Genomic DNA, 144179 nt, shown 5'->3' on the forward strand with positions numbered 1-144179 from the left:
CAATGCATTCATAATTGCAAATGACAGTGCATACATACACACATACGTATACAGTATATAAACACACTGTGAGTTTGTTTATCCAGCTTGTACAAGACCAGCATACGGTCTATTTCCCTCATTCATTTGATGTGTGAAAAGTGGAAGGAAATCAAAGCCATTTCCTTCATTTTTCCCATTGTGGCTTGTGGTTCCCTGGAGTGGGGGGCAGAGTGGCAGTAAGCCTGCAAAAGTGTATGAAGCCCCACAAGCTGCCAAGAACAGCAGAGGAAACTGTTGCTCCAAGGCGCCAAACCCACTGGAGAAGTAAGTTAAGGTGGTCTGAGCCCTCAGTCCAACAGCATGCAGTGACTTCATTAAAATGCTGATAACTTTGAGGACATGCGCTGCAGCCTGCTGCCAGGAAATTGTTTCCCACTGACAAAAAATGAGTGCTACCCTTCTCAGATCTCAGAAGTATTTTTAATGTCGTGGTGCCACTAAGCAGTCAGAGCTTTGTGCAACGTGCATGCACATGCATGTTTGTGTGAGTGACGGTGAGACGAGAAAGTTTATTACGTGGTTCTTGCAGGAATCAGTATTATGTTCAGAGGACTACGGCCACATTTACACAACCTAGTCAAATGAGTACAAGTCAAACCTGTCTTAGCGGCCACCTTTATAGAACGGCCACCTGCCTATAGCAGCCACTGAAAAATCCCCCGCAGGAAATTTACATCTTATAGACCCTGTGTATAGCAGTCACCTGTCCAACGCGGCCAGCGGCCACCCATTTTGTCTCCCTTGGTCAATATCTGACCGCATATAGCGGCCAAATTACAGACTCAAGTAGAAGCTTCATGCACGAAAAAGTTTGGTTTTTCCAATCAATGAAGCCGTCGTGTGTAGACTTTAATTACTGAGTCCTAGCTCAGTCACAATCATTCACAAGATCCACACAAACTGTCAGTTGTTCCACATAAAAAAGCCGTCTTCTTTTGAAGACTCCATTTTGGAGTTACACTGGAGCGCATCACATAACACAATCCACAGTTCCGCATGTCCAAAAAGGAGTAGGCAGAAGCAAAGCACAGTACAGACAAAGTACTCACCAGAAATGAAGAGCTGGTAGTCAGCGTATCATCGTATGCACACAGTGGTTCAGGTGTCTTTTTCCTTGTATTTGTAAACGTCGACTGCTTGTACTGTTTCTTGAAATCGCCCTATTTCAGTGCATTGTTTGAGTTCCTTACTCGATCCTACTGCAACTAGAGAAGCACTCAGAGAGCTTTGCCTGCCGGCTCAGCTCTCTCTTCACCAGTCCGCCTGTTGAACTCACGCTCCAACCTTCCCTCACTTGTGAACCCCCCCCCCCCGAGACGCTTGACACACTAAAGTCTGAGTCTCCCGTCCAAGTCGCATGACTCGAGTCCACATCTCTGCTTTTTGCCACTCTGCCAGAATTAAATTTTAAGAGTCCAAACTTCTGGTTGCTTCGTGACAACGCATGGACTCGATCAGATATGGTTTGTACATTCCTTGACAACTAGCACTCTGTCAAGATACATTTTCAGCCAGTCATTAAATATATTGTTGCACTGATTATTTGATTGATTATTGTAAGAAACCAGATCCAAGATACTTTTATGGTTTTGTCTGCAGTGTGACACGACCCATTTCCTCCATTGGTGATTGCTTTGTTGGGCTACACACCGACAATTGTCTGTTCAAGATGAGGCGGGCCTTACATCCGACATACGTGCTCCTACGTGCTGGCTACGTGCAAAAATGGGGACAATCGCAAGAGTCACGCACGTGGCCCGCACAGACTTTCAAACCCACCCCCCCAGACAGCACCCAATGCTCGTATAGGACAAAAATTTGGATGCAAATTATTTTCTGCATGCACAAAGCCAAACCTTGCACGCAGCCAGGTTGCAAGGGCAAGGCAGAGGAGTCGCAAGTTTAAAAGCACATTGTGTAGATTGCCGGACCATGGCAGTGGCTCCTCCCTCCCCCAGCTGTACACTCTGGTTCTCCCGACCTCCGTGGATGCACGCCGGCTGCTCACATAACGTATCCGACATTACTGCACCTTGCCCGGTCAAGGCGGGTCGGCTCTTCCCGTTGTACACTCTGGTTCTATCGGTCACAATAGCACTAGGTGCCGTTGGAAGCCAGTACGCCCAACTTGCAATCGAAGTGAGTGGGCTGCACGAGCCTCGTACGGTGCCCACACACGTATGTCCTCAGTGAGTACAACATACGACGGCCTTGCATGAAGCGCACCTAGCACACACGAGACGCACACCGCACTCACGATCTAAACGCTGCCAATAGAAGGCGAGCGGAAAGCACGTGGGCGTCACGGATCACTTGCTCCATAAGTACGACACACTCTGATACCCTACTTCCTCTACGTGCTGCCCACGTCCAACACATTTCCCAAAAATTGCGGAGCCTGTGCACGTGGTAACATGTACATTGGGATGGAAGGCCCGCTTAAGCACAGCCAAACCTCTGTTTTTGAATGCCCCAGGTTTCCTGTGATTCGGTTTTCAATTTCACGTCGGTTCTTGTACACTCTCTCAGTTATCGTACAATACCATTCAATGTATTTCTACACCGCCGCCAGCTAAACTTAAAATATTGGTTACATTGCCACATCATTATTGTTGATAATTGAGCGTGTTTGCTTTGTTCACTTTGCTGACGAAAACAATAGCTTCAAAATGATGCACGGTTCAGAACAACACAAATGCACAGCATCCTCAAATGAATGCTTTCGTGTTCCCCCTTTGCCCACATGTACGGTATTAAAAGTGGGATTTTGTGACACATCATCTCCTGAACTATGTAAGAATTCTGAATGCTGATTTAGCACCTGCCATCTCTTCATGCCCCCCAGGCACGGCCCCTGAGAAATCACTGCTCACATCTCAGCAGGAATGCACGTTTCTCTGCACAACATTAAACAATTTCATACACCGCTTAGAAAGGTGTCAGCAGGAGGGGTGAATCATGCCATGGCGAGATTTTTATCACAAAATACTCTTGTGAAAGACCATTTAAGTGCATGGAGCATTTTGGGCTAAAGTACACAACTCGACTTTGAATTCCATCAAGCAGAAACTTCATGCATGTGTCTACACTACATACGCTGTCAGGGCTGGCAGTCGATGGTTTGGATCCTTTCAGGAGGTCTTGAATGGATCGGGAATGTGGGACGACATGGCTTTAGGGAAGCTGAAGCCCTCGCCTCTGAAGAATTCTACCATTGATCCCAAATAGAAGAGTTGTCCTGAAGCGGAAGACGTCTTCTCACTGCCATTTGACTGAGTCCTTTCTCAGCCGAGTCACTTGTAAAACGATTCATTATGTTGGGCCAGTTTGGGGATTTGGGACTTTGGAGCCAACATCCTGCCTTCATGTGGAAGAAAAGATGAACAGGACAGAGCCTTTTGACCCCATTGAGCTGACGGCTGAACACCTGACAAACTTTTCCACCTCAAATGGGCTTGATGGTGAATAGGATGCTTAATAAAGAAGCAGGTTGAATAAGGTGCAGATAGTGTGCATGTGAAAAGACATTGAATGGCGTGTGATTAAAAGTGGGACAATCTTATTCTAAATGAGCTTCAGCGACTTTTAAGCACCCAATCATGGTTTGAATAAAAGAAAAATTCAACATTGTTATTGTCCATTTCAGCCTTTCGTCAAATGAAGGACACGTCTTGCCCTTTTCTATTGAACAAGTAAAAAACTGCAGATAAGACTTTTAATTCTTGATAAGTTGGAGCAACATTCACTTGAATTGTCCGCGCTCTAAGTCAGTCAAATTGACTTGGCAGGTCACACTTGAACATAATACAGTCAACCTAACAAGGTCATGACCTTTATGCTTCTTCCAGTCCGTGTAATTGCTACAATACACACTTGAGAAACTTTTCTACATTTATACAGCGGTACCTCGGTTTTCGTTCCAAATCTGTTCCAAGAGGGCAGTTGAAAAGTGAATCGTACATTTCCCCCATCAAGAATCATGCCAATCCAATTAATATTAGGAATGCTCCGATCAGGGTTTCATGCTGCCGATTCTGAAACCGATCATCCATGGGTGAAATAGATTCATTATAAATGTTTCCATTTATTTATAATGAGCGCAATTGGCCAGGGTTTGATAATGGGGAAACGTCAGGACAATCCCAAGGTCCCCTAACTGCCAGGGGGCCCAAAAAATAGGTAATTGCTACTAAAATTAGTAATCAATGAATAATTATTTGATTTTTTTTTAATTCCTGGCTGGACCCCTGACCTTTGATGATATGATATGAAAAAAGGAACCATAAAATCACCTTCATTCAGACAAAAACACATGTGACTAACTTTTCAAGAGAACATATATCACTCGTGAAACTTAGAGTCGCACGCATACGGCCGAGTGCCGTCCAGCGCTTTGGCTACACGTTGGTTACCGTTTGACTGACGATCACACCGAGAACTCACCGTACTCGGTCGAGTGTTTTCTCTTCATATTCTGTATTAAATTAAAGCTTTTTAACATGCTAACAAGATATTTTTCATGGCATGTGTTGGCAGGTAAGTTCCACACGGCGGAAAGTGGAAAGTAGGTGGAGGGCGTTACCCAAAATGTTAGTTCGGGCAAGGCACTACACTACACGCAGGAGTACAGGCTGCAATCGTATGAGCCGGCTTTTGTGATCGGCGTTAAAAGGCATTTTCGGCATATGCGAAGACACTATTTAGAGTTTTACCTAGCTTTGTCAAATAAAACATGAATTGCGAGTAATTAATTAGTCATATTTGGTGTGGACATTGATTGGTTGGCATTGTGTTTGAGCTTGTTTAGCATGAGCTGATAGGCTCTCTTTGTAGTTGGGAGGGCAAGGTGAGGAGCACTGAGTAGCGGAGAGCTACAAATTAGGTGTGTTATGTAAAATGAATTACCAATGTAAAAAAATACATGATATTATTTAAATTGATTTATTTAAACCTCAATTAACCGTTAAAAAATATAACATGTTTTAAAAACCCATCTCAATGGACAAATTAGATCAAAATAGGTCATACAAATTTCTCACGAACGAATCGGCCATCACAGCGTTTAACCCAAAGCCCCTCCCCCCGCTCAGTGTGTACACAGTGACGCTGCCACACATCTTGACTGATGACCTTCGCCTTTAACAGAAAAAAAAATAGAGTTAAAAACAAATCAGCTCCCAATTGGCTCCCGATGACGAGAACCAACTCCTATCTTTAATTTCAAAGAGCCGATTCGTTCGCGACTGACTCATTACTACTGCATTCACACTTGACCAAACAAACCATACTAGCAGCACAGACTTGAGTTCGTTTTAACCGAACCAAAAATGACAAGTGTGAACGCACCCTAGTGATATACAAACCACTTTTAAACCCAATGATAGACATAAATATGATACAAAACATGTTTTGGGGAATTACAAGTCCAGTATTGGAGTTACGTGCCTCCATGCACATCTGAGGGGCAGAGACAAAGCCGGAGGAAAGCATGTAGCCCAGGCTGGCGGAGGGGCGGCTCGCCTCAGTGTTGCCCGCCCCGTGGGTGTGTTCAAGACGAGTCGGCCTCGGCATACACCTGCTCGCCGCCCTGGCTCGCTCCAGTCAGGAGTGGCCAACTTTAGTGAGACACCCACGCTGTGTGCCCGGACCTCTTTTCCACCACGGGGACTTTGTTTCACGCTGGGGTTTTTTTCCCCCACGAGATGTGGATTGTGGCCGCTCGCCTCCAGTGCTCTGACAAGTAGGGAAACATTTCCCTTTTAAGTGAATCCTGCTCAGTAACAACCAAGCGGTGAGGACGCACAGGTACACGGTTGCCCCTGAAGACGGACCGTTCAGAAGACGCACCGGGATTTTAATAATATTATTGATTTCAACGCGGAGACGGACGTGATCGATACATTGGATTTTTTTTCAATGACTGAGCCAGACTGGCTGTGAAGTTTGGCCCATAATCGGAAAGCTTTAACAACCAGGTAGGTGTTATTAGATGTCGTTATCTTACCGTAATGTTCTTGTGAGTGCTTGTAAGCTGCCTACATTTTTAATGTATCATTACAACTATGTGACTGGATATATTTTTTTTCTGTTGAGTAAAACAGTATAATAATGTACTGAAACAGAATTGCTTTTCAGCTTAACTTGAGCGCTAATACCTCACCAGACTGTTTACTGTTCCCATGTGTAGCCAAGACTGCCAGTCTGCCACATTCGGATCAGTCTAGGTCTTATTTCAACATTTGTATTTATGTGTATTCTTTATGTGTCATTGCTTCATATTTCAGCCTTAAAAAAAAGTTGTTGAAAAATGTCACCTATCTAATCAACCTGTAGGGATTTATTGTGTGTTGAGGTAGTGCCAAATTGGAAGGTTATTTTTGTTTGTACATAATGTGGCTGCTCAGACATGCTGTAAATGACTTCACCTGCAAATATCTTAATGCAATCCGTTAATTTGGAACTGGAAGGTTTAATTTTAACTGGTAAATGAATTATTATGTGAAATACCTTATATTAAATGTGTTTCCCTTTCATGCACAGTTAGTGCGTTCTGTTGCTGAGTCTCTCCTTGGTGTAATTTGCCCTCAGTGCCTTGTTTGATTTCATCTGCTGGTGTGAAGGACTCGGCTTCTGTCTCAGAATAAACGGCTGGTTGGTTAGCAAATTGTCAATAAAAAGCGAAGGTTTAAACAGCTGGTTATGGTCATAAATCCCCTCGGGCCAAGCACTTTGATAGACCTTTGTCTTTACTGACTTCTGAGAAGTGGACACTGCAAATGTACAGAGTGTGTGGCAGCACAAGCATTGAAGCAATCGCCGGGTTCACTCAGCGGGGGTCAGCTTGATGACTTGGAGAATTTGGCGTTTTTTTCCCGGTTACTAAAGATTCAGTATTGTCATTGCTCTCCGGTGGCCGTCATTCATGAACCCAAGATCATTGCTGACCACCACAGTTTGCTATGCAAATGTCATGATGTGACTCCCATTGACATATTTACATACTGAACTGTGACATCCATACACGCACACACATTTTTTACCAAATGGACAAAATCTCCCAAAAGTTTGGCCTGGCTGCAGCAGCGCTCAATGTCTGTGGGACGGATTTAGTTAATTTCAGGACAGTGCCTCCAAAACGTGCAGGCACGAGTCCCCCGGAAGCAGCTGAGTTGACATGACGCATAAATGAATGAACACAAACAGGATAATATTCTAGCACATTTATGATGTGAAGTTGTTAAAGTATTTTCTCATTGGCTCCATTTTTTCCTACAGATTTGTTTTTTTTAAATCACTGATTGCGTGCTACTGGTTGGTGGACTATGCAGCTGGACGGTCTGTGGACGGTCCAAACCCTCCTGGCGCTGTGCGGCTTTGCTCTGGGTAACCCACTGAGCAATGAACCACTTGCTGCACCTCGCGTCTTCATCTCCTTCAAAGGTAAGACTTAATCATGTTTCATTTCATACTTTCTTTCACTCTTTTTGATTTGTTGTTATCGAGCTGGCATGGGCTCAATTTCACTGCGATTGACCGGCCAGTCCGGATTATTAGTGAGTTAGTTAGTTAGTTAGTTAGCTGGAACTCCAGCACCCCCATCGCCCTCAGCCACTACTACTCTGAACTGCATAAGCGCCACAACACACCGTTGGATGGATGGATGGATGCATGCATGGGTGGGTGAATGATTCCCAGCTGCCACCATTTGTTCCTGTTTTCCCCTTTTTCACCCATTTTTGACTCTCTATGCTGCTTTTGTCCAACATGCTCAAGTTTGTTTAACTGAATGGTTTGTGGTTTGGATAATTGGGGATTTTTTAAAGAACAGGACCATCATCAGCAGGCCAGACTCATGTTACAGAAGTACACATTTAAATCATTTGCTGACCTTGCTTACAAGGGTGGAGTGCCATCTTCAGGTCGGGGGGAGGACTTTAAGTACCTCAGGGTCTTGTTTACGAGTGAGGGAAGGATGGAGATCGACAGGCGGATTTCTGCGCCGTCTGCAGTGATGCTGACTCTGGATTGGTCTGTTGCGGTGAAGAGGGAGCTGAGCCGAAAAGCGAACCTCTCAGTTTACCGGTCTCTTTACGTTCCTACCCTCACCTATGGTCATGAGCTTTGGGTATTGACCGAAAGGAAAGGTTGCAGTTACAAGTGGCCGAAATTAGTTCTCTCCGTAGGGTGTTGGGCTCTCTCTTAGGCCCTATCCTGATTTTTTTATTGGTGGTTGAAAAAAAAGTCTCGTCCATACGGTGCCGGATTAGTTGTTACATCCAGACGGGAACGAATCACTGACTGAAAACCATGTAATACACAAACACACCTACGTGTGGCACTGTGAACAAACACTCGGGAGGAACTACGTGACACACCAAACCATAGAAGAAGAAAGGACGCATGCGCTTAAGTCTGTCGTCGTGTGATTTTCGAGACTTACGAGAAGTGGAATTACTTTTGCGAGTCATTGTGGAGTATAAGACAACAAGATATGAGGATAATGTCCACTGGGGTGAGTCATGTCCGTCAAAATAGTCAGATATTATGTTGGTTTGTCGTCAAAGCTCACTTTGTGGTGAGTCGGTGACGTCGTCGTTTTCATATTGCCTGTCGACACGCCAACGACGAGCCAACGTTGTCAGATTTTCCCACTCTGGAAGCCGTTTTCAAAAAATACCATTTCACGTCACCCAGAATGCTGTTCACACGTGGATGAAAGGCTGAAACGATAAAATACTTTGCCGTTTTGACCTGAAAACTCGGAGTACAACCGCTGCTCCTCAGCATTGAGAGGAGCCAGATGAGGTGGCTCGGACATTTGGTCAGGATGCCTCCTGGACGCCCCCCGGGGATGTATTCAGGGCACGTCCGACCGGTAGGAGGCCTCGGGGAAGACACAGGACACATTGGAGAGACTCTGTCGCTGAACTGGTCAGGGAACGCCTTGGGATCCGCCGGGAGGAGCTTTACGACGTAGCCAGGGAGAAGGAAGTCTGGACTTCCCTGCTTAGGCTGCTGCCCCCACGACCCGACCTCATATAAGCAGAAGAAGAAGATGGATGGACCTTACTTACACCTTAAATAGACTTAAATTGCAAATTACATGTTTTTACAACCAAGAATATAAGAACACCACGAGTGGCTAGCACATGTTACCAATAGTGGTTTATAAGATGAGCTTGTACAAAAAAAGTCTGTATTTGTCAAAATTACAAATTAAAGTGCATACAAATTGTTTTACATTTTTATTTGGTCCAAATAAAATAACTGTTGGTATTCACGTACATGTCTGTGCCGTGTACACACAAAAGCTGCCTCAAAGACGTCACCAGCAATTTACATTCATGTTGTTGTCACGATTACTTTGCCAAATTGCTATCATTGCCTAACAACCAACTTAACTATGCAGGAGCGTGTGTTATGTCTGTGTCGCTTACGAACTCAAAGCAGGAAGAGGCAGTGCATTCGAATGTTGGTGCCCTCTAAGCAGCCCTTTAATCATCATACACTGATAACCACTAAAAGGACATTGACCGTAGGGCACACATTTTGAAAAGATTCACACATTTCATCTAATTAAATTTAGAATTTATTGCTCGTTTGTAACACATTTCATAAACAAAGCGGGGGGCATGTAATAACTCTTCGGCCATTATGTGATCATTCCCTGGTGATGTGTGCTTCACGGTGTGCGTTTGTGTGTTTTACTAGCCGTACAGATTAGGTGAGATGGATGCAGTAGGGGTCTGAGGTAGAGACCATATTATCAAGAGCAAATTGCCAGGATCAGCCAAGCAGAGCGACATCCCTGAGGCCCGTCCAGCTCGGAGATCAAGCCTTTGATTAGCATCCAGTGAAAAGCAGAAGCAGCGAGCTGCAGCGCTCTGTTTGCTTTGCTTTCCATTCCCCAGTGCTCCCTGGAACAAGTTGACTTAATTAAGCGGACCCACACGGTCCATTGTTGAACTTGCTTTCCTGCTTTAATCAAGCAGGATTTAACACATCAGTGAGCACGTCCAGAACTCAGCCTTTTCAGTTTGATGTTTCAAATATGATTTTTAGTCAGTTTTTCACACTAAGTTGTTTTTTTTTTAACACATGTATCTGCGTGTCTTCTTAAGCCACAGAAACAGGATTGTAGCGTAGCTACTCATTGGCTGCTTTAGAATTGGCACATCTTCGAAGGATGAACTCTACTGAGATAATTCACAGTCTGAGGCAGACGCTGGTCTTTGGTTTGAGTAGAAAACGCTGAACTGTCTTGCCTACCTGCGTGTGTTTGGCCCTGCAGTCAATATGAATTTCACAGTCTACTGCAACTGGCTCTCTCAGAGGAATGCACCCCCCTGCATTCAATATCATGACGCTCTAGCTCCTTTAATTGCTTTTTGAGAGGCCTGTGTTGTCCTCACATTGGCAAGCTGGCTGCACATCCCCTGATGCATCATGATACGCAGCTTTGGCCAGAGCTGTTTGTTGGGAAGTTGCTGCAACTTGACAACAAAGAGGGCTGTAATGGGAGAGAGTGTTTGGAAGCATCAGATAATTCATGGTTTAATTGCCAGATGCGTATTTGGAGTTAGTGATCATTATTGTAAACCTCAGAATGCAGTAAAACATCTAAAAAGTACATTCTTGATTAACTGCGTAGCTGTGAGTAAAGTAGTGATAGTTAATCATGGTCCTCAGGACTTTATGTTGTCCGTGCAGTTTTTATGAAACACTGCATAACAGTAAGGATGTATGTGGAAAGTTTACCATCTACAAGAAGAGGAAGTAACTTTAGAAGTAGAACTTTGCCCAGGCTTATCACGTCTTTTGTGCCAGTAAACTGAGGAGAAAGGACAGAGTTAGCAAGACGCCTGCCGGTTTAGGCAAGAAAGGTGTAATCAGTGTCAGATGAGAAAGCTGTTTTCAATGAAGGAGGTGCAGGAGTGAAACAAATCTCCCTGCAGGTAATCATTTGACATTTTAAGATTAGCTGAGACAAGACTGCTGTCGCCAGCAAACCCAGAGAGACAAATTTTGTGTGGAACTTCTGAAAATCTGACAGTTCGAGTTACCGCTCACTGACTTGTTAGGCTTGATTACAAACGGTCGGCTTAATTGGTGAGAAAGCAACCTAAGTCGGGAACTAAGAAAACAAAATTGTTGAAATAACAGTATGTTTTCTGATTCGGAATGAAAGAAACATTTGACTATTGTCAGATACATTCTTTTCTGGAGACCGCTACATAAGGATGGGCATGAACACTTAATGTCAGTTGTGTGGAATTGGTTGTTGATTGATTGTGCCCTGAAGCATCCATCCATCCATTTGCTATGCCATATCCTAATTAGGGTTGCGGGGGTATGCTGGAGCCTATCCCAGCTGACTTTGGGCGAGAGGCGGGGCGTCTTGAAGCAAAATGGAGCGCACTACGGTAGAACCTCAAGGTCTGACTCAAACCCAAACTTACTCTAACTGAATACATTTTTCCCTTAAGAAATAATGCAAATCCAATTCTTCTGTTCCAGACACTCCAAAACACTTTGAATAGAGCACAGTTATAGTTTTATGAGCAGCGAGGGAGAGGGCATCCACACGGATTACACCTTCATACTTTCTTATGAGTTATTTCCTTAATTCAGTCGTGTTTCTTGCCTCCTTTATCAAAATACGAACATTGTTTGACTCCATTGTGGGTTATTTTGCAGCTGTGATCAATAAGAAAAGCAGAGACTCGTAGCATAACTGTGTTAGCGGGCAAAGAATTACAGAGTCATCTGGTGATGGCGTCATAGACGAGCGACGGAGGTAGGGGACTAGGACATCCGGTTCGGGTTTCCACGACAAGACGCGCGCTGTGTTGTACGCTGACCAGGACATGTACGCCAACTGAGGCAAAATCTTTTCGTAAACCGGAAACCACGTTAACCGCCCAGCAGAGATGCTTCAACAAAATTTCAGCATGAAGGACAACATGAACCGAAGTGACGCTATCCGTGCAGACCTACACCATGGAAACATTCTTCTGCTCAGTGCAACACTGGGAACAAAACAGGAGTTCAGAACATTCAGAGACTGTGAAACCTTTCATATTCAGAATAATATAACTCATAGCCAAATAATTCTTTGAGTCATATGTTACCAATGAGTGGACTTTTTGTCAAACACCGTTGCCTGAAGTGTACATTGCAGCCATCAATAGAAGCACTATACATCACCCTGCTGAAATACGGCATTAACATGTGAAAGGATCGTGTGAGAGCGCTGGACCTGCGTGAGACTCCCAAGTCATGCAAGTGCTTTTGTAAGTTAAACCCTTTAAGAAGTCAACTCAATATGCCCAGTATTTCCTCTTTTGCTACAGAACACCGTGAGGCACTAACAACAGCAGCCTCTCTGAATGGACCAGCACGCTGGGCATTCATGCTTGGCCATGTTTTACAAAGAGTGTAACATTATTGCTTTTGGCCCACATTCCCTCCATGAGAGATTTGAGTTCATCCATCAGGTAGATACCATCTAAATCCATGCTTATGGCTCTAGTTCAGGCATTTAAACCGTACATAAACCTCTGCCCCGTCTGGGCTGCTACACCGTCCTTTTTTCAGAGTGACAGGTTGTCAGACTTCTGTGCAAAATCTCTGCCCCTGCTCGCATATCAGATTGTTTACCTGGAAGTGTAATTGGCCCCTAAACGCTTTTAGTTACATGACAGCTCTTTAAAGGTGGTCCTTTCTTTGGCCCTGTCCTCACAGAAATGGTCCTGGGATTCTTTTTGGATTAGTAAATAGTTGCATTCAGACGGGAACCAATCACGGGATGGGAAGCACACCTAAGTGTGGCGCTCTAAACCGACACACAGACGGGACCACGTGACAACTATAGAAGAAGAAAGAACGCATGCGCGTGAGCCCATCGTCTTCCGCTTTCAAAAGCTCGTCTAGATTTTTGACGACGTGGAATTATTTCTGCGGGTCATTTTGGAGTATAAGACAACAAAATATCAGGAGAATGTTGACTGGGGTCCGAGTCATGCCCCGTCGAAATATTCAGATATTATTCAGATAAGTAACTGTTGATGTACTGCACTGCTGACGGGGATGTCACACAACTATCTGTCCCTTTAATGCGAAATTGAAGCAGGGACGTGATTTGCGCTGTAAACACTCTGGGAATAGAATGCAGTTTTAACTGCGATAGAATTTGCAATTCTGTCCGTTTAAATAAAATATGTACGAGCTACTACATACTACATATGTAAATACTGTAATATACGGTACTCGACCACCACCGCCCCTCAGTCAAGGCCAAATTCCCTGGGATGTCATTAGAATGTGGGTCAACTTTGCTCACCGATGGCTGTGCAGGTGGCAGTGCTAAGGCTCGTTGTTATTCCAAATACCACTCATCTGCACACACTCGCCAGTGAATGGCAAACAGCAGACTCCTACTGTATTTTTACTCCTCTGCAAGGGCTTCAGTGTATAATGGGTGTGAGCGTACATGCGTGTGGGAGGCAGTGCCAAGTGTCAGAAAGCCCCCTTTAGAGTTAAATGCCATGCCCCCTGTTCTGCAGTAGTAATATTTGCAATGTATGTATTTTGGTGTTTAATATCTGGAAATGAACAGATGAAGATGGCTTATCGCTTAAAAATTCATTAACTATCGGATGTTGTCAGCAGTTCATTTCTGGGCTTGTCCTTTTACTACTGCTCTGTCACTTAAACTAGTCAATGTTCAAAGGGCTATCCCCGTTGTTCACACAATACAAGTGGTCACTTTCTTCTATTCAGTACAGTGAGTTATTAGCATTCCTGTTATTACTGCTAAATTGTTGTTAATGCGATATTAACTCATAGATCGAGTCAATAAAATGTTGCTCAGGTGCTAAATGTGTATCTAGGTCCACTGCACTGTGACTAAATGCAACACGACTATTTACTCGAGGTGATTGTCTCTCCTCTTTGTCTTCTCGACAGTCTTACTATGCCCGATACCCCAGCTCTGATATTGCACTTCTTTCAGACCACATGCAAAAGCTCCTGTTGTGTGTTGCTGTGTGTGACCGTCATCAAAGTAATGACTTAAAGCAGTGAATATTACTCTGGTCTGTTTACCGGCATGCAGCATTTTGGCAAAGTGATTGAATTCAGATGGTGACGTCAGATTAATTGCAAATGTGGCTCCGCTTTGCTGTGACCCGGCTGTAAAGGCCACCGCTTTACTCTTTCTGCTTGTTGGCGAGAAACTTGGTGCAAAGCGAAAACAATGAGGGCGCTTTAGTAGCAGTATCTGTGATGTTAGGTCTGTTGTTGATCTTCCATTATTAGCTCGATCTAACTTGTGTGTGGGTGTGGTGAGAGTGTCACCCCTGTGCTGTAATGTTTGGAATCCACACCACACTTTGAAACAATGTTCAATGTATTCATGCATGTATGGGTTCAAAGAATTTCAACTAAACATTATTGTTGTGAGTGTGTCATTTTTGATGACATAATATTTTGACCACGACCATCTTCATCAGCACGGCAGTGAAAACGGCCCCTGGCATTTATGTATTCATCATCCTGAAAGGAAAAATTGTTTGCCCCCTTCCTGATTTCTTTTTTTTTTGTTTCGCTTGTCATAAGGATGAGCAAGTTGTCTTATATAATCCTTTAATGGTCTGTGGGTCGGGAGAAGGTAAGGTGGCAGGTGAGGAATCACAGATCGATTCCTGCCTGTCTGTGAGCCCCGCTAACCCTAACCTATGACCCTACTTGGTAGATGATTGATGGGACCAGGTCTGCAGTGTATCATTGGATTGGATTGGATCACATTTATTTACCTCACGTGCTCAATGACCATGATCATAACTTCAAGAAAATGGAATTCAAATGTGGTACTATTTTTTTAAAAACTCAATTCAGTTTGTACACACGTTGTGGTATTTATTGGCACGCTCAAACCAATGAAGGAAAAAGATTCGCTGACAAAACTGATTAAACAGAAGTATCAATTCAAAATCAAGAAATATGAATCAGACATTGATTTTGAATTGTGATTCAAGAGAACTTAAAAAAAAACGAATAAATGAAACTGGCCTGGACAAACCCTTAACCCAGGGGTGTCCAAACTTTTTCCACCGAGGGCCACGTGCTGAAAAATCAAGACATTTTTTTTATACTTAAAGAAAAACACAGCCTGCATCTCAGGTTGTGTTGTACTCTTGGTGACAAAGCGTATTATTAATATGAACTTTACGTCCTTACAGTACATGTTTGCTTTTATATTTTACACACATTTCAACTTTCTCTTTGCACATTTTTTCTCTTAATATTATGACTTCAGTCCCATAAAATTTTGACTTTATCATTGTAATATTATAACCTTTCCAAACCAAATTTTGCAAAAATTGCAACTTTATCCTTAGTTTTTCTTTGTTTTATGACTTTACTCTCTTTATAGTTTGGCTTTATTCTTGTAAGATTAGCGGTCTTGTTTTTTTAATTTTCTTGTTACATTGTATTTTTGCGCCGAGGGCCACCAAAAAAAACAGCAGCGGGCCGTGAATGGCCCCCGGTCCACACATTGGACACCCCTGCTTTAACCTAATATTTTGCTGCACGAGCTTTTGAAGCACTTTTTGCAATCAAACACTTCCTGTAATTTCCTATCAGACTCCTGCACCTGTCGACAGGTATGAGAAAACTGCTTCAGCTCTCTCAGGTGTGTTGGGTACCCTGTCCACACTGCATGTGATTGTACTGTCAGAGGACCCAGGACCTGCGACTAAGACTGAGCTTTCTGACGCAAGGCAACATATTTCACTCTGGAATGTCTTGGTGGTCTGAAGATTTCATTCTACACCAGCCTGAGTTTCCTCCAATACAGCAGGCATGGTGTTCTTTTCTCTGCATACTTCATGTTTGTGTCTGTAAACGTAGAACTGATAGAAAGCTGTCCTGCCGAAAAGCTCCTTTGTCTCCCAGAAGCTTTGTAGCTGGCCTACATGCATTTTGTCAAATTCCTGTGTTTAAAAAAACATCACTTTTGTCCGTTTCGAGTTATTTCAGTGACCGTTGTGGGTTTTTCTTTCATCCACGTCTGTAAATCAGTGTATCACATTTAACCGTGTTCTAGAAGACACTGTTTCTGTCCCTCACCCTTCACCTTATCAGATGCATGTGTGAGACAGAAGTGTGATATTCATCAAAAAGGATCTAGCAGCCTTTTGTCACATGTCCAACTTGGATATAAAGCGCATCGGTATCAATTCCAAACTGTTTCAGTCAACACTTAGCCTCACACATGCAGCCAATGGAACAACCTCTATCTCTATTACTTTCTTCCTCCATAATAAAAGCCTTACTTTAGCCATTGTATTGGATTGTTATAGAATAGGTTCTACTTGTTATGCCATATGGCTGCAAGGTTCAGGGGGAATCGGTGACTACTTGGGTGGTCCCAGGGTTGATAAAAGAGGAAGTGGTATCAGTGAATCTCTAACATCTGGCCATTGGATGTATCACATGTGTGCAGGTTATTAAAATATAGCAGTTAACAGTTCTGTTACATCACCTGTTTTAGGACAACGTGACAGACTGCCCACAGCGCAAACTAGACCCTTTTGGAATTCTCAGTTTACTGAAGCAGTTCAGGCTGTTTCGCTGGATCACAGTGTTTGGGATTCCTGGCATGACAGCACAACTCTGTAGCCCCTTTGCCACCAAATGTCCAGGAACGTTTAGTTTGTAGTTGCTGGAACTAAAAGGTTCCTGTGGCCCATTGTGTTTGTGTGTGAACAGCAGCGAGGTCCCCGGAATATTATGATTCTGTGCGATGGCACTCGGAGGCTTCATGCTTCATTGGACTGCACAGAGCTGCTAAACACATCACCCACAATTCATCGTACTCGCATTTTAGAAATAAGACGAGACGCGATTCAGCGCGCTCACACTAGCAAAGCGTAGCACCATTTAGGTGTTAAATGGGCTCAGGCACTATACCATCGGCCGAGTGTGAGTACGCCATTGGTAATTTGGCCCCGAAACTTGGCCCCAAACATTACCAGCGACTTCTTTTAGACCCCAGGTCCCGTGGTCCAAATGTACATAGTTTTGGGTAAAAAGGGGCATATATCTTTGGTCCTTTGGTCATGGTTCAGCCTGTACAGAGTCCTGAGTCAGGTTACGGGCTCAGTCTGTGGTCTGCCTCTGTGAAATTGAGAGGGGGTTCTCCAAAAGACTGAGGTCCCAGTGTTGTCTGTCCTTCTTGTGTTTCACGGATATGTTGTTGCATCTGTTGGTTCTATCAAAGCCCCTTCTCACTGGGCAGAAAATACAAGATGCGGTCAATCAATTTCTCCCAGCATCTTTTTTCATGTGCTTATGTTTAAGACAGCCACATTTCCTTGCAGACTTTCATAAAATGATTTTTAAAAACTACAGACATAAACAAAACTCGTATTCATATGACATGTGTGTGTATTAAACAGTTCCAAAGGCTAATCCTGAGTAAAACAGTACTGGGTTATTTCCTGTAATCGTAAAAGAGGACAGGGCAGTTTGGAGATGATTTTAGTCATGCTTGAGAGCCTTGCCAATTGTGTGAACGTTTTTAATAGTATATGGCATAGTGAGTAGAGACCATCTTGAAAGAGTTTTGTGTTTGGGGTCATCGGAGCATGCATCAGCAAACCTGCGAACCGTCTAGTGTCAAGGTTGGTCACTTTTCTTAGTGTCATTTTTAAAGCTTTCTGTGATGTTTTGCATCCTTTCCCCTACAGGACATTATTGGAGGCTGGATAAATGGGTTTAGGAATTAGACTGACTTTGTCTCTGGGTTGCTGTTTGGACTGAACAGAGTATATTCTTAGTACGGGCGTTTCACTTGTGGCAGATTAAAGTGTCAGGTAGGATAATAGTCCACACAGATTAGTCAAGTTTGTGTGTCCAACTCAAACCATTGCCAACGTTTCATAAAGGGTTTATGTCAATGCCCGCTGAAACCAGTTGTGTTCACTCTGCTCTCAATTGTTATAGTGAAGAAGTAGTAGTTGATATACTATACATATGTTTAAAACATGCGTCCATCAAAGTACTCCGCTCAGGCACTGTTCAACGCTAGAAATGCCTTTTGGACGTGGATTGAACTTTCTCCTCCCTCCTTCCGACTGCTTCTCCCTACTTCCACTCCCTCCACAGACTCTGTAGCTGCTTGTGTCACATTCAAATCTTGGGCTGGCATGCCAGCCTTTCAGCAGATCTGAACATCCTGTATTTTCAGGCAGCGGTTAAGGAATTGTTTGCCAATCCCTGTAAGCTTTGTCTTAAATTTGAAAAAGGCTCCCTCGTGACATGCTCCCTCCCTTCCATGTGGCTCATCAGCGGTTGTGTTCGAACAGTGCCGGCCAAAGTTTAACCCTGTGATTTCCTCTTTAACGGAGAGGACTTGCGGAATGTGCCAATAAAAACGGAATTTACTGTTAAATTTACTGCGGAAACTAAATTAATGTGAATAGAGCTGCAATCATTAATCAATTAATCGATGGTTAATCAATTACCCAATTAATCGACAACTATTTTGGTCATCGATTAATTGTTTTTTTATTTACATATTTAGATGTCCTCTGATTTCAGCCTCTCAAATGTAAATATTTTGTAATTTCTGTGAAAGCAGACCTATTATCTTTGTGTTTAACCAAAACAAGATACTCACACACATCGGTGTTAACTTTGGAAAACAGTGATGGGCATTTTTGCCTCTTTTCTGACATTTGCGGACCCGACCACTAACTGTAGCCGTTTGCTTCCTATTAATTTGGTCCATCTACGGCCTAACCCCTTACGCCATTCATTGAAACAACAAGCTTCAGATTAAGTGACTAAGAAAATGATCATGATTGTATTTTCGTGTACATGTGTAACCCACCCTGTTTGGCACTGCCCGCACCCGGGCTTGAACACAGGACCTTCATAATGGGAGGCGAGAGCGCTGACCACGCGACTAAAAGCCCGGACTTTCGGCCGCGTGTTCAGCGCAGCTCTTGAGGCAGAGGCAGTGAGGTTTACCAACGTACTCTCGCACAGCCTCACAGGCTGGCATCCGTTACACATGTGTTGTTTTACTGCAAACATTTTGATTTTTCATTATTTGATATTATTTTAACAAAATATTAAAGCGGCAACCTATTGTTTGTGCACTTATTTGCTCTGTCAAGCCAAACTCTGTCAAGTTTCTGAATAAAGAGGAGGAAATTAAAAATGTGTGTTTTTAAATCGGGTTAATTGATTATTGATTAAGCGGTTATTAAAACAATAGTTAGTTGCAGCCCTGAATGTGAATGAGGTGTGAGGAGAAGGAACGTTCGTGTGGCGAAGTTTTTCCCCGGCCGCCCACTCAATTGTGGCGGGATGTCATCCCAAACGCCAACCCACCCCCTCCCGAACTAAACAGCGGCCTAAAACACTGGCGAAAAAGCTCTCTTACGGAATGGAAGCTAGCGGGGTTAGCTTAGTTTAGGCAGTGCGGCAGTGTGTGTGCGACTCAGGCTGGATGAGTGTTTACGCCGTGTTGTGTTTTACCGCTTTAATGTAAGTGACGACGTGTAGGCTCTGAGTGACCAAAGACGTTGATTCTCGCAGCCAGTTCGTCTGAACCGTCAACAGACATTCTCAACACACACAACATATCTCCGGCCAAAGTTGACCAGGCTACATGCATTTAGCAATTACTGGGCAAAACTGTCCAATGATATATTGCATCAATAAACGTTAGGATTTTTGCATTTATTAATGGACATTTTATTCACTAACCCAAAAAGCACACACTCTCTATTCAGTAGTATAAAAGGAAAAAAGCGGAATTCTAAAAAACAAAATGGAATTTGGGAAAACATAAAACGGATTTCAAAGGGTTGTACCTGAAGATACGAAATCTAGGCGGGTAGCTAAAAAATGCCAGTTGTAGGGTTGAAAGCGTAGGTCAAGGTCAAGGCCATAGGCCCCCTCTTATTTACAGCTGTATCATTTATCACCCCCTTTAAAACATACACCAGCGAGAGCAGGCTAGCGGGGGCCAGGAGAAGAAGGGGAAGTCATGCTCACGTCCAGCATACCACAAATTGCCTCCTGTGAGTATAACCCACACCCGCCATGATTTCACGATGTTGCCATTGTGCCAATTCACGAAATTCATCCAATCCCAGCAAACTGGGGTGACATGGGAAGTCTAAACCTCACATCCTCCCCTCACATTTCGGCCAATCATCATAAGTTTTGCTCATCTAATTTGCCCCGGAGTAGTTTTGCAACAAATTTCAGTATTATAATTACAGAGAGGGAAAATCACGACTGATTGCAACTTTCACGCAACTACAGTATATCGGAACAAACACCTAAAAAACACTTCAACTTCCATTGCAGTTTTTGGGAAACACTACTGCAAAATATTCTGTTTATTAGCTTAGCCTTCTGACTGTCATACACGTAAGGATGAGTCACAGAGTGAGATGAGTTAGCTGCCGTTTTATTGATGTTCTCACTGTGATTCTCCAGAAGTCACCAAGAGTTTCTCTTCAAATGTGGTATTCAAGCTTTTTAGTGTGTTAGCAGTTAAGTTCCACACGGCAGACACGGTTGCTTTTATTGTGAAGGAAAGTGGGAGGACGACACTGCCCAAGACGTTAGTTAAGGCAAGACAGTGCTAGCCACAGGTGATCAGCTTTTGTGATCGGTGTTGGAAGTCTATGTCGAGCTATGGGAGCATCCTTAAATGTGCTTTGTACATGCAAATATAGCGTATTTTGTTTGATTTGTGGAAAGCCTGTGCTTTTTGGGATAAAGGTGACAAAGAACACTTTGACCATTCATAACAATTTGTCAAATCAAAGGCTGATGCAATGTTATTGAAAAAATTAAACATCACAACTTTTGCTGCAACTTTGTGAAAAAGCTGCAGCAAGATCAGGGCATCTTAGGCTGCAGCAATCACAAAAAAAAACAAGAAATCTTGGAGGGACTGGTCATTTTAGGAAGAAAAGTCAGACAAATGTCATACAAAAAATCAACAGCAAAGGAGTCATTGTGTTACTTATTTAGCCAAATGAATTTGTCATTTCTTCTCGGGCCATGCAGGACAGTGATAGTGATGAGAGCATGCTGTTGAACTCTGGAGGCTGTTGGGAAGAGACTGAAGGGTTCAGCCCATAAGAGCCCTCTGGCGTAATAGAATGCATGCACTTTGATGCCTTTGTGGTGTCGTGGTTTTGAAATGCTGATTTACAGATTTCCCTATTCCTTCCTCTTGCCTGTTTTTGGAGTGGGTGTTAATTGAAATGTGTGGGGATGGACTCTTGCTCACATCCATTGAGGCTTGGCCCAAGCCAGCAGTGACCCCCTGGAAGGCACTTTTTGTCAGTAACCCATCCTTTTCGGCCTCCTCCTGTGGCGATGCCTCCTTCTGATTGGTGACAGAGTGAAAAAGGGGACCCTTGGCATGCAGTTCCCCTTGTTGTTGTTGTTGTTTGGCGTCGCCCACACACTCTTCCCCCTACGAAGGACCTATAGCTGCAAGGGCATTTGTGTAGGTTTGGGTCATATTCACAGAAGTTCATTCACGTTCTGGGAGACCTGGGGGTGGACGTTAAACTGGCATCAGTCTTTTTAGTTAATGAATGTGGCGCACAGCCTCCCGCTGGTCTTCCTCTGTGAATCCTGTAGACTCCTCAGTCCAGGTCCAGAGAGCACACTGTGAAGCTGCAAAGAGAGGACAGCAGTTTAGAATAGAGGTAAAATAAATGAGGTCCTTACACTGAGTGGGCACTGTGTTGCAAAATAAAAGCACACAGGATTATGAGTATTAGGGGGAGTGTTGGTGAAACGATTTGGTAATTCCCTAATGGTGCTCACATTGTTTCGTCAATCACACCAACCTTTTGATTCTCTCATCTCCCTGCTTGTCTGAGCAAGATGCAAAAGCTCTTGAGTGCTTAGAGGCGTCATTGTTTTGTAAATCTCAGTGTGAGGGGGTGTTACTATGTGTACTAAGTCCATGTTTAACTTCCTAACTCAATTGCTTGTTTTTCGACTTAGCCATTCAATGGAAGGATAATGAATACTTTATTGCCACTTTACCATGTGGATGTCCATGGCCATATTTAAATACCCCCCCCAGGGACATCCCGTGGCGTTTCCCAGAGTTTCCAAGTAGCCTGCTTTGCATTTCCTTTCTGAGCAAAGACAAACGGCCTCAAGTCCAAGAGGAACTGCTCTGACCGAGGGAGGTCGAGAAAGAGAAATGTGGACAGAGAAAGGAGCAGAGGCAGGCAGGGTACAGATTTGGATTTCACATTCTACCTCTTTTCAGCCACGCTAGGAGACATCCCAAGTCTCTCCCCTGCACTACAGTTTGGCTCAGGTTTCACCCCCTCTCTCTTCGTACCCCTTGGACGTACTTATGTTTTATCTCCCAGCAAGCGTCTTCACAGAAGCCAGTGAGATGTGCTAGATGGGTCTTGCTTTGCATTTGCAGGGAATAAACTGGCTCTCACATACAGTACACATATTTTTAAGTAAGGGGCGGCGGTGGCTCAGGAGGTAGAGCAGGTCGATCGATCCTCGCTCCCTCCATCCAGTCCCTGGGCAAGACACTTCACCCACCTTGCCTCCAGTGCCCCCCGCACTGGTGTATGAACGGGAATGAATGTTTGGTGGTGGTCGGAGGGGCCGTAGGTGCAAATTGGCAGCCATGTTTCTGTCAAACTATCCCGGGGTAGCCGTGGTTACTGATGTAGATCACCACCACTGTGTGACGGAGGAGTGAATGAATAATGGCTTCACTTCATTGTGAAGCGCTTTGGGTGTGTTGGAAAGTGCTATATAAGTATTTATAAGTTACAGTATATTTATAAGTGCTATATGAAATGTAATCCATTATTATTCAACATATTTTCTATCATTCCTGTCTAGCTCCTTCTGCTGCCATCCATATGCTGTGTCTTGGTCTCCTCACTGCTCCATTAAACTGCCTAATTTGCAGGTGCAGTGACTGATTGTGTTTCTCCTCCTCTTCTTGACAGTCCGTCAGACGTATCTCAACTGTGACGAGTGTTTGCTATTTTAATACCTGCTATTAAGGCAGTTACCTCCCATTTCCCATCACAGTATGTGGCCAGAGAAGGATTTTAGCGCCCACCTCTGTCACATGCTGGACCCTGTGGTGAGCGATGGCTTTTTAATAGAGGCAACCCATCGAGAAGAAAAAATAGCTGGTGGAAGCAACCCGAGGGATACTTAAAAGACAGGCAAAAGAGCAACAATGAATAAGCTGCTCTTGCTGTTTTTTTCTAAATGCGGAAGACGGATTGAGTAAAGGTAATTGATCGGAACTAATTAGGGGTGGAGAGATAAATGATGGTTAGGTGAGCTGTGACACTTTTAATGACACACTGTGGGGACAGAATGCCCACTGGATTGAACTCTTCAGTAAGTCTGTTGAGGTTACAAGCCCACGGTAAATCTCAGCCGTGTGTTTTGTTTGTGGATTCATCTTGAGTGGCACCTTCAAACTCACTTCTGTGATGTACTATGTGAAAATATTCAATCAGAATTATTACATGTTGACTTCACCTTTGAGATACTTTATACCACAGCGATGCCATTTTTTAGATGCATGCTTTTATGATTCAGGTAGATACAGTAGATGGATAGATGGATAGATAGATAGATAGATAGATAGATAGATAGATAGATAGATAGATAGATAGATAGATAGATAGATAGATAGATAGATAGATAGATAGATAGATAGATAGATAGATAGATAGATAGATAGATAGATGGATGGATGGATACAGTAGGTAGATAGATAGATAGATAGATAGATACAGTAGATAGATAGATGGATAGATGGATAGGCACCTGCGGTCGCACCCGAAAGGCAGAGGAGGATGCTAACAATTGCACAAAAAGTTGGACTTCTGGACGTGCTGAAGGAAGGTAGACGTTGTGGCCGTAGGCGCGCTATTATGACATAAATGACTCTTCGGTTTGAGGAGGAAGACGGTTAGGAGGAAAATATGACAACAGGAGCAATAAGGACATGATCCAAAAATGCTACAGTACAGCGAAACGGCGCCAGGACAAATAGGCATGGTCAGAGGAATGAAATATGCGTGAGTCACTTTAAAAATGTCTTGTGTCCAACGTCGTACGTTGATCATTAAATAAAAACGGGTTGAAAGGTTTGAACTTTTTTGAGAGTGTTTAAACAAGAGAGAAATGTGACAAGAAAAGTGTATAAAGTGTACGGTCCATCCATCCATTTTCTATGCTGCTTCTCCTCATTAGCATGCTGGAGCCTATCCCAGCCAGCCAATGGCAGGGCACATATAGACAAACAAGCATTCACACTCACATTCATACCTATGGACAATTTAGAGTCTCCAATGAAGCTAACATGCATGTTTTTGGAATGTGGGAGGAAACCGGAGTACCCGGAGAAAACCCCCCCACACACGGGAGAACATGCAAACTCCACACAGAAATGCCCAAGGGAGAATCCAACCCAGGTCTTCCCAATCTCTTGACTGTGACTGTGTGGCCAACATGCTAACCACTAGACCACCGTGCGGCCTGCCTTAAAACATAATATATAATAAATATAAATATAATAAATATAATAAATATATAATAAACAAATAAAATAAAATAAAGTTGGCTACTTGGCGGATTTCACTTATTTCGGGCTATTTTGGGAACCTATTCACAGCGATAAACGAGGGAACACTGTTCGGGGTGGAGGAAATAATTGATTCTTAGATGCATCTGATTATTAATCGATTCATAAATGTCAATAATCGATGCTGATGGAACAAAAAAACGGAACAAAAAGACGGAATGCGGAATTGCCACCCTCACAGTTTATGGTGGTGCGTCTAAGTTTAATGGGCGCCACACACAGGAGGCGACAAGCAACTGCGACTGGCGAAAACTCATCGCCCAGGCGTAGCAAACCCGGCACACGGGTGGCAACGATCGGCTGTGACCAGCTAGACCGGTGAGCGACGCGTTCACACCCAGAGCGAATTGTACGAGTCTCCCACGGTTTTGATTGGTGGTCAGATGTGGAGGGAATTTGGGGGTGCCAAATCTTGGTAGTATCGAAGCATCGATAATCGTTTTATCATCGCATCGCAGGCCTCTGAATCGTAATCGTATCGAAAACACTGAATACAGCGGATTTGGAATACACAACCAAGTCAGATGATGATGCTTTTTCTAGCTTCTGATTGGCCAAAATGCTCTCTCTCAGCTGGTGTGTTTCCATGTGCACATGGACGTTGTTTTGAACCCTGTGTGGATACTACAGGCATTCTGAACCCACAGGAATGTAGGAAGACATACATTTTTGAAAATACTGTATTTATGTACTGTATGTGTGGCTATATCATACATACAGTACTTCACATGCAACCCAGTTATGAAAATATGTGCAGAACAAGCCCATTGCAGACATTATTGCAGTAATAAGACAAATTTACTTTTTTTCCAAGTGAGTTGTTCACTTTTGGTAGGAAATGTATGCTATAATTGTGTTTTTTCCTTCTGTTTGAACTGAAAAGTATTTAAAGCGATGAGATATTACAGGCAGATGTTTTTGTTTTTACCATAATTGTATTTGTAAATATCTTCTTGCAACTATTTTTCTTGACTTCTCTTTTCAAAACTAGTCCACCACTAATTTGTTGGTAAAAATGATAACTGTGAAAAATGAAGGGGCAAATTTGGTGGAATATGATGAGGAGATACATATGCAGATACGTTTGTGTAGTTTCATAGTTACAACCAACCATATCAAGACAGCCGCTAGTCCACTGCGGGCTGCCGGAAGTCATAGATTTCATTTATATATTTACATTGATAAATGTAAATTAGAAAATTTCCCGCAGTAGAAAAGGGTCAGTTGTTCAAACACAGCAAGAAGATGATCCAAGAATCAAGTTCTGACATGTTCTCAAATAACAGCAGGCACCAGCATTAGCGATAGATGCAGCGACAAGCCTTTTCACTCCTGGGGCTAACCCCTGCCTCCTCGTTGGTTTTATTTTAACATGTCATCTATCTCTCTTAGCAACATGCTCTGGCTGCTTGGCAAGTCCCATGGGGTATTGAAAAAATTCACGTTTATCAGAGGAGAAGTCTGAACCAGATATGAATAGCACTCTCATGACTGTGGCTGCACCTGATGGTTCACCCTCCAAAGGCCTTTCCTCGTTTTTAATTTCCCTCAATAGTGTTTAAGTCTACTGTAATGAGTGCTTCCATTCCCATTAAAAGTGCGCTAACATGCATGTTGGTATTGGTCTGCAGTGTTCCCTCGTTTATCGCGGGGATAGGTTCCCAAAATAGCCTGCAATAAGTGAAATCCGCGAAGTAGGCAACATTATTTTTATTTTTTTTAAGGCTGTAAAAACCTTCCCCAATACGCTTTATACACTTTTCTCAGACAGACGTGAATGTTTTGTCACATTTCTCTCTAGTTTAAACACTCTCAATGTTCTCTCAAATTTTAATGGTCAACCTAATAGGTTGGACACAAAAAATGATCAAGTGGCTCACACCTATTTCACTCTGGCCGTGCCTGGCCGTACTGCCGCCGTTCGGCTGTAGCATTTTTGTATCCTAGTTGAAACATATTGCCCCTGTCGTCGTATTTTCCTCACACGGTTAGCTTCTTCTATTCCTTCTATTGTTTACAGTATTGGCGGTTAACAAGCAGCTCACACGGTTAGCTGGTTTGGTAGCCATGACTGCAACAGAGATTGATTGGCAGTGGTCTACAGCCAATCAGGACGCTGAAGACAATGGGCAGTGCGCCTCAGAACTACAACACTCAACTTCCCACAATGCAATTCTTCTTAAAGGGCCAGACTGGGCCTGTAACAGCATTCATAACGCTGTAAAAAAAAAATGCACAAACAAAAAAACACAAAACAGAAAGTCCACAAAAGGTGAACCGTGATGGAGTGAGGGAACACTGTATCATGGTTCTCTGTCAGACTACGTAATAGTTTGCTCAATTCTACATACACTTTTAACTAATATTTCAGGGAAACATTCATTCTTTTGGCTTTGACATCATCCAGCATGACACTTTTCAATCTCCCACTGATCTCTGGTGACATACTGCAGTCGTTTGTTTTTCATTTTGGAAATGACACCGGAAATATTACAGTCATGCATGTGATTGTTTGACTGTTTTTTAAAGATTAGGCTGTTTTCCTTGGAGGATAACTGTGCGCACTTCAAGATCGTGCCGATCGCTTTCTGGCAGCGAGACAAGCAATATATCTCTGTTGATTACACCACATTCTCAAGATAAACTTGCTGGTTCGCCACAATCTTTGTTTTGACTTGTCTCAATCTCTGTCAATTAAAATGTTTGTAGAAAAGCACCATGTTGCTGCTGGAAGAGGGCTTTTGTTTTCCAGCTGCTGATTGCTTCCAGTGTTGAAGAAGTGCATATGGAGTCGCATGCACTAGATGCGTGTTTGGATTTAAATCAGATTGTAAGATACCATCAACACGGAGACTTCCTAATCAAGATTTAAGTGCAAAAATCAAAGGTGAGAGGAAGCTAAAGTGGGAATGTTTGTTGCTACTTTGGAACTCTCATCCAGGTTGCAAAAGAAATGCCATTTATGCCATCGAATAAAAGCCAACGATAACACAAAGTGGAGCTGGGTTTTGTTCTGTTTGGCAAAGTGTCATTTCCTCATGTGAAAATAAAGAAACTAGCAGTTTCCCATGTGGATGAGGTTACTCATCTCTTTGTTTTGCCTCCATGACACAAACCGGACAGCAGTTATCATTGGCTGTGTGTTTTTTTTGTAGTTCCTTGTGGCTTTTTTAATGTTGGGGAGAAAATTGTGTGGTCTCGGAGTCCACTGACCCAAAAGAACCTTTTGAGCCTGTAGCTCATTACCCCCCGCCGGAATTGCTCATGCGGCGGTCACAGAGTGGGATATCCTGCCTGTCAGTCAAACGTCAGGGCTGACAGGTGTGTCTCACTGTTTTGAATTTAAAGCCAAGTGGAGAGAGACTGCCTGGTCATTAAAATCTCAGCAGAAGGAGGCCCAGTTTTGATTTTGTCATACCTCAGTATATTTCCACGGCTGTCAAGCTGTCTCTGCCTGCCGCCTTGTGTGGCCGTCACCTCAGGCTCAACTGACTTGAGACAGACAGTTTTCCTCTTGGTTAACGAGGAAGAACTGGTCATGGGAAGGGAGAAAGGGGTTTCATTTTTTTTTTAAATGACTTGGTTGCTGGTTTCTAGATGAGCTCTTCAATGCTGTCCCAGTTTTAACACTAAATTATACATTTGGAACAGTAAAGACAACAAAAGACAATAACAGATAAGAACATAGGTGCTCAATACAATGCTTTTAGTATGTGGCAGTTAGTACAAGTCAGAAAAATGACTCTGTTAGTGAGAAATAACAATAGTGTATACACGAGCACTAACATAACATGAGAGATAGTTATGTCCCAACCCAATATTGATATCGGTCTAATAAATGCCAAAAAATGAGTATCGGATTATATTGGCCTGCATCTAAAACCCTACGCTACTGCTCCGTAGGGTGGCTGGACTCACCCTAAGACAACCGATGGTCCTTCACATCATGAGGAGCCGATTGAGGTGGCTCGGGCATCTAGTCCGAATGCCTCCCTGGTGAGGTGTTCTGGGCGTGCCCAACCGGGAGAAGACAGGGAGGGATTATGTCTCACAGCTGGCCTGGGAACACCGTGGTGTCCTCCTGCTGGAACTGGAAGAGGTGTCCGGGGACTGGGAAGTCCGGGCTTCCCTACAGAGACTGCTGCTCCCTCGAAAAAACAGCCCTAGGATCCTCACAAGCCCACGCAGGCAAAACCCAAACCGGCCTGCAAAAAACCAACGCCGTCCGAAACATCCGTAAAATGTGAGAAAGTGAGTTTTTCTCATAGCTACTGTTGCTGACTATTGTTGTCTCATTGAGTAGTATCACTTGATCAAGCCTTTTCTAACATTCCACACTACAAATTATAATACAAGTGTGCCTGATTTACACAATTTGATGCATTTAAGTGTGCTTGGAAATCCCACAAAATTCACTCAAAACATGTGAATTCAACTTCAGTGACCTGTTGTTTTTGATGCTGTGGTACATAAAATAAATGTGTTGTAGTGGAGGTACTTAGCAAGCATGTATTCTGCAAGCTTGCTCCATTTCAACTCTCCCTCGCTTCCCCCCTGCTGTGCTGTGCCAGCCTCCAAAGTTCTAAATGACTGTGAAATAGGAGCCCTTCATTTGTTTTATGTCAGGGGTCTCACTGAAAGCTGCAAATACTTGGGGGTCAGAGTAAGGCTATCATGCATGGAGAAGAGTTATGGAAGTGCAAGTTTGTCTTTGGGATGATAAAAGGAAGCCCTAGAGGTATTGTCTGTCACAAAAAAAGATTGGTTCTTAACAAGCTGTTGACTTGTCAAGTAAGGAGGACAAGTGTTTATGAAAGATACTTTTCTCCCCACTTTGGCTGCGGTGCAACGCTACTGGAAAGCGGCAGTGCTGACCTCTGAGTGCACCAACTCTCGTGGAGCGATCGCAGCTAGTGACAGGCCGTGATGCCCCCCCATTAGCTGAGATAAGGCAGGCTGGGATTCACAAGCTCACATCATTGAGTCATTATGAGCAGTGCAGAGCTTTAGACTTGAGATGCTAGTAGTTTAGCATTGTAGCAATGTCCATCAGCCTTGCCTAAGCCACTTACCAGTGATTTACAGTGAGGCTTCCCAGGAGAAAACCCCAGCAGGATTTTCTCTGGTTTAACGTTCAATTCCATTTAAAATATGCTCTCCAGGAATGACGATGATGAGTCAACCTTTACACCCAGCATTATTTCAACTATTTTAAGTACAGTATTTGAGTTCCACAAGGTATTCCATGCAACAAGAGTTGGGAAAGACATGGGAATCTTTTACGAGTCTACTATGTACGACTGATCTGTGTGCCAGTTGTGTGGGTACATATTCACTGTACAGGTTAAGCCTGAATTATGGAGCCGGCATTGGCCTTTCTTTGTACGTCATTTCCGGTTCTTCCCTATTGCGGAAGCGGCAAAAAATCTGCGGAGGAAGGATGGAGCAAGTAGAGGGGGGTCTGAGCGACAAAGTTTGCAGATCTGAACACCCATGTAGTACCGTATTTCTACAACCATAAGGCGCATTTAAAAGTCTTAAATTTTGTCCAAAATGGGCGGTGCGCCTTATAATGCGGTGCGCCGTATGTGTGTACTGAGTTCCAAAATCTGTAAGTGTTGCTGTGTGACTTTTATGAGCGCTCTGCTCGACTGACTGGGAGCGTCTTCTGCCGACACGCTTCTTGTAAAGAGGAAAGGGATGTGGACGTGACTGAGGACGCCAAAGGCACGCCCCAATAGTTATATAAATATATTTTATGAAATGGCGCCATCTATCCATCCGGGCAAGGACTACCGTGGCGCAGCAACATCCAGCGGATTACAAGGAAAGCTGGCCATCTTCCGCTCCTACTGCAGTAAAAACATTGCAGACAACTACTAGCCAACTACATCACCAACATGGACGACGTGCCGCTCACTTTCGACATCACACACAACGGGGCACGAGAAGTCGGCTTTTACTGTTGTGCTTGGTTGCCATGGTAATGGACAGAAACTGCTACCTGCGGGGGTTTTTAAGAGGAAGAAAAGTTTCCAGCCGGGCCAATCAAAGGGGCTGGAAGGACGAGTAGCTGAGTGACGTGTACGGAAAGAGACCGGATGTTTTTTTCACACTCGTCACAAGTGCAGCAAATGAACTTGGAGCTTAACATCATTCCGGGAGGCTTGACGAAGGAACTCCAACCGCTGGACATCGGTGTAAACACGGCGTTTAAAGTGAAGTTGTGAGCGCCGTGGGAGCGATAGATGACAGCTAGTGAACACAGCTTCACTAACACTGGGAGGCAGCACCGTGTGAGTTTCGCCACTATTTGTGAATGGATGTAAACACGGCGTTTAAAGTGAAGTTGCGAGCGGCGTGGGAGCGATGAATGACAGCTAGCGAACACAGCTTCACTAATGTATTGTGGATGCTTGGGCTAACGTGTCTGATGCACTGTTGTTCGAGCTTTCACAAAAGCCAGCATCATTTCTGAGGCGCCGCACGGCAATGAGACTGACTGACAATGACGACAGGGAACCTGGCATGTTTGATGGAGAACTTGCCCCGGTTTTCATTTGGGATACAAAAGATGAGGACTTTGATGGATTTGTGGATGAGGATTTATCAAAAATAACGCGAGTACATTGTTAAATACTTCAATAAAGTACAACCCAACTCAGTTTTGCTCCAGCTGGCTTTTTAAAAACATACAATAGCATGCATGCTAGCGTATTGTAGCGTCACTGGAAGCACTTCCTGTTCCCCAGCGTGCTTTGCGGTAGTGTTTTGGTGCACATGCTCTTAAAGTTACATGTTTGAGCTACATAGTTGTTAGTTATTGTTCTGCCAAAGTAGCGGTAGTGTCTTGTCTGTTTTTGCGTTGCTGTGTGATGTTTGTAGTTGTGCACCATGACTGAGACTGTTGTGTTGAGTGATGACCATCCTGATTTCAAGTGGGTTTGATAAACTGCATGAGAGTTCTGCTCTTAATTTATCTGAAGAAATAAAGCATTGTCGCTTCCTCACTGACTTCTGAGCGACACAATACCATGCATACCTGCACCCAATAACACGGTGCGCCTTGTGTATGTGTTAAATACAAAAGTAGCACCTGGAACTGAGACTGCGCCTATTAATACGGTGCGCTTTATGGTCGTGAAAATACGGTACATTAAAACATCATTTCACGTGGGCGTTGTTTCAGTTGCTAATGTTTACTGCTACACCGAAAGCTAGTCAAAGAGAAAAGACATTTTTGGTTGCTCACTCTCAGGAAATCACCACCCCAAGCAATTTTGGTGGAGAACTGGACGTTAAGTGCTCACTCCCGGCCGAAGAGCTATACAGTTGTCCCTCGTTTATCGCAGTTAATTGGTTCCAGGCCTGACCGTGACAAGTGAATTTCCACAAAATAGGATTCAATATAAAAAAATTTAATATTTTTGTAGAAAACCTTTTTATTAGCTTCTAAATAAGGTTTTCAGCTTTATTAACCTGCTTCTAGACATGAAATAACACCACTATAGTCACCTTTACAGCTGTATCACCCAATATGGTAGACATATTAATAGAAAATAAGCATCTTAGACATAAATACGATAAGACGGGCTCACACGTTAGCAGTTAGTAAAGCAGCGCACTTCCTGGTGGCTATTGTCTCATCAATCTGACACCTAATGTTACTGAAACCTATTGACTAAGCTAGGCTCCTACTCTACTGCCGCTGTTTGCGGGTAAGGAAAGACTCACAGTGCATTTCTATCGCTTTACTAACAAGCAGAGAACACATGCAGTGAACATTCACACAGGAGCTGCTGTCGGCCGCTCTCTACACTGCTAACCTGCTGCTAGCACTCAGCTAACTCTAGCCATCTGATGTCATGCACATCACTTCCCAGACCTCGCTTCTTAAATGTCCCAGATTGTATCACACATCATATCACGTCTTTTGAATGGCTTATTTTGTATTTGTGTTCATTTAGCCATTTTTACTTATGAAAATGCTTAATTTAGGCCATGAATACATACAATTTGCTTAAATATGTTATTGTGTTGCATTTAGTCATTAATGTCAATTCACACGCAACGGGGCTTGCAATTTGCTTTTATACATGTAAGAATACGCCAACATTACTACAATTACTTGCGTTTTACAATACCTTTTGACAAACTGTTACTGCAGGGTGTGTTAGGGTTGGCGTCCCTGCTCACTTTCTCCTGCAGGGGGGGTTTCAAGGCTGTGTCCTCCCTAAGGCTGAGCGTGTTCCTTTAATACCCACTCAGCTGTTACTCTCAGACTACATTTTGTCTGATATTGATCAAACTTGAAAGAGGAGCCCTTAAGTGAATGTGTGAAGCCTCCTGGTAATCAATGATTGACAGTTGATATTTCAACTTGCTATTCAAGGTTACTTTGATTGCTTCTGTGGGAAGCAAAGCAGCAGGGCTCGGTATTGACAAATGAAGAAGGAGGACTGTTTAAATACTGTGCCGCTCGTGACTCAGTGAGGAAACGGTAGCTCTTTCTTTGGCAGGAGCCAATCACGAGCTATCAGTGCAACTTAACACTCAAAAAGTATACCTGAGAGATATACGTACGTGTACCAACACGAGTTTGAAGGTGAAAAAAAAAACAACTTAAAGTTTTCCCGTCATGCATTGCATTTGAGCAAGGAATAAATTGGTGCCTGCCAGTGCGCTGCAATGACGTCAGTCACCCTCTGGGTTCCTCCTCCAGAGACAGCATTGCAGCACCATCCATCCATCCATCCATCCATCCATCCATGCTGCTTGTCCTCCAATGAAATCCTTTCTCAGATGAAATGCATTGTGGGAAAACTTTAAAAGTTTTTTTTTCTATTTTAAACTTGTATTGTTACATGTTTGTATATTTAGTAGGTATACCTTTTGAGTGTTAACTTGCTGTGTGATGAGTTTAGTGTTGCTTGTAAGATGATACATGATTAAGCTGCCTGGTCCTCACAGATTCGTGCGCACCACAATATGCCATTTTATGACTTGGCTTATACAGTATATGTACAAATTTGTTTTTCCTCTAAATTTAGTGGGTGCGGCTTACAGCATAACCCTAACACCCAACCCTAACCCCTGCAATGTTTTTTTGAGAGCAAAACAAAACTCACAGGACAAAAAAGTATTTGTGTATCCAGCTAACACTGTCAGTAAGAGCTGAAAACATCTGAGCACTGCAAAAAAGATCTTGTCAGAATGATGAAAAGACACGGTGAATGCGTTTTTGATTCCTGTCGTAAAGAAGCCGTATAATGCTGCAGTTGGACGCCCTCCAAAGAAACTGGTGGAGTTGAGTTTCACCCTAAAAGTTACTACACATCCCCGGTAACTGAGTTGTACTTTAACTTTGCCCGATGTATTTTGACAAGCATGTTTCCGTTTAACTCGCTGAAATATAAGCTGGTTGTCTAAATGAAGCCCTGACAGACTGTCAACAAAAGTCAAATCCATCATGTTGCTCACTTAGTTTTGGAATTGCGTGTGCGTATCGGTCGCCGCGTAACCGACTCGGGATGGCAGCAACATCACGATCGTAAAGATCCCACTATTCAGAGTAATTCTGTTTGGCTGGGAATTGGAGAAGCCTCTCCTGATTTAGAAAGCATATTGTCAAGGTTGGAAAGACGTGAAGTGCTCATGGTGGGGTGTAAAAAGGCCATAGCGAGGTTTGAAGGAAGAGGCTGGGGCTGTGTTGGATGTGTATTTCTTTATTTAAAGGGCTGAGGCTGCCAAAGCAAACACCTCCATGTCCTACCTTTTGAGAAAGTAAGGAACTTGAGTACATATAGTCAATTGCTGACATTCTCTCTGCGTCCTCCACCTGCTAAAATCAATGTCAGATGATAAATGGGGTGCTTTAGCATAGCACCGTCTCAACTTAAATGCTACTTAAAGCCATAAACAAAGGCCCAAACAGTCGGTAATTCACACAAACACAGACTCTTGCTCCGAATAAGACTATTGCTTCTGAAAAATATTCTGTCCCCTAGCGGCGAACCACTGCAGTAGGCCATTCATACCGTGCTTCACGTCTAAAGTCCAGCACGTTGGGCTAGTGTCCGTGCTTTGATCTTCCCTCAAGTTTGGTACATTTCTCCTCCTCTGGTACGATTGGAATGCATGTGCATAAATAGCCAAGTTGTTAAATGCATATAACGTGATTGCTCCTCAACAGTTCTCGACAGAGTGAAAATGATGTAATACACACAAACACCTACATGTGGTGCTGTGAACAAACCACGTGACACACCAAACCACTGAAGAAGAAAGAAAGTCTGTCGTCGGTGAGTCGGTGACGTCATCGTTTTCGTATTGCCTGTATACGCGGCAACGACAAGCCGGCGTTCTCAGATTTTCTCTGTTTAAAAAAAATCACCTTTAGAGGTCACCCAGAATGCCGTTCCCGTGTGGGTGAGAGGCTGAAACCGTAATGCACTTTGCCATTTTGACCTGAGAACGTTTCCGTGTGGGTAGCCCCTCAGGGAGTTGCTCACTTGCTCCTCTATGGAATTACTGTGTTGCACTTGTGTACAACCACTGCATGACTGCTGCACTTACTGGACACGGACAGTAAGTCTGTCATTGGCGATCAAGTCTGGTGCGTCTTACTAGTGACACCTAGTGGCAGTTCTTCAAATTCATCATGCATTTTAGTTCACTTAGAACATTTTTTATGCTTGAAAATGCTTAATTTAGGCCATGAATATGTACAATTTGCTTGAATATGCATGTTTTGACAAATACTAGGCCGTAGTCAACCACGAAACAATGATGATTTATGAATTAATTAAAAACGCGATAGTGGCTTTTAAAAAGGCGATAGTGTGAAGGAGCGATGTTCGAACCGCCACAAGCTTCCAGGTGTGGAAGCTATCATGTGGCACACTGGATATTCGTAAGCGGCTTATGTGTGCCGCCTTTGGTGAAGGTTTGCTGTGCATGTTGTCCGCACAAGATGGAGCGAAAACCAGAGGGATGAGGCCGGAGAACGTCCTGGAAGCGTGCACGCATAAACACTCACATGCTCTCATGCCGTCCTATTCTTGCTCTGTCCAGCTCCTGCAGTTATCAGACTGATTCTATCAGCCTGTTAGCCACACAGAGATTACCAGTGACAAACTGGGATGACTAAATCGGCTTGGCAAACTCACTGACCTGGCAATTCCACCGGCCTCCTCCCACCCCCCGCTTTTAGCTGCTATCTCCTGGGCACCACCTTAAATGGCCATAGACGCTTGTCTGCAAAAACACCAATTTTAAAACTGATAAGCTCTGACAAATTAGGTGCCGACTTATTGTAGTTACCATCTTAAGGCATTGCTGTTTGGCATATTGCAATTTAGATTGCTTTTGGTTTGCTTTTACATCAATTAAAGTAGAACCAGATCGATTAAACGCCTCTGGTCAGGTGGGGACAACCCCTCCCACTAGATTGATTAGTCACAGCTCTCAACCTATTATCTCATCCTCCCTCAGAAAGAGGATAAGAGTTTAGAGCTTTAAAAACCACCATGATTTAGGAACAGCAGGTTTATACCATCACATGACGGAAGCGTTGCTTTTTCCTTTCTGACTCTCGTGTGATCTCAACACAGGCTGCCCGCGCTGGTTGTGGAACTGTGCTGTATACATAAGGGGTTAGTGCCGTGACCCTGCATTCCCATGGCTGCATGTGTGGGTGATGCTGCCCATGTTGGACTTGTATGGCTGATGGCTGTAGCAGCCGGAAACACAAAGCTGTTTGTAAAAGGCTAATCATATTCATCTCAGATGAGCGCACTTTGAATAGAGAAAGAAAGTGATGAGGCAAAATGTGGCGACTGCGCTGACACACACATTGAAATATGGGTTTTGTCTTCTAATCCCGCTTCCTGTCCACAAGGTCTGGGAATCCGAGGCACATCCGAACTCAACTATCTGCTTCTTGTTCAAAGTTGGAGTGAACAAAAGGCTTTCCACAAACTCACTTTGTTTTTCTTTGGAATGGCGCTTTTTATTCTGGTCAGAGACAGAAGCAGGCAGATCCACGTCTGTGACGCCTGGAAGAATGTACCATGCGTGTTTAACAGCTGAGGGCTATACAGTCGTCCTCGTTTATTGCCATTAGTTGGTTCCAGACCCCACCGTGATAAGGGAATTTCCGCAAAGTAGGATTCGATATTATTAATAAATGGAATATTTTTGTAGCTAGAACATAGAAAACCTGTAAACCTTCTAAAACACGATTAGAGCCCTGTGAACATGGACTAACACCCCTACTGTCGCCTTTATACTTCGTTTGCATCGTTTGAATTTGAACGATTCCAGTTCTGGTTCCAATTCATCGTTTTGATTCTGGTTCCTAACGATTCTCGATTCCTATGCTTTTTAGAGGCAGGGTCATAAAGTGTGCATGGTTTAAGTGAGGTGCTAACCAGGGTTTTTTTGGATGGAACTTCTCCATGAAATGTTTAATGGCATAAACCTTCATGCACTTTAGGATGCATTTCTTACAGGGCTATTTTCAACCAGCATTACAAGTATGAACCCATTCAACATGAATAGAGTCATAAAGTTCCTTTTAACAGGAGTACACTTTCACAAAAGATGTTTACTTTTGAAACGTAGTATACTTTGTTTGCTGCCTCAATGTTGGTGTAAGCTATTTTTTAGGAAACCCTTATTTGGTGAACACAGGCAAACAGGATAAAGGCAAAACTGCTCTTTGAGTTGAGAAGCTCCCTTGACTGTTGCTAACAGAGACGTACCGTCAATTAATAAAGTTGCCTATAGCCGCAGCTCCCGTCGTTTATTTAAACCAAACTTCCACCTCAGCTATCACCCTGAAACCCTGGCTTACATTGGCATGAGACAGAAGTCATTTATTGTTTTGACTTTCCTGATTCTGACTGCTGAGAGGAAGTCTGACGTAGCGCATGACATCATACCACTGATCTGTATAATATATCTGGATAGCTCATACGTCGCGCCCGCCCGTGCAAGCCGTTGAAGCCTCAGAGACGCCATCTTACCACTCACATCTCGACTACATTGGCACAGCGTACATAGTGTACAAAGCAGATGAAGAGGCTCGCAGAACATTTATATTTGACATTAAAAAGCGGGGAGATTCTCCCATTCCTTCAAGTAACGCAACCTTCGTCCCTTAAAAAAACATTTGATACGTTATTCTCTATCTTTTGGCTATATTAAATGTACTTTTTCCCTTCCAATTCTCATTGCCTTTGGGACAAAATTCTACTGTGCACCCTGGCTCAGCACTCCCCTATAGCAATGATAGTTTTACTCCTCTAGAAAGAGATTTTCATTTGAACTGCATATCCCATCCCTTTTTCCACTAAAATCCATGGTCATCATCCTTTACTTTTTATTCTTACTTTCATACAATTCACTATGCTCTCGTCTGTACAAAATATGAATCATAAAAGAGACAAGTTTAAAAATCATTTCACATTTTGATGATTTTTTTTGTTTGTGTTATGAAATAGAAATAAGCTCTTTTCTGATATAGAAATATATTTGAACAAAAAAAACAGGAATAATATGTGATAACCATAATGTGTAATAACCATAAACACACACAGAAAAAACAACACTGAAACAAAACCATATGCTTCGGGTAAAACAATACGTTGTTTGCAATCTCAAACATACCGGTATGCATGTTCAGTAATATTATTTTCCAGAACATATCATATGAATGAATCCTTTTACGTCAGTCATTCAGCATTGTTGTTTATCCAAATGAAGGGTCATGCCGGGTCAACTGTATGCAAACTGGCTTGCTAACTGCACTGTATACAATGCCTGGTAAGCATCATGGAAGCACTGAGATTCTCATTCCTTCAAGTAACGCAACCTTCCTCCCTTAAAGAATACATATATCATGATATAACAAAAAAGTATGTACATTTCCTCTTAGCTATTATAGAGCTATATAAACGTATCAATTCTGGACATACATTTAATCAGAGGAATTTTACACGATCGAAAATATCTGAGAGATGGACAGTGCAAAACCCTTAAATGATCAATCATAAATCTCCATTTCAATCATACTTACACGTGAAATGTTCGTCCACAGCCTTTGAAGTGGCGATTTGTGCAGTTAATAGCTGCACATGCAGGCATCTTAAGGCAACATTTGTGTCCAATCTGAATGAATAAAAGAAGTTCACCACAAATGCAAAAGCTTGCCCGAGAAGTGTTTATTGCGAGTGGCAATATGGCGGCCGTGTGGCTTCACAAGTCATCCTCAATGAGCTATCCAGATGTATTACACAGATCAGTGCATCATACCAAGACGAGCTAATGTGTTATTTCTACACCATGAATGTGTGAACATCCACCACGCACCCTCCTTTGCATGATGTCATTGTGTTGCAAATGTTTCAGTCGACCGCTCTTTTTTATGAAGCCAAAATTTTAGGCAGTTCTTCTTCACTGGTGCTGGTGTGGCTATTTCTTCCGCGTCGAATCTAGGAATCGAAATAAAGTCCTTGGAATGATCCCGGGAGACTTGAAATGTTAGTCCTGGTTCACGTCAATGCCCAACCCTAGTTATTACCTAATATAGTAGACATGATAAGCGGTAATAAGACAGAACAACTCACAGGTTAGCATCAGCAAAGTTCCTTGTTGTTGTCCAGAGTACATCACATGACTTGTCCTTCAATATTTATTGATTAATAATAGGCCATAGTCGACCACGAAACAGCCCAACCCACAATAGATGCTCCAAAGGTGCTGTAGCGAGGGATGAATGCACATTTTTGCTAACAAAAACCCTAAGAGAAACTAAACGTAATGTGAGAAACGTCACCCTTAGAAGGAGCAGTTTCCCCGCGCTAAACACACTTTTCAGTCAACTTCCTCTCCTAGCCGATTGTGTTCAGTGAAACAGACCATAATTCCGTCAAGTCCACCCAAATTCCACCAATTACTCCTCGGGGACGCCAACATGATGGGGTGTCCAGCTCTGGCCTCACCCCAAACAAACTCCATTTGTATTTAAACAGTTTTAAAAAGTAAACCTGTAATTCATAGTGCAACAAAAAGAAAGACTGGAAACCCAACTTGTAATAATAATTTATTTTTTTTCTTAAAGCAAATATCACTACAGACACCAGTTCTTCCCTGTCCTCCCATAAGAAACAGGAGGATTAGTGCTGAGGTAGCACATCACAGGGCGAGGGGAGCAGCAGGAACCTGTGGGAGGAAGAAACCTGGAGCAAAGCCACAATGGCCGCTGTCCTGGCTCCCTGTCATTCTCAGGAAGGGGCTGGAACAACCGGACTCCCACACTGCGACCCCACACTGCTTCAACAAATGAGGCATTCATCGCTACAGGGCATGACAGTGGGTGTCACATCCATAGGTTGCCGTTTCCTGTGTCTGTCTACTTGTAAATCTTCCACTGACTTGTCAGGATGCACCTGAGGCACAGATTGTCTCATTAAGGCATTTTGTAGCCCTCCAAAGTCTTCTCAGCTGGAGGACGCAGCCAAAGAAGCTGAAGATTGGGTAACTCATTTCAATTCGTTCACCAGACTTGCTGGGTTTTGTTTTGACAACGTTAATTATATAGTGCAGAAATGGAAGGACAATACGGTCTTGGTGGGAGTTTATTTGCTAAAGAAAGCCTGCTTTGCTTATGTTTCAACATAAACATTTAGATATGGAATGTTTTCATCATTTTCAGCAGGTTTGAAAGCAATTGGTCGTTTTTTAAAATTCACTTTCATATAGTTCATATAGTTTCATAGTGACTGATTAGTGAACTAGAGAGGGACTTCCATGTTCAACACAGAGAAGATGTGTCTGTTGCCGAGACACCAGGCAGGGATGCGGAGTACCGGACCCTTGAGCATGTCCAGTATGTGGGGATTATTCTTGACATGAGGCTGAGACATGCCGGGTAAAGGAAGGAAGATAAGAAGGCCTAAAGGTAATGTTGCTCCTTTGACAGAGCTTTACGTTTAGACTCTGTGTCTCCTCACAACTACGCTCTCTGTCTCTTTCTGGTCCACTAAGAAGTCTGTTTAGAATCTGCATTAAAACGTATTTAGCTTGCAAACTAACCAAAAGGTATGACCAGAACTATGGCTAGACAAACATACCAGTCATTCGTTGATTCATTGGGTGCACCTTCATGACCTCGGTGCATGTGGATCCCTGGTGAGCTGGAATACTGGGCTGGGAATTGATGGCCGAGAAGATAAAACAAGCTCAGTGAGACATACACACTTTGTGGATAACTGTCCTTCATATCAAATACAGGCTCATTGCAATACTGGACAGGCTATCCAGTAATGCCACTTTACCCCAGGCAATCCCTGTTTCCTGATTCCACTCAGGGTGAGGAGAGATAACCCTGACCCTGAGCTAATCCCAGATTAAACCAGAACACAAAGCTATGCCACTGTTTCGCGGTGACCTGTGACTTGCTCGTGTCTCCCGGTCCAGGCTTCAGTAACTGTGCTGACCAGCATTCATGACAGCACACGCTGGGGAATTCTGCTATTTAAATGAATCAAGCCGAGCGCACAGATTATTACAGCCAGAGTAAAGCTATCACTTGTTGGAAGAATCCCTTGCAACTCGCAAGTCGGGACCGCAGGAACTGACATGTGGAATGGGACCAGGGCACGTGTCGATGCTGAGCTGGAGACGGTTAATAAAAAGCCATCAGTTAAAACACAGCCATGTTTGTGCAGATGTGTGCGATTAAATGAAGACTCTCTCGGGAGGATCGCCTTCCCTGCAAGTTTTGCACATTTTACATCAACCTCGGCTGGATCTCAGCTGGAGAGTACCTGTTTGACACAAACAGCCCTGGTTCTGAATGACGTGATTTTTTTTCTGGCGGGGTATACTGAGACAGCCATTGTTACACAAAGTAAAACCTGACTTTTATTAGCTTACGCATGACCGTTGTAATGAGGGACTGATAGTTGCCAAATATAGTGTTCCATCAGCGGTCCAAACAGCTGCTCATCTCCCAACACAGAAGGCTTTGTCAAGTGTGTATTTATATGTGCTGCATATTCTTCTTTGCCTTCTGACAGAACTAGAAAAAGAAATCTAAGATCACTGGCAAGTGTGGTTTGCAGGTTGAAATGTCACGGGCATGTTTAGTTAAACAAGTATAGTGTGTTGGATAGTAACATAGAAGCATTCAATTTGTCAAAAATATGACAAATTATTGGACAAGAGAATATGAATTAAGCGTACCTTAAAATGAGAGCTATCTAGTGTTGTAGAGTGATTGTTTTCAACACTGATTTCTGTGAATATAATTGTATAAAATGACATTTTCGCACCATTAATGCGCTGCTCCTTTTAGAATTGACATGAAAATTGAGACTAATGTCACCACTCCCACTCACACCAGTGCTTCTTCACCCTGTTTTGCTTGCCCATCAGCATTTTGGGTCGGCAGGTGACAGAAGAGGGGCTTAGGCGATAAAGCCGTTTCTTCGCATGAGAGCTCATCAGCGCTGACAGCGAATACAAATTGGAGCCATTAGCAAAGGACGGACAGGGGATAGGGTAAGGACGGGGCTTACAGTGAATCTTAATATATAGAATGGGAGAGCACCCCGGGTCGGAAGGGGAGCGGCAGGACACGGCGGGGATGAGGCAGTAATGATGTGCCAGTGGTGGTAAACAATGAAGTGTCATATCTCAAAAGGACACAGAGCTTAACAGTGCAACCGCTGGGCCCTATGGGGTCAGTTGTGGTGGTTAATGAACAGAGTTGGTGGTCTACAGCTCACCCATTATGAAGGATCACAGGCGACTTGTTGATACACGAGAAGGCCACACCTTTTCCCCTGCGTGGGCACTCAGGGCAACAGAATGCAAATGGGCAGTCTGGGTCTTTAACGACTTGAATGACTGATACGGAATAACATCAGGAAATGATTCAGTATTTCCCCTGCAGATCCAGAAAGCAATGTAAGAGTTTTTTTATCACGTACTTCTTGGGCGTCATGATAAGTCGGACCTTGAGGTCGGCTATTGAGAACATACGGCTGTCAAAAATAGTGTGTTAGCGGCGGTAACTAGTTTATTTCACTAATTACATAACATTTTTTAGTGTAATTAGTGCATGCGCACCATGTCAAGCCACCCCCCTCTCTGTCATGATGGCAGACGAAGGCACCATAGCATCCCCACACAGAGTCTGAGGCTCTCTTATACCTGAAGACATCAGCAGCAGTGCGATTCCCAGACCAAATATGTATCACCAACTCACAAACACGCCCCTAGTCCTCCTCGGAACGACACTTCCTCATTCTCACTAGACTACAGCGAGGTGGAGGTGCATTCAGGGGCGCTCCGAACACTGTCGTATTTAAGTATGCTCGGAAATCCCAGAAAATATGGCTCCACTCAAAACTGTGAAATTCAAATTAAAAAATGACGTGGCGTCTTTGAACGCAACCTCCAATGGCTCATAGGAACGCCGTTATCGTGTGATTAAAATGTTCTGCTACTACTCTTTCAGACATGTGCGGTGTCTTTTTGCACACAAACAAGATCAAATTGTGTCCTGTCATTTATCCTTCGGTTCATAGAATACACTAAAAGGGGCATATTTCACATAAAGTTGCAAATGGGGATTAATCAATTAATTCCTTTGAAAACTGATTAATTTGCCGAACGTTTTTAATCATTTGAGAGCCCCACTATAAACACTAAAGCTGTCAGACCAGCCTGGCCAGGCTGCTGAGAGCACATCATAAAGATACTTCTTATGTGCGCTCACATCTCCTGTCAGATCTTGTGACCCTGCACATTCGCTACACATAAATGTCACAAATCTTACGTGACACAGCGGCTGAGCTTCTATTATCCTCCGTCCCGCAGAGTAGCTAAGCTGCGGAAAACAGCTGTTGCGCTCACATGCCGTTCCTTTTCATTGAGCAGCACAGCTAACCTTAAACACAGAAATCACGGAGGCCTACTTTAACGACAGCGTCATCTCTTCGCAAGCTTTGAAGTGTGGAACAAACACAAAGCACAACAACTCATGTGAATGTCTGACCCAAACACATGTTGTCCGAAAGGAAGCCACTGAGCAGGGAAAGGCGCTGTGGCTCCACGGATTAGGTATTGGCATTGTGACAAAAAGCAGCACAAGTGACTTTCAGTGGCTCCACATTTGTCCAAAGTGTTTTCTAATCTTCCTGATGGATTGCCACTATATTAGGTGGTTCCTTATCGCGCTGATACAGGGAATCACTGTGAGAAAGTTTAGCTGGGGGGATAGAGGGGAAACCGCAACCCCTTCAGATAAAACCAGCTGGACATGAGCTTTTACTTTTTGCAATATTTAATTTAACAAGTATTTTGTTGGTCACTGAATTTCATGTTCATGAAAGTTCACACAAGATATACAGCAGGAGTCCATCCATGCACCCATTTTCTTCCGCTTATCCGGGTCCGGGTCGCGGGGGCAGCAGTCTCAGGAGGGAAGCCCAGACTTCTCAGTCCACGGCCACCTCCTCCAGCTCCACCGGGAGGACACCGAGGCAGTCCCAGGCCAGCTGTGAGACATAATCCCCCCAGCGTGTCCTAGGTCTGCCCCGGGGCCTTCTCCTGGCCGGGCATGCCCGGAACACCTCACCAGGGATGCGTCCGTGAGGCATCCGGACTAAATGCCCGAGCCACCTCAGCTGGCTCCTCATCATAAGAAACTGGTGTATTTATCGGCCTATGGGCTCCCGTACTTGCCATCATCGAGGCATCCAGCGGCATCCGACGTCCTGTGTCATTCCTCGCAGTCGGAACTGGGCTTGATATGTTGAAACCACGGGTGCGCTTGTGCCACAGATAGCATCGACGTTAGCTAGCTCGATACCTTGTAGCGGCGCCAACACGGTCTCGTTGTCTCTGTTGTCAGTCGACATTTTTACCCACGTCAACAAACAAGCCTATATTAGACACTTTATTTCGACGTGGGTCCGTAGAGGTCCATCACTGGGTCCGATCCGGACCAAGGTCCGCCATTTGGTGATGGCTGATGTACACTGTGTTTAAACGAAACCCAAGATTATGTTCATGAATGCCTTTTTTCATTGCACTGCACAAAATACGACCTATGCATTCACGCCTCACGGCAGTGAACACAGCAGCTGTACACCATATTCATGACACACATGGGTTGAGCATTTCAGGTGGTTTGGTCCCCCACTCAAGGGGGCCTCAGCCATAATGTTGAATGCCGGGCAGGGGAGTCGAACCAGAAGCTGCCTCCTCCAAATTGACCCCATGTTGGTCTCATGGATTAGTTCACGTGCCCATGAGCCAGTATGAGGAAGGAAAGACAAGGACAAGGAAAAACGCTTTATTTCAACAGCAAATCCATACGCAGCCTTTGTGGAAGGTAAATTGCAAACACAGTGGTACTTTGGATTTCGTTATTAATTCGTTCCCAAAGTTCAGACGGAGACATACAAAAATCGAGGCAATTCGTCCCATCGGAAATAATGTAAATCTACAAATATTTTAGATAGCATAATTATAGTTTTACCTCCTGAAAACAATGCAAAATAATGAATAGAACTTATTGTTGATGCAGACTTCCCGTACTTCCCGAATTTAATAAATGTTTCTCACCATCTTTATCAACTCGCAACTTTCTTTGGCCCCATGGAGGGGCATTTAGCAGTCACACTCAATTAAAAATGCACGGACAGTGAGTCAGTAACATTTGTTTGGGCACGATCTAATTAAGGCATTTACATGCACGTTTAAAAGCTAGTTTCACACCAACTCATGTTTTTTGGGGTTTTTTTAGTGCATGTAAACGTACTGAGTGACACTCCATCATTGTTCACGACTGGCAACTTGCAGCTTTCCAAAGTATACGTGACTGAAGTTGTTGCTGTGGAATTCCATAATTGCCCTTCCACTGAAAAGGGCTTTTGGGGACAATAAGACGGTTATAGCATCATTTTTTTTTCTCTAAACACTTCAAGCATTCGGCCAAGATTCCTGACACAAGTTTCCTTTGATGTGTGGGAGCACGACACCTTCCCCACCCCTCCTAAACACCCTCATTATCGCTCCTGCCCCTCTGCTGTGTGATCTAACACCCCACTAACTGTTGGAAACTGCCTCAGGACACGGTTTAGGCCGTCCGACGCGTATGTGATGTGCTGGGGGTTAGTCGGGTATTTCTGTCACTTTATTACCAAAACACCGACGCGCTCAGTCAAGCCAGATTCGCTTGCGTGTGGTTTAGGTTACTTTGACAGGACACAGTAGGCACAGTAGGATTTTTTCTTTGCATCCTTGAAATATTTCGCTGACAGACAACGACGTGGATGAAACAATCCCAGTTCACACAGACATGTAAAAATAAGTAGAAACGCTGCGAAATAAATGCGTTAGTTGCCGATTGTTTTCACACCGACTACTCCTCTCGGCTGCTTTCATTTTCTCAATACCCTTTGTTGGGGTAAAGGTGGATTTAGAGTTTGACAGCAGATCAATTGAGACGGAATCAACAGTGCTTCTGCTGGTTGCAGCCAAGTAGTGCGCCCCCTTTTGCCTCATTTGCTTCCAGAGCTGATAAATCAGCTGCTGCAAGGCGGTCTGTTAACACAATAAGCAGAATTGCTAACGATCTTAATCGAGTGGTTATTACACCCTGCCTTTGTTGGGATATCCTCCAGCATTTCCAGTAAAATCTTTGCACAAATGTGTTGACAGAAAAAATCCGTTTTGAAAAACGTTAGTTTTTAATGCCACAACGCCATTGGCATGATAACAGCTGGTGTGTCCCAACTCGTAATTTGCTTATCTTGACGTGATTCTTGGGAGGGAGCGTAAGTTGATACAGAGTCTACAGTATCCAGGTCCCGTTTACATTCTTCACAAAGTGGACTCCACAGAACCATGACTTGAGCAGGTGATTGCTCCACAGTTGGCTCCTCATCACTCGTCATTACCCCCCACCCCTCCCTATTTAGTGTCAGAGCAACAGACTGTTAACTTTTGGCTCTTTGCATTGGTATCTCTCATCGTGTCCCCCCAGTTGTTCACTGGCAGCCTTCGAGGAGAAAAAGGCACTGCTCTGTTTCTTGCGGTGGTGTGTACTTTTATTTTTGTGTTTGAAACCTGAGCGGTGTGCGGCAGATTACCCGTATCGCTGCCTTGTAGCGAATGTGAGCTGCCTGCTCGCCACACCCTCCATACCTATGTGCACCAGTCTGTGTGATGTTAGGCTTTAACACAGAGGAACGCTGTCCCCAGCCTCAAAATCTCCAAAATATGTCTGGAAACACATGTCAAAATGTGGTTGGCAGTTCAGTTTAGTCTGCCTAGTAAGAGTGGTTAGTTAGTTAGTTAGTTAGAGGGATAGTTGAGATGTCTTGACATGAAGTTGTATGACATCCCCATCAGCAGTGTAGTACATCAACCCCCCAATTGGACCCGCGAGTCCAGTTCTGGTCGGATTTCCGTGATGTGATTTAAGTAAAGAAAAGCAATTTGCGTTCAAAAACGTTATACATTTGCATCACAAAAATGCCTATTTGAAAAAAATTGAATCTCACAAATCGCTCTGCGTTCTATTTGTCTCCCGCCGTATCCCGGCTCACTGTCGCCTGTCCAATCGCGCGTATGTGATGAAGACGCTTGCATGGTAGCCTCAGGTGCTATGAGCGAGTGTTTGGTGAAGCTCGTCGCTACCCAGCTAGTAGCTAGCCAGGGTGTTGTGGCGAGGTTTACTACGCTAGTGAAGCGCGGTTAATACGCAGGTCACATTATGTCAGTTGAGCATTGTTGGCGGTTTTTGGTGACTTTTTCAGAAGCCTTATGGGCGGAATACTTGCGTCCCATTACATGCATTCTTAGCTGCCTCTTTTTGGCTGTTTTTGTATTTTAGAACACACAGAAAAGCGAAATATGTGTGTTCATGTTTCACATGAGGAATGTGGATGATGATGAAAAATTCCAAAAAAGTGCACTTACTTGCTGGAAACAAACTCGGTTCATTTCAGATTGGTCCATTCAGATGACCAATCTGAAATGAACCGAGTTTGTTTCCAGCAAGTAAAGACCTTAGTTACATTATAACCTGTACTTTTCTTTCCAAGCACACGGTGACTGTGTTGGCCGGATGTCAGTCTGCAGACATGCAAGGCCGTTACGCAGGCGCTTCCACCTCTGGTGCACGCCATCCACCTTCGCTTGTCATTATTGGTCCTTCTCATCGAAGCACAACGTCCTACTCTCCAGCCCGAGGATAAGGTTGACTTTTAAACTAAGCAAAGAAAGGGTACCAATAGAAAATGCTATCAAGCTGCTGGGATAATATCCTCACATTTTCGTTCTATCAGACTTCTCCTTGCATGCAGAACACGCGCATGCTGCACCTGTAGGTGGTGATGTCACTTTGTAGAGAACTGCATGTCTTTCCCAGTCTTATAAAAAAAGCATCCTTTGACTACCCTTCCTCGACGTACAAGCTGGATGAGTGTAAGTAATACGAATCGGAAAAGCGATGTTTTGCTTATGACGTACTAGCGTATGCCCAGTCTGAACGCTTAACACATGTCCTCTGTTTTTTTTCAGACGACTACCTTTTTCAGCAATGTTCAAATGTTTGCTTTGATGTCAAGCATTGTCGTAAAGAAGTGTCTACGTGACACACTCTGTTTGAACAGAGTGTATGGAGTGGGTGCGTCTGCTGTTGCCCTCTGCTAGTAGCAGTTAAACTTGGCATGACTCCGTACTGCCTTCTGTCGGCTGAAAACAAACCTCGGGCTTTGCGAAAGAAAACGAATGATGTCATTGTTTATTTTCATACAGAAGGGGAGTGACATCTCATCGCAAGTGGTCACTGGAGGCGCATGTTCAGACCCACTCAGATGCCAGACGTGAGCTAACGTGTCCACTTGTAATCGGATCACCCGAGATGCACATTAATGTCAGGTCTGAACAGTGCCAGAGCCTTGACTTAAGCTCTGAGTCATTCAATGTAATGAAAGAGCAAAGTTTCCCTGCAGGCGTAGTTTTCCTCAACAACACCATCACCTCATACAGTCGGTGTTGCTCGACAATTCCTGTTGCAACGGACTGTACATTAGAAATATACAGCGTCCCCCCCCGGAAGTATTGGAACAATGTAGTAGTAGTACTTTATTATTATTAATCCCACAGCAGGGAAATGTATCTGTTACAGCAGCAAGCAAGATACACAAGTAAAGAAGGCATAGTCATAGACAATGCATGCAATGCATAGACATAGTGAACACAAAAAGGTTCAGGTGTTGTAGAGCCTCATAGCAGTCGGTATGAAGGACCTGCGGAACCTCTCCTTCTTACACCGTGGGTGTAACAGGCAAATTACTTTTAGTTTTGATGAGTACAGGTCCAGAGAGCAACATTGAACCTTTTATTTCCAGGTATTTACATCTGGATGCACGGCTTAGAAGAGAGCACTTGTGTTTGACGCCACACATTCTTCAACTTGGCAAAAGTATTGCAACACAAGCCACGCATTGCTTTTTCAAACAGTAAGCAGCACTGAATGTCTACGCTCAGTTCCATAGTGGGTAGGATGGGTTTTGCCTGTAGACTGCATTTAGACGTGAAAGCAACATAAAACCTAGAAAACTGTCTCTGGGTGAAAAACAAGCAAATGTGAATCTGAGAGAAGATGATGGATAATCAGTCAGAGCCGCTGCACAAATATTGGTGGGTCAGCAAAGTAAATATAAACAAAATGAGGCGCGCTCACAGACAGTGTCGGTCGCTACATGGTAATACCCAATGTTCATTATTTATCGAAGTGCAATTATTGTTGTGTGTGTGGTTTTATGGGAGTTTTTGTCTTAACAGAGACAGGCTCTACATTTTATTGTTTTTGGTTATGATTGGGATTTTTATTTAAGGGCAATTTTTTGCAAAAAGAGACTGAGAGTCCATTTTATGTTCATTGTCTTTTTTTGTTTCTTTAATTTATTATGTTGTTTGTTTGTTTGTTTATTGATTTCATTGAAGAGCTCTTGACATTCCAGTTACAGTGCTAAATACTCTTGAGAAATTCAAGTTTATTGCTTTTGTTACGGTTTACTTGCGTTATTATGCCATATTTTATCATTCCAATAATGAAAAAATAGTCTCAAAATAATGTTGACAATAACATTGTTTATCTGCAATCATTTGTAGGACAAGTATCATCCAGCAAAATATGTTATCGTGACAGGCCTGGTTACACGCGTGTTAGTTGTGTAATGTGTGGCTCTCTGTATGGGGGGTTACGTACTATGAACACCCCCCAACTGACACAGGGTCCCATCCAGCTCCTCTCTGTCAACAAACACACTGAGGATTTGCTGAAAACCTGATGCAGAGACGACTTCGACTGGCTCTTGGAATGTGTGTGCATGTGCGATACGTGTCTTCCTGTTGTGTTCTTGCCGTACACACGCATAAAGTGAGCGGGTCGCCTGAGTGCACGGGGACCCGTCATTCAACTTAAGTCTCCAACACAAATAATCACAGGTTGGAGCCACATGTCGTAACTCTTGTGCACAACGCTTTGACAGCTGCCCATCACTTGGCTGACGTGTAAACATTCCTCCGCTGGACACTGTTATTCAATTCATCTTCATAAATATGGCAAATGCAATGTTTATAGTGTTTGCTTATTGATGTAACTCTATTCAATTTACTTCTGGCTGGAAAAAGCAGTCACGTCATCTTCCATAGTGTTGATTTTAACATCTGATGGGGGGCATGTTGGTGGCTTGCAAGAATTCATGTAGATCACGTCTTTGCTTTGACACCTCACATTTACTGGAATTTACACTTGTTTGGGAACATCTCTGTTTGTTATGTCACATATAATAATCAAAGACAGTCAACAACAGTGCAACAACTGCAATCAAGCGTTTGTGATAACTTGCAATGAGTCTCTTTCAGCGCTGGGGAGGAATTTAGCACAATTGTTGTCATTCAGCCACATTGGAGGCTTTTCCTTGTTAAGGTCATGCCACAGCATCTCAATAGGATTCAGGTCAGGACTTGGACTAGACCACTCCAAAGTCTTCATCCATTCAGAGGTGGACTTGCTGGTGTGTTTTGGATCATTGTCCTGCTGCAGAACCCAAGTTGCTTTCAGCTTGAGGTCACCAACATTCTCCTTCAGCACAATTCATGCTTCCATTCATCACAGCAAGTCTTCCAGGTCCTGAAGACCATCACACTACCACCACCATGTTTTACTGTGGCTATGATGAAGTGTAGCGTTACTTTTACACCAGATGTAATGGGACACACACCTTCCAAAAAGTTCAACTTTTGTCTCATCAGACCACAGAGTATTTTCCCAAAGGTCTTGGGGATCATCAAGATGTTTTCTGGCAAAATGGAGAGCAGCCTTAATGTTGTTTTTGTTCAGCAGTGGTTTTGGTCTTGGAACTCTGCCATGCAGGCCGTTTTTGTCCAGTGTCTTTCTTATGGTGGAGTCATGAACACTGACCTTAACTGAGGCAAGTGAGGCCTGCACTTCTTTGGATGTTGTTGTGGGGTCTTTTGTGACCTCTCAGATGAGTCTTGGGGTCATTTTGGATTTTTTTCTCCCTTAATAATAAAACTTTTCATTTAAAAAGTGGGGGCCGCACGGTGGTCTAGTGGTTAGCATGTTGGCCAATACAGGAACAGCCTGGAAATTGGGAAGACCTGGGTTCGATTCTCCCCTGGGCATTTCTGTGTGGAGTTTGCATGTTCTCCCCGTGTGCGTGTGGGTTTTCTCCGGGCACTCCGGCTTCCTCCCACATTCCCAAAAACATGCAGGTGAGGTTAATTGGCGACTCTAAATTGTCCATAGGTATGAATGTGAGTGTGAATGGTTGGTTGTCTATATGTGCCCTGCCATTGGCTGGCGACCAGTCCAGGGTGTACCCCGCCTGTCGCCCGAAGTCAGCTGGGATAGGCTCCAGCATGCCCCCGCGACCTTAATGAGGATGAAGCGGTATAGAAAATGGATGGATGGATTTAAAAAGTGCATTTTGTGTTGAATTGTGTTGTCACTGACTAATATTTACATTTGTTTGATGATCTGAAACATTTAAGTGTGACAAACATGAAAAAAATAAGTAATCAGGAAGGGGACAAGACCACTGTATATTTGCCTGTTCCTCTGGTTTTCTTACCACCACATTTTGGTTTGCTAAATCAGCAAAAGCTAATTCTGTGTAACCTCAAAGTGCAGGTATGTATGTGGAAGTGGTCTGTTCCTGCAAACAGAATCACGGCTTTCCTGCAGCTTGACTGGAACGTCCGTGTTTGTCCAACAGTACTCGAATGCCACCCCCCCATGCCTCTCCCCTATAGATTGCAGGGGAGTGTGTTTGCCTGTGGTGTGGCACGGGGCTTAGCTGACTTAGTAGACACCTCCCTGCTCCGCTTGTACGCGGTTGCTGAACCAGGAAGACTGTATCAAACAAACACTCCAACACATAACTGTAGGAAGGTTGGCTTACTCAGCATGAGAGGACATGTTTACTGCATTGTGACACCAAAGGCACACTCCAGTCTGACCTTCACAGAACAGTGTTCAGTAGAAAGTGATATGCCTAAACCCACCTTAGAACACTTCTGTGTCCCATAGCTGGTGTGACATTATAAGGATTTTATGTAACAATGTCCATCTAAAGTCATGAACAACCAGTGATGAAAGACTTTCAGGGTCTTCTGATCCTCTCGGGTGGTATTAAGCCTTCAACACCGCGTGACAGACGCTCAGTAGCACGTCTCCCTAATGTGTGGGGTTAAGTTACATCAATGGGAAACCATCAGATAAAGCCAAGCTAATATCTGGGAGTTGCATGACGACTGCTTCATTGTAAAAGTGTGTGCGGCGTACTGTACGTGCACCACGTTTCTCATCAATGTGAGTATTTCTGCCTTTCTGCAGAGTTGAGATCTACTGGTACTGCTCATCATTTTGCCTACCTCCTCAACACCTCTGATTACCGGATCCTGCGCATGGACGAGGACTATGACCGCATGTACATTGGTAGCAAGGACCACATTCTGTCCCTGGACCTCCATGACATCAACAAGGACCCTCATATCGTAAGAACTGTTTTTCCACTCGCCCCTGGCCCCTCATGTTAGCTGCCACAGCGATGAAGCAAGTGACTGTACCTCAACTCATACAGCTGCACCCCTGGGCAAAATGTTCTGCTCCATTGCACCAGCAGCAGCCGTTTGGGTTAGCTCAAATGCAGTTTTTGTTGGCAGCCATGTTTCCTGTCGCACAGTGAGTCATTAAAATACTGTTATTGGGTTCGGACAATTCCTGCAGGACAAATATTAGCCTTGGTAGACATCCACTGCAAATTGAGACCAAAACTCCCATAAATGTGAATGACGTGTAACGGCTTGCAAACATGAAATGTTTCCCTGCTCACAGATCCACTGGCCAGTGTCTGAACGGAGAAAGATGGAATGCCTCGTAAGTGGGAAAGACGCCAACGTAAGTAAGCCTCTTGACAGCAAAACTATAGCCCAGCACAGTCATTAGATTCCGATTATTTCCATCAGCCTGACAGCCTGAACATAAAAATGCATTTAGTTAAGCGCGTGCAGCTGCCCTAAATATCATTTCCATATCACTGGTCATCATATGAAAAACATTCTCACACTTGCCTTTGGGTTTTGAACACATTGTAAAAATAAGTTGCCTTTCCATCCGTCCATCCACCCATCATGTATTTATTTTGCCATTTCGGCCTGGAAGATTGTCTTTTATTCATGTGTTTCCGTGGTCTGCTTTAAATCTGTCCAGGAAGAGTGTGCTAACTTCATCCGTCTGATTGAGCCATGGAACAGGACACAGCTCTATGTTTGTGGGACAGGCGCTTACAATCCAGTCTGTACGTTTGTCAACCGTGGACGCAAATCTCAGGTAATTTTATTTGAATTTTACTGGCTTGCAAAAAAGAAAACATGTCTCTTGTTTTTTTCCTCTTACACTGCAGGCACCTCACGCAAGGGTCTTTGAATGATTTTCCAACATGATTAGCGTGTTTGCGGTAGGAGTGACAGCTTTACTCACACTCAGCTGCTGTCCCCAATGACTTGTTAAAGCCGCTCTGCTTAGCCTCAGCCTTTAATGGGACCACTTGAACTTCCTGCACCGAGCCAGGAATCAACCCTCCATATTCACTCCTCTTTAAGTTTCGCACTTGGTTCCTAATGATGAACCTGGGACTTTTGTGAAAAGGGAATAAAAGTCATTTTACCCTACTGGACCATCCCTTGAGATTAGTTTGCCAACTCGTATGAGTTCCTTGTTGCATCCGGTCACTGTATGACCTTTTACCAAAAAGGTCTTCCATCTGTTCGATCACCTATGCATGCAGCCTTCACCAGGCGACAACTTGTACTACTGGAAGAGGGTTCCACTGGAATGTTCCAGAATTTGTTCATTAATCAGAAGGTTGTTAAGTTCAACCATGCTGGGAATGTCAATTTGACTCGATATGATAGACTTTGGAAAGTTGCACACGAGGAAACCTTCTCCCTAAATGCTAAGAAGCCTTTGAGCATGTTTTTCCTCGTTTCTGGTCTTTCACAGAACCTGAACCCTAACACTCGAGTCACGCGACTTGAACTCGAGTCAGACTCGAGTCGCAATTTTGATGAGTTTGGACTCGACTTGACAATATCATCAAAGGTTTGCAACTGAACTCGGACCTTGATATTAATGACTCAAGACTTGACTCGGGTGTGATGACTGGAAAATACTTGTGATTTTTAGTGAATGGGTTGAGGAAGCTGCAATCCCAATCAAAGTATTCTAAATCCTGAACGCTCCGTCAGTGCTCTTTTCCTGTGGCAGTCTTGTCACACGGGTCTTGTTTGATTTCAAAACGAAAACATTCGGTATTTGTCAAATGCAATAGATTGTCACGTTGTTAAAACGGCCTTTCATTCCAGAGACACTAATTGCATGTAAGTAAGGACTCAAACATTTCAATCCTATGACTTCCTATCTTGTATTGACTTGAGACGTGACTCGGTTTGCAAGTCTACAGTATACTTGAGACTAGAGATCAAAGACTTTAGACTTGCAAATCACTGACGACCACCATCTAATCAGTTAGCGAAATATACGAAAAAAATCATCCCACATATAGTTAAACTTTTAGTTTCATTCACTGACATTGTTTCGATGTCGCAAATGGGAAGTTATCATTTCCAGAAGAGAAGATCGTTCAGAATCAGCCACATAACTCCCAAACTTTGTTGCTGTCTCCTGTTTTAGACATCCATGTACCTACAGATGGCCCAGGCCAGAGGACGGGCTAGCCGCGCAGCTGAGCCCAGCGCGGTGCATGAGACACTTGGACTAAAGGTGCGATGTGGGCCCTGTCTGCACCGCAGGCCTGCATACTGCCTGGGATCAGGGTCCCAAGCAGTATGCACCATTTCTTTATGTCTGAGCATGTCAACACCATCATGTGTTCATCGTTGCAACCCTTGGCATGCTTTTTTGAGCAGTTTATGTGCTGGATTGTTTTCACTTTTGTGTGGTCACTCCTTCTTCCCTGAATTCCCCATTTTTTAAATGCTAACCTCATTCTTACCTCCGCCAAGCGCAGCATGGAGGTTATGTTTTTTCCAGCTTTTATCTGTTTGTTTGTTTGTGTTCAAAATAACTTGAAAAGTTCTGAATGGATTTGGATGAAATTTTCAGGAATTGTTGGAAATGGGATATGGAAGAACTGATTAAATTTTGGGGGTGATTTGGATCACCGTCTGGATCCAGGATTTTTTTTAAGGGAAATCTTTAACGTTCTTTAAGAAAAAGTGGTCAGAGCACTTGTTCAGGACATGTAGCCTATTGCGGTATCCTGCAAGGCAATGTTAGCATGTTAGCATTGCTAGCATGCTAAAGTTAGCATACTCGCATTTTTTGCTTTTCTTCATGGGTAGAAACATATATAAACACCGCTATCATGTTAGGTGTTAGCATGCTAATGTTAGCATATTAGTATTGCAATAGCACAGTGACATTTTTAGCCTTTTTGATAGGTAGACACATATATCAACACTAAGCACTACCATGCTAGGTGTTAGCATTGCTAGCATACTAACGAGCATACTAGCATTTTATGCAATTTTCATGAATATGAACTTAAGCAGACACTTACACTATCATGTGAGGTGTTAGCATTCTAACTTTAGCATGTTATCATGCTAAAATAATTACACTAAAATTTTTAGCATTTTCAGAGCTAGGCACTTATGTAGCCGCACGGTGGTCTAGTGGTTAGCACGTTGGCCAATACAGGAACAGCCTGGAGATCGGGAAGACCTGGGTTCGATTCTCCCCTGGGCATTTCTGTGTGGAGTTTGCATGTTCTCCCCGTGTGTGCCTGGGTTTTCTCCAGGCACTCCGGCTTCCTCCCACATTCCCAAAAACATGCAGGTGAGGTTAATTGGCGACTGTAAATTGTCTATAGGTATGAATGTGAGTGTGAATGGTTGTTTGTTTATATGTGCCCTGCGATTGGCTGGCGACCAGTCCAGGGTGTGCCCCGCCTGTCGCCCGAAGTCAGCTGGGATAGGCTCCAGCATGCCCCCGCGACCCTAATGAGGATGAAGCGGTATAGAAAATGGATGGATGGATGGCACTTATGTAACACTTAGCGCTATTATGCTAGGTGTTAGCATGCTAACATTAGCCTGTTAACATTGTTAGCATTCTCTAAGTCATTCAAACCCTTCCATGGTATGTTTCCATGGTCAAGGAATTTAAATATGTTGGTAAAATAAATGTAGCACTAATATTTATGGTGTAAATCACAATATGGGGGGGGAACGGCAAAGAAGATGCATGGATGGATGGACTTTGGTGCTTGGCGGAAGTCTGCGCTCTCTAAGTGCTTTTCTGGTTTCAACATATTTTCTTATCCAGGACACAAATGAATGCCATGGTGGACTGCATGTCATAGTTGCATGGAAATAATTTCAACAAATCATTGAAAAGGTGTTGCACCCATCAGTTTCTTGTCCCACTCGCCTCGACCTTCATCAGGAACGTGGTGTAGGTTCTCCTGGAGATTCAGCAGGGCTTGTCAGCATCTTACCCAATCCCACAGCAGACTGTGTTAGTCCAGAGCAAACAGCGGCCATCTGCATCCGTCTCATTGTGCAGCAAAGGAAATAAACGCGCCAATCGCCTGTTTGACATCTCCAAGCGCTTATCTCCAAGCAATAGTTGACATAGGGGCTTGAGTGAATATATGGGGACTTTCCTAAAGAGGTACACAATACAACAAGGTGCTAGAAGCATGCAGGGCAGACCATAAGTATTTTTGACCTTGTTTTATGTCAACTTCATGTTGATGATCTAGAGACAGCTGCCAGCACCTTCGTGATTTTAATCAAACGTGAGTAGGGATATGGGGGGGGTGTACATGATAAGTGAGGTTGGCATGCCACAGTCTTTCCTCTGCTTTGGTACTGATAGACCGTGACAGACATCTCTGTTGCTACAGGGGGTAAAGGTTGAAGATTTGACATGGTTTTCTGGTCTATGAGGCGGGGCTCGTAGGACGTGCCGTCACGCGCCATTGATTCAATTGTTCCTACTCATAAATTCCCAGCAATAACTTTTCAGTGCCTGCGAGGAGGGATGCAGTGGGCGTCCATCACAGACTTGTTTTCACTGTTGTGGATTGCAGGTGTCAGGACTAGCTAGACCTGCACACCAAGAAGCTGAGAGACATTGGGCCATGCACTCCACTCGAGCTGAGAGAAGCAGCACACAAGACATCATTCTCCTCCAGAGTAGTATTAAGATGGATTTCAAATCCCCCCCTCGCCCCGCATGCTTCTTTTTGTGTGAACTAACACTCATTATTGTAATCCTCCATCCCTCATCAGACCTGAAGGGTCCCCCCAGGAGTCGGAGGGAGCCTCATTTTCCATACACAAGGGAATCACGGTGACAAGATGAAGACTGCTGAATGTATTTCCAACTCCATCTGATTTTCCAATTGCAGGAAGACATTTTTCATTTGGAGCCTGGCAAAGTGGAGTCCGGGAAGGGAAAGTGCTCCTACGACCCGAAGCTCAACAGCGTTTCAGCTTTGATTAGTGAGTATCTTGATGCCAGTGTTGGACAGTGGAGCCATCCTCAGAACACTGACTTGCTCATGTAACTGTAACTGTAACTGTAACTGTAAATAATACTCGCTGTATATGAGATTCTCCGAACCTGCAGAGATCTTGACAAGGATGTTCTTTTCTATGTCTGTTTGGAAATAGTACGCCGTAGGTGGAATGGAAATTCCATGGTTGTCATGGTTGCATTATTGACGTATCGTGATGATGAAATGAATCTTGGGTAACATTTGGTCCTGACAAGAGTATCGTGCTTTTATTGAGGGGCTGTGATATTAACTGTCATTGCATCCTGAACTCATTACTGATCCAATAACCATCATCACCAATCCTGTCCGTCGCCATCACACACGTTAATTAGCGTGGGAGGCGCCTTGAACGCCGTCTGTTTGGCTTCTGACACACTGCAGCTGCAAAGCAACAGGCCAATCACAATTAAAACACACACACACACACATATACAGTATACACAATATGTATATATACAGTATATATACTGTGTGTATATATATATATATATATTTACAGTGGTGTGAAAAAGTGATTTCTTATTTTGTGCATGTTTTACTGTGCAAATGACAATAAAACTCTTGAATCTTGAATCATGTTTGTCCCACTTCAATGTTTCAGATCATCCAACAAATGTAAATATTAGTCAATGACAACACAACTCAACACTTTATGCACTTTTTAACTGAAACTGTTGATTATTAACAGAGAAAAAACACAAGTGATGTCCCCCTAAAGCTAATAAGTGGTTGGCCCCCCTTAGCAGCAACAACTGCAATCAAGCGTTTGTGATAACTTGCAATGAGTCTCTTCCAGCGTTGGGGAGGAATTTTGCTTTGTTGACTGGCAAAATTGAGATGAGCCTTAATGCTGTTTTTGTTCAGCAGTGGTTTTGGTCTTGCAGGCAGGCCGTTTTTGCTGTTTGACTTTCTTATGGTGGAGTCATGAACGCTGACTTTAACTGAGGCAAGTGAGGCCTGCAGTTCTTTGGATGTTGTTGTGGGGTCTTTTGTGACCTCTTGGCCACTCCTGGGAAGGTTCACCACTGTTCATGTTTTAATGGCTCTCACTGTGGTTACGTTTTTGAGAGAGAGATGTCACACAGGGACATGTAGCTTTGGATTTTTTTCTCCCTTAATAATAAAAAGTTTCAATGAAAAAGTGCGTTTTGTGTTGAGTTGTGTTGTCATTGACTGATATTTACATTTGTTTGATGATCTGAAACATTGAAGTGGGACAAACATGCACAAAAAAAGAAATCAGGAAGGGACAAACACTTTTTCACACAATATCACAGCATACTAGTAAACATAGAAGATCTGGATCAGCAGAGTTCTTCACTGGCCTGTGCCCTAAAGGTGCTGATGCTTGAATCATCACATTCTAAAATAAGGCTCAAGCCGTGATATTGTGTTGTCCATTCATGAAGGTGGTCCAAGGTCATGTCCGGACCTCATAGCTGCCACAGGTGACAGGCAGCTTCTCTGTGGGAAGTAAATCACTGGCACTGTTTCCCAACATGACTGCCAGCTGACCTGCCTGGAACAAATGCTGTCACCCAATTTGGATTTACCGTCCATTTTCACCAGTTGGCATCACGCAAGGTGCACAAGGTGGTTTCAGGCTGTGGCACTGAATTTACCATCGCCTGTTCAACTCCACACCACATTAGACATCAGATCACCCATCAACATCTTAATGATGGATCTTAAAAACCCATCATGCTGCAAAGAACCAGGATATTGAACATAACTGCTGGGGCGACAGAGGTCTTTGTTTCTCCTGCAGTCACACCTGCTCTCCAATGGGGCCTACGCAGCCGCTGGAGGACAATCACCTTGCCTTCCTGTGGTAGAACAAGGCTACAATGTGCACTTGTGCATTGGCACACATGCATGTGCTTATGTTTTTATGACTTTATCATGTGTGAATGCTTGTTGAGGATTTTTATGGCGTTTAAACTAGTGCCACATTTTCTTAATGATTTTTTTTTGTAGGTGTCCAAAAAGACACTTTCATACTAATGAGAGGCAAAACACGTAAAAGTAAGAAACTAAGAATTATACATAACCAAATACAGCAAATGTGTACACAATTAATATTTGCTACTTTAGAAAGATTGTAGAATAGGAGTAATATACTCCTACTAACTCAACTGAAATGCTTACAAAATGTAGTTCAACAGTATGTCCATCCATCCACTCATCTTCTTCCGCTTATCCGAGGTGGGGTAGCTGGGCCAGCAGCCTAAGCAGGGAAGCCCAGACTTCCCTCTCCCCAGCTACTTCGTCCAACTCCTCCCGGCAGATCCCGAGGTGTTCCCAGGCCAGTTGAGAGACATAATCTCTTGGAGTCGTCTCCGAGGCCTCCTACTGGTCGGACATGCCCTGAACACCTCCCCAGGGAGGCCCCCGAGAGGCATCCTGACCAGATGCCCAAGCCACCTCATCAGCGGTTCTACTCCGAATTTCTCCCAGATGACAGTGCTTCTAACCTTATCTGTAAGGCAGAGCCAGCCACCCTACGGACAAAGCCGCTTGTATCCACCATCTTGTCCTTTCGATCACTACCTAAAGCTCATGACCATAGGTGAGGTTATGAACGTAGATCGACTGGTAAAATGAGGGCTTTGCCTTTGGGCTCAGGTCCCTCTTCACCACAACGGACCGATGCAGAGTCCGTATCACTGCAGACGGCTGTTGATCTCGTGTTCCATCCTTCCCTCACTCGTGAGGTACTTAGACGCCTCCACTAGGGTCTCCAGGTAGGATCTCATTCCCAAGCCGGAGATGACACTGGTAAATTCTTCACTTGTATAGTACTTTTCCACCTCCAAGGCACTCTAAGTGCTTTGACACACATTTACCTACTTCAGCTTGTGTGACGACCACTTTGCCACCTGAGCCATTCTGCCCCCCAAGGTGCTCCACCCTTTTCCGGGCAAGAACCATGGACTCGGACTTGGAGGTGCTGATTCTCATCCCAGCCTCTTCACACTTGGCTGCTAACCGATCCTTTACAATACATACTGTATATATTTGAATAATATTTGAAGCACTGAAATCCATCAGTCCAGCCATACATTTCATCCACCCACTAGCCTATCGGCCACAGTGGAAACGACGACTGATGACTACATGTATCTTATTCAGGAAATATTTATTGTCTTTTATTTCTTTCTCAGATGGTGAACTTTATGCTGGAGTCTATGTTGATTTTATGGGAACAGACTCAGCCATTTTCCGGACTTTGGGGACAAAGACAGCCATGCGAACTGATCAGTACAACTCCAGATGGCTCAATGGTAAGTGATTCCATAGTCTTTACCTTGCATCTGTTTGGATCAACAAGTGATGAACAGGAAATGCCTTTAGTTTATATATGATTGTAAAGATGCTCCTACCTCTTCTGCCCGCAGACCCCACTTTCATCCATGTCCACCTCATCCCTGACAGTGCAGAGAGAAATGACGACAAACTTTATTTCTTCTTCCGGGAGAAGTCGTCTGAGATGGGCCAGACTCCTGTGACCCAGTCCCGCATTGGACGCATCTGCCTGGTGTGTACACAGTACGGAGCGTGTTTGTTTCGGGGTGTAAACATAATGGAAAGAAAACCAGCATCGATATGAAAACAGGCTGGAGTCTCTTGAGACGAGTTACCCGCAGTGTTGAAATGTTTATATGCTGGCCAACACTGATGTGCTGGAATCCACACGTCTTAACCTTCCTGTCGACAATGCCTTCCTCTGTCTGTTAGACTGCCCTCTGGCCTCTCACCTTTTGACTTAGTGACCTTTTCTGCCTGGTAGTCCAAATGCACTTTTAGTGTAAGGAGCAATGAAATGTTAACAGCATCATACTTAGCTAATCTGGACTTCCTCCACAAAAGCTTACACGGCCAAGAAAGTGACCAGCATGATTCATAAATACAACATTGTCTTCTTCCAGCATGTTGTCCGTTAGCGTAGAATCACGTAGGACGAGAAGTGAGAAAATGTGGCATACATGAGGCGGTGATTTCAGCTGTTCACTGTCGTATTTATTTGAGGGGGTCAGGCACTGACCTGGCACACAAACACTCATCCCCCTCGCATGTGGGTTTTGTCACGGCCTCAGGAGACTTGGTCCTGTCATTTTGACTTCAACACACATCTGAATAGTCTTTCTTCAGCACTGAGCTCCGGCTCTCTTACCTGCGCTCTACAGTACACAAAACGTATGAAAGTATTGCATCCCAAAAGTGGAATTGCATTGGAAATGTGAAGCATTCGAACAATGTGGGCAAAGTTGCAATCAGTCAACTTGGCAAAACCTATCATCTTGAATAATCATTTTAATCAATAGGGTTGATATTTATGGTAATCATTAGAGATGCTCGATATTGGCTTTGTTACCGATATGATCATTACCAATATCGATGTTATGTTGTTATGCCACTGGATGCATTTCATAAACATACACTGTGCAAAATAAGACAAATATTGCAATATACACTACAAGTTATAGAAAAAGTACCGTAATTATTGTGTCAACAAAATAGTCATTAAAAAAGTTATCATCAATCGTCTGCAGTAATGCGGTCGCTGTACCGGATGGTGGCGGTAAAGACACATCTGAGCCGGAAGGCAAACCTCTCAATTTACCGGTCGATCTATGTTCCCACGGTCGATCTATGTGTTCTGGGCGTGCCTGGCCGGGAGAAGGCCCTGGGGCAGACCTAGGACACGCTGGAGGGATAACATCTCACAGCTGGCCTGGGAACGCCTTGGTGTCCTCCCGTTGGAACTGGAAGAGGTGGCCGGGGACCGGGAAGTCTGGACTTTCCTACTGAGACTGCTAAAACTCTGGGCTAATACGACCTGTGAAATTCTCAACTAGTTATAGCTAGGTAGTTCAAACATGTTGTCATTATTTTGCTGCATAACGCTGTGTGTGACTGAGTGATTCTTCCTGAAGTATTGAAGGAAGACACCTTAAGCCACGCATCTTGTCCCTGCAGTGGTACGCAATTTTGCATGCCAGTGGCGTGTCAATGAGTAAATTGGTTGTAAACAGGTGTGAAGTATGTGCATGTGTGTAGAGCTGCATGTAATTTTTGTTGCATGTGCAAACAATATCAAAGCGTGTCTCATTCACATGAATAGGTTAACTTTTCCACCACCTCTTGGAGCAAGTTGAGGGAACTTCTCAAGTAATTTCTGGAGCCTCTTGGATCTTCCTTGTGAAGTTCTGTTAATAAGTGATCATAATGCCCAAAGCGATGTCATCCTAGTCAGCAATTCCCTCCCCGACACTGTCCGTGCTTTCTTTTTTTGTAGTTTATGCCTCTTTCTTGCTGTTTCTGCATTCTCTGTCTGCAGATGTGAGATAATATAGACATACGCAGTGAGAGCTTCTTCTCTGGAGTTGGCCACACAGTCAGGAGATCTGGAATCTCCGCATGGGCATCTCAGTGTGGAGTTTGCATGTTCTCCCCGTGCGTGCATGGGTTTTCTCCGGGTACTCCGGTTTCCAAAAACATGCATGCTAGGTTAATTGGCTACTCTAAATTGCCCATAGGTACGAATGTGTGTGTGAATGATTGTCTATATGTGCCCTGCGATTGACTGGCGATCAGTCCAGGGTGTACCTCGTCTCTCGCTCAAAGGCAGCTAGGACAGGCTCAAGCATACCCCCACAACCCCAGTGAGGATAAGCAGCATAGAAAATGGATCAAAATGGATGTCAAAATGTTGTCGAGGTAGACACTTTTCATATGTGACATGACGCCTGGACGCATGCTGGCGCGTAGAAATGTGTCAAACAGCTGTATTTTATCACCAAAGCATAATTTTTGTATTCACAAATAAGTGAATCATATGATTTTCAGTCTTAATCATATGAGTGTATTTAGTTAGTCAGAGACTGACACGGCAGCTACAATCTCCAAGCTAAACATAATTAGTGACTCATTAATTAGTAGTTGTTTGGTAGTGATTAAACAACACTGCTGTCAAAAATATGTAATAATATATCCACACAGGTAGCATATCATTCTAGTCGCACATTACTTACAGGCACACAGTCGACCAAGGCAGAAGCGTATTAGAAAGTATTCTGTAACAAAAAGCATCCGGCATGCTGTGTATTATTCAATTTGTGTGCCTCACTGCGTCACACTGTGTCACCAAAAAAACAACCACCTCCCCACTTTAACTTAAAGGCAGCAAATGTTAAATTTGATACTTGAAGTCGCCGGTCCAGCCAAACGATGAAAAAAAGTGTGATTTACCATTCTACAATGCCTACACTTTAGTGTATACTGTATGTGCTCATGTCAGAGTTTATTGTTTGTAAGGATGCCTGCTGGCTGAATCCATCCCAGTCTTAGCTCAAGCTCTTTCCTCCACCACAGATGGAAAACTATAAATATGACAATGCGTATGTGTTTACCATACACCCCCCGCCATCCTCCTTAATGCGCACCAGTATGTTGACTTTTGTGTGGGAGATTCCACCTGTGGTTTGCTTCTAATAAGGAGAGAGTTTGGCAAAATGACGGAGAAACTGCTCTGCGTTTTTTCTCTGTAGAATGACGACGGAGGTCACTGCTGCCTGGTCAACAAGTGGAGCACCTTCTTGAAGGCCCGGCTCATCTGCTCAGTGCCAGGGGCCGATGGGATGGAGACGCATTTTGATGAGCTTCGTGAGTACCAAATTTACACTATAAAGTGGTGTTGTCTTCATGTTGGGGTGTTGTTGTACCGCTGGAGCTGTGGAGCCGAACAACCGGCATCCAACGTGAAACTAAGTTCACCACGGCACACGGCGGGCATGTCTGCATGGTGGTGTTGCCTTTTCTTCTTCTTGCGGGTGGCGGGAGTTGAGTAGCAACCAGGCTTTGAGGCGCATTACCGCACCTGCCGTGTTGGCGTGCGGCCCAGATACGAAAGTTATACGGCAACCGGATCGGCCCGATCTTGTGGCGGAAGCAGATATTATTCGACCTTCAAAATACAGCGGATGGGCACCCGATCCCGAAGATCAGATTGGGACAGCCGTAATGTATATGTTAAATAATCATGAATCATTTTGACAATAAGTATTGACTTGCATAGAAAAAAGACAAAATGACTGGATTTCTGAAAGGCATATTCATGCATGAGCCTACCTAAAGGAGAACTATAGGTTCTTTTGCTCCTGCAGCACCTACCAAAAGTGTCCTTCATGCAGACACTTATGAATGCGGGGTCTTTCTTCTCATTTTATGGCCCATCCAGGGTACAGTAACGCAATCCAAGAATCTCTCCCCCCACCATGTCATTTCCTTTTTGCTTGTGTGAAAGAGGGGCTCTGACAGTCTGCAGATCGAATCACCAGTGGATGGAATGTGTGTGACTGTGAGAATCGTAGCCTCTCTGGGCCCCGTGTGTTTTCACGTTTAAGCACGCAGTGACTCGGGGCTGATGCACGAGGTCGCTGATGCTCTTGAACTCATGTCAAGAATGAAAAGTGCCATGCTCACGGAGCCTGATTATAGTTTAAGTCACGTTATCACGATGACACATTTCTTGCTTTCATCTCAACCCAGCTGCAGTCCGTAAGCACTGTTTGCTTTTTTACAGGTGACAATTATTTAAAAGCCTTTGAACGACTGCAAGGGTGACACACACTCGAGAAATCTGTGACAGATCTGTCCGCGTGTGCAGTCTCCTGCAGTTCGGAGCAAAAAAAACCTACGGTACTCCTTTGCCTATTTGCAAACGGTGCTCTAATTTCAGTGAGGCGAATCATCAGTTTTGGTGTGAATCTGATGAACGTGTGAGAGCAGGATTTTATTTGGATTGCTTGAATCACAGGTATCATTGGAACTATCCAACCACCTTAATCATCATCCATGAAGCAGGAAGTAGCCTGCTAACAAACAAATAGACAAAGAAACACAACTCTGACTTTTTGTTAGTAGTTCAGCCTTGGTGTAGGTCCCTGCTATTGAGTTATTTGGATGTGATGGATTTTCATGCTCATGGCTTAACATTATCAAAGATGAATATTTATAAAGATAATCTGTTCCAAAGTTTGTCCAAAAGACGTCAAATAAAGCCTAATTATGATTTGTAGGGTTATATTACAGTACATTAGATTCTTGCTGGCACATATCCTAGTCTGTGGACCTCAAGGGTGTCCATAGAAGACATGTAGGAGGACATATCTTCTACCACAGTGGTCACCAACCTTTCTGAGGCCAAGATCCAAGGTCTCTCCCGTGAACCTACGCAGGTTCATTTAAAGCAGTTAATTGGTTCTAGACCGGATGAACTTCCACGATACAGGATTCAACCTTAAAAAAATTGTATATTTAGAGCATAGAAAACCTTTCTAAATACGCTTTTTAACGTTATTAGAGCGTTGTACACATGAAATAACACGCCTGTAGTCACCTTTACACTGCTGTTATTCATTGTTGTCACATTACGCAAGTGCATTTGATACGCAAAAAAAACCTCTGCCCCCAAGTGGGGGCGTGACAAAAAATACTTGCAAACCACTGGTTTGACGGAACGCAGCGGTGAGGCAGCTGATGTTGACCCACAAGCGGGAAAAAATATTGAACAGAAATGGAGAAAGAAAAGGGTATTTTCACTGGTAAGTTTAGCTTCACAGCCCCGGCAGATGGCTCTCTCAACAAGTCCGTAGTTATTTGTATCTACTGTCGCTATGACTTGAGTTGTCACGGTCTAAAATGCCAGAGAAGAGAGAAGGTGATGAAGCATAGTAGGTATTTTTTATTGTCATTTATACAGTAGCACCTCGGCATACAAGTGTCACAACTAACCAGCGTTTTTTAGATACGAGTCGTCGGCTTTGGGCACCCCTTGCAAGCGAGAAAGGGTGGTTAAGGAGAGAGGGGCTGGTCAGTGCGCTACAACAGGCAGCCTTAACGCTCCGCCTCACCGTAGCATGAAGATATTTTTGGAGGTGTGCGTCACGCAACGGGGGCGAAGCGACTGACCGGCAAAGTCCCAAAGATTGATTGTACATCCGTTGATGGCATGGAATAGACAAGTTCAGATTAACAGTATATAAACAAGCATATTGCACCTTTTTTACTTGCTAAATGTTGTTCAGTTATAGAAAACAAATACAATTCTACTTTTGCGTTAGCACCTAGGGAAAAACAGCAAGAACAACAACTGGATTAGGTTTTCCGTCATTAATCCAGCATGTGTAAATGGGAGAATATATTTGCAATTTTCAGATTTCAGATTCTTCTGGAGCCAAGACGGCTTGGTGACTGTTTTGTGCAAATGTAGCGCATGTCCTGGCAACCATCTATCATGTGACATAATGACAGACAATTGTGCGATGACCATAACTCTGGAAACTATGCATATTCTGTGTGTGAATGTCTTTGGGGAATGTGTTACTAAGAAATATAGTAAGTGCTTCCTATCGCTCAGCTTCAGCCTTTTCCCAGGACTTACATTTCATCCACGTCTCAAGAGGAATGCAACACTGCACAGATGCTTCAGTGTGGATAGGAACAAAATATTTGCAGTTGAGATTTAAGGGCGGTGTCCCACCACCCTCCGTGTATCATTTTGTTTGCTTAGCTGACTGCTAATTTCTTATGATTGTCTGTACAGGACAAGTGGCTTTCCACATTTTAGGTCGTACTTACTGAGCCGTATTCAGTCCGTTGCTTGTAAACATAACTGTTTTTTCTGCACACAACTCGTACACATCTGGGTGCACATTCTCTGTTTTGTACGATGCGCTCTTGTTTCTATTGTGGGCAGGGGACATTCCTTAAGGGACCAGTATTCAGGTCAAGCAAGAGAGGATTTTTCTTGTCTTTCTTCTTTTCTGGACCTTTTGGATAACTGAGCAGGCTTTAGTGGTGTATTCATTCATTTTCTACCTCTTATCCTGTTCCATGTCACTTGTGAGCTGGAGCCTATCCCAGCTGACTTTAAGCTAGAGTTGTGGCATAACCTGGACACACCTATGGACAGCTTAGAGTCCAACAAACTCCCAGGAACTTGAGCACCAACAAGGTTTTTACCCGGGTAGAAAAAAAAGGTTTTGGTATTCTGTATGGTTTGTATTTCCACCACACAAAGTTCAGGGTAATTTATTCATTTTTTCTTCATATTTTGTTCCCCTCAGCCTTCCTAGTAAGGTCTATTCAGGGGTTCTGGAGAGGAGGATCCTCTGGGTAGTTGAATCTCGGATTCAGGGGGAGCAGTGTGGTTTTCGCCCTGGTCGTGGAACTGTGGACCAGCTCTACACTCTCTGCAGGGTTTGTGGACTTGGCGAGGCATTCCAACGTGTTCCTCAAGGAATTCTGCGGACAGTACGGGGTATCGGACCAGCTAATTCAAGCTGTTCGTTCCCTGTATGACCGGTGTCAGAGTTTGGTTTGCATTGCCGGCAACAAGTCGGACCCGTTTCCAGTGAAGGTTGGACTCCGCCAGGGCTGCCCTTTGTCACCAATTCTGTTCATTACTTTGATGGACAGAATTTCTGGGCGCAGCCAGGGCGTTGAGGGGTTCCGGTTTGATGGCTGCAGGATTGGGTCTCTGCTTTTTGCAGATGATGTGGTCCTGTTGGGGTCATCGAGCCGTGACCTTCAGTTCTCACTGGATCGATTCGCAACCGAGTGTGAAGCGGCCGGGTTGAGAATCAGCACCTCCAAGTCCGAGTCCATGTTTCTCGCCCTGAAGATGGCGGGTACAAGCGGCCAAAATGAGGGTGTCTGGGCTCTCCCTTAGAGGTAGGGTGAGAAGCACTATCATCCGAGGAAAACTCGGAGTGGAACCGCTACTCCTCCGCATTGAGAGGAGCCACATGAGGCTTGGGCATTTGGTCAGGATGCCTCCTGGACACCTCCCTGACCGGTAGGAGGCATCGGGAAAGACCCAGGACACATTGGAGAGACTTATGTCTAGCAACTGGTCTGCGACGTAGTGGCTGGGGAGAGGGAAGTCTGGACTTCCCCGCTGAGGCTGCTGCCCCCCCGATCCGACCTTGGATAAGTGGAAGAAGATGGATGGATGCAAGGATTTTTTTTTTAATACATAAGTATGTCATATATAAAACTAGTAAGATACAAAATAAGATGATGCTAAAACAAAGTGACCTTTGATTTACAAAAAAGGGAGAGCTCAAACCTGCCCAAGGTGTCCAGTGGAAACAAAAGCCCAGGGAATTTGCTGTGGTAAAAAAGGGGCTATGCATGTTTTAGGACTGTGGGAGAAAACCCACACAGGGAAAACAGACAGGTTTGAGCTGGATTTGAACCCACAACCACCAGACGGTGAGACACATGTAGTACATTTTGTTGTACATTTAGTAAATGTTCATCAAAATCAGGCACTTGTCAGCATCCTGCCTGACTGCAGGTTTCCAGAAGTGTAGGTTTATTGACATGGTATACTGTATGCCAGGGGTCACCAACGTTCTTCCTCGTGAGAGCTACTTTTAGAAAATGAAAATGGCCACGAGCTACTCATTTTTGTAGAAATGATTTTCATAGCTTATTTCAACCCAAACAGATCAAATATGCTTGTTTTACCAGAACATGAACAAAATGCTGGTATCCACAACTCACATTTCATGTTTCACAATACTTTTCTTTCTAGTGTTCTCACATTATTAACTGAAAACCTGAATGAAAAGCAGGCCTGCGGGCGCCTCATGTGGTCGTGGGAGCCACCTGGTGCCCGCGGGCACCATGTTGGTGACCCCTGGTGTATACCATACATTTGTTTTCCAATAAAGACTACATTGTAGCTTCAACTCCTGTTAAAATGTCACATGACCGCCCTGACCTTTGTATCGCTCCTTAAGCTTCTTGTGGGATTTGTTATATTTTCACTGTGTCAAGACACAATCCCACTTCTCGAAATCCAATAATCAGAAGCATGTTTCTTCAACAAAGACCAAAGTTCAGCTTCGTTAGCAGAGAAAGTTGGGTTCACAGAAAGCTGTGTGAATATTGTTTAACTCATTCAATGCCAAAGACGTATTTATAGGGGTTTTTTAAACACAAAGACGCCTCTTACGTTCTTTTGTGCAAGAGGATCTTATGGCAACACAAAATTCCTACCTATTTCAAACCAGTAAATACCCTGAGACAAAAACTAGTGCATCCTAAAGACAAGGCTCCAAACCAGAAACAGAGCAATGTGGTCTATTCCATCCACTGTAAAGATGAGGAATGCAAAGAGCACTACATTGGGGAAACTAAGCAAATGCTCCAAAAAAGGCTTTATCAACATCGCAGGGACAATTCTAGTGGTCCTCAATCAGCAGTACATCTACACCTTAAAGCAACCAATCACTCTTTTGAGGACAGCGAGGTAAAGATTTTGGCCAAAGAAAACAGATGGTTTGAAAGAGGAGTAAAGGAAGCTATTTTTGTCAAACAACAGAACCCATCATTGAATCAGAATGGTGGTTTGAGGTTTAATTTGGACCCTGTGTTCAGCAGGTTACTGAGACCAAAACCCACAGCTCTTCGTCATGCAAATGAGGTGGAGCCAGGGCCGAGCCAGAACAATAGATGCTAACGAGCCAGTATCAGAGTCGTTCATACCCAATTCAGGGAGCTACACTTCCCTTTTATCGGAGGTGTTAATAACAGGAGAGGATTATACCACTACTCCGCCCAGGCTTAGTGTAAGGAACCAATAGGAGGAGGGTGTTGGCACACCAATTCCGCCCACTCTTACTGTATTTAAGGCCTAAGCTACCAGCACTTGTTAGTTCGCTGACAAAGCTCTTCGGATGAGGAGCGAAACGTCCGACACCTTCTTCACAGAAGTACAGATGACGTCTCAAGAAGCCTTTTCCTTTTGTGCAAGAGGCAAAAAGAGGTGATGACGCAAGTGCCCAATAAAAGAGGTCACTTGTCAAGCAGTTTTAAGACATAAAAGGTGGCAGAAGTGCATTTGATAAGAGCTCGGCATGGATCATTTTCATGTATTAACACACTCCACAGCACGGAGGAAGTGAGAGAGCGTGGAGTGTAGCGTGCAGAAGGTTATGCACTGTTGGGAAATTTTGACGCATGCTCACGCATGCGTGCACTAGCGCACACACGCGTGCACACACACGTAGTTCCAAATGTGAAAATTGTAAATAATTCATGGTGTGATATTTGTAAACAAATAGTCACTTTGATGTAAAACAACCCTTTTTGTATTGTTTATGTTAGTATAGTTGTTTAGATATTTGAGCTGCCACAAAACCAAAAATATTTGTGTCAAAGTGAAAGTTATGCTTGAAACATATCTTTTCACAAAAAGCTGTATTTCTCCCTTTTTTAGTTGGGAACTGATATTTTCCTGAAACTTACTTATGTTCTACTGCTGATTACTAAAGAACGCAAACCACTGATGAAAGATGAGAGTCTAGTCTTTCTTTTGGTAGCTTCCATGTTTACTATATACAACCATAGAACATAATATTCTGTGTGCCTTGAAAGATCAGTCCAAATCGTCTAAAACGGCCGCTACTGAAGGGGTTGAATTTTGAGAAATGGCTGGGATTGAATGAGTTCATAGGAACTCGATGGTGCACTTTCCTTTCTGCATTGAAGTGATGCATCCTTTTCTCTTGTCTTTCAGGGGATGTTTACATACAGCCAACGCAAGACACCAAAAATCCTGTTATCTATGGAGTTTTTTCAGTGTCCGGGTTAGTGTTTTTGTCCACAATACATCAAATTAACAGCAAAGAATACACATTATTGTTGACGTTCCTGATTATTATCGGGCCTATTCTTGTCATAGGTCAGTATTCAAAGGCTCCGCAGTTTGTGTATACTCCATGGCTGACATCCGCATGGTCTTCAATGGACCCTTTGCACACAAAGAAGGTCCCAATTACCAGTGGGTGGCCTACACTGGAAAGATCCCTTACCCCCGTCCAGGCACGGTAAGTTTTACCTATAGAGGGTCTAACCTTGCGCGGACCTCGCACATGAATCCCACTGCAAGCTGGCATAACATTGATTTTTCTTTGACCTAAACCACAAATAGAAACCATGGAGGCAAAACACAGTGTCAGCAGCTCTCAGCTCAACATTTCTTCAAGACAGGGTTTTTACGTGTTTTTCTTTACCTGAGCAAGCTGAATGTTTTGGATTCTGTCCTGCCTGCAGTGCCCCGGAGGTACATTCACCCCCAACATGAAGTCCACTAAGGACTACCCAGATGAGGTGATAAACTTCATGAGGAATCACCCTGCCATGCACAACTCGGTGTACCCGGTACACAAGCGCCCCCTAGTGGTCCGTACCAACGTGGACTATGAGTTCACCACTATTGCAGTGGACCAGGTGACAGCTGCAGATGGCAACTATGAAGTGCTTTTCTTAGGAACTGGTGAGTCTTTTTCCCAAATGATGTTATTCCCTCACTCATAACTGACTAACCAGAGGAGACAGGAGCAGTTTTAGCACGTAAAGCAGAGCCACTGAAAGAAATCGCATGGAATTGGCGGGGTTGCCTTTCCTGCACCGCAAAAACTACATTTCAAGAAAGGAATAAAGTCCCCCAAAAAAGTTTCCTAAAAACAAAAACATCTTGTCTAGCAATTTTCACTTGAAAAAAATAATCTTTTATTAGGAAAGTATAGTATATTTATTTTTTGCCAGAAATGAGTTCTTTTTTCTAATAACAAGCTAAAAACCTCAGTTGGATTCTTCTTCAATAACAGATGAATCTATATTTGTCTTCAATTCAGAATAAAACTGGTTTCTAAACTTCCTAAATTTAAGAACGGACTCACACACAGAAAATAAATCTACACTACAAAAAGTACATTTCAAGAAAGTAAAAAAAGCCCCATTTTAAGCAAGCATTTCTTAAAGATTTGCTGCACAGCAAATGTCATAGAGCGTACCAAGATGGATTCTATTAACTGTAGTCCTCACATCTGTGTAAAAACATCTGTGTACTTATTAAACTTCATTCAAGGAAATACTACTCTTTTTATCTAGTTTATACATTTAAAAACTAGTGAATTTCCATGCGAATCCTGCCAGAAGAAAGCTTTCTCATCGTGTTTATGACAATTGGGTTTCCTAAATGAAGTGAATTTTAGATACAATCACACTTTTTTCTTTCTAAGTCCAAAAATTCCATTCACATAGTTTGCTTCATGCTGGTTGAAAAGCTCAGACCGGGGAAGAAGTAACCAACATAACTAGCATGCCGACAAGAAGAGATGGTTTAAATCCCTGTCGGAACACCGCTGTGCGGAACCTGCACGCCCCCCCCCGTGGGTATTCTCAGTGTACTTGTACTTGTACAGCGTAAAAGCCATCCATGTGATGAAGAACTTGCTTATTTTAGGACTCATTCTATTCTTAAAAGTCACAAGAAAAATATTCCAGTTATAAGAATTCCAGCCGAGCAAATGTTTCTGACCCCATTGGCGGAATTTTTTGCTTTGAATAAGAAAAGTTGTCTCATTTGAATATAATGTGGGCTTCTTTCAAGTATGGCGTGCAATCGTTTGCCGTCAAGATGAAAGCATTCTTTCCTTTTGTGCTGGAGTGGAAATGTGGCCTATCACAGCGGTTTCATCTGCGTCATTCTATTCACATGCAGTAAATACCAGGGTGGTTTTACCTGCAGGGCAGTCGCGGGGGGGTATGAAGGAAAGAAGAGGGGACAGAGGTCAAAACGTACATCTATCACCTTAATCTGGCGCACGTTATTAAAAGTCCAGCTGAAGCTTTAGTAAGACAGCAGAATGACAGCAGCCGCCTCACAGTCAGCAGACCCCACATGTCGCATGTATGGCGTCTTTGTTCATGCGCGCATTACAGGGAGGAGACTAATGGCTTTATGTGCAGGAATGCGCTGGCATTCAGCTGCTGTCAGACGCGACCATTCAGCCCGGCACTAAAGACTCCATGCTCAAGTCGTAATCATAAATCTCTCAGGAACGCCAAGAGAAATCTGGCACACCGGTGAAGGCCGAAGGAGCGTTTGACGGCATCCGAATGAATACGTTTATTTCTCGTGTAAGTGGAACAGAGCCTCACGTCACTGAGCAAAGGTTGAAGTCAAGAGAGCTGTGTGATGAAGGTGAGAACAGTGAAGTGTGTTGATAGAAGGATTATCACCTGCTGGAGGCTGCGGAGAGAATAAAACATGGAAACGAGGGGCCGTTGGCAGGCATGGTGGCAACATCGCAGGTGTGTGACTGACAGGCGTGTGTGTCCACAGACAAAGGGACGGTTCAGAAAGTTATCGTTCTGCCCAGGGATGACCTCCAGACTGAGGAGCTGGTACTGGAGGAGGTGGAGGTGTTCAAGGTGATCGTACTTTTCAATGATAAGAAATAAATCATGTATGGCATACACTGTATGACATAGGCCTGTCACCATAACACATTTTGCTGCTCGATAACTGTGCTACAAATTATCGTCGACAATCCGTTTTATCTGCAACATTTTTTAGAGCATTTTTTTATGATTTGTCATGAGAGGTGTACTCCCATTTCAACCACTAGATGGCACTCAAGTATAGCGTACGGTGTACGTGTGAGACGTTCTTGGCACACAAGTTGTTTCTATGTGTGCCTTTGCAGTGTAACTAGCGACACTGTCTGTGACCATTTTGCGCTGTTTTGTTTACGTTTACGTTGCCGACCAAACGCCTCCGTAAGTGTTGACTGTCAGGACGAAGGCTCCGCTGCGCGAGGCACCTCCGTCGGTAGTTTTTTTTTTCTTTTTCCCCCGTTAAAAAAACTGTCCGCGTCGGTCGTAGGTGTTCATTCAGTTTAAAACCGAAATGTTGAATGTGGCATACATTTGCCAAAGAAACCATCGGTTCCGCGCCTTCTTCATGTTAGCGTATGCTGCCTCACAAAGCTAACTGCTAAACCCTCTGTACGCCACTCACACATAGAGGCTGAATGACGCGAGGGATCACTCTCTCAGTTCATTCCACTATAGAACCAAAGCGCACAGACAGATGCAGAGTGAACCCTCTTGTCATCCAGCCAGACGAAACACGCATACATGCACGTCAGTTTATCAAGGGCGTCAAAATTATCTGCTGTTTTTTTTTTCTCTTTTGGTGTTCAATTCATCGATTTATCGATTATCGTGGCAGGCCTATAGCAATATCTAATTTGCATATTCATAGCTCAGGCTTTTGAAGTCACCTTGCTAGCTCAACTCACTTCATGAAAAAATATGTTTGTTTCTATTTAAGGTTCCAACTCCAATCACGACAATGAAGATCTCATCCAAAAGGGTAAGCGTATGAACGCCAGCATATGCATGACGCTTGGTTCATCATCATGTTGCTTCAGAAGTCACTTGGAAGTGTTTCAGTTTAGCATTTTTTGCGTCGGGATTATGTTAGAGGTTTTAGAGGTGTTTCATTTAGAATGAAATTTGCATTTGCATTTTGAAGATCTGCTTATCATCTCTGGTTCCAATCACATTTTTCACTTTGTACATTCATCTTTAGTCATGTTACAAAGTTTACATGATTACATGTTTTCCATTTTTCTATTAGTAATGTAATTCATTCTTATGTTATTATTAGTATTATTACTTATTTGGTTTTTATGTATATATTTACTTCATCCTTTTTGCATTAAGCCTTTTGCGTTTTTGTATTTTTTCACTCTCTTGCTACTTCTGTATCTCTATTGCAAAAAGATGACACGTAGACGTCAGTTAACCGTGTGCACACTTCCGGTGTGCGCACGTCTAATGACTGATATCATGAGTTTCTCGCATAGAAGGCTCTCTGCAGGCTGAAATGTGAGTAAAAGCAGACATGCCTTGACTTGGAGCGTATGGTAAAAGTCTTACACGTGTGCCTGTTTACTCCTTGCTACTAATACTTGTAGCTCTGTGCTGTGTCGCAAGTCTGTAACAACGTGGCAATGTTATGAAAAAGGCAGAAGGCGTAATGTAAAGACGGAAGTTACTGGAAGTGTCAACTACACTTAAGCAAACAAATAACTCCACTGTACTTTTGCACTAACTATTTTCCCTCAGTCTTAAAGTGTATAGGCTTCCCAGGTATACTGCAGATGTGCATACAGATGTACATTCTGCTTGTGCGGTATCAACATTTTCTTTCGGACGCTCTCTCAACAGCAACAGCTGTACGTGTCATCTGCGGTCGGGCTGACCCAGCTGGCTCTTCATCGCTGTGATGTGTACGGTGAAGCGTGTGCCGACTGCTGTTTGGCCAGAGACCCTTACTGCGCCTGGGACGGGAAGTCGTGCTCCCGCTACTCCGCTTCCCAGAAGAGGTGAGCGCCGACAGGGTCGTCACGCGGCACGTGAACTCGGAAACTAACTGAGCGACGTAGTCGTTGGTGCGTTAGAGTGTCAGCATGGCTGAGTGGCATCGTCACAGGCATTGGGCGCGTTACGAATTGTACTCTTTATTTTGTTGGACAAACAGAACACTTCTGAGCTATGCACTATTTTTAGCTTCCAAAATGTCAATTAAAACAATTCAGACCTGACTTGTTTTTCAGTTTGTTATGAAGATGAAATATAATTTCGTTGTGCTGTGTGATATCATTACACATCGCTTTACGGTTATACCTTGTGGAGAATGATGTACAGTAATCCCTCGTTTATCACTGTCACATGTTTCCAGGCCCGACTGTGATAAGTGAATTTCACAATGTAGGCTTCCTTACAACATAGAAAACCTGTTTACGACCTTCTAAATACAGTTTTTAACATTATTACAGCACCCCTGTAATCACCTTTACACTCCTATTTCCCGATATAGTCACATAATAGGAGTGAATAAGCCATCTAAGACAAAAATAAGAATGTGTGTTGCTATAAATGTGTTCCCAAGGGGAGCTCGGTGAGGGGCGGGCAGGTGGTGGTGTTGCGTTTGTGGTGCGTTTGCGTGGTGTTGTTGACTTTTAGCTTGGCGTGGGTTACTGCAGGAACAGTAGCCTGTCTTTTTTAACAGGGATTTTTATTCGGGATTGTTGTGCCTGTTGTGAGATCATTCAAACCTGCAATAAAAGCCTGTCGGTACAATACTACATAGTAAGATGCTCCGATTCAGATACCAATCATCTGGAACTGAAATCAGCCGATACTGACCACATAAATTCATGATCCATTTTTCAGCGAATTTATGATGAGTGCTATTGGCCAGGAGTGCCATATAAAGGGGAAAGGTCAGGACAAGTCCAAGGTCCCTTGACTGCCAGGGGGCCCAAAAAATGGGTAATTTCTAAAATTAGTAATTAAGGTCACACTCTCCAATAATGTACACAAAAATAGTTACTGAGGAGCTAATTTTTTCGTGTTATTAGCGTAGCTGTCTGACTGTCACACACATACGTGCGAGTGTTCGCTGCCGTGAGCCTCCAAAAGTCACCATACTCCGTCAAATGAAAGCTTTTTATTGCGCTATCGCTGCAAAGTGGTTTTCGTGGCATGTGTTGGCAGTTTGGTTCCACACGGCAGACAGGATTATTTTTGTTTTGAAGGAAAGTGACAGGACGACGCTGCCCAAGACGCTAGTTAGTGCGAGACACTACACTGCACGAAAGGGACGCTGCGGGCTGCAATAGTGCTAGCCACAGGTGATCAGCGTTGTAAGGCATTTATCAGCATATGCTGATTTTTTTACGGAAATCGGCCAATACATAACATTACATAACATTCACAGTATCTTTGAATGCCTTCTGAATGCCTTGTACATGTATTTTATTCCATTTAGCCGTTTTTATGCCTGAACGAATGCCAAAAATCCTTACAATTTGCTTCAGTATGCATATTTTTTTTACTAACAATAGGTTGTATTCAACCACAGAACAGCATGATTTGTTCATTAATGTACAGTATTTATGTTTCTGAATGGCGTTGAATGGCTTGCAGTTGCTTTATGCCTTTCTTTTCTCTCCTTATTCCGCAATGCTGGTCTGACCCCTTTAGACGTAGCCGGAGGCAGGACGTCAAGTACGGGAACCCCATTCGCCAGTGTCGAGGCTTCAACTCCAACGGTGAGGTGCACGCTCTTCAGACTGCCTGAGTTCTGTTTTCATCCGCTGTTGATGCCACGTGTTTATTCATAAGTGTGAAAGTAATGATATCATTACTTCACTGGTACTTAAAAAAAGACGATGGTGCTCGTTGTTACAGGCTGTAATGGTGGTATTCTGCTAGTTTTATGCTAATCTGTGGAAGCCGAGCGCTTTGATTTTCCCCGACTTGGATTTTGGGTGATCGGAGCTCATGGTAATGAGGTGTTTTGTTGCCATGGTAACTCCTCTCTCCTTCTGCCCTCCAGCTAATAAGAATACTCTAGAGATGGTACAGTATGGGGTGGAGGGAAGCAGCACCTTCTTGGAGTGTCAGGCCCGCTCCCCACATGCCGTGATCAAATGGCATCTACAGCGAGACAACAGCGACCGCAGGAAGGAGGTGAGATGCGGGGGGGACTTATTCATCTTTATGAAAAATATTGAACATATGAATTTACAGTGGATTCACGGTCTTTGTGGAGGTTACGCACCAAGACCACGGCGGTGAAGGGCAAAACAACGCGAGTAATTGATAAAAATGTCTATAATTTACAGGGACTTTAGATTGATTTAGCTCCAGAACCCTCCACTGCTCTCTTCAATTGCCATTGTTCACTGATGACACAAAGCCCTGAATATACCTCACGCCCTTTTTAAACACATTTACAGTATAAAATGTCCATAGGTACCCATCACTAAGGAATGATGATATAAGATGATTGATGAACACATGGAGTCGGGGTCACGGTGTAGCCTTTAGCCTTGGCTAGCAGACAAGAGAGGCGTCGACATCATCCACACTGCTTGCCTGTTGTCCAGTGACAACTTCCAATGATATATTAACTTCGCTGCAATACTTGAGGCCGGACTGAAGCTTCCACAGTCAAACCTTTGCATCCCGCAGCACACGACTATGGTGCTTTCAAGGGACGCCAGAGAAAGTGCAACATTTGAAGCATAAAGACATAAGCATTTCAAAATGGTGGGATTTGTAACAGCGGTACATTTCACCAGTGTTATCACATATGTATAAATTATTAGCCACTAATGGACAAAGAGATTGGGAATATTTTCAGAATATTTTTTTCGAAAATTTTGTTAAAAGAAGTTTGACCAAAAATGTATTTATTATTTATTATATAATTGATTTTACTATCAATTTATTCATTTATTTGTTAAGCTCTCAATTTACCCCCCCATCTATGTTCCCACCCTCACCTATGGTCACGAGCTTTGGATCATGACGGAAACAATGAGATGGCGGATACAAGCGGCTGAAATGGCCTCGCTGGTGAGGCAGGTCGGGAGAAGGACCTGGGCAGACCTAGGACACACAGTTGGCCTGGCAACACCTTGGAGTCCTCCTGGTGGAACTAGAAGAGGTGGCCAGGGACTGGGAAGTCTGGGCTTCCCTCCTAAGACTGCTGCCGCTGCGACCCGGACCTGGATAAGTGAAGGAAAATGGATGGATGGATGCCTTCCGGCTCAGCTCTCTCTTCACCATGACGGTCCGGTACAGCGACCGCATCACTGCAGCTGTCGACCTCAAATTTCAACCTTGCCTCACTGGTGAACGAGACCCTGAGATACTTGAACTCCTCCACCTGGGGCAGGACCTCATTCCCAACCCAGAGGGCGCAATCCACCCTTTTCCAACCATGGCCTCGGATTTGGAGGTGCTGAGTCTCATCACAGAAGTTTCGCACTCAAACCGCCCCAGTAAACGCTGAAGGTCACATCGTCTGCAAATAGCAGAGACGAGATTCTAAGACCCCAAACTGGACTCCCTTGGCTGCACCTAGAAATTCTGTCCAGGAAAATTAAGAACAGAATCGGATAGGAAGTATTTAAAGGGATAGTTTGGATTTTTTTACATGAACCTGTAAGACATCCCCATCAGCATCGTAGTCCAATAACAGCGACTTGCCCCCCACCTGGTCTCCTAAGTCCAGTCCTGGTCAGGATCTGTGATGAAGAACGTAGTTCCACTTAGTTGCTGGGGACAATTCAATAAAGAGTTTGGCTTCTCAAAACAACATGCGTTCAAAAGATTAACACATTTGCATCACAAAAATGCCTTCTCAAATCTGTCCCCCGCCGTCTCCCTGCGCAGTCGCCTGTGCGTTCATGTGAATGTGACCAAGACGCTCGCATCTACTTCCACGACGAGCGCCGCGGCCATCTTGTTTTCGGATGCGTTCCACAGCGGAAGAAGATGCGAGTGTGTTCGTCACGTTCACATGAACGCACGGGCGACAGTGCGCAGGGATACGGCAGCTCGTCTCGTCACAAGCGTTTAGTTGCGTTTAGTTTTGTGATAGTTTTTTATTAGTGTCTGTGTCGATTCACGATCATCCAGGTCATCGTAATCCGCAAAGGCTGAATCGAAGCAACTGGAATCTTTGTTTAATCCAAAAGGCTTCTTCAGTTCAAAATTGTTCAGGATGGTGTCTTCCTATTTATATCTCTGGTGGGTGTGAACCCTGGGGGTGGTCACTATCTGGTTGTTGTTGTCGACATGGCTGGCGAACGACCATCATGCATCATAGCTGGTCGGTCACCTGCCTGGTGGCAAAACAGCCCAATTTGTGGCCACTTTTACTGTGGAAAGAGACAATCGTTGGGGGAGAGATGTCAATTGAGTGTTCAGTCCAAGGTCCTTATACCTCATTAATGCTTAGGAGTACAGAACTTTCTTCTGGCCCTTAAAATGAATGCTTCATTTTACAAAACACATTTTTTCCGTCTGCAGATGCGTTCTGACGGTCGGATCTTAAAGACAGAGCAAGGTCTCCTCCTGCGCTCTCTGCAGCCCTTTGACTCTGGAATGTACCAATGCAGCGCCACAGAAAAGAACTTCAAGCACACCCTTGTCAAGCTGCAGCTGGTGGTGCTGTCGAGCCGTGCCGTCAATAACGTGATAGTGGAGGGCGGAGCAGGGTTGCTGCCATCCTCCGTCCACTCCAGCACCCAGTGGACCCCGAGCGCAGGCCAGTACAAGGACCTGCTGACCATCCTGAGCCAACCTGAGATGAGCCTCATCAATCAGTATTGCCAGGACTACTGGCAGTTCGGAGACCCCATGCTGGGCGCCCTCAAGGTCAAAGACCTGAAAGAGCTCAAGGAGCAGAAGAAGCCCCGCAACCGTCGGCATCACGCTGAGGCGGAGGAGGAAGATGAGCGTGAGGATGCAGAGACATGAGGCGCCCGAATGTGTCCAAAACACCCCCAACCACTCCCCCCACCCCACCCTGTGAAAACTGGGAGAGACTCATTGAGAGAAACGAGAAAAAAAGCACACACAAACCGGGAAAAAATACAAAAAGCAAACGGAGAAGACGCGGCTTCGGAGCAGCCCCCCACATGCATCGTTTCAAAGCGTAAGACATATGCTACTCAGTATTTATTGTAGGTTGTACATAGTATCATTCTGTGGATTTCTTTGTACTTAAGGACAAGCAGGCTCTTCGTGTATAGGTAACTTTGGGGCAAATGTTGTTGTTATTGGTGTTCATTTTATTGTTGCTGTTACTCACTGCAAAACTCACTCGTCACGTGACACGGCGGACAGTTTGCGTGATTTAGCGTGTAAGCTGACAGATAAAAGTTGGGTAGCGGCATCGCTGTTCTTTCCTTCTCGTCTCGGTGTACCAGGACAAGAACAATACACAATAAAAATGCAGTAGAGTAACAATAGATATAGTATGAGATGGCGGGGCTTTACCAAATACAAACATAATATGAACTGAGGCGGTGGTGCAATAAAGGGTCAAGTTTTTGTACAAAGGGCATTTTTCTTATTTTTATTTTAAGGGCCGGCAGCTGGGGCCAAATGCAACAAGCACAATTGTGGACTTCTGTGAATAAAATAGTTTCAGTTGGAGCGGGGTGCCTAGATCTGTTTGTTTCTCTGTCCGCTGACATTCATGTGGGATTAACAACGTAAATAAAAGAAGCCCATTTACTGTATACACAACTGAGCATCGTAACAATGTTGTGACACTCACCAAATATTGGGAAGCTGGCTTTCTTTGTGTGCATGAAAATGTATTTGTACTGTAATTCTGATAAGACGTGTGGTCTGTTTTTGTTTCCGTTCACCATCCTGAGGGATGTAGAATAGGACAAGAGAAGCGACGCTACCACAGTACACTTTGTAGAGCAGTACATGTAAACGTGCAGCAGACGTGAACATGAGACAGCTTTTACTTGAGGTGAAAGACTGTGCATATGAATTCAAATGTATTTCACACCCTGACAGTTTATTTGTACTCTCCGTGTAAATGAATATCAATATAAAAAGTATATGGTGCGGTTGTGCCTCTATTGACTACAGTCTTAAAAGTGAGGTTTCATGAAAAAAGCCAATGTCAGGCCCCGAACACTCTTTGTGGTTTCCACGAAAATCTGGGCACCTCTGAGAAGACGCATCTCTACTGTCGATGGAAGATGTCTGTCACACTTCCACACATACAGCAAAAAATACAAAGAAAGTTTGTACAACACGTATTTTTTGTTGTGGATTTCCTTTTCCAGTGTCTGTAGTCTTTGCATTTTCCTTTTAGCGTCATCAAATTAAAATTCAATTAAAAAAAAAAAGCAAAATGCAACGAGGTGATGTTATTGTGATGGCCTAAATGTGTAAATGACTCGTATCCTCTCGTTCCATTGTTGTTGCTGACTAATAAATTAAAGCTCTATATTTTTTAAGAATGGAATGCTTCCCCCTCCTTGTGATTAACTCCATGCTGAATGTTTTCCGTGTTCTGCCCAGAACTCTCTGGAATAAAGTTGTACCTGTTGAAGAAACATGTATGCACATTTGTGTAAAATACACACTGCATTTTTACATCAAATCGGGAGGCGTGAAAACACCCGTTCTTAAGTTTAGAATGAATACATTGGAGGCTAACTAGTTAGCTTGCTAGCATGCTGTGCAGGCGTGGCTATCTCTCGTGTCCCTGCAGTGATCCCGTCGCCTGCACATGAGCAATGTGACGTAAACAAAGAGGAACAGGAGTGTAAAGGTGACTATAGGGGTGTTATTTCATGTCTACATGTCTCTAATAATGGTTAAAAAAACGTATTTCTCTGCTCTAACTATGAAAGTATTCATGTTGAAGTCTACTTTACGAGAGACGAAGGAACGACTGTACAGTATTTGTAGGAAATGATCATTTTAGTTCCCTGTGGCGGCAGCACAGTAGTAGAAGTCATGGTGTGGAAGTCACATACCGAACACGTTTCCACTTCAGCAACTATGGTGCATTCAAGGACCGTCAAAGTGTGAAACCGCAACACTTGAGGAAAAATGATCGGTGAAGCGTCTGATGAAGACGCAAACGTAAAAATTGTCTCTTGCAAAAATGTGTCTTTTTTCCGTAAGTTTGTGTGTGTAGATGTTTCTCTGTGTGTGTAGGGGTGTCCAAAGGGCGGCCCGCAGCACACTCTAAAAATGTCATTTAACAAGGAAAAACCAGCATCAGCAAAAATGGGAAAATCAATCAAAAGTCCAAATATTAAGAGAAGAGTTGTAATCTAGCAAGGAAAAAGATTTGACAAGAATAAAGTAATATGATATAATAATATAATATATGTATGTATGTATGAGGAAAAATGTCATTTTAGTTGTCATTTTTGGAAACTTGGGTTGGGGGACAATTTATAACATGGGAATAAAGTGAAAATATTAGAAGAAAATATACTAGAAGAAAGTTGAAATATCTGGAAAATTCTACCATTTTTTTTACCACAGTAAAGTCAAAATTTTGAGAAAAAAAAAGTTTTCTAATGACAAAAAAGTTGCAATTTTACGAGAATAAACGTATAATATGAGGAAAAAATATCATTTTAGTAACAATGTAGAAATAAAGAAAAAAACATTGTTTTAAAAGATACAATTATTATGGGAATAAAGTTATAATTATTAGAAGAAAATTAGAGGACAGCTGAAATGAAATAGTTGGAAAACCCCAGCAGAAATGGAAAACTTTACGGGAATAAAGTCATAATTGAATAAAGAACAAAAGTCGCAATTTTACAAGAATAAACTCGTATTTTGTCATTTTTAGCAGCATTTCACCTACAGTATATTACGAAGGTGAAATGCAGTTGTTTCTTGAGCTCCATGTAGCTTCTTAGCATATCTATGTGTTGCTTTGGGAAACACCAAAGTGGTCCTTGCATCCTTTCATTTTTCAGTATGTGGCCCTCGCTGGAAAAAGTTGGGACACTCCTGGTGTGGATTAGTGAGGAGAAAAAACAACACTATGATACAAATATGACAGTGTGGATTTGTCAGAGGCCACAGCAGAGCACAGCCTTCATATTGTGGCTCCAGCCATCAAGTCCATGCGGCTTTTATTCTCTCTTACTGGCTTGTAGTATCTTATCCGTGACCAGCAGCAGAACGGACATAAAGAGTTTGGCAGTTGTGAAGACAAGACAGCAACTTTTGAGGTCAGCCTCCATCAGCCTGGCTCTTATCTGTGTCATCATCATCAGACGCACAAAACCACAACATGTCAGATCCCGGAATGCTGAAACTGAGCCACAAAGACTCAGTTTACTCATGTAATTGTGGCTCACGATCTACGCGGTGACATGTCACATGACACAATGCCCAGAGTCATCTTTTACGCGATGCCTCAGGCAGTGGCGAGATGCAGAGGCATTCTGAGGGTAATGCACTTCCAGGACATCTCATGTGTTGCTAAAGCACAAACACTTAAGTAGTTTAGTCTGGCGAGTGACGGTGTCCGATACGGCAAACGTTGGCATTGTTACCATGTGAACACAGGGCCAGGAGCGCCGATAGTGATACCGATACAGACACTTTTTACTTGGACATTCTTCAAAATCATTGAATGGTTGTGTGATTTCTGCCTTTACTTTGTTCCTTGCTATTACAACCAAGATCAAACAAAAAGAGTTGTGATGTACCACGTGTTCTTATTTCCAACTCCTGTGGTGACTAATTTGTGAGACTTGGCTGAATCTCATTTCTGTCTTTGTGCTTTTGCGTGTCGTTTCGCTCTGTGTGAGCAGACTCTTTTTCAGCACGTTGCTGCAGTCTCTGCATCCTCGGGTCCTGCCCATGATAGACTGTTACACTTTGTATCGACACAAGGTAACAATGTCAACAAAATATTAGAACTATTCCCTTTTTTGACATCCATCTTCTTCCGCTTATCCGAGATCAGGTTGCGGGGGCAGCAGCCTAAACAGGGAAGCCCAGACTTTACTCTCCCCAGCTACTTTGTCCACCTCCTCCGGCAGATCCCAAGGCATTCCCAGGCCAGTTGAGAGACATAGTCTCTCCATTGTGGCCTGGGTCTTCCCCAAGGCCTCCTACCAGTTGGACATTCCCTGAACACCTCCCCAGGGCGGCGTCCGGAAGGCATCTTGAGCCACCTCATCTGGTGGTTTCTCCCAGATGACAGAGCTTCTCACCTTATCTCTAAGGGAGAGCCCAGCCACCCTACGGAGAAAACTCATTTCAGCCGCTTGTACCCGCCATCTTGTCCTTTCGGTCACTACCCAAAGCTCATGACCATAGGTGAGGGTAGGAACGTAGATGGACTGGTAAAGTGAGAGCTTTGCCTTTCGGCTCAGCTCCCTCTTCACCACAACGGACCAATAAAAGTAAAACAGAATCGGTGACAAAGGGCAAAGGGCAGTCCTGGCCCTTTCTTACATAGATAGATAGATACAGTAGATAGATAGATAGATAGATAGATAGATAGATAGATAGATAGATAGATAGATAGATAGATAGATAGATAGATGCAATTTCAGCAAAATAAAGTCAATAGTACAAAATTACAAAACACAAACAAAAAATACTGTTGGCTCTCTTTCAAATCCTTTGTTTTTTTTGCCCCCAAAGCCTTCCTGTGCCCAAGAATGTACTCCCTGGGTTTGTAAACAAAATATACACAACAACATTTGTGAAAGTAAACAGACTATAACTGGCATGGATAATATTGACATTTGGATCAATCCGCCTACCTCTGCTTTTGAGAGGCAGGCACTGGACATGCCAAGATACTAATTCTGTACCCTTGTTTTGACTGCGTACTATTGTCAAGTTCTTGTGTAATTTCACCTCCCTGAACTTGACAGAGAATGGTCGTAGAGGACGCTTTAGCAACTCGACCCCAGTATGTTTTCCTGTGTTTACTTCATACATCATCTATTTACAGGAGCTTGCCAGGTTAGGTCGTTAATCTTAAATCAAAGAGCAAGTTGCAACTTAAACATTGTTCAATGCTTAGCAAATAACATTTCCATCTAACAGTGCACGCTGTGTTTGCGCCAGCAATAGTCGTTACACATCTGTTAGGTTTCCACTAACTGTAGTAATTCTAAATGCTATTCAACAGTTAACATCATATTTTCAAGTAGCTCAATTTTATTGTTGGTAGTAGTTGGTAGTAGTTGAGTACAGTACAGTAGTAGTTGAACAAAGTGTTTGTTGTTGTCTGGCTTCTTCACTAACTCTGTGGAAGTGTAGAACTGTTTTACTTCCAGTTGCGCTTCTGGCTTGATCAAAGTTGTGTTTTTTTTTCCCCCAAGGACAGAAAGGTGCTTTAAACTATTTCACAAGCTCCAAATTCACAAGTCAATTGGATTTGACTTACTGTAAATCCATATTTACACAATGAAAAGAAATGAACAGCAGTCAGCGTACAGCCGTCAAGTAACGTTAGCTTATTTGATCATATACATTCCATAATGTGGCGTACATAAAGTGATGCTATAGCTCCACGACTTTACCTTTTACCCGTTTCTCCTCTTCTTCTTTCCTCTTCTTAGAAGACTGTGCACCTGATGGCTTTGACTTTCCCTCTTCCATGATTTGTTGAAACAAATTAACGGCACTTTAATCATCATCTCCCACCGTCCCCCAACTAGCATTCAAGGCTAAACCAACCTCTCAATTCCCTCCTTTTTATTTCATATTTCTGTGGTGAAAAAATCATGTTTGAGACTCTTGGTCTTCGATATAATTCACATAGTATTCATAATTAAACGTGTTTTATTTTTAAGCAGTTACTGTTGTAATTTACCTTTTTTTGTACCTTGTTATTAACCTGCGGCCCCCTCGCTACTTCTTTGGTTTGATCCACATCACGTGGTGGACGTTTGAGCAGATTGAGTATCCCGCCTGTAGAGGGCGCCCATCTGCCACACATAAGCATGACATGACTGATATAGTAAATACATGTAGGATTGCCCATGTGGCCCATAGCTACAACCGCCACTGCTTCCAAACTTGAGTTTGGAAAGGCAAATTTGTTGTTAGAACTCTTGTGCTGGATCTCATAATAATTTAAAGGAATACGTTATTCCGAGAAGGTAACGTTATTGACACAATTTTTGTTTTCAAAAAGCAACTGGCTTTTGACATCCTCTATTACTGTAATAGCTGCAAAACACGTAGTTGGCCAGCAGATGGCAGCCTACATTAAATATTGTACTTTATTGCAATTAAGACGGAAGACAGATCGAACGTCCTATTCTGTAATTACGTCACAAAAAGTACACGCTATGCTCTACTTATATCACCAACATCACAATTCTTCTTAGCTGGCATTTCATACCCACTTACTTGTTTATTGAAAGATGGCGTTTCCGTCCCGTACCTGACTTCATTCATGATTCATTCATTTATCATGATTTATTTATTCATTATGCAATCTTTTTTTTATTCACTTATCTTCAATCTCTGATTTATTTATTTTAATTTTTTTAATTACTTTTTTAAATGTATAAACGTTTTTAATGTATTCATTTATTTTACTTTTTTCAACACTTTTTGTTATTTTATCACTGCATGAGCAATCTGGCTATTGTTACATTATTCCTTTGTATCCCTATTAAATGATGGTAACGGGGGAATATTTTAAGCACAATTACTTTAAACAAATATTTATGATAAAATTCCAAGAAATGGTCATGATCGTTCCAAACCCAAGTAAGTACAGTCGGCACTCGCCACTTCGCAGTTCGAATTTCACGGCTTCACTCTTTTGCAGTTTTTCTAAAATAAATAAATTAATAAATGACCAATTTCGTAGTTGACAAATATTATTAGTTTTAGAAAACAAAATGCATATTAAAGCTTTTCAAGCATAAAAATCGTCGTCCATTGTTTATCGCGGTTAATTGGTTCCACACCCGACCATGACAAGTGAATGTCCAAAGGTGGATTCAATATTAATAAAATGAATACATTTGTGGTTATGGCATAGAAAACCTGCTTATGATCTTGTTAACATGTTTTTCAACATTATTAGAGCCCTCTAGACATGAAATAACACCCCTATAGTCACCTTTACACTCCTATTACCCAATATAATACATATAATCAGGAAAAAAAGACATATTGGAACTAAATAACATAACAGACTCAAATGTTATTTAGTTCCTTGTTTTTTTCTGGACAGCGTACTTCCTGCGGTGGCTATTGTCTATCAATGCATAGTAGTGGCGGCTTTAAATGGTCTTTACACTGGTATTACCAAATAAAGTAGACAAAATAAGAGTAAAAAAGCCATTTCAGATGTAAATAAAATTCCTGCTCAAGCAGTGTCACGGTAAATGTGTTCCCTAGGGCACCATAGTGGCGGGCGGACAGATGTGTGGAGCACAGGAGGTGGCGTCGGCAGTTCAGAGTTGAGTTTTAGCATGTCGAGGGTTATGGCCCCAACAGTAGCCGTCTTATTATTATATTATTACGTTATTATTGTTGTTCCTGTTGTGATAAATGCCTGTTCTGACAATCACCTCAACTTTCTGTCTCACCAAACAATTACTGACTCCTAGTGGCCAATGTAGAACATTACATTAACAATTACAACGCTTATATTATTATGTTTGTATTTCAGCTCATTTACTTAGATCATTTAGCCATTTTTATGCTTTAAAATACTTAATTTAGGCAAAGAATAAGTACAATTTGCTTAAATGATATGTAGTATTCTTCACTGGTCACTAGGTGTCAGTAACGTTACATTGATGAGGCAATAGCCACCGCAGGAAGTGCGCTGTCCAGAAAACAACAAGGAACTCTCCCAATTCTCACTTGTGAGTCGAAGTTTTATTAACAGTGGTGTGAAAAAGTGTTTGCCCCTTCCTGATTTCCTTTTTTTGTGCATGTTTGTCACACTTAAATGTTTCAGATCATCAAACAAATGTAAATATTAGAATGACAACACTAAATACAGTTTTTAAATGAACCTTTTTATTATTAAAAAAGCTACATGTCCCTGTGTGAAAAAGTGATGGCCCCCTAAAGCTAATAAGTGGTTGGCCCCCCTTAGCAGCAACAACTGCAATCAAGCGTTTGTGATAACTTGCAATGAGTCTCTTCCAGCGCTGGGGAGGAATTTTAGCAGAATTGTTGTCATTCAGCCACATTGGAGGCTTTTCCTTGTTAAGGTCATGCCACAGCATCTCAATAGGATTCAGGTCAGGACTTGGACTAGACCACTCCAAAGTCTTCATCCATTCAGAGGTGGACTTGCTGGTGTGTTTTGGATCATTGTCCTGCTGCAGAACCCAAGTTGCTTTCAGCTTGAGGTCACCAACATTCTCCTTCAGCACAATTCATGCTTCCATTGATCACAGCAAGTCTTCCAGGTCCTGAAGACCATCACACTACCACCACCATGTTTTACTGTTGCTATGATGTTCTTTTTCTGAAATGCCAGATGTAATGGGACACACACCTTCCAGAAAGTTCCACTTTTGAGTATTTTCCCAAAGGTCTTGGGGATCATCAAGATGTTTTCCAGCGAAACTGAGACGAGCCGTAATGTTGTTTTTGTTCAGCAGTGGTTTTGGTCTTGGAACTCTGCCATGCAGGCCATTTTTGCCCAGTGTCTTTCTTATGGTGGAGTCATGAACACTGACCTTAACTGAGGCGAGTGAGGCCTGCAGTTCTTTGGATGTTGTTGTGGGGTCTTTTGTGAGCTCTCGGATTAGTCGTCGCTGCTCTCTTGTGGTCATTTTGGTTCCTGGGAAGGTTCACCACTGTTCCATGTTTTGGCCATTTGTGGAGAATGGCTCTCACTGTGGTTTGCTGGAGTCCCAAAGCTTTAGAAATGACTTTATGACCTTTTTCACTTGAACCCATATGTGATAAACCGTAGTTAAGTTTTGTGTTTTACAAACCCAAACAAACCCCTTCTTCACAGGAATTCACTTATCACGGTGGGGTCAGTTACCCGCGCTAAACGAGGAATTACTGTATCGGCAAACTGTACTGCACACTTACATGATATTATCACTGCACTGAAAGACACTTCACAACAAGGAAACAAGAAAGGAATAAACAGATGAAAGACATTTTATTACCACCAAAGTCATCAACTCAGTCAAGGAGAACATTACAGAGGCCACAAATGCAAGGAAGGACCAACAGGTGACCACTGGTCCAGGCAAACGTTACATCTACAAACACTTTGGTGCGTGTGTGGCAAACGACCAGACATGGAATACTACAGTGAGAAGTGTATTGGGGTGAAGGCGTTGCTTTAAACAATACTGACATGAAACCACCAAGTCACATAAATATTCTAAATATTCTTAAAAACCTCTAAATGCAGACACTTTGAGAACTACCACTACCTGCAGAATTGGTTTTAGGATTAACTTGAACACAAATAAAGAGTGAACATGTTTAAATACAAATCTCTGCAATAAAAAATTGTTCCGGTTTATGTAAAATACATATTTGAATATTTGGACAGCCTATGTGATGTGCACATACGGTTTTAAATGACACTTTAGCTGCCTCAGCTAAGAAAAACAACAACAATAATAATAAGTAGGGATGTCCGATAATATCGGCCTGGTATTGACATAAAAATGTAATATCGGTCAATACTGGTATCGGGATATTTAGCTATAATGAAAGCCAAAAGACATAATGCTATATATAGGCCTACGGGCTCCCATATTCGTGGGTGGCTAGTAGCAAGCTAGCTTTCTCCTTCCAGCCATCCATTTTCTGTCGCCTATCCTAACTAGTAAGAATGTTAGGATTCCCAAAAGTAAGCGACGGTAGAATCTGACACTGTGTGTGGGACGTCTGTGAAAATGCTGCTTTTTCATACGCTATCGGGTGTATTTTCATTGGTATACATCTTCGTTAGGTAGAGTACTTCTTCCTCTTCAATTTCGCATCGGATTTATACTGCTGGACCACCTCTAGCCATACGAGCGCTTTGAAAGTTGGTGGATTGGAGCTTCAAGACTGCAGATGAAATTTCAGTCAAATCTGATGCTGCGAAATATGTTCATTTTGGCCCAGAATTACTGTGTTCGTGCAATTTGCAGCGTGGCGTGGAAACCAATACAGCGAGCTGCTGCACAGTGGCGGAGCTACTCTCCGGCCACCCCACCGGCCTTCTAGACATTCCAAGTGTCAACTTATTGCCACCCCTACGGGAGTAATGGTCTCACCTTGGCCACCCCAATGAAACATTTCTGGCTCCGCCACTGCTGCTGCGCTAAGAGTCCTAGGCCGACATGAAAATGACGACACTTTGATTTTCTTCCCTGGACTTTGTGATGATCAACAAAATGTTGACTTTTAAAACCAATGTCAGATGTTGCTGAGAAGCTAGTTGCTGATGCTGGATCCATTAGCTGCACAACAGGTACTGGATGTGTTCATTTCACGACAGGAGATGTGTGATGTCACACATAACGCTATCGGAAATTGAGAGTTGGACAAAATCGGTTATCGGCAAAAAAGCCAATATCGGACACCCCTCATAATTAGAGTTTATTTTCTAGCTCTTATCGCGTTCACAGGGTCAAGTGGGGACTCACAGGCATGACAACACACATCGACGTGTGCACATAAATACATTTTGGCAGAGCCTTCCAACTGACAAGAACACGGACAATCGGAAGGACGCCAAGAATCACAGTTTCTGCAGCCTGATAAATATTGCTCGATTTCCTTTAGAACGCCTACTGTGGCTCATTATTAACGCTCAAGGAGGGGTACTTGTACTGTTCTGAGCATCTAAACAAGTGAGTACCGCGTGACTAAAACATGTTAAAAGGAGCTGTAAAACAAAGGAACACAGATTTAAAACAAACGTTAGGAGGAAATGTCAAACATAAAAACGTAAAAGCTTTTTTTACCACAATAAACCAAAACGATGCGTGTCTTCCCATGAAACCCGCATGAGGTCGATGAATGCACGTGTTGTTCAAAGTCAGCACTAAATATTAAGATGGACGGCAGTAAAACAACTTGTAATCATGAAGTCTAGCGTGGTGTTTTTTCCAAAAAGAAAAGCTACAAATGAATTCAGATGCCAGATGCATAGAACTGCCATGTGATGAAGACGGGCACAGAGTACAACAGCGCATGATGTGCAGCAGTGGTTCTCAGCTGGCTTGGCTGTGGGACCCACCGTCATATCTTAATTGCGTCTGTAACGTGGGTGGAAGAGTAACTACCTCGAGGTTCCCAGCATGCCTTGCGGGTTGTAGATGTTGATGGTTTTGCATGTATAGTAGTGTGTAAGCATTATTTTCACACCATAGTCCGTGTGGTGCAGCTTTGGTGTGTGCACCTCTTCTGTTGACCTGTTGACCACCGTGAGTTAGTCTGTGTTGATGACCTCCAGTCCGAGCACATCCTCACAGCAAGATGAAGATGCCTCTGACCATTTCCTGTGCAATATACAATAATCCCTCATTTAACGTGGTTAATTGGTCCTAAATTGGACACAAACACAAACACCCATATACTCACCTTTGCACTTGTATTACCCAAAATAGTAGACAGAATAGAGAGAGTAAATGATCCATTTAAACATGAACAAGACAAGTTAAAGTTAAGTGTCTTATGTTTGTATTTTAGTCCATTTGGTCATTTACATGCTTGAAAGTGCTTACTTTAGGAAATAATACGTATAATTTGCCTCAATAAGCTTGTATCTTGACTCATAATAGACCATTTGCATCCAGCATGAAGCAGCATGATTTATTTGTTTTGATTTTTCAAACGTGATAATTCAAAATTGGAACTCCAAAGTGGGGAGGGACAACTGTACTAACAAACGTTGCTGGTCGTCTTCTTTGCAAGTTGCACTTCAGAGGGTTGTAGCCACCTTAAAGGGAAAGGAAAACTGCACTTTTTTGGGAATGTTGCCCATCATCCACAATCCCTACGTGAGACATGAACACAACGCACCAACAACGCTCCATTTACATCATGTGACCTGCATATTAAGCACGCTACAGCGACGTTGTTATCATCGTTATTAACATTGTTACGCTTAAGAAGTGCTTTACTGGCGTAGTGACCACATCAGCTAGCTACGCTTTAGCGCACACTCGCTCACAATGCCTCGGGCCACGAGTGAAAGGTAACGCTACATACTGGAGCCGCCGCCACTGCTCCTGTGTTTTTGTTTTGGAGTTTGGGGAAGTTAACGCCAGGTGTAGCGTTCCTTTCTATGTTGCTGTTTGATGCGCCCAGGAAGGAAGTTCCGCTCATGCTTAAAATGACCAAAGTAGGGCAAAATACTGCTTGTTGCAACATGGATAGAACACCATAAAACCTTGTTGGAGGTTTCTGGAGGTGCTTTAATGGCGGCCTTTATCGGCGTGTCCCAATACGTGCATTAATCAGCTGCCTCTTTTTACCGTTTTTTGTCTACCTTCAGAAGGCACAGAAAAGACACAGACGTGTGTTCCTGTCTCACAAGGATTGTGGATGATGGGCAACATTCCAAAAAAGTGCAGTTCCTTTAAGGTGTATGAACAGACGACACCCCGCTGCTTTACAAAAAATCCCCTTCAGAATAAAAGCGCTGTCAGGATCCCCCCAGATCCCTCCATCCCCTCCTCCCCTTGTCTATCTTTCAATCCCTTTGTGGCAGCACCCTGTTGTATAACACCTTTGATGGCTTAGACGTGGAATCATCCTTGACGGCCTCCCTTAAAGGACCACCGAGAGGAGGAGACATCGTTAACGACCGTGGAGCGGGAGCACCGGCTCTCTCCAATGTTCAAGTAAGACTGCTTCTCCTGTTTTTGCCACTCCTTTTCACCACCTGTTTTTCCGTGCACTTTTGCATTTGGATTCATCTTCTTCCCTGCCAGCCGTCCTTGCCCTGTCCTACGAGGGTTCTCCCTTCCCCCATTCATGAACTCTGAGCATCATCTCAACTCACTCTAAGGTGTCTGCATTGTGGAGTTCAGCCCACCACCCCGAAACGCATCCGGGACAAGCGCAAGATTATTCCCAAATGACTTTTTGTGCTCAGGCAAGGACCCGCGGCCCACCAGTTGAGAACCACTGATGTGTAGGATGCAACTTGTGTAAAAAGAACACAGTAGCAGTAGTAGTGCGTCTTTATCAACCAAGCGGTTGTGTGAATGCAAAACGAACAGCCGACAGTGAGAATGCATGCTCTTTTAGCTACTTCTACAAACTTCTTATGTACAGAATCTTTATATACACAAACCTTCCTGAGCAGCAAGTAAGCAAAGGACCGGATGTTTTTTGATTTTTGTGTGCTTATTGTGTACGAGGTGGCCCAAAAACTCACCGGTGGCTGCCTTTTGCGATGCGCAGTAGCAGAGAAAACTGTGGAAATGACAGGCAAACTTCCCTTGTTCAGAATTCTCTCCAGCGGGGAGGGAGACCAGGGAGGTACATGAAGTGAACATTTTCAAGTCTAAACTTTCCTTCTGATTTTAAGAACAAAAACTGTCAGAGAGAAGTTTCCCAAGTCGGCTCATTAAAAAGGAATCAGTGTTTTCTTTCTGCTTGGTTTATCTCGTAAAGACGCATCACAAAAGAGTCTTTAGCTGTAAGCCAAGGCTTGCGCGTGTAGGATGTTTTCTATAGCCTGACCTATAATACATGTGGTCAACTAGTAAAAGAAGATGCAGTTTGTTTCAAAAGAATGCAATGTTGAGCACTGAGGAAAGGTAGCACGTAGCCTCCATGAGATGATGCTAATGCTGCAAGAGAGAGAGAAGCAGAGTCAGTGTCACCATGCTAGCAGCTAATGTACAGTGTGCACGATTGGGCAGGTAAGGGCAAGGGGGATCTAGCCCTGCTCATCTCCGGCCTCAACGCCTGCACGGAGCGAAGCCACAGTATCTCCATTGCACCGTGATGTGGGTTCTGCTTCCTGTGGCGCTGGGTTCCGCTGTTGTGGCTCTGCAGTGACGGCTGCCTCCTCGTCCAAAGCCTCTGGAAGTGTTTTATGTATCTCCGGGACCACTTCCTGTGGTGTGGTGGTAGCAGGTGAAGGTGTGGAAGGGTCTGCAGCATCTTGGGGAGCTGCAGGGTCCACTGTGGTGGCCTTTGTGCTACTGTGCTCGGTCGCCCTCAGCCTCTTCATGATGGTGGTGACCCGCACAGCTTTCTGTAGAAGAAAGTAGAATTCTCATTGGGAAGATTTACAGTAACCTTGCAAGGTCTGTATGTTACCCAATGATGTTTCTCAGGGACTTTATCGTTAATGAAGGAGTCTAAGGCTAGTCAACCACTCTGATTCAGGGATTCCATTACTCATGCTCAGCCCAGAAGGGTTCACAGTCTTCACCTCGTCCATATCTTCTATGACCAGGGTCATGGGTGAGCTGGAACTTATGCCAACTGACGTTTGGCGACAGGCAGGGCATTCAGTCGATCACAACTCTACTGATCAGGTTGGAAATGGACTTTCACTTGTATGGCGCTTTTCTACCTTCAAGGTAGTTGTTAGCACATTTAGCTACTGATGATGCAGCATCGCTGGGGGTTCAGTATCTTGCCCACGGATACTTGGACGTGATCATGGCAGGACCTGCAACCTTCAGGTTGGGAGACTACTGTTCTTCCAACCTGAGGTTGCCTTGGAAGACGTTTCGCCCACCAAAACATTCTGTGAAAATGTGGCTACAGTTGACTCAAAAGTCATATCTTATGTCAATATTCAAGCATTGTGCTGTCAAAGTTTGGAAGAATGAGCCTGCCGAAGAGGATCCCCGGACATACCTTCCATTTGGCTCGAGCAAAGTTCTTTTCTATTTGTGCACATACATTTTCCTTGATGTTTTTATCTGAAGCTGCGCCGCCAGAGATCCTGTTTCATAAAGAACACAAGTGTCAGTCGCGATTCTCTGGCAACGTTTACACACAATATGAGTCATGTGGTCTACCATTCATGGTTGATAGCCTCCTGGGCTGTCAGTCTCTGGTCCTGATCCACTTCCATCAGACGCGCAACCAAACTCTTAGCTGTCAGAGGGAAATGGTACATCACAAACCTCAACAAAGGGATGTATTCTCCCAGTGGATGTGGCAATGCTGGAAGATTTTGCTTTTATAGAAAAATAAACCCAGTATTTTGAAGTGCCCACATGACACGGTCATTATTGGTCTTCACTGCGTACCTGAATCGGAGATTTCATCCCAGTATGGAGAGTCAAACTCATAATCCCCCGCAAGGATCTTTCGGAACAGGTTCTTGTCGTGATTTTCATAATCATCTTCATCGCTCTCATCATAGAAAGGAGGGTTGCCTGACAGCCTGGAGTTGCAAAAAGCAAAAAATATCAGTTGAAATACGCCTTTGCTATCCTGTTCAGGGTCACCGTCTGCTGTCCTACTGCAATATGTGAAAGTTATTTCAGTTCAATCACCAGATGGTAAAATAATGAATGTTTGAACTCACAATATGTACATAATGACGCCAGTTGCCCAGCAGTCCACAGGCCGACCATATCGATGTCTGCCAACCACCTCTGGAGCTGCGGGGGAACACAGAAACCACATTACGTCCAAATGTTCCAATCTGTGTACCATTTTATTTGAGCTCACCCAGGTACTCTGGCGTCCCACAGGGGTCTTTGATTAATCCATTCTCCAGCTTGGCAAGATGGAAGTCACTGATGACTATTTTAGAGTGCTTCAGGCGGTTGTAGTAAACCAAGTTCTCCAACTATGGCAAATGGAATGAAATGTCATAATCGTGTTTGACGTTAGTACAGTGGAACTTTGCTTTTCCTAATTCATCTGCTCCAAAAGGTTAGACAGAAACCGCAACCTACAAGAACCGAACACATTTTTTTCCATTAGAAAGAATGTGTTAATATATCATTTAATAATAATAAATAGCAATAATATATACTTCCTATATAGAAATGAATGTACAGTAAAGCCTCTTCGATTGCCTCCCACGTTTGTGCGGACGAATGATGTCATTTTCACACCCACGCCCCCTCGAGCGGCCCTTTTCATGCGGGAAATTCCCGCTCCGCACACCTCCGCATTTTTCCAACAGCGCTGACGGAGACACGCGGAAAAAAATGGCAGACGAAACAAGTTGTGTTTTAAGTCAGGTTGTTTGCTTTTAAATTTTGAAAAAAAACGTTGATTTTCAGTTGTTCTTGCTGTGTTTTTTTGTACTTGTACTTTTTGTACTTTTTTGACCGAGTCAAAGCAGCCCTGTGTTGTCTTCAGCCAAGCTCAGCAAGCCTTGTAAGCTCATCCTCCTGCCAAGTCCCTGTGGTGCTAAAGGACGAGTGGACCACCTTCTCTTCCTTCTCTGTCGCAGCAGCAAATAACTGCAACACGACTCCTCTTCTTCAAGAAGTAGACGCGCAAGGGTCGCCGTGTTGGAAGTCGAGTAAACGATGGCAAACTTCTTCCGCTCTAGTTTCGTACGGCGGTAGACGTGTGTTTTCGATGCACTGCCCCCTGCAGTGTAAGGTCACACGCGGACTCTCAAGCGGATTTCCGAGCGGCTCGTTTTTGCGTAAAGTATAACCCAGCCTTGATTCCTCCGAGTGATTAACTGCGATTCCTTTATCGCACTTAATTGTTCCACACCTGACCGTCATAAGTGAATTTTCACGAAGTTGCGCTTATGCACCACTTTATGCTTATGCTTGCTAATTTAGGCCATGAATACGTACAATTTGCTTAAATATGCATTTTTTTTTACTAATAATTCAACCACAAAACAGCAGAACAGCGATAGTGTGAGGGCGCAGTGTTCAAGCCGCGATGTAGCGAGGGACGACTGTACTGCTACAGTGCTAACCGTGGAGACGGCAAACATGGCCGTAGAATACCACAATGACATTGCACATTGTGTGGATTTCTCATGCATTCCATCATGCAGGTGGATAAACAGCAGGCAACAGTTGTGGTAGTTTACAGTTGAACTGACCCTTTGACAATCATCTGAAAAAGGCATTCAGATGGAAGTAAAACGTGCCATTATTGACCCATGTTACGCTCTCAAGTACGATTATAAAAACGCCAAAGGACCGATGCATCCGAGTCCCAAGCGGCGTGGATATAGGTCATGAGAAAAAACCCACATTGAATCGGATATTCTCATGTAGGAGTCGGCCTTTCATTTTCTATGCTGCTTTCCTCACTTTGAGGCAGACGTGCTAACCACTACCCCACGATGCTGTCTCACACCTGTGAAATGTCAACAGATATTGGATATGATATATGACAGGCATGATATATACTGTACAGTATATAAGACGTATCTCCAGCGTCATTGAAATGATGCATACACACACAGCAGCCAACACACCTGCGGTGAATCAAACAACACCAGCGATGACTCAAAACTACCACAAAAGCATTGCTAGCCCATTAAATGTGGTCTGAATATGATATGGCGTGTATAGATCTAAAGCAAGAAAATGTGGAGTGTATGTGACATGCATTTTAATTTATGGGGGGGTGTTAGCCCACATCAGCTAAACGATATGAAACATTTAATACAGAATGTGAGCACTGAAATGGAACTGGGCACTTTGACCTGTGATGTAAATCCAATCCAAAAAGGACAATTAGGATTTGACAATGCAGTCAAACTTCAGTTTTCGTACACCCCAATTTTCATACGGCTTTCGTTGAACATTTTTGCTGTACGCTGTAGTGGTTTTTGTACAGTATTGCACGTAACAAAATAGTCTGTTGTTTACTGTATTGTTCTCTGTGCTGGTGTGCCCCAAGGGAGTGTACTTGGTCCGTCACTCTTCCTGACGTGTACTGATGACCTAGCTTCACACTGGGAGAACGACCTCCACCTGTTTGCAGATGATTCAACTCTTCGTGTTGCCATTAAAAACCCAAAGCACAGAGACATATCTGCAGAAAGTCTGCAGCGACAATTGGATGCCTTTGAGGAATGAGCTTCTGAGTGGTGCATCACTTTCAATGCCAGCAAAACGGAGGAGATGATCATCAGCGGGAAAGAGCAGATCACCCTCCTCCCCGCTTCAGGAAAATGAAGTTGACACCAACAAAAAACATTACTCTCCTTGGGGTCGTCATTGCCAACACCCCAACATGGACTTCTTGTATCAAAGGACTTGTTAAGAAAACCGCTAGGAGATTATACATCCTGAGAGGTACTAAAAACCTCCTCCCTCTTTGAGCACCAATCACCATCTACAAGACATACTGTACATACGACCACTTATGGAGTAAGCTTCTCCTGTTTGGAGTGCAGCCTGTCTAATAGCGTAAGTGCGGTCACAGCAGAAAGCCCTCCGATGACTAAAAACCGAGGAACCACAAAGCAGGAATTCTTCCACTTGAACACAGGAGGAAAGTTGCATCCCTTTGCACTTTTACAGACACTTCTTCATGAAACCATCCATCGAAATAGCTCAATTCCTGCCTGATGACTCCGTCTTCTGCAAGTAGCCGCCCCTACGTAGTCAATATTCCCAAGTCTTTCTTCCTACATCCCAAGAACAGCCAGGTTGTGGAGCTCCCTCCCACCAACCGTGTCACCAGAGGTTCCTAACATCATCTTTTACAAGTCAGCAGTTAATGAATGCACAGTTCTTAAACGATAATATTCGTGAATGAAATACAAATCGGCTTTTTGTGTTGTGGCTATTCACCTGTATGTACTGTACTACACTTCAGGGCCTACAGTGCCATCTATTTGATGGCACCACCACGCCTTGAAACTGCTAATCAAAAAACAAAAATAAATGTTTATAGTTATTTAGCACCATCTAAAGTTGCGGGATGTCCGTATCAACAATAAGTTCATTTACAATTATTTCACATTGTTTTCTGCGTGTAAAACAGTAATTCTTCTTTTCAGTTCTAATCGAGATTTTTGGAACGAATTAATGACAAAAATGTTTCATACATATTATTTATTAGAATTGTCATATGAGGTACTTACGGTGACAACATATTTGCCGACTATTTTACCACATGATTACATTACCTTATCTTTTTCCTACGTATTCAACGGATACGGGGTAGGATTAAATACGCTTTGCTTCTTCCTACTACTTTTGAACATGTGGGGCTGTGAATTGTAAAATGCCATGTATTCCAGTGAAACTTGTATGCATGTTCAAATCAATGAAACCATTACCACAAGGTACCACTGTTTGGTACCAGTGGTACCACAAGCTAAGCCGACATGCCATGGCTGAATCTGAGTGAAAAAAAAGGTTTCCCTCTCATTCCGTGTGGAAGTGGTATTTTTTGGGCTTCTTTGTCCTTCTTACCCACTCAGTTTGAAACATTTTCTTCCGTTTAGAATAAGTAAATTGGAAAGGCTTATTAGTGAGCTCGGAAACTTGCTATGCTATCGCCGGCCGTCTCTTGTGTCCCTGCAGTGATCCCGTAGCCTGTTAGAGCATACAAAACCAACAAAGTGTTGTATGCTCTAACTACAAAAATATTGCATTTATATTTATTTATTATTTACATTTATTAACTCATTCAATTGCAGCCATTTTTCAAAAGACAACCCCTTCAGTAGCGGCCATTTTAGACGATGTTGATTGATTATTCAAGGCTCACAGAATATTGTGTTCTATGGCGATATAAACATGGAACCTACCGAAACAGCAGTAGAACAAGAAAAGGGAGAAAACCAGCTTTTTTTTAAAAGGATACATTTCAAGCATAACACAATTTTTTTGCTTTTGTGACATCCCGGGGTAGCATGTTAGCAGTTAGCATGTTTTAATCTGCGCTTGGACATCCCCGTGTGGAGTTTGCATGTTCTCCCCGTGTGTGTGTGGGTTTCTCCAGTTTCCTCCCACATTCCAAAAACATGCATGTTAGCTTCATTGGAGACTCTAAATGGTCCATAGGTATGAATGTGAGTGTTTGTCTGTATGTGCCCTGCCATTGGCTGGACACCAGTCCTGGGCGACCCCGCCTGTCACCCCAAGTCAACTGGGATAGGCTCCAGCATGCCCCTGCAACCTCAATGAGTATAACCGGCATGTAAAAAGAATGGACGGATGTGACAGCTCAATTAACTAAACAACTATACCACAACATAAACAACACAAAAAAGGCTTGTTTAACATCAAAATAAGAATTTACTTACAAATACAACAATTTTTACGTGTTAAAAATTTCCCAAAATGCGTAGCCTTCTGCTACACTCCTCCACGCTCTTCCGGAACTCCATTGGTGGGGAGTTGCGTCATCACCTCTTTTTGCCTCTCATGGAAAAAAAAACGTAAAAGACGCCTAAATATGTCTTTGGAATCGGGTGTTCGGGTTTATAAAAACGTATAAATTCCTCTTTGATATTGAAGAGTGGTACTGAGTTAACATTGACTCGTATTTCGCGGAAATTCATTTAAAGCGGTCGGGTCTGGACCCATTAACCGAGATAAACGAGGGATTACTGTAATGGGGACTTGATTCTTAGAAGTGTGAGTTTAATCTGAGAGGTTCTACATGATCATGTAGCATATTACCTTCAGGTTTCTGTGAACAATGTGCAAGGAGTGGAGGTAGGCGACAGCCTCCAACACCTGCCGCACCACATTGCTGGTATCCCGCTCGGAATAATAGCCTTGATCAAGGATCCAGTCAAACACTTCTCTGCCTGTTGCACTGTGGGAGAACAGGAAGTCCAATTTTATGTGGGGCACTTGGAGGTGGAGGTGTGATATCAACTTAGAACAAAAAAACTGGGTCATCTTCACATGCTTCCAGTACTGACTACTAAGAGAGGAAGGTCATTTAAGATGGTGACAATAAATCACACATTTGGGGGACAAAAATAATGCAGAGATCCTTTTGTTGCTCGTTATCAACTCACAGTTCAAGGAAGAGGAAGTATTCCTTTTTAGTCTCAAAGACATCCACCAGTTGGAGAATATTGGGATGCTTCACCCTGAAGAAACAACGACGTTCAATTCAAATGTGACATTTGTGTCATGCATTCATTTCAATTCCAAAATAACCAAACATGGATAACATTCTGTAGTAAAAGGTTATTAGTATGCAACGGTCGTAAAAATGCCTCTTTTGACACTCTAAAACAAAACAACAGAAAGGAATCAAACTAAACACCAAAAATAACCCAACAATTAATGTGGAGCACACAATGTAACTGCAGCACAAATACACACGCAAAACAATAGTTTACAGTGGTGTGAAAAAGTGATGTCCCCCTAAAGCTAATAAGTGGTTGGCCCCCCTTAGCAGCAACAACTGCAATCAAGCGTTTGTGATAACTTGCAATGAGTCTCTTCCAGCGCTGGGGAGGAATTTAGCACAATTGTTGTCATTCAGCCACATTGGAGGCTTTTCCTTGTTAAGGTCATGCCACAGCATCTCAATAGGATTCAGGTCAGGACTTGGACTAGACCACTCCAAAGTCTTCATCCATTCAGAGGTGGACTTGCTGGTGTGTTTTGGATCATTGTCCTGCTGCAGAACCCAAGTTGCTTTCAGCTTGAGGTCACCAACATTCTCCTTCAGCACAATTCATGCTTCCATTCATCACAGCAAGTCTTCCAGGTCCTGAAGACCATCACACTACCACCACCATGTTTTACTGTGGCTATGATGTTGTTCTTCTGAAATGCCAAATGTAATGGGACACACACCTTCCAGAAAGTTCCACTTTTGAGTATTTTCCCAAAGGTCTTGGGGATCATCAAGATGTTTTCTGGCAAAATTGAGACGAGCCTTAATGCTGTTTTTGTTCAGCAGTGGTTTGGTCTTGGAACTCTGCCATGCAGGCCATTTTTGCCCAGTGTCTTTCTTATGGTGGAGTCATGAACACTGACCTTAACTGAGGCGAGTGAGGCCTGCAGTTCTTTGGATGTTGTTGTGGGGTCTTTTGTGACCTCTCGGATGAGTCGTCGCTGCGCTCTTGGGGTCATTTTGGTTGGCTGGCCACTCCTGGGAAGGTTCACCACTGTTCCATGTTTTGGCCAATTGTGGATAATGGCTCTCATTGTGGTTGGCTGGAGTCCCAAAGCTTTAGAAATGGATTTATGACCTTTTTCATGACCTATGTCATGTAGGTTTGGATTTTTTTCTCCCTTAATAATAAAACATTTCATTTAAAAGCTGCATTTTGTGTTGAGTTGTGTTGTCATTGACTAATATTTAGATTTGTTTGATGATCTGAAACATTTAAATGTGACAAACATGCAAAAAATAAGAAATCAGGAATGGGGCAAACACTTTTTCACACCACTGTATATACGTTTTCACCCGCAAGGCATGCTGGGACAGACTGAGAACAGCCTGGAAAAGTCCAACTATGTAAAGTGAATGTCAAAGTAAGTGATTAGCAATGAGGGGATGTTACTATCTGCAGCACTGAAAGCAGAGCTGTCAGGAGCCTAATTGTGGTTTCCCCCACTGATTAACAATATTACATTAATTAGGACTTAAACGGGCGCCTCTTCTCCTCACTAATGGCATTTGCCAGCAATTATTCGTAGCCTCTGACAATAACAAGCTGTTTATTTCTTCCTCACTGATGATTAAAATATAAACAAGCATAACAAGCATCGCTTATCCGAGAATTGTGCATGGGCAAGTAAGACATGGAGTGAGAAATTCACTGGTGTTTAAGGCGCAAAAAATGTGTTTAGCAAGCATTTTGGAACTATCACTACTATACAATCACACTAACAGGTCATAAGAGCCGTTAGCAGTCAAACTATGTCATTCTGATTTGGGCTGGTTGTCCGTCAATCACAGGGGCCAACCCTCAACACTCGCATTCACGTGTAGTGGATGGGCAGTTCTATTCAGCAGAGCCACAGAAACAAGTCACTTCTTTTGTGGTGTTAGCCAACTACGCCCACGTAAAGCCAGTATTGGATGTAATGTAGTGTAAAATAGAAGCAGAGAAACTGCATGATTGAAAAACAGTGTTTAGGTTAAATAAAGGAACTCACATCTTCAAAATGAGGATTTCATTTTTTGCAGCTTTGCGGACCTTCCTTCCATCCTTTTTCAGGAACTTTTTGCATGTGTACATTCTCATCGTAGTTTTGTCCTTGGCTCTGAATATCTCACAGAACTCCTCCCTGGACAAACAAGCATTTCTGATCCGTATTCGTGTGGACATATCCTCAGTGTAGACAACTTGTAAAGCATTCTCAGAGATCATAGCAGGCGCTAGTTGTCGTACTCACGATTTAACGATTTGACCCATGTCATATTTGTCCGTCACGTCTGAAGGACTGTGGTAATCCTTCTTTTCCCCGATTGTTAGACAGCCAAATGGCATGGCCACTCCTGACCTGTGGTAAGACAGACAGAGGGAGCAAGAAAAAGGAGCGACATCACCATGAATTTCTGTCATTTCCTACATTACAGTGTCACAAAGGTCACAATATGACAGTAGGCGACTACTTGGCACAGCAGCGGCCCTGTTGTCAACTAGAAATAATCCTTTCACAAGACAAAGACTTTCTTGATTTCAAGAGTGTTTTTCACATTCTTTGCTCTTGCAACTATCTTTGGCTTCCTGATGGCTTTTTTTAAAGTACGAAGACCAAGACATGTTTTTGGCAACAATTTTCATCAGTGTGAATGAAAACCAAGATTCCTCTGTACATGGAAACACATTTTACTGAACAAGGCCGAGTCAGGATGAACACCGTAAATTCCGGCGTAAAAGGCGCTACTTTTTTCTTAAACTCTGAACCCTTGTACAGCGGTGCGTCTAATTTCTTCAGAACTACTAGTAATTGTTTAATTGACTGCCACCCGCAGTCAGTGAGGAAATGGTAGCTCTTTCATTGGCAGGAGCCAATCACAAGCAACCAATACACTCACCACACGCTTGTCAATCTATGGGAAATCGCAGGAGGTCATTATATATATTATATAACAGCATATATATACATAATATATATGTACATATATTATATTATACAACAGTAAAACAACAGTCTGACTCACGGTATCACATAACACAGCAACTTAACACTCAAAAGGTATACCTGACAAATTTACAAACATGTACCAATACAAGTTAAAAATGAAAAAAAACCTCTTTTTTTCCCACAATGCATTGCATCTAAGTAACACATTGAGGCGCTGCAATGACGTCAGCCCTACTCTGGGCTCCTCTGGCTTACTCTGGTGGACAGAGGTAGCATTCTCTGCTGCTTGTCCTTCAGTGAAATGCTTTGCACAGACAAAATGCATTATGGAAAAACTTTAAAAAAATAAAATCCATTTTAAACTCATATTGGTACATGTTTGTATATTTATTAGGTATACCTTTTGAGTGTTAAGTTGCTGTGTGATGAGCTTAGTGGGTTAGGGTTAGGAGAAGGGTTAGGGTTAGTAATGACCTCCAATTTCCAATGGGATGACAAGCTTGTGAGTTTTTTCATAGCTCATGATTGGCTCCTGTCAAATAAGAGCCGCCTGGTCTTCACACACTCGTGCGTGCCATTTAATAAACCGGTGCGGCTTATCTATGTACAAATCTGTTTTTTCCTCTAAATTTAACGGGTGCAGCTTGTATGCCAGAATTTACGGTATTTTTTTTTTTATTTCTGCCAAAAACTGGCCTGATGAAAACATTTGGATCAATTGAACTAAACACCTCACTAATGATTGCACTGATGGTGCATATCTATAATTGGAACAAAGCCATCCTGCGTATTGATTTGTGATGTATAAAAACCACAAAGAGCAGCCACTGAATTGCCAAGTGATCAAACAAAGCTGCTCTAAAATAAACGAGATAATGTTGATTTCATGAAATTCCCTCCACATCATGCTGGGATGTTCTCAAAACAGCGTATGCATCTTACAACAACAAATCTGGAAGGCTGCTTTAATGTAAAAGAGAGCGCTGCTAAAATCAGCGTGCGGCAACATTCCTCCAGAAGAGTGACGGGTGAAATATACGTGTTTCCTGATATCACACGACACCCATCCAAGCCGCCAGCCTGGATGATAGATGCCCACATGAAAATGAGCCAAGGCCGAGAGGAGTGACAAATAAAATGTGAAAGGAGGGCAATCTGTTCACTGCGGCTCAGCAAAATCACTTGTAATGTCGTTTAGAAGAACAAGGCTGAGCACGGACACGTGTGAGAGAAATGTGTTGTCTTTCTCGTCTTTGTTTGGTACTTAGTGTGAGTGGGTGACCTTCGCTCGCTCTGCGTCTCTTTTTTTGTCACTTTCACTACAGCGTCCATATAATAAATGCCTCGGCTCAGCAAATCTGTGCTCAAAAAGAAGGAAAAAGCACTTTGAAGGGACAGTGATTTAATTGGAAGCTATGCTTTGGACAGTTGATGCAAGGGAATAAAGAACATCAAACGTCAAGTCAAATCATTCAGTAGGACAACGCACAAGACCCACGTACCATTCAACACGTGTGAAAAAGCAGTTTCATTTTGATGCAACTTAGTCGTCTTTCCCCACTTTTGCGCAGCTTCTTTCGATCAGTTTTTCAAAAATATATGAATGAATAAATCTTGCTGTTCCATGGTTGAATACGGCCGATTATTAGCACAACATTAGCAAAACATGCATTTTCAGGCAAATGTTCTGTATTTTTTGCCTGACTGTAGCATTTTCAAGCATAAAAATGGCAAAATGAACTAAAATACAAATACAAGGCATTCAAAAGACGCATTCTAAGACGTTGATGGTATGTAGTATTCTACTCTGGTCACTAGGTGTCAGTAATGTTACTGTAATGCTCGCTGAGACACACAAAGACGAGACTTGATCGCAGAAAAAACAGGCTTTTATTGCAGGTGTAAATGATCTCACAACAGGCACAATAATCCTTAAAAGCAATAACAACTATCCCTAATAAAAGCACGGGCTGCTGTTTCAGCCATTACCCACGCAGAGCTGAAACTCAACTCTGAACCTTCGACGTCCCTTCCTGTCCACCCCTCACTCAGCTCTCCTGGGGAACACATTTAAAGTAACACACACGAGCATCTTGACTCTTATTACATTTACCATATTGGTAATACGAGTGCAGAGGTGATTATATATATGCTGTGTTATTTCATGTCTAGATAACGTTAAAAAACGTATTTAGAAGGTCGTAAAAAGGGTTTTCTACACTTTAACTACAAAAATGTTTGATTTATAAATAAGAAAACCTACTATTGCGGTTAGTTGTGGAACCAATTAACTGCATAAAGCGAGCGCATTTTCAGGACTATCAGTACATTTCCATAGTTTGGCAGGTCCTGCGACGTATAGTCAGTTGCAACTTATATGTATATGAACATGTAAATTAAAGTGGCTTGGTGGTTAGGTTGGGGTTTTTTCACCACCTAGTGGACAATTCATTGAGCTGCGCTTGTGATGCAGTTAGGCACACATTGAATGATACCATGGCCACCCCTGGCCGCCACTGTACAGCGGCATTTCCTGTGCGAACTCCCCGCACCATGACACAGCAGTCTGAGAACAGTGAAGGGGAACTATCGCTGTAGCTACGGCGCCAAATATCCGACGTCCAACGTGAAACTGAGTTCACCACGGTACACCACGGACATGTCTGCATGGTGGTGTTGCCTTTTCTTCTTCTTCTTCTTCAGGTGGCAGGGTCGAGTGACAACCAGCCTTGAGGCGCATTACCTCACCTACCGTGATGGAGTGTGGCTCAGAGTTACAAACGTGATACGGCAACCGGATTGGCCCGATCTCGTGGCGGAAGCCAATATTATCCCATCTTCAAAATACAGCGGATCAGCAGCTGATCCCGATCCTGAAGATCGGATTGGGACGCCCCTACTCTGGATCGATTTCTTCCTTGGGAAAATACGGTACACTCTGCTACTCTGGAAGCCTGCATCCATAAGAGGACTAAAAAGCAGGACAGTGAATGTGTGTGCAAGATATACGGCACTGTGAAACATTTTAAACGAAAAGAAAAAGGCTGCCTCCCATTCATTTTCTTATTTGCACTGACCAGTTTCAGCAGCATTTAAGCACCCCTTATCCATTCTATGGATGCACCATCAATACCTGCAGATGCCGGTGCTTCATTGCTCAGTTTGGGACTAGTGCTCCCTAGTGGGGCAGGAGAACATTTCAACTTTACGAGTGTCAGGATGGACTGGAATAAAGCTCTTTAGGCGAGCAAGCACAAGGTGCTTGTGTCTGGGTTAAACCTGACTGTAAGGTAAGTGCATCCCTGTGAGCCTGGTCAATACATTTAAACAATTAGGGAGATTGTCCCGCTGCTATGGTATGGTAATGAGCTACACCAACAATAAATATAGAATGACTGTTCAATAACATTGCTCGAACATGACTGATGGTCAAATAATACTGCAATAAAATTCATCAGCATCAGCAAGTTTTGGAACACATTCCTTGAAAGTACAGTTTTTAAATCCATCCTTTTCTCCCGCCTCCTTCTCACCCTCCTTCTGGCTCAGCAACTCACTGAAGTGCTGACTGGAAGCCATCGCTGATTTACTGAAGTGAAGTTAAACAGTGCTGAGCCTCAGCATTTACAAACTATAATTTACACAAACCTCCACCTACAAGCCTTGATGAAAAGCCTTTCCTTTTATTCGTGCGTCCAAAGGCAACACAAACACAACATTTTACCAGCAAAAGGTCAGAGTAAATGTTGTGCCAAAGCAATGCTGACATTTTGCCTGAGTTACTTTTTTTGCAAGTGTTGTATTTGGCTTGACTTTTTAACATTAGACACAACATTACGGATCAGTAAACTTCAACGGCACCACAAATTCCAAATCCAACCATCCGTTTTCGATACCGCTTATCCATTTAAGGCTTGGCGTAAAGTGAGAGGTGGGCAGACCCCCGGTTGGGGCTTTGACAGTTGCATGAATGTCAGCTTCGTGATGCACGGCTTGGTGCGTACTTTGATTTTGAGGTCGTTGTTTGGTTCATCGTGCAAAAATGCAGACTATAAAACTGCTTTGCTTTTGTGTAAACCGTTTCAATTATTTTTCCAATGTGAAAGATAAACTGCAAACTGATGGCAGGTTGTTATCCAATAATTATAGTCCTACAATAAAAAATAAAAATATACTGTAGATATAGCAGAAAAATGGAAGGATACGACCCAGGGGAACAGAACATATTTGCAGAGGACACATGAAGTCACCAGAGTTTACTCATGAACAAATGAAAAAACGACAAAATAAACCCTCCGGTGCCCAAAGAAAAGGTCCTGATGTGCACGGTGAGGTGAACATGCCAACCCTACGACCCTACTCCTACAACCCCACCCAAGAGAAAGTGCCCATCCCTAACACACTTTGGTACAGTTTGTGCAGCAAATCCAATCTATCCGTTTTCTATGCTGCTTGTCCTCACTAGCGTGGCGGGGGTATGCTGGAGCCTATCCCAGCTGACTTCTGGCGAGAGGTGGGGTACACCTCGGACTGGTCTCCAGTGAAATCCAATCCACTGTAGGTCAAAACATTGACTACTGCTAGCAATGTCTCCTGACTCCCGGGTGTCACTGGATTTGTTTCCGGAGTCGCCACTTGATGTGAGAAACACTTCCTGTCCCGCACTCATAGTGTGTATCGCAGTGGGAAATCGGTATGCCTCCTTCCGTATCGAAAAACCCAGTATATGTCAAATATATGTCCGTTAACTCTAACCCTCCTAAGTATACGTCAGAATTCCTCTCTGATACTGATTCAACAAGAATTGATCCAATCGTGTTTAAAAGCATTTGTGGTCTTACCTTTTATTTGCATGTGAATGATCCTTAATCCTTCATCCTTCTGCAGGTAAAGCTCTGTAAACCTTCTGTTGAGCTCCGATATACAATCGTCCATCTTTCGAGTTAATTCATTCAGCATAAAAATATATTTAATGAATTTGACTTGTTGCTTAACCTAGCTCTAGCTGGTACTGCTGTCCAAAAAAATAAACAAACGTTGCTTCTCTACGGAAGGACGGCAGCGATAAGCACCTTCCTACTCACGCACGACCGCACCCCTTCATGGTGAAGAGGAGTACTGCCGCGCCTCAGTGTATGACATTTCCCTGTATTTTCTAGTCCGATTAGCAAGAATGATGACGTCTCACTTACATTATACAGGCTGTAGAAAGTCATGGTCTATAATAAATCCAGTGCACTCTGACGGCAGCCTCGGCTCGTGCACTAAGCAGGGAGGAGAGACTCGCCGCAGCCTCATCTTAGGTTTCTAACACATATTTAAGCAGGAAATGTGCAAATTCATGATTTTTCTCTGAAGAAAATGATAGACTACATTTACAACGCAGTTCAATGGACAAGTATTAACATTTATTTTATGTTATCATTATTTGTTGTTTTTTTTTCATTGTTCATGATGGCAGGTGAGTTCCAACAAGTCTACCAACTAACTTTAAAAACAGAGAACGTGAGCTGGAGTCGAGCCAAGCAAGCAGACAGTCACTGTCTGTATTGCGTTTGTGTGTGAGCGAGTTCTGCTCTCGCTGGCTGTAGTGAGTCTGTCTTGGGAGGGGCAGTCCCTGCGTGTGGATGGCCAATCCCAGAGTGAATACATGAGTAGTTATCCAATGAGGATTTTCCTTCATCACGGTTACAGATAATGGCGAGCTGTACTCATTTCATGCATTATCTGTAATATCCCTGCTCATTAATGCACGTCCCAAAAATTATACATTTTTATTACGGCTTTCAAAGGAAGTAAGTAACGGTACGTTTTTGCACGTCCTGTTTGACCCTCGACCCACACCGTAGTTTGAGGAAACGCAGCAAAAATTTGCATAAAACAAACCAGTCTCCGTTGACAGGTGTATTAAAAACTTTAAAATGATCTTTCAGAAGACATAAAAACCTATTTCTATCTGCGATTAATTAGGAGTTAACTATGGACAAAATATGATTAATTGCGATTAAATATTTAAACTGATTGACAGCCCTAATTTTTATATTGAGCTTCGGGGGGGAGGTGTTGACATAAAAGTTTGTGTCTCTTCAGACTTTCACTGCTCTAATTACAGATGAGAAACGTAGAGCTCAGGAGTGCATAACGAAGGGGAAAGAGCTGGAAACCGACACTGGATAGGAAGTCACTGAAGCAACGGCGAGTCAAATAAATAAATGGAGAGTCAAATAATACGCAGACTTGTTGAATGGCAACATAGATGGTGTGGTTCACACATAGCCATGCATTTGGAACTGAATGAATTATTAACGAGTCTCCTTGTCTACAGCGTGTTTCACTATGCCCACGGTTCATGTTTTACTTGTATCACGGACCATTGTGTCCCGAAGCGCTTGCTTTTACAGCACACTCGGAGCTCAGACATGTCAGCTCTGGCAGCGCAGTAATAATTATCAGCCTTCTCCTTTCACCCATCCTCTAATCCCACGTCAGCACAATGCATCGCTTATCTCTGTAGGATTCACACAGCAAATCTCTCAAGAATCGATTACATCTCTCATTTGTTTGCCAGACACCATGAAGGATTGGAGCCTGAGGAACGCTGTTTCATTTCAGGAGTGTATCCGAGGCCGTGGATTTTGTCTGCTGTCTTACATTGTTCGGTTTTATTTGTAAAAATAAATCCTCTCTTCCTTCTGTCAATCAACTGCACAGGTATCTCAAGGCAAATGGCCCCTTAGAGGTTTTTCAAGAGGTCGATCAAACACATACTTAGAGCTCTATATATCACCCACCCTCAAGGACTCTCCGTTTTCACCTGCTGCCCAGCTCAACATTATTGTTTTGCTTCAGAGGAGCCAAGCAAAGCATTGCCGTCATGAGGAGGAAGAACCATTTCAATCATATTTATGTTAGAGCAAAGCCAGCGAGCAGCTCCTTGGAGCCCATGTGCAATAAAACCAGGGTAGAAAAACATGTATTTATGTTTTTTGTTTCTTCCTAAAAGTGACTTCAAGCCTGGATTAATGCTGATTATCTCGCGGAGTCTTCATTTGCCGTAAACAAGCATGTCAGTTGTACCGAGAAAAGTAACATAAGACACCAGCACCTCTGAGAATCATACACCTGCCGAAACATTCATTTGGGTGAGACACAGCAAACACCCTGGACTAGTTGCCGCGACCTTTCACACTCACATTCACACCAACGAACACTTTGGAATCTTAAAATCTTCAAATCATGCATGTTTTTGGACTGTGGGAGGAAACGGGAGTACGATGCTGCCCGAGCCAAAACATATTTTGTTGAATTTTTGTCTCGATTGCACAAATGCATCATGAATATGAAATCCTCTGGTTTTGTTCCATCAATTATTAAAATGAAACAAGCAGCTGACGCTGCGAGTGAGGCTTGCATTGGTTTGCCGGGGGGAAGGTTGCATTTCCTGCATTTAAAATTCACCACATTCAGGAATACGGTTTATATAACTTTCATTCCTTTAACCACTGAAGATCAACCGATTCATTATCTTTTAAAATATACTGTACTAACTCGCGTGTGCAGTGCATTCATTAGTGATGGAACTAAAAAGAAACTTCAATTTGAGGCAGAAATCATCTTTCCATTTAAAAATAAACAATGTCGAGCTTGAATAAAGGTCAGCACTAGAAGAGTGGTGTTTACCTGGAAGATTGTGTTCTATTAGAATAGAATAGAATGGAATGGGTTTACTGTCACTGCATTATACAATACAACGAAATGTAAAAGCTCTCCACTCGTCATTCATTCCCACACGCACACCCACAGGCAGATATCAATAAATCCAGTGATGAGCTTTATGCATGATAATAGGGTGCAATGCAGTGATAAAGTCCAGGGCTGTAGGATGGGGGGACAGGAGTTGCCGTACGGCACTTGAGGGCCCCGTAGTGCATTCCAGAGGGCAGCAAACCAGCCCCAGACCATCACACTACCACCACCATATTTTATCGTTGCTATGATGTTCTTTTTCTGAAATGTAGCTTTACTTTTACGCACCTTCACTACACTTGTAGTATCGCACCTGTCCCAAACCTGTAGAACTTCCATTCTGTCATATTTTGTATATGACAGCTTTGTTTACTCTATACCTCAGACAAAACAAAGTCTCATACAATTAACCATCCGACTGTTGTAGAAAACCCCTCATTTTTTTCATTTTCATTTTCAATTGATTTTCTTGTTTACCATTTGTATTGTTATTAAGTATACTTTCATTTCCTTATTTGACTTTCACTTTCTGTTTTAAAGCAGCCTGCTGTGGCACTATGTTATCCTGGAAATGTACTTGAAATCGATGCCATGTTTGTTGTTTAAGTTTACCTTTGTCTAAATCAGGGGTCACCAACGTTTTTCCTTACGAGAGCTACTTTTAGAAAATGAAAATGGCCACGAGCTACTCATTTTTGTAGAAATGATTTTCATACATTATTTCAACCCAAACAAAGCGAATATGCTTGTTTTACCAAAACATTCACAAAAGGCTGGTATCCATCACATTTTATGTTTCACAATACTTTTCTTTCTAGTGTTCTCACATTATTAACTGAAAACCTGAATGAAAAGCAGGCTTGCGGGCACCTCGTGTGGTTGTGGGGGGCTACCCGGTGCCCACGGGCACCACGTTGGTGAGCCCTGGTCTAAATAATAAAAAAAAAAATCAACTCTGAGCCAACCTTTCGGCCCCATCAGCTACAGAAACTCGGCGTAACACTTCCTGTCCGGCCATCAAAAATTTTGCTTGCTACTTTGGCTTTGCAGCATGTTTTATAAAGCAGCCCTTTCTCATTCAAAAATGAAAGAAATCTCACCCAGTTTCACCTCTTGCTCTTCTGTTTGCACACGCGCCGACCATCCATCCATCCATCCATCCATCCATCCACTTTCTATACCGCTTATCATCACTGGGGCGGCGGGGGTATGCTGGAGCCTCTCCGACTGCCACTTCACCTTAAAAGAACTGCTTTTTTTTTTTTTTTTTTACTTTGGCTTGATGAGTCGTTGAGTTAGCTATACGCTAACCTGTAAAAGGGCGGCATGTGGTATGTAACGTGCTGTTAATGAATTGATTGGCTGTGGAAGTAAATACGTGCAAACAGGATGTTATCATTGGCTGGACGGTGTTCATCATTGTGTTAAAGAGTGAGTTGCATTGCAAAATGGCACAGAATGGCTTTTATGTGTTTATTTTATTTACAGTTCAGGTCGGATTGTATTTTGTGCGCGGCATGGATTTGCAGTGCGCAGAGAACTCGAGAGCAGTGCGCACTTCATAGGGAACATTGCTGAGAATCCTTAAAAAGTACTCTGGTGTGCCTTTCTAGTTTGCTGCTGATGTGGGTGACCAGGAACTTGAAACTGGACACCTGTTCCACTTCCTGGTCTCCGATCCCCGGCAGAGACTTTCTGTACCAGGATTGTTTAACCACTTAAAGAGTAAGAACAAAAAGAATAACAACACAACAACAAGCCACCTGACAAGCCTGGCGGATTAGCAAATTTAGAAACTAAATCACAGTTTCCCCCCACATTCACTAACAAACGCTAACTACGATCACGGCGCGAATGTAAAAACGGCAGAAGAAAATGGATGGATGGATGGATGGATGGATGGATGGATGGATGGATGGATGGATGGAAGGATGGATGGATGGATGGATGGATGGATGGATGGATGGATGGATGGAAGGATGGATGGATGGATGGATGGATGGATGGATGGATGGATAGATGGATGGATGGATGGATGGATGGATGGATGGATGGATGGATGGATGGATGGATGGATGGATGGATGGAAGGATGGATGGGTTTCTTGGTTAATACTCTAATGCATATTCGCTGTGGAGCGAGTGTGAGCTTGGTTTGATAAAAACTGCCACCGACAATCCATCCTGGGGTGAAAGTGTGTATGAGCATATAAACATGAGTGCATGCCTACAAGCACACGTGCACGGCATATACAACCTTCCGCACCGTATGTCCTCTCCTATTTGCAAAGGATGCATCTACTATTTCTAATTTTAACCCAACACACGGCCTTCCTGTCAAAACGCCTGTACCCACGTATCATTTTTAGATGGATGCAAGGGAGTGTTAGTGTGAGTGTGCGGAATGGGAACATGAGGTGTGACTGTCCTAAATGCAGGCACATTCTCAGCAATACGTGACCATGAATGGACGCACGGAAGAATGTGATGTTTAGGAGGGTAATATGAGAGTCAAAACTTGAGGTGTGTAATACTGGAAGCATTCTTACAATACTTCAGTTCATGCACAGTACTTATACTTCAAACCAAATACACTGTATGCATGCAGTTGTGAAACATCACTCCCTCATGTTATTGTTTTTCAAAAACTAATGAATCAATAAATGATCGCTGTTTCGTGCTTGGCTATGGCCTATTAGTCCAAAAATAAGTCGTATGTGGTATTCTGGTCATTATTCTGGTTACATTGATGAGACATTACCTTACATTACATTACCTTTAACACGCATGGAGTCAGCCTGCATGGCATGTACCACACTGCATAGTGAAAACAAGTTTTCCTCACATTCCGTGTGGAAGTGTTAAGTTTTTGGATTCTTACTTTGACCTTGTTCCCCACTCTGGTTGAAATCCTTTCTTAGGTTTAGAGTAAATATGAAAACATGAGTAAATATGAAAATATTCAATTTATTTATATTTAATCCTACTTTGTGGAAATTCACTTATTGTGGTCGGGTCTGTGAGCGATTAACCGCCATAAACAAGGCACGGCGATATACAGTGGTGTGAAAAAGTGTTTGCGCCCTTCCTGATTTCTTTTTTTTTGCATGTTTGTTGCATTTAAATGTTTCACATCATCACAGAAATGTAAATATTAGTCAATAACAACACAACCCAACACAAAATGCAGTTTTTAAATGAAACAAAAAAATCAAAGCCGACATGTCCCGGTGTGAAAAAATGATTGCCCCCCGTTACAACATAACTTAACTGAGATGAATTGAGATCTATCAGTCTGGAAAAGGTTATGAAGCCATTTCTAAAGCTTTGGGACTCCAGCCAACCACAGTGAGAGCCATTATCCACAAATGGCCAAAACATGGAACAGTGGTGAACCTTCCCAAGAGTGGCCGGCCAACCACAATGACCCCAACAGCACAGCCACGACTCATCCAAGAGGTCACAAAAGACCCCACAACAACATCCAAAGAAGTGCAGGCCTCACTTGCCTCAGTGAAGGTCAGTGTTCATGACTCCACCATAAGAAAGACACTGAGCAAAAACAGCCTGCATGGCAGCATTCCAAGACCAAAACCACGGCTGAACAAAAACAACATCAATTTTGCCAACAAACATCTTCGTGATCCCCAAAACCTTTGGGACCTTTGGAAAGCATGCGTCTAAGTAAAGCCATATTTCAGAAAAAGAACAACATAGCAACAGTAAAATATGGTGGTGGTAGTGTGATGGTCTGGGGCTGGTTTGCTGCTTCAGGACCTGCAAGATTTGCTGTGATAAATAGAAGCATGAATTCTGCTGTCTACAAAAAAATCCCGAAAGGGAATGTCCGACTTTCTCCGGGTAATTTAATGTATATTCAAGTTTGGGCTCAACATCCACATTTAGTCTTTTGCCCTGCTGTGTCCATAAGACACACACAAGTTATGCACCAATCCAATTACACGCCAGCTCCTCCATGCTGCTTGTGTGGACAAAAATGTTAATTGCTCACATCAAATCAACATTACATCAAATATAACTCCCTAATAGCTGTTGTAAATAAATATGGCGTGCTTTAAACGTCAGGCTCACACTAATTGAAAGCGTGCCCGAAACGCTGACTTTGCACATTATGAGGCATACGTTCAATTCATTGATGAAGCTGAGAGGCTCCTGTAAATTGACCACGTTGACGGTATTGACAACAATACCACGCGATGTTGAGGGCCTCTGTAATGTGATGAGCCAGAACATGAGGTGACCTCTCAATTCTACCCCTTAGGCTTTGCCCTTCGTCTTACCCCGTCCCCACCCCCTAATCCCCAGGGCCAAGGCGAAGAAGCCACTAAGAACTGGGACACCACTTGATTCTCATTACATCATCACCCTTCACCACTTGCTGGCTGTGACAGAGGCAGATGAGACAATGAAAGTGTTCCTACTATAAAGTAAGGTGCATACATTTCTGCATTATTTCAATGTTACATAGCCTACCTCACAACACCTTTTTGAAATAAAAGGCACACATTTTTACAAACTGTGACATTTATAACAGCTAAATAACAAATAACAGCTAACAAGCAGCACTGTCAGAACATTTATGAAAATTGAACATGTATCAAATATACATACGAAATAAAAATAACAATATCACAAACGTTCTGAAATGTATAAACCTCACCAACCGTTACTTCAAGGTTTAAAAACCTCCCTCTTTTGCCCTCTCTCGTCTTGTCGATGACGTTCTCTCTCAGATTCTTTAGTAAGAAAGTCCAGAATGCTATTTTGTTGCATTTGACTGTTCCATGCTGGGACTGCAGCTTCTGAATGGTCCTGGAGTGCTGTGCGGTGTAGCAGAGGCCTGACTTCACTGGGCTCAGCATCTCTTGCAGGAATGACACGTATGCACGATGGATGGGCTACAACCATGCACTCATTGTAAATGCAATCATGATAGTAACAGTAGTACAGTAATAGTGTGTTGAGAACAAGTATAGAGAAATGGTAAAAGAAAAATGGATTGGACAACGTTAGATTCCAAAACAAGCTTCAATCATGTGGTGTGCTGTCCACGTGGCCGTGTTGTTTACATCTTTTATTGAGCTCACTTCCTGACCATCCATACAATAAACATATCACCATGAGAATTGTTGCTGGACTAGGGTGGCTGTAATTCACAGCAAACAGACTTCACTGTGATGTGGCGTGTTACGTGGGTGATTAGATCGATCACGTAAATCGCAGATTTCACCGTACACTTCAGTAATGTAGCTTCCCACTCGTTAGTGAGTGATTTAAAAATACAACTTACAATGAACAGGCTAATGTGGTCGCTATCTAATCGTCTTCTTATCATTTAGGAAATGCAGTAGATTGCAGCGAAGTTAGATATTGGTGTTAGCCGGCTAGTCATAACTAGCGAGCACCAACAATTCAAAACATGGCGAATATTTATCTAATAAAACACAAGTGACGTTACCGTGAAAATCAATAATTATGCTTAATTACTCACATTTATATGCTTGTTTCAGTCACGGCTCTGCCGATGGAGTGTTGTATCCGAGTAGACTCCGCCTACCCCTTCATTTCAAGTCTGGTTCCCGACCAGACTTGGTTTCTAGGGCTGTAGACCCCTTAGCACTTACCCCTTGGCTATTGGGACACTTCATGGTTATATTGCTTTAATATTCTCTCGTGTTACTCAGAACTGGCAAAGGGAACATGTTGAATGGGAAATGAACAACTTCCTACTCCTTTTGAACACGTGGAATTGTGAATGGTGACATGTCATGTATACTGAAGTGAAACGAAATGCTCAACTCAATCAAATCAAAAACTGACAAACTGTCCAAACTGACACCATTTGGTTCTCGTGAATGCGCAAAACCTAGGAGTAAGGGGTAAGATAAGGGATAAGGGATAAGGGGTAGAATTGGGATTCAGCCTAAGTCTAGCATCCTACTATACCAACTTTCATAACCTATCAATCTAACACACATTGAATCATTTTGCCGTTTGACTCTGCATTTGACTCTGTTTAATAAAGTCTCCTTTAATGCAGTCATAGCCAGTAGGGGTCTGTTCAGTCATCCTCTGTTCCTCGACTGATGTGCCCCGACAGTGGTAAGATGCAAAATCACATGAAATTATATATCAAGCATGTTACTTGGAGTTCATTAGTTGCTTTTGAGTCCTCATCTGCAGCGACATCCGTCTCTGAGTCTCTGATCTAAAGCTGCCTTTTGCCACCAGGAACGGTCATATCGCTGCAAAGATGAACTTATACGCTCATTTGTTTAAGTTTGGAATGGGGATGTCCCGATCCACATGTCGTGGCTTCTGAACCGATCTGGTTCTGGATCTGGTAATCCTTTTTTACATTTTTTTTTTATAATAATAAGCTTTTGTTAAAAGCACGAATTTGCGGAATTGAATGTGGTTATGAAAATAGCTCTTCACAGCATTACAAATAATGCAAGCAAGGTATTGCTGAATTGACTTTCTTATTCCACAGCATGAGCAACAATACTGTTTGGCTTTTGTAACAAACTCTGTGAGTATGGTTCCTAATCCAATAAAAGATCCAATAAAAGATCAAATTGGAAAAAAATGTGTGTGCAAAATATTTTTAGGGTAGGACTAATCATTTGACGTGGTTATAGATCATTTTGTGGTGTGATTTAGAATATAAATCGCTTTTTTTTTTAACAAACTCCCATAGAGCCCTATGAAATCCATTTTTGCCCGAATTCGGTTTTATTTTTTCCCAAATTCCGTTTTTTACCTTTCCCACTTATTCTACTAGCATAGAGTGTGTGCTATTTGGGTTTGTGAATAAAATGTCCATGAATGAAATGCAAAAATCCTTACATTTATTGATGCAATACATCACTGGCTCATTTTGTCCAGCCATTGAGAAATGGTTGCAGCTTAGCTAACTTTTCTAATGGGACATCAGCCTCAGCACATATTGCTACGAAATCTTCGACACACTGTAATGCCCGTGCTTGTGATTAAGAAAGATGTACTTGCAGATGTAATTCCCATCGTGTTATTAATTTAAGATATTTTTATGACACCATTATCTTTGCCGCAATTGAGTGTTTTCTTCTTCTCGTGGGTTGCGGGAGTCGAGTGGCAGCCAGCTTTGAGGCCCATTACCTCACCTACCATGTTGGAGTTTGGCTCAGAGTTACGAACGTGACACGGCAACTGGATCGGCTCGATCTCATGGCAGAAACCGATATTATCCGATTTTCAAAATACACCGGATCAGCAGCCCATCCCAATCCGGAAGATCAGACTGGGACATCCCTAGTTTGGAAAATTACACAATCCTCGCATGGCAAGCTTTCACGCAAGGGTTCCTGACAGCACAGCCTTAAGATAAAACGCAAACCTTAGCATGTTAACACAGTCAAAGTTATTCCTTATTTTCTTGCTGCTGTTTAGCAAGTGCAATGCCAAGGTTCACAATTAGCACACTAATTGCCCCTTAAAATGAAATCCAACCCTGGTACGCATGTATATGCAGATACATCATATTGATGACCACATAAGCAGTGTAGTGTCAAGGTTAGGGGTATTTTGTGAGTGACAATGTTGCATAATATCAGGTCAGAGCACACGATTGACAGGCATATGATACGGACTACTCAAATAGCAAAACATGTATGCATGTTTAGTTTGACTGGGATCATGAATTAATCATACATTTTTGACAAAGAGGGTTACTAAAGGCCTCCTCCTGTTGTGACAAGGAATTAATATTTAAGTGTTGGCAAGGTCTTGCAAGATTTACACAAAGACAAAGACACGCAGAAACTGCAAGCAAAAAAAACCCAAAAGCTTTCCCTTAACTCAAAAGCCTGTTGTGACTTCCTAATTTTGTGTGCAAGTATTGTGTGCAAGCGCTATCTTTAACTTCTCATCTCTTCTCAGTTACTTTGAATCGCTCTACTTTCACCAGGAACTGAACGACATGGAAACGCCCGACTTGCACCACGGAATTCGATGCACCCATCTGCTTGGTTTTGTCAGGACAATTTCTTTTTGCAGCAAAAACCTGAAATTGCTGGGGTCGACAATTGCATTCAACACACAAAAGGATAAATAAGATGCTAAAATTAAACCACAAAAGCAATTGATACGTCAAGTTCAAAGCCAAAAAACAAAACTTGGCAGGGAGGGATTGAGATTTATCATATCTTTTATTCATCGTTAGACTTGTTCTGTGACTTGTATGTCAGTGTGGGCCAAAAGTAGGGTTACAGTTAACACTTAAAGGTGAAACAGATACTAATGAAGTAAAGTAGGGTTACAGTTACTTCAAAGTAAAGTAATGAAGTAAAGTAGGGTTACAGTTACTTCATTAGTATCTGTTTCACCTTTAAGTGTTAACTGTAACCCTACTTTTGGCCCACCCTGTATATACAGTGTATACTTTAACATGTGCTGCTTCAAGTGAAAGTGGGAGGTGGGAGGGAGGTTGGTTCTTTGGCAACACCTAGTGGCCACAATCATTTATTGAGTTGAGCTTGCGACGCAGTAAGGCACAAAAATTTTATGATCCACAGCATGCCGGACACTTTTTGTTACGGAATCCTTTCTAATACACTTTTGCCTTGGAGACTATGTGTCTGTAAGTAATGTGCAACTAAATTGTGTGAGACCTTTGTGGATTGATTTAGACAGCAGTGTTGTTTAATTATGTCACTAATTATGTCCAGATTGGAGATTGTAGCTGCTGTGTCAGCCACTAACGAAATACGCACTCATGAGTTCAATGGATTTGTGAATACAAAAATGAAGTTTTGGTGTTAAAATACGTCTGTTTGATATGTGTCTACGCACTAGGATTATTAAACAGGTACGTTTTCATTGTTCTCAAATACAGTGGTGTGAAAAACTGTTTGCTCCCTTCCTGATTTCTTATTTTTTTGCATGGGTGTCACAATTAAATGTTTCAGATCATCAAACAAATGACAACACAACTGAACACAAAATGCAGTTTTTAAATGAAAATTTTTATTATTAAGGGAGAAAAAAAAAATACATGTGTGAAAATGTCATTAAAGTGACCCCCCCGCCCCAAGCATAACTTAATTGAGATTAATTGAGCTCAGTGTGGAAAAGGTTATAAAGCCATTTCTGAAGCTTTGGGACTCCAGCCAACCACAGTGAGAGCCATTATCCACAAATGGCCAAAACATGGAACAGTGGTGAACCTTCCCAGGAGTAGCTGGCCAACCAAAATGGCCCTGGAGGCATCACACTTCGAGGATGCATGGATCTCCACTATGCAGCGTGAAGCTGGGGCTTTACTTTCACTTTTATGCTCCCAAAAACCAGAAAATCTCCAAAGACAGCAGAAAAAGTAGCCAGACTTGTCGCTAGTCGCTTTTGAGAAAATATGTTGCCAGGAGGGTTCGGAATGTCGCCAGATCTGACACGGAGGGGGGCAGGGCGGCAGCCCCGCTAAGGAGCCCTGACACACACAGCAGTGATGAGTGAAACAGACCTCCGTGTCAAGATACAAGAGAAGAGCCCAAATCCGGTCTATATCGATGAGAAATATTTTCTTCGGTTTTTATTTCCTTCTTTCTTCTTGACGTGCAGTGCAGTCGCACAATTGGTTCCAGAAATCCTTCGGATGTCCTCCACGGGACGGACCTCCTCCTCATTACAACCTGTTTCTCCAGATGTCCTTGGTGATTCACGGGTAAATCATCTACCATCTCCACAGACTTCCGGAACCAACACCTGTGCTGTGATGTCCTTTCAGTCAGTGGATGTTATACGCTAAACCAGTGGTGTAACCAGTGACACACAAGCTAGCGATGTGTTAGAAACACTTTTGCAAGCAAGAAGAGTCCCGCAAATAATAATAAATTACGAGTTTCATCTTCAATGCTGACAGGAGCACATTCTTGCCCCCATGTATGAATGGGTTTGTGTACCCCAGCTGGACTTGTTGTGTATATCGCTTGTCTATGTCGGCCACTGAGTGTTGTTGCAAAGTAGGAACCAATTGTGAAAAATCCCTCCAGGATGTGGTAGACAGGGTGGAACCAATCAAACATGTCATGTGCATACATGGAAAGCAACAATCAAAACACCTGACGATGCAGTGAGATAATGATTCAATTATCCATAAAGACCTGCACATTGTTGAAAAGCTAATAAGTGTAGATTTTGGTATCGCCCCATGCAAAACATAAACACATTTTTTATGCATATTGAATGCACTTCCCTTTTATTCTGAGAGAGCACATGAAAATGAACAGCATGAAGAGGCTTCCTGGCCCAGGCACCACGCTGCTGCTTCTTCGAAGTGTGTTCCAAGGTTCTTGGAAGGAAAAAGAGTTGACAAGTTGGTGTGCTGCAGACTTGCTGTCGGCGGCCTTGGTGTGAAATCCAAGGGAAGTTTGGAAAATGCAACCGAAATCCACTGTCAAGTGCTCATGACACACAAAAAAAGTTTGAGAAGAAACAGTAAGAAAATGAAAGTACTCACTTAGTGAAACACTTTTGTCACACGGCTGCCGTAGATAAACAAACAACTGTGAAACAGGAGTGAAATGAAGTGGTGATTTTGACACGCCACCCCCCCCAGCGAGTATTCTGACCCGGACGGCATTTTGGTTGTGACGTGAGTGGAATGTTAGAAAAGGCTTGATCAAGTGATGTTACTCAAACAGAGAACAACAGTCAGCAACAACAGGCAGGAGAAAAACTCACACATTTACTCCTTTTTGCATCCGGGGTAGAGTTCACGATGTAGCGAGGATGAAAGTGCTCAATCAAGCATTTGAACCCGACATTACTCATCACAGGGGCTGGAATCTGCTTACTTTTGCCGTCCTGTGGGAGTTTGTCACGCTTTGCAAATGTTTAGGACAGCATAAAATGTGCTGTGGTTGAATGCCACCTATTATTAGTCAAAACATATGCATGTTTAAGTAAATGTTATGTACAGTCAAACCTGTCTATAGTGGCCACTGAAGGGAAAGGGCAAAAGTGGCCGCTATAGACAGGTGGCCGCTAGAGACAGGTTGGCGGCCATTTTGAACTTGTGCGCACACATATAAACATGTATTTACAAAAAGACTGGAGCAAAACCAAGAGACAGGGGAAAACACTCTGTTGGCACATAAACAGCTAGGTAAATCTAGGTAACAGCTCCGGTGAGGAAACTAGTAATATCAATAACAAGAATGACCCAGCGCCACACATTCGACGGCGCTGGCCTTTTATCCGCCACAAATGTTAGTTGACCGCAGCTGCGCAGCCACCAGGCATGAAGCGGCTGCCTCTTCCTCCCCGGAGAAGATACAGCCCACCAAATAACAGTGCAGGACAGGGGACGCTCGCTCCTGTCCTGCAGAACGACACAAATTTCCATCTTTGATTTTTTTTAAAACAGGATTTTAAAAGCAAGAAATGCAAATTTTAGTGAACGAGCCCGAGGATATACAGTATGTACAGGATACGCGTGAAGCAGTCATGAATGGGTGTGTGCGTGAACAACTGAGTGCAGAGGAGGTGCGAAGATCGTCGTAAACTAACAATACCATCGCTCCTTTCTTATTGAATGGGCTTCTAATCTCTAATTAGTCGGCAATTAAGTGATATTTTAGATATTTTATTCAGGTGTTTTGGCTATTTTAGAATCTATTCACGGCATTGCAAAATGGGAAGATTACCGTTTTGGCCGTCATTGAATCTTTTCAGGGCGCCATTGCAAAGTAAGAAGACGGCTTTTTTATGTCCAACTAGGACTCAGTAATTAAAGTCTACACACGACGGCTTCATTGCTTAAAAAACAAAAAAAAATGGTCAGATATTGACCAAGGGATACAAAATGGGTGGTCGCTGGCCGTGTTAGGCAGGTGACCGCTATACACAGGGTCTATAACACGTAAATTTTCAGCGGGGAATTTTTCAGTAGTTGCTATAGGCAGGTGACTGTTCTATACAGGTGACTGTATTTTATTTTGCCTAAATTAAGCGTTTTCGAGCATAGAAATGGCTAAATGAACTAATACACCAATGTAAGGCATTCAAAAGAAGCAGCTCACACGGTTAGCTAGTTTGCTAGCGATGGCCACAACAGGAAACAGCACAAAGGAGATTGATTGACAGTGGTTTACAACCAATCAGGGCGCAGAAGACAATGGGCAGTGCAGACAGAAGAGAGAACAGTTAACTTCTGACAATGCAATTGTTCTTAAAGGGCCAGGCTCGGCCCATAACAGCGTCCATACGCTGCAAAAAAAAAGCACTAAAATTGCACAAAACAGTGATTCCTCAAAAGGAGAGCCGCGATGGAGCGGGGGAACCCTGTACAATGCAACCCAAAGCCAACAAGAAGCCAAAGCTTGAAAACCCTCTTCTGTTGTTAATGTCTCCTGTTTGTGAACACCTGTCCTTCCTGGTGAAATACATAATTGCGTGATCTATAATGAACAGTCATGGCGGCGCAAGGTGGAACTGTTAATGCTGCACTTCAGGCAATACGGAACTTTCATGTACCTGCCAGCACTTTGCGTTTTTTTATGTTTCATTTTATCAATCATTAAACCTGTTTACACAAAAGGTAAGCAGGTTTACGTTTTGCTTTTTGTTTTATTACTGTATCGAAAATGAACCAAACCGTGACCGTGACCGTGCATACTGTTCCACCCCCGTGTACGCTGCATCTCTTCTTTTGTTTGCAGCAGAAATATTACAAGCTTGTATTCAGTGCTTTCCAGCCTTACTAACTATTCTCTCTCTGGGAGAAAATCCATCAGAATTAAACGTAATCTCGCTTGACGGAATGTTCATGAAAATTAGGATGGATTCTTCGCGAGACAAGCCAGCTTGAATTGAATTTATGGCAGTTTTACAAATTGGAGTGGAACAGTTGTGTTTCTGTCTGCTTTTGTGCAGGTCAACAGATGTTACCGACCTTACTGATGGCTTTTTAAGCAACCGAGTCACAAAACAGCAGACTTAAAAGCTTGTGTGTGATATAAATGGCAGATAATAGCCTTGTCTCCATGGCAACATTGGGGAACGAGCAAGAAGGGACCTGCAGGAGGCGACGTATTCCTCAAGGATGAAGAACTTTGCCTGCCGCAGTCTTCCTCTGCTCAGCACATGTGTCGTGCCCTATTGTGAGAACTGACTCAATAAGGGGTGGTGAGCAGTCCTGCATATGGCCCTGACAGTCCATGTGGAATCACAGCACTGACTAACACACTAACCATACTGGCCACATTGCCTGTTATACACACACAAACGCAAAAAGCAGTTAGAAAATGGATGGCTACATCTCTACAGGACAGGACCTTTTCCTCATGCAAGAAGATTAGGCTCCGTCTGTCAAGACGTGGAGGGTCAGAGGTTCTATTCTCAGTCCCTAGTCTCTTCCAAAGGGCTGTTAAGGTTGACCTCATCATCCTTTTAAATTAACCCTGAAGCAGGGACGTCCAGATCCATATTTTTTGGCTTCCGATCCAATCCGATTTTTTTCTAGTCTCCGATACGGTACCAGTCCTTTTTTTTATAATAAGCTTTTGTTACAAACATGAATTTGTGGAAGTGAATATGGTTATGAAAATAGCTTTTCAAAGCATTAAAATAAGCAAGCGGTCACACTTTACAATAAGGTACACAAAAATACAGAAGTCACTGAGGAACTAATGAAGAACTAATGAGGAACTAATGACCAAGGCACATAAATTTAGACTAGTTACTGAGGAACTAATGAAGAACTAATGAACTAATGACTAAAGCACATACATTTAGATTAGTTACTGAGGAACTAATGAAGAACTAATGAGTAACTAATGACTAAAGCACATACATTTAGATTAGTTACTGAGGAACTAATGAAGAACTAATGAGGAACTAATGACTAAGGCACATAAATTTAGACTAGTTACTGAGGAACTAATGAACAACTAATGAGGAACTAATGTCTAAGGCACATACATTTAGACTAGTTACTGAGGAACTAATGAGGACCTAATGAGTGGAGTAGTTACTGAGGAACTAAGGCACATAAATTTAAAGTAGTTACTGAGGAACTAATGAGGAACAAATGAATAAGGCACATACATTTAGACTAGTTACTGAGGAACTAATGAAGAACTAATGAGGAACTAATGAGTAGAGTAGTTACTAAGGAACTGAGGCACACAAATTTTAAGTAGTTACTGAGAAACTAATGAAGAACTAATGAGGAACTAATGAATAAGGCACATACATTTAGACTAGTTGCTGAGGAACTAATGAAGAACTAGGCTTATTGTGTACCTTATTGTAAAATGTTACCAAATAATCCAACTAATGTATTGCCAAATGTAATTTTTTCCCACAGCATGACCAACAATATTGTTTGTTTTTGTAACAAACCTCTGTGAGTCAGGTCCCTAATACAATAAAAGATCCAATAAAAGTCCATCCAATGAAAGATCAAATTGGAAAAAAATACTTTTGTCATTTGACATGGTTATAGATCAATTTGTGGTGTGATTTAGAATATATTACTCTTTTTTTTAACGAACTCTCTTCAGCGCAATAGTAATTTATTGACGCTTCCGAGTACAGGGTCAAGCAAAATGATCTGACACATTTGTAGGTTAAATAAAAGGCAAATAAAGTAAAGAAACAAGAAAGTGTTTTTATTTTGGAAAAGTACATATAATGCCATTCTGTTTCATTATGTTTTCAAAATGAAATCAGTCCAATGGGATCCATTCTTGTCCACACACTCAATGCAGATCCAGTAGCTGTGAGGTTGGTCACCATAACAAGATGGTGTTTGGAGCTGGTACGGGATCATGTCTACCAAGATTGAAGTGCAAACGGAACGCTCGTTGTGTTGCAGTTACAGATTCGTTTGTTTTGATAAACAGTTGATACCTGAAATGTCTAGATGGCCAGTGGGGGGCCGGAGAGTGACTTAGGGTGGCCACGGCCGCCACGTAGCTCCCCCACTGCGTCCGAGCTACTCCCACAATGACACAGCAGTCCGGGCACAGTGAGGGGAAAGTAGCGCTGTAGCTACGGAGCCCAATATCCAACGTCCAACGTGAAACTAACTTCACCACAGTACATGTCTGCATCGTGGTGTTGCGTTTTCCTCTTCTTGCGTGGGGCAGGAGTCGAGCAGCTTTGAGGCGCATTACCGCACCGACCGTGTTGGAGTGTGGCCCAGAGATGCCAATGTGATGTGGCTCAATCTCATGGCGGAAGCCGATATTATCAAATCTTTGAAATACAGTGGATCGGCAGCCGATCCTGATCCTGAAGATCGGATCATCTCTATTCTGAAGTTTTTATCTGCCATATTTATGTGACATAAGAGGCAGCGGGGGCTTTCACTATGAGTGCGACCTTCATGCCAACATGTGCACGTTACATACGCTGCATGCATTTTGACCCTTGAATTTCCTCTGCTGCTCTCCAGGTACGCATGTTGTTGCGTTTTGCTGGTTTCAGTTTCAAGTTCAGTCTAATATTTCTGAGTCAAGGAACCAGCATAGCCCGACTCGCTCCTGCCTGCAGGCCCTCTTGTGTCGTGCACCGTAAGGCTGTGATTGGTGGGCTTGTAGAACATGATTTTCTGTGTATATGACTCATTCCAAGGACGTACAGTCCACCTCCACGAACGCCTTCTCTTCCCATTTCGGATCAACATTTGCAATAACAATGACTGCAACGCATTGATTAGTTTAGGCTGCAATAACACTCCCCTTCTCGCTTTCATCACCATCGTTCACTGGTGACCAAGGAAGCTAAGAAGCTAAATAGCTGCTGAAAGTTGCTCACAGAGTTGTGACGAAGAGCTATACAAGCAGGAGTGTCCAAAGCGGGCCACATGGGCCATGTGCAGCCTCTTAAGAGTACTCATAACATTTCTTCAAAGTTGGCAGGTCATGCTTGAACGATGCTGGTACCAGCAACTCATACAATGGTTTGTACAGATAAATAAATACACATCAGCAGGTTGTCAATAGTAGATTAGATAGATAGAATACACTGAAAGAGGTAGGCCAGGGTCTATTGACAGTGATGATGTGAATGACTGTGATGATAACTGACACAATTCATAATAGCAAAAAGACTTGAAATGATCAAAAAGTCAAACCCACAGCACACTCCCTCACCACATAAAGACGTGTCATTTAATTCATGCAATGAATTAAATTTATATATGCATTAAATTTATATAAGCTGCAACCTTGCACAAAATGAATAGTCAGAACGATTACAAATAAGACTGGAAATATTCCACAAAGCCATAGAAATTGCAGTCATACAGCAAAATAGAACATGTAATTTAATGAATGCCATCACCCCTCTTGCAAGTAATTAACGACGGTGGCAACTCGGACACAATAAACAATAAGAAAGAAACCAAATAAGACTGGAAATAGTCCGTACAGTATGGGAAATTGCTGGAATAGCGCAGGTCAGAAGTGACGGCTGCAGTTCGAAGGCACAGCGTTAGTAAGAGAAATCGCGCCCAAGTCCAGCAGGGTACGGATGATCTAGTGTGACTACACCCTTAGTGTCCACAAAAATGTCTACAAGACGGAGCTGTAAGGCTGTTCAGTGGATTCTTTCTTTTAAGCGAGGTTCATGTATACCAGGGATGCTTACAATTTTTCAGCCTGCAAGCTACTTTAAAATGACCAAGCTCCAAAGATCCATAAATATACTCAACATGGCAAGAAAGATAATTAGACATAATTCCTCAATAGTTGTGTAAGCTGAGTACTGGTAATATGTCGTACGTAACGTTCATTAGACACGCACTTCATGTATTCCATCCAGTTAGCATTTGCTATCAAACATAACCAAGAAATGAAAATGATTATGCAAAAGACAATGCAGCCGAAATCAAGGCAATGTATTAAAAAAGTTCCAGCAGCGGGCACATTTTCCATTTCATCATGACGCCAAGCGAAGCCATCAAACAATACACTTTTTTTTTCTACATAACTAGCCGCTGAGTTAGTTTATCCGTAATCAGAATAATAAAGATGAAAGTTGCATGTCCGTGTGGAGCTTGAAACGCCGCGGGGGAGCAAGAGCGAATCAGGAGGGGAGCTTAATGTCAGCTGACTGATATCATATGACATCTACAAAGTGACGTTTACGCCATGGACCCAAACTACCTTGGTGATCTATCGGTAGCTCGCGATGGACACTTGATGTACAGTATACAGTATGTGGCTGCACATTAAAACTCTGTTTCTGCTCACTCTATCCAGCGTGTTCTCTTCTAATTACATCCCTGTGACGACACTGACGTAAAATGAAACTGTGCAGGCACAATGGAGCCAATTTTAACCGACTGACTCATCCGAGGCAAACAAGTGGCTACGGTACAATGTGTGCTGGGAAATTTGGAGCCATAGCGCTAACAGCCCATGGGGTTGGTCCTCTGATGCGTGCTTTGCCTTTCTCATATAAACTAATGTGGCTAGAAGAGCAGACTCGGCACACTACAAAAATCTTCTATCTACAACAAAGCTGGACTCCAGCTTCTTTTCCTCCCACGCAAATGAGGAAACGTAATCTCAGATGCCTTTCTCCAGTCAGCAGTAGCAGTCTGTATCTAAATATACGTTGCTTCGGCTTCCTTGTGTCGGCAGCTATACAGTTAATCTGTTTTGTTGTAATCTGGTGCGTGGTGGTGCTCAATGAGGAGAGCGCATAACACGCTGAGCAAACAAGCAGGGAGGAGTGGCGTCACGCCATCTACACGGGAACATGTGACAGGAGGTCAGCATGGTGGGAGGTGATGAGATGAATGACTGTGGTGTGAATTATTGTCGCTAATGGAGCATCCACCTCCAGCGAGCACTTTCCTCAGCTTTGCTCATCTTATGGCCTGGTGTGCCTTTGCACAAACCTTCCATGCTACCCTTGCCTCTCCTGATCTGCTTGTCTCCTTGACATCATGTGTCCGGGAAACCATATATCTGCCACGGTATTTCTCTTTCTAATTAATGTAATGCAAAACATTGGCTATTTAGCTCCATGTAAAAGAATTGCTTCCTCTTCACACTTCACTAGCTAATCAGACCATTCTCTGCGCCTGTTGTTGGTTGCCGTGGTTACAACGTCCGTCAGTATGGCATAGCAGTACTGTACTGTTCCTGCTCGATGCAGAGAAATGCAGGAGGAGGGTTAATGTTCTATGCTGCATGAATGTAGGGCACATTTTTATCTGCATTCCTCATGTTTTGCATGTGTTTTTATCTTTTTAAAAGTAGATCGCAATCAATAAAAGAATAAAATACAGTAGACAGTAGATCCTTACTATAAACACAACCCTAAATGAAACTACATCATCGAAGGGCCTTTTATTTCGTTACAGCGACAGCCAAGACTGAGAAAAAGTGATAAAAAAAACATTTCTGATATTTTTTGTAATTTGTGCTAACATAGGCTCTAATAAGGTTAATCGAAAAAGCAATAATTATTGCTAATTATTGCTTTATCTCTTCTTAGGCTGATGACATTGTAAGATGTTAACTGTTGCTTGTTCATCACAGTTGGACGTACAGCGGTAGCTTCGTTTTTGTGGAATTCGCTCTTCGACAGAAATAATTGCCAAAAACATGTCTCGGTTATCGTACATCCAAACAGTATGTCGAACACACTACAGTCATCCCTCGCCACTTTGCACTTCAAATTGCGTGTCTTCACTCTATCGCAGCTTTTCAAAATATTAATTAGAATTATTAATTTAGAAATCTGCGGTGTTTTGTGGTTGACTACGACCTTTTATCAGTCAAATATTAGGCCTCTTTAAGCAAATTGTACGTATTTCTGGCCTAAATCAAGCATTTTCAAGTATAACAATGGCTAAATTAACTAAAATACGAATATAAGGCATTCAGAAGACGCACTCAAATACATGTTTTTAAGAGGTAGTATTCTACACTGGTCCCTAGGTGTCAGTAATTTTACATTGATGAGACAATAGCCACTGCAGGAAGTACTCAGTGTGAATTTTCTGTCTTTTATGTCGACTATATTGGGTAATACGAGTGTGAAGGTGACTATAGGGGTGTTATCTCATGTCTACAGATCTCCATATTTAGAAGGTCGTAAACAGGTTTTCTATGCTCTAGCTACAAAAATGTTCCATTTATGAATACTGAAACCTACTTTGCGGAAATTCACTTGTCACGGTAACTACAGTTTCTCTCTATTTTTTTTAGCCAAAGCAGAAAAAATGTAATGTAAAGCCATAGGATATAATGGGATACAATCCACAAACGCTAAAGATTAACATGCCAGCCTTTATCACGTCAAACTAGAGGTGTAACGACTCATTAACTACATCGATGCATCAATTTATATTCCTACGATCCCGTTACATCGATGTGTTCAGCAAGTTTCCATTTCGGACAACATGTATCGATGTGACACCGTTTAAAAGGTAATCATTGATTGAATTGAAATTAGGAAATGAAGCACTGGATTTAAGCACAGCAGGCTTTATATGGGTGATTTGGGTTTTTTTTAGCATTTTTAATGATGAAGACGTTAAACGTTACCCGATTCAGCCTGCCTGTCTGTGACGTCATGGTCTTCCGGGTGTGTGGTGGTCATGGGAGATGTGGTGGACCTGTGAAGCACAGTTGATTCGCTTCTTCGCCTTTTGGTCACCATTCTGTATTTATATTTGACTCATCTGACCTTATTTGAAACTCCTTTTAAGTGAGATTCATGGAGACAATATGCAAAGTAACAACGTTTTGTACGCCTCTCGACGGTAGTTTACAGTCCAGTAGCAGTGACGCTTAGTGACGTCCTCATCCAGAATTATTACTACTTTTCAGGATGAAGAATACCCAGAGGTCACAGCCGGGGGTCATGGTGGTAATAACACCAATGACCCCCGAAAGACGCCCATCACCTCTGCTGCACAGTGGGAGAAGATCAAGACTATTGTAACCCCCACATGCATTTGCATAAGCAGTGCACTCGCGGATGAACATGCCTGCAGTCTCCGCGTGACTCAATGTTGAGGTGAAATATTAATTCATTCCATTTAGAATTCCACTTCAAACATTCTATTAGTGGATGATGGGCAGGATGGCCCTTTGAAGTTCCATGATGCTGTGAGTAACCCTTCCACTATAGATGAGACTTGAGGGAAGACAAGATCCCCTCTATTGGATTGCCAGACATTTACAATGAATGATGCTGCAGCCGATTGAGGTGTACTTCATGAATGAGTCTCACTGTCTTAAGTGATGGGCAGTATTCCCCTGTAATAAAGAAGCAATGGATGTGTCATCAAAGCAAATAACTGGTCTATTCTTCAGTTTCAGTGGTATAGCACGGGGGCGGCATGCATGTCTGTGTAGCAGTGGGGCGTTGGAGCAGTAGTCTTCATTTATAAACGGATACCCTGACATTCGAGCTCACCTCACTCCCCATCCATCTTCGACCGTTTATCCGAAGTCGTGTCGCAGTGGCAGCGGCCTAAGCAGGGAAGCCCAGACTTGCCACTTTGTCCAGCTCCTCCCGGCTGATCCCGAGGCGTTCCCAGACATAGTCTCTCCAACGTGTCCTGGTGCCTTCTCCTTCTTCTTCGGCTGCTTGTACCCGCGGTCTTGTCCTTTCGGTCACAACCCAAAGCTCATGACCATAGGTGAGGGTAGGAACGTAGATGGACGGGTAAATTGAGAGCTTTGCCTTTCGGCTCAGCTCTCTCTTCACCACAACAGACCAAGTCCGCATCACTGAAGACCTCGCACCAATTCGCCTGTCGATTTCACATTCCATCCTTCACTCACTCATAAACAAGACATCGAGGTACTTAAACTCCTCTACTTGTGGCAGGATCTCATCTCCGACCCGGAGATGGCACTCCACCCTGGAGAACCGTGGACTCAAACTTGGAGCTGCTGATTCTTATCCCGGCCGCTTCACACTCGGTTGTGAACCGATCCAGTGAGAGTTGAAGGTCACGGCTCGATGAAGCCAGCAGGAACACATCATCTGCAAAAAGCAGAGACCCAATCCTGCAGCCACCAAACCGGAACCCCTCAACGCCCTGGCTGCGCCTAGAAATTCTGTCCATAAACATAATGAACAGAATTGGTGACAAAGGGCAGCCGTGGCGGAGTCCAACCCTCCCTGGAAACGGGTCCTATGAACCAAACTCTGACATGGGTCATACAGGAACGAACAGCCTGAATTAGCTGGTCCACTACCCCATACTCCCGGGTACTGCCCACAGAATTCATCGAGGAACACGGTCGAATGCCTTCTCCAAGTCCGCAAAACACATGTAGACTGGTTGGGCAAACTCCCATGCACCCTCAAGGACCCTGCTGAGAGTGTAGAGCTGGTCCACAGTTCCACGACCAGGACGGAAACCACACGCTCCACTTTCCATACCTTTTTAAGAGTCACTTAGAGCAGTGGTCCCCAACCTTTTTTGAGCCCACAACCTCAATTACATCAATCCTCTCACGGATCGGTGAAAAGCAAAAAAATAATGAAAATAGTGAAAAAGGTACGCTCCAGACCTCATCGTAATCTAATGTAATGCATTAAACAAAGAAAAGCTCCATATCAAATTCACACACACTCGTTTGTTTTCCAATGAGACGATGAGATCACATGGTTGGATGTGGGTGAGTGACTTTTCCTTTAACCTTTAATCCAAAATGAAGGAACAACAAACTTCTCCCTGCACGCAGTACACAAGGGATTTGGCACATTAGCATGCCTGGAAGCGACAAAAAACATATTTTAAGTAGCTGCTGTCTGTCTGCTTTCTTGTCTCCCCATTAACTTCATTGGTCTGGGAAATTGTTCAGCAGGCCCAGTGAGACGGCTTGTTAACATAGTTTGTCTCTTTATATGAACACCGGTGCCGAGGTAACGTCAGGGAAAAATAAATTGATTGTACAGTCGTCCCTCGTTCATTGCGGTTAATTGGTTCCAGAACCGACCGCGATAAGTGAATTTCTGTGATTTAGGATTCAACATTAATAAACTGAATATTTTCATAGTCATAGCATAGAAAACCTGTTTATGACTTTCTAAATACTATTTTTGACATTTTTAGAGCCCTGTAGGCATGAAATAACACCCCTATAGTCACCTTTACAGTCCTATTATTCTTTATTTACACCACATTGTGCATCACTAATGCGCAGGTTACGGCATCACTGCAAGGACAAAAGACACGGCCGCCGCTCATAGCCTATAGCAAGCCACGAGCTAACACGTTAGCCTCCAATTTATTTGTTCGAAACTTAAGAAAGTGTTTAAAACAGAGCAAGAAGCCAAAAACATACCACTTCCACACAAAATGGGAGAACTTTTCGTATTGAGAAGCCAAACTTTTCAATGACCCAGCAACTAAGTGGAACTACAGAAATCCGTCCAGAACTGGACTTGCGACACCAAGTGGGGGCTGGTAAGTCACTGCTGATGTCCTACACTGCTGACGGGGATACAACTTCATGTCAAAAAATCCTAACTATCCCTTTAAAGAAGTAAATCGGACCATGTTGTCACACCTAATGTTGCTGATTATTGTTCTCTGTTTGAGTAACATCACTTGATCCAACTTTTTCTACCACTACAAAAATAAGTAATAAAAGTGTGTCTGATTCGTGCTGACGTCAGACTGATATCGGTATTGGCCAATATTCAAGGCTGCAATATCGGTATTGGATCGGAAGTGGAAAAGTTCTATTGGGCCAGCCCTAAAAGCTATAAAAACATGTTCTGCGTTAACATTTTTTAGACCTGTGGTGTAACTGTGTTAGTTATCAAAGAACTGCAGAGTCAACCGCTGATGACATCATAGACGGGCGATGGAGCTGACTTCTTGTTCCCATGTATTAGCAAGCTGCTTGTGATAAAAATACATTGAGAACACAGTTACAATCTTATTAATAAAAAGACGGGGCGCCATATCATCGGAAAATGTACGCTGGATTTTCATGTAAATTTTCGATGTTAACTGAAAATCAGTCATGGCATACACTAACCAAGGTATTACGGAAAATTGGGACCACCTGAGACAAAGGTGTCTGTGTTGTTTCCTGAGCATTGTTGAACTGTTTTATAAATGTATTTTCTGTAAGATTCCAATCATTTTTCAACATTTTCTTAAATAAAAATCGCTGAATTTGCACATTTCCTGATCAAATACAGTCCACAAACTTAAACCTTCTCGGCTTCGTGGTACCGTCTGAGTTGGACCTTGGCGGCTGCAAGTTTCTGTTTGTCCTCACATCGCCAAAAATATAATGTTGCACAAACATTTATTATACACGATGACTTTATAGTGCCTGTGTAATGTTTTTCATGTAAGTGTGACATCATCATTCTTGCTAATCGGGCAACAAAATACATAGCGGAGGCACTTGCAGTACCGCTGCATCCTTAAGGGGTCAGGCATGTGTGAGCTGGAAGGTGCTCGTCAGTGCTGTCATTCCGGTGGGGAAAAGCCGGTGTTTTTTTTTTTTTTACTTTATTGAAATAAACAAACAGCAATGCCGGCTAGAGCTAGATTTACAAACAAGTGAAATGCAAGATATTTAAGGTATGTTAACATATATATAAGATATGTTTATGATCTGCTGAATGAATAAATTACTTTGACTGCCAGGGATTATATACCCAAGCTCACCAGGAGGTGAGCAAATTTTTTACATCAAAGTAAATAAGTGTAAAAATGTACGAACTCACAAGTTTTTCGGTTAACACAAAAAAATCTATGCATGGGAATGCGAAGTATCCGAAAAAAATTTGAAAACATTTTTTGAACCAAAGTGACTTATCCTCTCAATGACCAACCTGTATTTAGATTTTAAAAAAAACAGCCAAGAACCTCAAAGCACGTCACTGCCTTGGCAACAATATACTAAAATGCCACCCGTGCAAGTAAGAACAGCAGTGCTATCTCCTGCGCACTGGTGTCAAAGTGTGTGCGTATTATATTCCATACGAATATTCCATCAAAATATGCCAAAAAATACAATTTCTTCATCCGTAATCACAATTTGAAAGACAAGAGCATATTACAGTATTTTTGATTAAAACACAGTAGTGTGCCTCAAATTACCTCTCTGGGCCTCCGCATGACATATTTGCCGCAGCACTAATTGCCTCTATACTACTGCAGTGTGTGTTCTGATGCGAGCATTAAGTACAGTACTCGCTGGGTGACAATAGTTTTGCAGCACGGGTCTTGCACAGGACTCTCTGAGGTGCCATAGAAATTTTAATCAGCACAAAAATAAAAACGCATTCAGCATGGAGAGCAAATATCTACATAATGTCTTTGGGACTTGGGACTGAGGTGAGAGGACCACCTGTGAAGGCCAAAACAAACATGTACTGCACGCTGTGAGGGATGCTGGAGCCCGACTGTTTACTTAGGAAGTCATACAAAGGAGGTGAATGGCTCATCTTTCACTGAAGCCTCATTTTTAGCAGCATTTCACAAGTCTGCAATCCTCCCATTTCCACACAACTCTGTCACAGCACAAGGAATCGAGAGCACTTGAAGCAGCTCTCCCTGGGGATCCAATTCTACACAAATTGCTAGGGTATTTGGTCATCTGCTGCTCTTTCCATCAGCAGCTGCTGCTGCCATGACCCACCCTGGGTCCGGTGCAAGCATGGACCTTTTAGAAGCTGAGCAAATTATTACATACTGGTGCCCCAGTGCGGATCCCTCATTTTAAAGTCTCTTATGACAGATGGGTGACTGACTTCAACCTCGAGTGTAAATGCTCCCATTGTACACGCTTGGCCGAAATTGCTGATACACTCCCACCAAAGAAGGAAAAACCCACAAGAATCACTGAAATATTTGGAAACTGACAAACCCAATAATGATGAAAATGTTCTTAAAAAGTAACAAATGGAAATCAGACGTTGCTTGAATGTGGTTAAAGAGAATGTTTTAAAAAAAAACTAGGTTAACAAAGTACAGTACAGTTCTCCATCGTTTGCCGTTGCTGATTGTTTCCATACCGACAGTGATTAGTGAATTTCCACAAAGTAGGATTCTTTATAAACATCTTTATAAACATCAACTGCTGTTACTGTTTCTTAAAATCGCTCATTTTAGTGCATTGTTTGAGTTCCTTGATTAATCCGTTTCATAATTTGATCCACATACTGAAATGCTTAAGGTTTTGGCGTTGTCCGTGCATGTAAGTGTTTGAAGTTTCATTTTTCCCTCATATAGGTCATATTTCTCCTCTTGTTGAGAAGAATTGTTTTACGTTTTTTGGGTAACAGGTTATTGTTTGCTGTTTGAAAGTTCACCAAGTCAGCAAATTTTGTTTGTGATTTTAGGAATAAAGAGTTTGTATGTTCTTTATGAGCGGCATTATGGATTATCCTAACTGTCCTTTTTTGTAGCATTGTTAGCGAGTGTGTACTTTTATAGTCAAGTGTCAAGTTTTATAGTCAAGAATTTTCATGTAGGCGATCCATGAGCCTGAAAGGCTTAAATTTGGACTTAACTTTCAAAGCACTCGTATGAGTCGAGGTGGTCCAACACTCAGTGTAAATCCAATACAAAATTGAAGAGGAAGAAGTAATCTACCTGACAAACAAGTATACCAATGAAAATACACCCGATATCATATGAAAAAGCAGCATTTTAACGAACGTCTCCACGGACTCTCCTAATCCAGTGCGCACGAACAGTGTTGGATTTTACCGTTGCTGACTTCGGGGAATTGTAACATACTTACAACATACTTGTGAGGCTAAGCGACATAGAAATGGATGGAAGGAGCACGCTTGAGAGGCGGTTTGATGAGCCCATAGGCTTATATACGGCATTATGTTTATTAGAAGCTTTCATTATAGGAAAAAATCCCAATACCGATATTGAACGATATTAAATTGTTATGGCCGATAATATAGGTAGGCCGATATTATTGGACATCCCCAATAAAAATCCTTCATCTCAGTGTGTTTTTAGTAAAAAGAAAAAAAAATCCTGGAATGCTAAGGGGCGAACCTAATATTTTGTTGCACAATTACTGTAATCAAGCCTTTTCTGTAATTCTCGGTGAGACCCCCGCACCTGTCAGCAGGTGTACTGGCCCACTCCTCATGAGCAACCTGCTCTAGCTCTCTCAAGTTTGGTGGGTGCCTTCTCCGGACTGCAGGTTTCAGTTCTTTCCATGGATGTTCAATTGGATTTAAATCAGGGCTCATGGAATGCCACTTTAGAGTAGTCCAGTGTTTCACCCTCAGCCCTTCTTGAGTGTTTTTGGCTGTGTGTTTTAGGTCGTTATCCTGTTGGAGGACCCATGACCAGGCTTCCTGACACTGGGCAACACATTTCACTCCAGAATGCCTCGATAGTCTTGAGATTTCATTGTACCCTGAGCACCCTACTGTATGTCAGACGCAGCAAAGCAGACTTGGAACATAAGTGCGTCTCCTTCACGTTTCATAGCAGGTATGGTGTTCTTTTTTTCTGTATGCTTCATTTTAGGGGTGCAATGATTCCTCGAATAATTTGAGTACCTCCATTACGTCACTCACGCAGAGGACGAAGAAGGAAGCGGATGACGCGGGAAGATTGAAGAGGCGAGAAAATGCGACGAGGCAATGAAAGGAACAAAGGAAAACAAAGAATAAAGTTGCAATTTTGTCGCCAAACAAAATGTAAAAAAAAACAGACAGAAAATGTGGCTAGACAGCAAGTTGAACACCGTGACGTGTATCCGTTGTAACGCGGCACTTACATACCACAGCGGCACATCTTATACCTTGCATCATCTCCTCCCGAATAGAGCGGAACATCCGTGACAAGGTAAAATTAACGTAGCGCAAATCAGTGAAATCAAGGTTGATGTACCTGACTAACATAATGTTAGCTGTGTGGAGGGCGAACTTTCTCTTAATTATGACTACTGTCCAGTGTGTGGCGGTAATGTGACTTCATACAGGGTTTACTTCAGCTGCAAAAACATAAAAACATTTTAGCTCACTAAACAGTAGCTGCTCATTTGTGTAATGGAACAAGGAAGTGCGTGTCTCGCTTACTTAGTTGAGAGTAATGTGTTCCACTACGGGTGTCTTCATTTCACTTTGAACGCTGCAAAAATTCATATCTTAACAAGAATATTTGTCTTATTTCTAGCCTGCTTGTCTAAGTTTAGGATTTATAAATGCACAGCCATCAACATCATGTAATATGTCATTTAGTCTTACTAATGTCTTAGTAAAGTCATTATTATTTCTCTCCTTTTACAGTGTTGTGTGTTTATAATTGCACTTGAACCAATCAAAAATATGTTTTTTTCTTTACTGAGAACAAAATCTTCCAGCAAACTGAATCGACTGTAAGAATGTGCAACGGCCCCAAGCTAATATTCTTCTGTGGCTGGGAACATGAACGAGTTCAGACAGATTAGTGTCAGTGTGGCACAGGCGGCCATAGTAAAAAAGTGTAATCTATCGCACAGTCGCAGCAGCAGAACTTAATCCTCATGAACTCACGTCTTTGCACAACACAAGGCACACATTTCAAAACCAGAGGTGTGGAGTGTGCATGTTCTCCCCAGGCTTGCGTCTTTTTTTCCCCCAGCTTCTTCCCACATCCCAAAAACATGCATAATTAAAGGCTCTAAATTGTCCATAGGTGTGAATGGTTAGCAATTGTAATGTAATGGATGTTCTATCGATTACATAAATACTGTTATTAGTAGGCTGTGCTGCCACAGTTGATGACTAAAGTTGGTAGACTATAAAGCATCTCAATTATAGTATAGTGTGTGGCTTTGTAAAAGAAACGTAAGATAAGCCACATTACAGAAACTATCAATCCATATATCGACAGTATTGATAGCAAGGGTAGTATCATGTGTTTTATCAAATATGTATTACTTTGTTGGACACAGGAGGGCTTTGGGGATTACGCATCAAAAAGTATTTGAATGAGAGCCAACAGTAGTTTTTTTGTTTTTTTTTCTCAAGCAATTGTTATTTTGATTGGATATGTAGTAAACATTTGTCAATTTTGTCATTCATTGTTGTTTGTCCATTCAAAAAAAAAACACGCCCAAAGCCTTTGTCCTCTGTTTTATCCTAATTACAATCATGATCAATAAAAGAAAAGGCAAAATCACCAAAATCATTCAATCATCATGAAATATTCAAAGTAAAAAGTATCGGTATTAGTATTTGGTATGATATCAAATACACACCAAAATGTACGGTATCACTCACCCCTAATAGACCTTAGAAATGTCTCCTGAATGCGTGATGGTTAAACATGACAAAAGTTACTAAAACCACACCGAATTGCAGCATCAGCATCAAGTGAGCTCCGGCATCCACTTACACAACTAGCAAGAATTCACAAGCACTCTGATGCTAACACATCATTCGTAATGTTGCTATTGTTTGAAGTATTTAACAAACTTGTGTTAAAAAATAAGATCGTTCCCACTTGAAATCACTTCCGACTCTCTTAGTTTGAAACACGGAAGGTTTGAATCTTTAAAAACAACTCACCTGGACACCAAAATTCCCTCTCCAAACGATACCGATACCGAGTGAATGCAGGTTCTTGTCCTCGGAGTACACCTTGCCGACGCTCGTTATCGGCAAAGTTGGTGGAAATGAAAGTTGTTCTCCGGCAAATTCTTGCGACCTTGCAGCTTGTAGTAGTGTGCGGTGCACCATCTGCTGCCACACTGAGCGTCGAGCTCCGTGGATGAGGAGGAGGACGAGTGTGGGGGGTGAAGCGCGCCCAACACACACAAACACACACAATGAGTTTATTTCACCTCACAAACATTCACTGGATTGAGCAGTTAGCAGAAGTTTTCAAAAGATCGGCGATCTGTAGCCTATAAAGTTATACTTTGTACCGTAGATGTGCTTTGTAATAGTGCGTGGACACTTTACATGCGTGCACGCGTACACTTTACATTATTCACACAGAATCCAATACATAGAACACTCTTCATAGTCACCACGTGACATACACTCATACGCAGCACAGGCAGACACGTGATACAACAGCCGTACAAGTGACAAGTGACAAGTGACATACACGTACACGTGGTAACAATACAGACTAGACCAGGGGTCACCAACGTTCTTCCTCGTGAGAGCTACTTTTACAAAATGAAAATGGCCAAGAGCTACTTTTTTTGTAACATTTATTTTCAGAGCTTATTTTAAAGCCAAACAAAGCAAATATGCTTGTTTTACCAGAACATGAACAAAATGCTGGTGTCCACAACTCACATGTTGTATTTCACAATGCATTTCCTTCTACTGTTCTTTCATTATGAACTGAACACCTGAATGAAAAGCAGCCTTGTGGGCACCTCATGTGGTCGTGGGGGCTACCTGGTGCCCGTGGGCACCACGTTGGTGACCTCTGGACTAGGATGTCCCCATCCACATTTTTTGGCTTCCGATCCGATTTTTTTTATAGTGTTGCTCATCTGATACAGATCTCTTTTTTTTTAAATAATAAGCTTTTATTCTAAACATGAATTTGTGGAATTGAATATTGTTGTGAAAATAGCTCTTCGAAGCATTAAAAATAATGCAAGCAAAATCTTGCTGAATGTACTTTATTGTTCCACAGCAGGACCAACAATATTGTTTGGCTTTTGGAACAAACTTCTGTGAGTCAGCTCCTTAATCCAATAAAAGATCCAATAAAAGATCAAATTGGGGGAAAAAATGGGCATGGAAAATACTTTTAGGGTACTAATCATTTGACATGCTTATAGATCAATTTGTGCTGTGATTTACAATATATTACTTTTTTTTTAACAAACTCTCTTCAATGGAACAGTAATTTTTGGGCGGTCCCCACTATAGAGCAGGGGTGCCCAAAGTGCAGCCCGGGGTCTGTTCGTAGCCTGCAGCTGTAGTTTTTTAATTGGCCCTTGGCACATTCTAAAAATACAATTAAACAAGAATTCAACAGCAAAAATGGAACAAAAGAGTGGTCATTTTACAAGAATAAAGTCACAATATTCCAAGAAAAAAATAGTTATTTTACAAGGAAGAAAAGGCATAATTTTACAAGAATAAAGTCATAACATTATTCGGAAAAACATGCAATTTTTAAGTTAAAGAAAAAAGATTGATCGCAAAAGTTGTAATATTATAAGAAACAAAACAAAGAATGAAGTGGCACATTTTGCAAATTTAGGTTGGAAAAGTTAGGATTTCAGGAAAATAAAGTAGAGCTGTCCGATAATATCGGCCCATCGATATTATCAGCCCGATATTGGCATGAAAATGTAATATCGGGATCGTTTTTTTGCCCGGTGCCCGGCGGAGGGCGGACACGGTGCTGGACTTCCCGGTAGAGGCAGATGTGCATTGAGATGGATGGATGGATGGATGGATGGAAGGAAGGATAGATAGATAGATACTTTATTAATCTCCAAGAGAAACTCACATTTCCAGCAGCTCTGCAAAAATGTCAAAATGAACTTAATTGCAAAACAAAATAACTAAGTGATAAGAAAAATAAGAATCGGTTATCGGCAAAAAAGCGGCTATATTGGATATATCCCCAGAATAAAGTCATAGTATTAGAAGGAAAAAAAGTTGTCATTTTACGAGAATAAAGTTGTAATACCTTGAGGACAAAACATAACATTTTTAGAAGCACAAAGTTGAAATATTAAATAAAAAAGATGTTATTTTCTAAAGTTACAACATTATGAGAAACCAAAGAATACAAAGAATGAAGTTGCAAATTTTGGAAAATTAGGTTGGTCTGAAGATATAACATTACAAAAATAAAGACAAAATATTATGGGAGTAAAGTCATAACATTACAAGAAAATGAAAATGTACAGTAAATGTTGAAATATTTGAAAACAACAACAGAAACGGAAAAAACAAGCTAAAAAAAGTAATTTAAAAAAACTAATGATACACTTTTTAACCTATAAAAGCTGAGGTTTGGCTGTTTCTTCTTGAAATATTTAAATATTTGTAACTTCTGAGCATATGTAAATGTAAAATATCAACGTGAACCCAAAAGACTCAAAGGAGTCATCTTGATTTTGTTATATAACAGCTGATACCAGGGGTGTCCAAATTTGCGGCCCACGACTCGTTTATTATTGGCCTGCGGCACATTGTGGAAATAAAATGAAACAATATGAAAAACTGGAAAAATAGAGAAAAAGGCTCAAAGGAAAGAAAAAAAAAACCCCAAAAAACATGTTGATACTAATAATTAATAACATTTGTAGGCTTTTTGTAAAATAAAAAATACATACAAAAATGCACATTT

General features: G+C 42.8%; 2 protein-coding genes across 5 annotated transcripts; one reads left to right on the forward strand and one right to left on the reverse strand.

Annotated features, from left to right (window-relative positions):
- Positions 1 to 5551: 5551 nt before the first annotated feature.
- sema3fb (sema domain, immunoglobulin domain (Ig), short basic domain, secreted, (semaphorin) 3Fb) lies at positions 5552 to 82784 on the forward strand. 4 transcript variants are annotated; one of them, XM_054784146.1, is made up of 19 exons: positions 5552 to 6017; positions 7318 to 7482; positions 52710 to 52870; positions 53211 to 53273; positions 53586 to 53705; positions 55068 to 55157; positions 57814 to 57907; positions 61128 to 61247; positions 61362 to 61501; positions 64515 to 64629; positions 71558 to 71627; positions 71723 to 71867; positions 72094 to 72316; positions 74171 to 74259; positions 75164 to 75205; positions 76066 to 76223; positions 77887 to 77954; positions 78242 to 78375; positions 80728 to 82784. In XM_054784146.1, the coding sequence occupies exons 2-19, from the start codon at positions 7365 to 7367 to the stop codon at positions 81175 to 81177; spliced, it is 2400 nt and encodes a 799-aa protein (XP_054640121.1). In that variant the 5' UTR covers positions 5552 to 6017; positions 7318 to 7364; the 3' UTR covers positions 81178 to 82784. The 4 variants fall into 4 exon arrangements, with proteins under 4 accessions (XP_054640121.1, XP_054640124.1, XP_054640120.1 ...); XM_054784145.1 differs by having other exon boundaries at positions 5553 to 6017; positions 76066 to 76222; positions 77871 to 77954; XM_054784149.1 differs by lacking the exon at positions 55068 to 55157.
- An 8243-nt stretch (positions 82785 to 91027) lies between these two features.
- LOC129186426 (caM kinase-like vesicle-associated protein) lies at positions 91028 to 141626 on the reverse strand. The gene is made up of 11 exons (XM_054784695.1): positions 141413 to 141626; positions 104427 to 104534; positions 104187 to 104318; positions 102083 to 102157; positions 101736 to 101874; positions 96832 to 96952; positions 96686 to 96761; positions 96405 to 96541; positions 96171 to 96249; positions 96007 to 96094; positions 91028 to 95392 (listed from the first exon to the last, which is right to left on the reverse strand). Exons 2-11 carry the CDS (start codon positions 104519 to 104521, stop codon positions 95072 to 95074), a joined length of 1263 nt encoding a protein of 420 aa, XP_054640670.1. The 5' UTR covers positions 104522 to 104534; positions 141413 to 141626; the 3' UTR covers positions 91028 to 95071.
- Positions 141627 to 144179: the final 2553 nt, after the last annotated feature.

Source organism: Dunckerocampus dactyliophorus, chromosome 8 (assembly GCF_027744805.1).
Source record: "Dunckerocampus dactyliophorus isolate RoL2022-P2 chromosome 8, RoL_Ddac_1.1, whole genome shotgun sequence".
Taxonomy (NCBI): domain Eukaryota; kingdom Metazoa; phylum Chordata; class Actinopteri; order Syngnathiformes; family Syngnathidae; genus Dunckerocampus; species Dunckerocampus dactyliophorus.

Excerpts from the sequence above, each read along its gene's own strand:
- LOC129186426 (XM_054784695.1), bottom strand. The coding sequence starts at position 104,521 with ATGCCATTTGGCTGTCTAACAATCGGGGAAAAGAAGGATTACCACAGT. Across the intron at positions 96,095-96,170 it reads GAGGCTATCAACCATGAATG|GATCTCTGGCGGCGCAGCTT; the intron begins GTAGACCACATG and ends TTTATGAAACAG. Across the intron at positions 95,393-96,006 it reads TTGCTCGAGCCAAATGGAAG|AAAGCTGTGCGGGTCACCAC; the intron begins GTATGTCCGGGG and ends TTTCTTCTACAG.
- sema3fb (XM_054784145.1), top strand. The coding sequence starts at position 7,365 with ATGCAGCTGGACGGTCTGTGGACGGTCCAAACCCTCCTGGCGCTGTGC. Across the intron at positions 76,223-77,870 it reads CTACTCCGCTTCCCAGAAGA|GGTCTGACCCCTTTAGACGT; the intron begins GGTGAGCGCCGA and ends TTCCGCAATGCT. Across the intron at positions 77,955-78,241 it reads TCGAGGCTTCAACTCCAACG|CTAATAAGAATACTCTAGAG; the intron begins GTGAGGTGCACG and ends TCTGCCCTCCAG.